Source organism: Netta rufina (assembly GCF_964035555.1).
Source record: "Netta rufina genome assembly, chromosome: 12".
Classification (NCBI taxonomy): domain Eukaryota; kingdom Metazoa; phylum Chordata; class Aves; order Anseriformes; family Anatidae; genus Netta; species Netta rufina.
In genome coordinates, this window is record NC_140135.1 from 3,792,430 (window position 1) to 3,913,548 (window position 121,119).

The following is a 121,119-nucleotide window of genomic DNA, read 5'->3' on the forward strand; positions in this document are numbered from 1 at the left end:
TTTTTCCTTGTTTCTAATGTTTCATGGTTTTGAAACTCGTAAGGTCAAGCCAACGTAAAAGGGGATTCAAAAACAGCAATAGAAAAGCAACTGAGAACCAAATCTTAGCCTTACCATGACTGATTTAGGAACATACTTAAGCATGAATGTAATTTTTAGTTGTGGATTGAGTCAGTGTGCTAGGTCACTGAAACAGATTAAGACTAACATTGCATTAAAAATAGCTAATACATGTTTCTGTTACTGTTTCCAAAATAAAAATGATAGCATTTAATGTGAATTGATTTGGAATCCCACTTCCTCGATAGAAGAAGTCTTGACTGAATTCCTAGATTTACTGCAAGGATTCAAAAACAAATAAATAAAACCCTCTTGTTTTATTGTAGTATTCAGTTGCTATAGGGCTTCAGAATATGCATCAAAACAGAGGAGATAATCCATGGAGACAGGGAAGTTGGTAGGCAGCCAGCTCCAGTACTAACACAAGTGGGTACAAATAAACAAACAGTATAAGCAGTCACTGGCAAGCCAGCTTTCACTGATGCCATACAACTAGGCTACAGAAGCATGACATAAATGAAAATTTTAAAGAATCCAAAAAAAAACTAGCAGGCTAATCAATTTACATTTTCTCTCCCATGTTTCCAACATCTTTTCACTGTTGATTTACTTGTTAATGTAAAAATAATAGGATATATAAGATGGTGCATGATTGAAATACTGTTTCCATTCATATAGTGGTGTTCTGGACTGAATGGTGTACTGAGGCTATAGCTATTTCAAAAGCCTGTTTAGGAAGCAAACCGTACAGATTTAATTCTTTATTTTTTTCCTGGATGCTGTGGGTTCTATCTGCAATAGTGTAAATTGATTGCATTCTCCTGATTTTTTTCTAAGAATTCACTCTTCTTGGTATAAACACAGCAGATCTTTGGGAGAGAAATCTAGACAGCTGTAAGCCTGCTAGAGCTAAATGAACAAGTCCCCTGTGTGTTTTGACATACCTTCTTCTGAAGCATGTTACGTAACTTATCAATAGTAGCACTGATGGGTTGCTTTGCAAAGCATTTTAACAATTTTCGTCTCCTGTTTTATAGTTTTTGAGCATGTTTTGTAACATTAAAAAGGACATAAGTTTTGCAGGTATCCACTCATCTGTACTTAACATCCAGACTTCTTCACTTACTGTTTTTGTTTGATTATGTGGTCTGAAAGCTACATTGAAGTTAATCTGATCTGCAAAGAAGAAAATACATTTCTTCAACATTTGCTCAAGTATCTTCAACTGCGTTAATAAATCAAATGGTTAAGATTAAGGCATTTCCTACTGTACAAGAATTTAAAGACACTCCATGGAGCACTGATTTACAGGCAGAACACCTTGCTTTCCATTTCTTGAGTATTTTAAAGGGACACACAAAAACAAAACAGCAAGAAGAGATTCTTCAAATGTATAAAATGTTACAAAAAGTGTTTTCACCTGTTGATTTTAAAAGCTGAGAAATGTTCATAATGCTTGTTGCTTAGATATTTATGCGTTCCTTCCAGTACCACAGGTAGAGTGAGGTTATCCCTGGATTCCGGGTGGTACAGCACTTTGTGTTCGAACATTATCATCCTAAAGCTAGATGTGCGCTCATTGAAAATAATTCAAATTCATTAATTTGTGGGCATTCTTTTCAGACTCCAGCCAGCTGTTCGATATGGTAGCGTGGCTGTGTGTGGGAGAGGTGAAGTCGGGTGGGGGACGAGGAGTTACGTGATTTCCCTTTAATGTATCTGCACTGTAAACAGCGCTGGGTTCTGCACACTGATTTCAGCAGGCAGCCAATGTCAACACTGACATTTTCAATCTCTTTCTTTTATGTCACATTAGTGGAAAGTGACCTGTTGTGTTTGTGGAAGCTCTGGAATCCCGCAGGAGAAGGATCACTCAGCACCATGGCGATCTGCCAAGTACAACTTGTTCCGAAACACAGTGGCTCTGAGAAGTTGCATTATCAACTGAAACACAATGTTGGCGTAGCAGGAGGTAGGTTAGACTGTTGATTAGCTGAGTTGTTATGGCCAGTGTTCCCTCCAGGGTACATTGCACCTCTGCTGCAAGGCTCTTCCCTTTTTTCTCCTCCTTTTTACTTACGTGTTGTCTCATTCCCTGCTTGGAGGTGGCCACTACAGAGTTCAAAATGAGGCCCTGCTCTAGTACTGTACCACATTCAGCACAGATTTTGTACGCTGAGAATTAAGGGCCGTCACTTCTGAAAAATAGTTTCTTAAACTGCTCAATTGTTCAGAAGTCATGTTATGTTTGTGATAAATATTAAAAGTGTAAAAGGCACTAATTTAACTTTTAATTTTATTTTGGTATCGTGTTCCTTTAGCCTATCTTATGAAGGCAGAATTCTTAGTGTCATCTCATACTTTAATAAGAATATGAGAATAAATCACCTAATCGGCCAGTTGGAAAGAATAAAAGAGCTTAGTCAATAGAAAAGGGAAGTAACTTCCAGATTTCTGGTAGAATCAGTAGCACTGTCTTATTTTTTGGTAAATCTGTTGCTAGCTAATATTTTCAAAATAACTGACAAATTAATTTCTCTGATATTTATAATTGACACCAGACACAGAATTTGAATCCAGTCCTGTATTTCAGTCCCCACATTCCATGTAAAGTTATAGATCGGGAAGTTTTAGCTATTGTAAAAATAATGAGGAATTACAAAAATTAAAACCAGATTTAGTTTTGAGTATCACATTACCCTTGTAGGATGCAGGAATGTTTTGAAAAAAAGATATGGCTTTTCTCTGCTGGAAATTTTACCATATGAACAAATCAGTTATAGAATGGCTTAATAAATACAGAAGCTAGATTTTCAGTTTTTGAAATTCCATTTCAGAGTTTGAGTTTTAAACAGTTTTCAAAAAAAATGTTTTCAGTTAGCTTCCAGGACAATATGATTAGTACTACACAGGAGTGAGGTTAGAGAGCAAAAATGATGATTTAAGCAGGATTCTTTTCGTAGGTTATAAAGTCATGTCTAGCTACCATTATATTGCTTGTTTAAAATAGTTTTGCTGCTCCTTGTGAGCTTCAGTAAAAAAGTGAAGTTATATTCATTCTGTTCATTTTCACACTTCAGAAATTTATTGAGGTATTGATTGCAGAATCTTTACTACTGATGGAAAACTGTAAGTGAACAGTTTTGCAACAGAGAAACAGTTTTTATTTTTATTTTTTACTAGTTCTCCCTGAAAATAGAAAGGTTGATTCTGTTGAATCTTTAAGTTGACAAGATATTTATGTTGACCTCAGTGTCAACAGGGTAGATATAGTGCTAACAATATTTAGTCTTTTTTCTTTGACTGAATCCTTGCTTAAATTAGTCTTTTGGAGTTCAAAAGACAGAATGTGTGTTAAAAAGCAAATGCATTTGTATTGTTTCAAGAACTCCTGATTAACACAAACAAACTTGAGAACAGACTGGAATTTACATCAGGAGGTCTTAACTTGAGTACTAGCAGGAAAGGAAGATACTTCAGCTCACCAATTAAAAAAAAAAAAAAAGCGCTTACTACAGACAGATAATATAAAACAAATTGTCAGGTAGAAAAGAGTCATCTGATCTTTGTCCAGATTTCTAAACATCTATTCTCATGGGCTTACTTTTATCTTCAGTCCTCAAATCCCTGAGTACACTTTGTGGAAAAAAATGGACTGTATATGCAGAAGGGAAACACACAGACTTTTATCAGAGGGTAGGTAGTGAGACTCTTGGACCCAGTGTTTCCCTGCTGCATGGGAACCACAGAAAACTGGGGCAGCGTGCAAAAGGGTAAACCCTCCCTATAGCATTGCACCCGGAGTCCGAGCTGCACAGAGCTTGGCAGGCTCCACTGGCAGGAAGGTGGAGCTTACTCTGCTTTCCCTTCACCCTGCTGGTGATTTATAAAACCCACTGAGGCACCTCCATCATCCTCTGTAGTCTCTGCTGCTGCAAAACCAGGGCCAGTGAGCTAGAGACATGGAAAAGAAAGACAGCTGTGGCAGGGGTGAAGAGTTGAGTATACGTTTGTGTAATGTCTGCATGTAAAATAAATGAGTAAATACACTAGAATAAATTGGGTAAGGTAGGACATGAGCTGGATACAAGGAGTGAGGTGGGTAAAAAGTCTGGAACTGAACAAAAAACTGTGTTAAAAGTCAATGTAAAATAAAAGTGCTAAATATGTGGAATAGACTTTAAGAGAAACTAGAATGTGTATTTGTGTAATATGCAAATAAATGTGGTCTATACACATTTATGCGTAATATAACCTTCAGGGCCCAGACGGAAAAGAAGAAAGGCTTAATCTGAACAGAACGAGGGGCAGGTTGATACACCATTTTAAGGAAGAATTGGATGGCTGCAGAACTGTTTGAAACAATATTTGCAATTTTTTGTTGAATGTCTGCCTTAAGGATTAAGGAAATCCACATGAGTTTTTTTCACTGACTAAACTAAGCATCATATCGGACTGTTTGTTCACATTAGTGGCAAATACTAGGTCATGAGCTACACTTTTCCATTCAGAAATACTTTTACATTGTTCACTTCTATAATACTTTCTTAACTGAGACAGTAAAATTGATGGGAAGAAGCTGGCAAGCTTTAAGCAAAATTAACATGTTTTTCATACTGCTATTGCATACAGTCTTTATATGCCATTACATTATTATATGGATTGGTACATTCTCTCCTAGAGGTATCTTATGGGGATGAACATGTCCTGTTGATGAGGAATATTGTCATTGAAAGAGAAAATGTTACAATAATCCTTGTAAAGATTATCATAATTGCTGTATCCTGATCTGAGTCCCAAATATTTCTTACATGTGCACGTCAATTTAAAAAGGCAGGTAATTGGCAATGTCAGCACCTTCAAGAATAGCAGAGAAGGAATAGGTGGTGGTTTTTTTTGTTGTTGTTTTTGTTTTTTAAATTAAGCAGCACAGCAAATGCAGCTGTCAAAAGCTGCAAGCTTACAAATTTTGTTATTTAAATTCAGGAACACCAAGTACAGTAAGAAAACAAGCATATAGATTGAAATAGTCAAAATGTAGCACTTTCTTCTTTTTGACCTTTTGTGCAGATCTAAACAGGCTGCATAAGGTCTCCAAAACCTGCAGCACAGAAGACAAATCAATAAGGCACATTGTGAGCTGGTTGATCTTTGATTTTTCAGGGGACCTGTGGCTAAATGTTACTTGTTAAAATCTCAAGCAAAGACATTGTGTTTGTCTGAGATTGTAAGGTTTAATTACATTTTTTACATTACATTAATTTACAGATTTAAAATATTGCCCTAATGTACCATGCTGAAGCTTGAAAGCAGTAAACACATCTTTTGCAACTGCTTTCTATGTACTGGCACTTTTTTGAATGAAATGATGCTGGGCTCAGTCATGGAGTCCTGTTCATGTCAGCCATCCTACTAGGTCCGATCCCTAGTGAGCAAACAAGTAAACAGATCCATTCACTTCATCTTCACATAACCACAAAGGTACTCCTTCCATCTGCGTTGACAGATCCTAGTGTCTGCACAGGTCAGACAGCAATATTATGACATCCCTGATGAAAGAAAAACAGCTTTAGGTAATTCAAGCACTGTGGTGCAACGCATACATGGAGAAGACATCAGCAAAGTCATATGCTTACAGCTCCTACACTGGCAGCTTAAATTCTGACCCTACAGAAATCTGCGATGTTTTGCATTCACAAGGTGAAAGGGGTTGCCTGGCATTCTGGTATATTCAGGAGACCATTACTGGAAGCAAGTGACGCTTTAGATAGGCTATTCTTTCTATAAGCGAATAATTATATTTGAAAATATACTTTAAGGAGTTCCACCCTCATCAGAAGTCTTATAACAACAGCGCTGTAGTTTTGTATTTGTAAACAAAATGGAAAATGTGATATTAATTTAAAAAATTAAATTTAAAGTTTCTAAGAATGCATCAAGAAGTGCAATAGGGACTAGAGAAAGTAAACTATAATACATATCAGAATTCATTTTCATTTAAAAAATAGTTTTTAAAATCAAGCCATAAAGTACAGAACTAATTCTAGCAATCATGAACCCATTGTCTTTGCAAAAAGTGTGAGCTGACACTGACAAAAAGTTTTTGAAGGATGAAATGTGCAGGCAACATCGATTTTTTTTAGCTTCATTTGGATATGTCATGAATTTAGTTCATTAATTATAGTCTTCTTAAATCATTGGAATGAGAATAGGATCATCAATGTTTTTTTTCTCTCAGTCCTCCATAAGTGTAGTACACTCCTCTTTGGGGTATTGAGAGAATGTATGGCTCAAACATATGTACCCAGGACCACGTGCGCAGGGTCAGACCAACAGAGCAGTTTCTGGAAAATGAAGTTTGAGCAAAAGGAGCACTTCATGAGGTCTAATTCTACAGCCACACCCTGCATGGAACTTTCCTTGAAGTCACACACATTTTTATGAGATTCCTTGCCCTACTTTTGCAGACTCCAGAGACCTAGAGAAGTATCCAAACTTGCATGTGTTTGCAGGAACTAAGCCATTTCATTTCCTAAGGACTTAGACTAGAGGAGCAGGTTATTTCTGAATTATGGGAAGCTTAGATTCAGATTCAGGTGCTTTTGTGACATTGAGTAATCATTTAGGATGCATCTTTATGGATAAATATGCCTGTGATAGTGTCTGTAAGGCCAAAATCCCTGATGACCTTAGTCTTAAATTGGGATTGCCTTTATGAAGTCGTAAAGACAGACTGTAGGCAAACTGCGGGGAGTCTCCAGAAACACCCACTTTTGCAGAGTCCTTCCAATATGTCCTTGCAGGCTTTCGTGACCAGCGGTGTCTCTGCTGCCTGTATCACTTATTCCACAGAGCAGCCTGCAGCATCTTGCCAAAACCTCTTGCATTGTGCTGTGTACAGTCTGGCAGCTACTGAGGTGACATTTGGAAACAATGTTGATATAATCCAAGAGTCTAGCCAAAGCCCATAGAAATCATTATGTTTTGGGTTAAGCTTGAAATCGCTTAGTGTTTTAATTTCCAACCTGTACAATGGAAAAAAATATACCACCTTTTCTCCAGATTTTCAGTCTATCCTTTTTAGATTGTATGTTTTCTTGGGCATGTATATTCATCAAATATATCATCTAGTATATTAACTGCATAGCGTCTACAAAAATTTGGATTCCAGTTGCAGGTCTTCTAGACACTATGACAATTTAAAAATGGTTTTCCTAATATTAAGCTATAATGTATTTTCAAGTTCAGTGTCTTTGATCTGTTTGTCAAATACCAAGTTTCAACTCAAACTTGTACAGAGTGGTCATAACTGTGTGATAACTACAATCACTGTGATGTGCTTATCAGCAATCTTCATTGCAGTTATGCGTACTTTCTTTATCTTTAGCTGTCTCTCTGATCTTTCTCCATGCTTGCAGTTGTATGACCATTTCTGGTTTTATACCCAAGAGCAAAAACTGAAGCAGGAGGAATACAATGAGGGCTTTAACATAAACCTATTGGATATTGTGTCATTAAAAGCAAAAAACACTTCCCATGAATCAGGACATTTAAACTATTAAAATGGATAAAAATACCATAGTATTCACAGCTATAATTAACATTTTTTAAAGAAAAGAAATCCACTTGTCTGTAAAGAAAATGCCATGGGAACTAAAAAGAGGCATTTTGTCTTGTTAATCACAGCTGTTATACAAATTTTCATGTCTGATCTACTGCGTAGAAAACTGTAATGAATGAATAAATACTAAAAGCTTTGTTTAAATAACAAGCCAATATGCTCCCCCCTCACAGATGAAAAAGACAGAGGCTGAAGTACAGAACAGCTCTTATTCACAAACATTTTCAAAATGGATGAAATACATGAGTCGACACTGGCATCGTGTTTATTCAGCTTCCTGCCATTGATACTGTGATCTGTCATGGTATTACTCCGGCTTCACTGGGGATCACCTCTTTGGAGATTTTGACTTCGGAGTTGTGCTACGCTGGCTTCATGTTGATGTTCATTAACTGAATCCAAATTTCTAGCTTGCCAATATAAGGATGTTTAATTAATTTAATCCACACTGAGATATGATGGAGGCAGCAGACTCCTTATAATGTGTCTCCTTGTACAACTTCATAGCTAAGCTTGTTTACGTTGTAAATTAGTAATTAAACTCGGTTGAATATCTGAATGATCAACCCTTCAAAAATCAGCTTCAAACTACCTGTAGTTGTTGTTCTTTCAAAATGGTGGCATGCAAATTTAGGCATTTCCCTCACCATTTTTTTTCTAAAAATGTATTTCCATAAATCACTTTACCAGTCTATCAAATGAAAGAATATAATACCTATCTTTTTTCAATGTGAGCGTAATTTGGGAACTTGACAAACTCTTCACAGTGGTTTGAGTTCTCCAGATTACAGCTTTTTGTGAGAGGTAAAAACCTCGAGAAAGAGTTAAGGATGAAGCTCTTGAGTGATTCAAAAAGCACCTTCATGTGAAAAGGCCTGGAAATAAAGTAAGGGTATAAATGAACTTATTCTCATTCCAGTCCTTTAGCTGCAAGGGGCCTCGAGCATACCACATGCTTTTTCACTTTTAGAGACCCTCTACGTAATATAAATTAAAACCAGGGCATGCCTTTCCTTAGAACCTCTGCCAGGCACTTTATTTTCATAGCTGTCAACTTTAAAATCATGCTTTCCTGTCACTGATGTTTTGATGGAGGTGGGAGAACAGAGTGTGCAAGTGAACTCTGACGACTTGAATGAAAAGTCGGACCGCTTTCTTTCTGGCCTGCAGGTTCCTGGCTGACCCTTTTGCATGGAGGTGGGGGCAGGGAGCAACATCAGTCTAGACAGAAGAGGCCAGCGACTGGCTGTCCACTCAGGTTTCAGATTATAAATGAATAGTGTTCAATTTCTCACAGATGTTTGGCAGCCGCTTTGCTTTCACTCTAATCATGAACAGGATTTCTTCTGCCTGAAGAAAGCAGTGACCGATAGACACACACAGACGTAGAATAGTCCACCTCTAGAGCTCTGGTGCTGATTCCATGTGCTGTGGTTTCAAACTATCAGTTAGAAAACAAGTTCTTTAAAAGTGAGATCACTAGCATTATAGTCTTGCTAAATACATTAAAGTATTCAGACCCAGCACATCTTCTTTTAAAGGCTGGAGGGTTGAGTGTTTGTTTCATATGGAATGTTAATTGTCAGCAGGTTTACTTCAGGGATAAATTTAGTCCTTTAAATTTCAAGTCAGAGTATATCTGTAAAGACTCTTCAAGGATTAGGTGCAAGTTATCACCATCTTCTCCAAATTGAAAAAAAAAAAAAAAAAAAAAAAAAAAAGTAAATTCACTTAATGTTAACTGAAATAAACAGAAGAAGGATGATATAGGTTGAATGCTTTTATCTGTGAGAATATCATAGAATATCCATATTAGAGCAGTCAACAAAATATGATGTAAGAACGATGACAGCAAAAGAGACCCAGTGACAAATATGATATGATATAAAGGAAATATTACAGATTAAGCCTGGGAAGAAAATGTTGTGCTTTCTGTAGCTACAGGCTAGTATTCTTCTGTTGATGAGCATCCCAAAGGGCTAGTTCAGTTATTGTTTAACTTTTAATTCAAAATATACAATGATAAAATTAGGAAAAGTATATTACTTCCTATAAAGTTATCCCAAATACAAAAGAACCCAGTCATCTAAACCCTACTGTGCCACTCCTTAACAGGGATTCCATTCCAAGAGGTGTATTGGGCGACACAAAGGGAAACATTACGCTTTAAAAAGGAAACAGAAAATGTAGACTGAATAGCAGGAAGAACTTCGTGAGAGAGAGACCCATTAGATTGTGAAATAAACTCCCAGAGGAAGCGCTGGAAATAAAATCACTTGGAACATTTAGGAACTGATGTACAGAGCCTACTGGAAATGTAAGGAAAAGGACTGTCATCATTTAGCAGGGCAAACGAATAGTTTTGTCTTAAATTATGAGGGACTGTTATCTATTACAGCAGTATGTATAACTGAAGTTTCTAGACACTATCACAATTCAAATAATGTTGAAACAATAATACTGTCTGATTAACACTTGGAAATGAAAACTAGTGTAAGACATTTAAAGAAACTTCAAAAAACTGCTGTTCACAGTCAGGGTAGATAAAGAATAAGAGCAGGTCAATAAGGCATAAACCGAAACATTTTAGTCTAACATCTCTCTATCCATCATTGTTTAAAAACATTTGCATTGTTACAGAAAAGAGGAGAGGTTCTTTTAAAGGCAGAGGGTGAGTGTGTTAATTTAAAGGACTTTTTTTTGCACACTTTCAAAGGACATACTGAAAGGACAGAAATGTTTGAGGAGGATGCGGGTGAGTGAATGCAAAGGACCGATTGGAATTGGATTAATACTTTGAAAAGAAACAACATTTATAAAATCAATTTTCCATACTTACGTGCTATAATTACCTATCTGTGATTTGTCAACAAAGGAACAAAAACATGTCTGCTGGCCTACGTTTCTGCGAACACCATTCAAAATACATATTTGGATTGGCAAATGCTTAAAGAATTATTCAAACAGCAGACCAAGAGTTATTGTGCAGAAAATTTGCAAATTATCTTGCATAATTATTTAAGTAAAAGAAAATCACAGTTTCCACGTGTTTTAAAGCTGCTTGCAGAAGAAAATATTAAATAAGGAATTTCTGATATGTACATTCGTTCCATTTTCAAACTTTTCCATGTATGCTTCTGAGACTGGGAATTCCGTACATTGCTAGCCAACATGTGGCTGAAAGGCAACATACCCAGTTCATTTTGAACCGTGTGTGTCTTCCGTAGCTCTCAGCTCTAAGCAGGGCCTCCAGAAATTAGGAGAACAGGCCAAGGATACAAAGTTAGGTTTTTGGAAAGTATTACAATTATCAGGACATCTTTAGCAAAGAGAGGCAAACAACACAAAGACATTTAGGAATCCATTCACAACTTGAGGCTCTTTTTGAGATAAGGCATGTCAAAAGATACATAAAAATAATAACAGGAAGGGTGCGGATATATTTTGAGAAAAGACAACTCTTGGTTCAAATAATCTAAACCAATTGCTTTCAGCAACTAAGTTTCTTTAGTTTCATAGTTTTTATCAGGAATCTTCTCCCATTCCTGTACAGTACCACCTTAAAATACTGGTTAACTTTATGAAAGCAGAATCAATCTCAAGGGTTTGATTTAATGGACATGGCTGAATATATGCCTTAAGGAGTTGACTTTCTAAATCCGTATTTTTGAGAGCATATAAATTTGTATTTGTCCAGCTGCAATCTGCATTTTTTCTTTCACTATGGTCATATATTTATGTTTCATATGAAGCCTGTCTCTGATGCCTAACTAACACCAGTGTCTTTCAAAAAACACATGTTCACTGGTAGGTAAGCAGATGCAACATGGAGTTGGAGAAAGCAGGGAATGCTATGTAGTCTTTCTCAGAAGTGCTGACTTTTGAGTATGTGCATACTTTTAGAATTGTTGTCAAAACGTAACATACCATGAAGTGACAACCTCATAGTACAGAGCAGCAAACCAAAAAAAAAAGTCTAATTGTCTCAGGTCAAGAGTCAGTTTCAAACATACACTGAGGTTCATTCATCTATAGTCTGTGTACTTGCTGTTTGTTATCTTATATTTCTGCTGCCAAGTATGAAAGCAAGGGCAAACAACTTCCTAGGTAACATTTTACTGCAAAGTCTAAACAAGAAACATATGGCCTCAGGCATAGAAGTCTGATTCTTTCTTTAAAGGATGGCTTTCCCATTCTAATAGGAAATGGCAAGCTGTCAATAAATACCAGATCATAATAATTATCATTATCAGTATTGACAGAAAGTGATATTTTTTCTACAAAATTCTAAACTTCTATAAAATTCTAAAATTTCCAAAGAAAGGCTCTGATTCTCCAGATGTCTATAGATTTTTTAGACATGTAGTGTTCCTACAGAACCATTTTCTGCTTCTCTAGGATGTGTGGGTTTTCAATCCATACTACGTTTTGGAGGCCTTTTCTGCAAAGGTCCACCTTCTGTTGAAGAGGGAGTTGTGTTTCTGTCCACAAACTATGCAAAAATTTTATTTTATGTTCTCTTGGTGTTCTTTCCAATTTGGGAAAATCTCTCTGTCCCAATTTAAAGTTACAGACTTCTTCCCTTCTACCAAAGTATTTATTAGATTATTGCCATTGCTTCTTACTGAACTTTCTCCCCTCTGAAATACTATGGCACATAGGTCAATAGCTTTCTTAATGCCACTGGGAAATCCAGACAGGATTGGAAATATGAAATTCCTGGCTCTTGCTACAGTACCCAGACCACTAGACCACATTTTTTGTGTCATGGAAAATTCAAACCAATTACTTTGCAAGGTTTCTTGGTCTGTTGCTTCTCTCACCCTGTTTGCATTGCTTTTTACTGTGGTAAAGATAAAAAAAAAATAAGATTTTAGAGTTAAAACTCAGCTTTTAATGAATCTGAAAACTAATATCTTCTGAAGAATAATACTTCTAATACCCCAAATATTCAGACTACTACCAGGTCAATCAGCATTCCAGCGTGGGATGACATTGTTTTTTTCTGGCAGTAAGTAGCCCACATTATGACTTCACCTCTTAAATTTCCTCAAGAGGTTGGTTTTCACTAGAAGTGCAGTTTTTCCAAGCCATATTCAACTTAACCATAACATAATTTAGGCATTTAATTTGTTCCATATTCTTGCAGCTGCCACTCTCAGCAGTTGAATGGATGTCACTGTATTTTCTTGAAGCTTGGGAGCATGGGATTTGTTTAGGCTTTTATAGAATTCAAGAAATTGAAGGAACAAACAATGAAACCATTTAGAAGTATTTTTGTATAAGTACTTATGTATATGTATGCATACAAGTACATAGATATAAACACATACATGTGTGTCTACATTGTGGTCATGTTTTCTGTTGAAAAGTAGCTTGGCTTACTTTTTATAGCGTCATGCAGATACTGCCCCTTAGAAACAGCCACTGCGTGATTTTTTTTTTTTTTTTTTTTTTTTGTGCAATATGACATAGGCATGGGCAGGCTTCCACCCTTCCCACAATAGTTTTCTGGGCAGTAAGCATTTTGCAGGTGTTCTGTGGCAATCAAAGATATGCCCAGAGCTTTGCAATATCTCAGTGTTTCTTGGAGCAGGGATGGCGAGTAACCACAAAGGATATAATAGTAGTTATAATTCTGGTACAGCCTCAGGAGGAAAGCATCGGAAGAGCTCTGAATACACTGTGTTTTGATCCAAATGTAGCTCAGAAAAGTATTTAGAGATTGGGTGGAGTTGGACATAAAGGGAAGTGAAATATCTGGGTAGAGGAAAAGAGGAACAGAGGACTGGAAAACAGTGAGAATAAGGTGGCTGGATGGTGAGAGTACAAAAATTTAAGAGAACTTACAGGAGAAAGTGGGCAATGTGCCAACAAGAACATAGGAGAGGCTAGACAGGACCGCTGCAGATGGAAGAACCTGTTGTTGTATTTTCATCCTGAGGTTAGTGCATGGTAGGCTGCAGGAAGCAGCTGCCAGCTTGGGTGCATCTGTCTCAATGTGGGTAGCCAGAAACAAACTAATGGCTTCACTAAGCCTGCTGCAACCGAAGCTGAGATAGGTAGCATAAAAGCCCCAGTGTATCACCTGTACATTCCATCCTGATGAACTATAGGTTACTGACAAAGATGTTAAACAGCGCCAGTCCCACTACTGACCCCTGAGGAGCTCAACTCGTTACTGATCTCCACCTGGGCATTGAGCCATTGACCATGACTGTTTTGAGAGCAGCCATCCAGCCAATTCCTTACCCACTGAGTGATCCATGCGTCAAATCCACATCTCTCTAGTTAGAGACAAGGATGTCATGCAGGATAGTGTCAAATGCTTTGCACACGTCCAGGTGGATGATGTCAGTTGCTCCTCCCTTACCCACCGGCACTGTAACCCCATCACAGAAGGCCACCAAAATGGCCAGGCACAACTTGCCCTTAGTGAAGCCCTGGTGGCTGTCACCAGTCACCTCTCTGTTTTCCACGTGCCTTAGGAGAGTGTCCAGGAGGAGCTGGTCCATGATCTTGCTGGGCACAGAGGTGAGACTGGCTGGTCTGTAGTCCCCCAGGTTTTCCTTCCAGAAGGCTGTCACTCAAATTAAATATGGTTCAAACTGACACACACACACACACAAAAAGTGATAGGAACTTTATCGATTAATGGGGGCCCTTTACAGTTAAAGCACTATATAGCAGTTCAGGTCTGATTCTTTCTTTTAGGCCCAGGAGGATGTGATATTACGTATCTTGTAAAAACAGCTGCTGCTTTTGTACGCGTGTATCGGAAGTAGATAACTTCAAATAATGCCTTGACATCTATATACGGGAGTCATATCAAACTCCCTCTGTCTGCTGCACTCACATGTTGGGCTGAAGTCCAACAGAGGGAATGCGTGAGCCTGAACGGTAAATACTGAAGATCCTGTTAAAATTGTTTTTCATTGTATGGGGCTAAAGTGATGAGGTAGGAAGGGAAAGGTCTTCCCCATAATGCCACAGAAGTGCAGAATCACTTTTGGCTGCAGCCCTAGTTACTCCCCTTCAGAGGAGAAGTGCAATGCAGGATTAAATAAGGTCATGGTTTCATCTCCCTCACACCTACTTCATTCTGGTGTGCAAAGAACTGATAAAAATAGAGCCCCATATCGAAAGTATGTGATGAGGAGGGAAGAGAGGAATTATAAGAGAAAGGTGAGAGGAGAGCTTAGGACACTCACTACCTTCCTTGTGAGGGGAGTTCACACTAGTTCACAGACTGTCCCCTTGCAACCATCTTTATAGCAGTAGGTTGTTGGGGGCACAGTGGCCAAGAAGCTGAATAGCTCAGATGCAAGCCTGTCTGTTAGTTTGATTTTCTACTACTCATGTCAATCTCCTGGCTACATTTTATGAATGGAGCTAGTCGCCTCCCACTTGTTGCTTCTGCGCTAGACAGGAAAGCAAATGTATGACTTTTCAAAATGGCATGGCAGAAGTCCAAACATATCTAACAGAGGAAGGAAGCAATCTTATCAGCTTTTCTGGCCCATTGATAAAAACATACAAGGAAATCATTCAGCTTTAAATGAGGAAAAGGAAGTCTTAGATAAAATTTAGAAGTTGCCTTGGGAATTTTTGTATCACATCAATGAAAATGACATGTACAAATAACCAAGCTTTCCAGTCTGTATGAAGTGGTTTATTTGTGATATCAAAGCAGAGCTATTTACAGTTTTTGACAAGCTTCCCTACAGGGAATCAGTTAACATCTTTTCTGGCCTGTCTACTTGGTCACGTACCTTCTATCTAAACTGTTCTTTATGGAAAAAAAACTGCAGCAGCCATCCTGAAAAAAGGTTTTATCTCCATTCATGCCACAGAGTCTAATTCTTAGTCAGCATTACACAAGGTGTATTTTTTATCCTGGTCTTATTTGTTTCACTGGAAACTTTAATTATTCATATTCAAAGCAAATCATAAACATATATATATATATATATATTCTTTTTCTGTACCTGAGCTAATATTTCCACTGGCAGTGTGTCATGCCACATGAAAATACTGGTTCAAGTTATCAGGAGCTCTTGATTCTCTGCAGTGTACCTTATTTCACAAAACAGACATATCCGGTGCCTCGTGTTTTCGTTGTTCTTGCTTCTAGCAAAATATTCTATCACATAGTGATTCCTGTGACATGTGATTTGTGACAACAATCAAACACATACATAATCCCAACCTAATTTGTCAGTTTAGCACTATTGGCATTGTTTGTTTAGATCTATAGTCTGCAATAATTCAAGGTACAGTAAGTTAATTTCAGTAAGGCTTGAAATAAAAAAATATATTCAGTCAAAAACAGAACTCCCTTATATTTCGATGATAAGTGTAGTAAGGGTTACAGCATCGGTTGTTTGTCTTTGAAAGACGTTATTCTTTAGGTGTAAATCCTGGTTAACGCTGAATAACTGTATCTTCCTGCTGAATTAGTGATAATTACAGGTGTCCAATATCTAGACTTATTTTACAATAGTGGTATTAAAAAAATTATAGTGGTATTAAAAATATATATATTATAAAATTATAAAATTAACCTAAAAGAAAAGTGAATGCTCTGCAAACACTGGACTTTGAATATAAGGGTTGCATTTTTTAATGTAGCTTTCATGTTTGAACTTAGATAAGAAACTGGAAAGTTTGAGCAAGCCCTTGTGGATGCAGTGTGTTCCTTACCGACTGCTGAGACAAATAAGCAAATTGAGTATGCAGCTAAAGCTAGATTCTATAAATTAAGTGTGAGTCTGTGCATGCTTAAAATACACAGAAGGCAATAACTGACAACAGTGTACTCCGTTGAGTGTATCCTGAGAGTAGAACAGTTGTTTATTGGCTTTCACTGAGAGCCAGATGCCTATTCTTGCCACGCTCTCTCACTTGCAAATTTGGTCATCTACCAATCATTGCTTTGGTATTCCAGAAGATTGGTATTGGTATTTTATTTTTTATTTCAGAGTATTTGATCTCATCATTTTCAGTTTTATAATAGGTGACAACTGCAGTTACCATTCTGGGCAGGAAGTTTGAAGCATACTTTCTTCTTAGGAATTTAAATGTTTTTCTGTGAAGAAATAAGCAGATTGTGTACATGTATCAAGTACTAAGTATATACAAAAGAGAACTATATGAGATTCCTTCCCTCTTGGAACAGCTACTGCAACAACTACTGTTCAAATCAATAAACAAGAAGTGAAGGAACAACCCTAATATCATGAATCTTAATACTGTGATGGGAACCTGATAAATGCCCCAGACAACAGAAAAAGCCTTCTCTCCTACTTACAGTTTCTGTTCTAATCAGAATAATACAGAATTCTGGCCATTCTACCTGCTTTATTATTTATTTGTTTTAAAGCTTCTTGTTTTGTTATCATGGACTCACTCTGAGGTTGTCAAGCCCGATTTATCAGAGCCCTGTTCTCACTGACCTTTAAAGTACAGCATGTTACTGCAGCAAAATCAGTACCACAGAAATGAATCAGTTGACATATCCATGGCCTTTTACAACTTCCAGAATTTGTGGGGTCATAGGATCTCTTTGTACAGTTCTGTTAGTCTGTAGGTCAGTAATATGTGAGCTAAGTCAAATCTTAAAATCTCTCTGTTCTGTTCTGCTCTTACCTGTTACAATGGGAGAGATGCTTTGTACACAGCAGAGGTGAAAGTATATTGCTGATCATCCAGAAAAACAAGAAGAAAACTCTTAAATTCTTACAGAATCAGCTCAGTAATTGTTTTCCATTTGTGAAAATATGACAGTCCTTCCTGGTTGCTGGTCATTTTTCAGGCAAAAGAGGCAGAAACCAAAATATTCAATCATCCCATGCAGCCTCCAGTGTAGTCAAAACAACCTCGAGCAGAATGACAAATGCTGCAGACATCGGTCCAGTCAAGTGATTTCTTCTGCTCTAACAAGCTGTTAAATATATTTATAACTTTTTCGCAAATACTCAGACTGCCTTCCACTTTTGGCCCATTTCTGGTTGTCTGTAAAGGGCAGGATTCTAAAATAGAAAGGGGAGACATCTAGGCAGCCTCCATGCAAGCTTAAATACATACTAGATGTAGTGTAGAAAAGAGCTCTGAATTATGTATAGGTGTAACTTTTTGTCATCCACATATGCACAAATGCACACGTGTACATATATATGTATATGCCATAATTATTCTTTTCAAATGGATATTAAACACCAATGGCTTAAATGCTGAATGAAATATGTGTTTAAAATGGAAGAATATTTCAAAACTCTATTTCAAAACACAGATGACATGCAGAATTTCTGATGATATGATTTACTCTTGGCAGAAAAAAAAAGGATGGACTATATAACATAGACTTCCTGTTCACACTGTTTCACAGGAGCATCTAGTAGTGCTCCAAATACGCTTCCTTATCATAATAGAGTGATAAATAGTAGATAGCAAGACCCATATGGTAGTGCAGTTGCCTGAATCTCTTAGAAATCTATGGTTTGGAAGCTATTAAAATACATTTTCTCCCTGTGTTTTCTTCAGGTTCTGGATCATTCCTTAAAACAGATCAGTTATTTCACTTGTAGCTAATACTGGTGTATATCTGGAGTAATTTATTTGACAGTTACTCAGGGATGGGTTATAAGAGACCCATTCTATGCTCACTGAAATTGACAGTCTCTCTTTATCTCTTGGAAGTGCTTAGCCTCCAAAATACTTATACAAAAGCATAGCAGCCCCACACTTGACTTTAATTCCTCTGTGCACTGTCTGTTCCAGATGTGATGTTTTCAGTCTCAGTACAAAAAGGGAATTCAGACAGGTGTAGCACAGGTTTTAGTTTTCAAGTAGGTCAAATTGCAGTTAAATCTGATAATAAGAAATAGGCTAATTGCCTCAGGCCCAATTTAACAAGAATTAGTCCTTTTATAAAAACACTTCTCTTACAGAAAAAATGGCATTTCTTTTTCTCTAGGTGAAGGAGGAGGGCAACTTTGCTTTATTTTTAATATCACAGTAAGCAAATATTAAATTTTAAATCCTTACAGAGAGACATCCAAATATTGTGGTTTTAAGTAATCAATATATACAAGGTATAATCAGCTAGCAAAAGACTTCATTCTGAACCCTTCTTAAGAGCACTCCAAGTAACCTATGAAAGAGAGAACAGTCTTTAGTTTCTTTTAAAGATTGCAATTTAGAGAAAAATTTTCACAATCTACTTGAGCTCACAGAGTCTCGCTAGTGTCGTAGGCAGGAGCAGAAACAGGGATTGACTCACTGTCTGCATCTCTGCACTCTTTGTCTAGCTGGGAAAAGAGAAGGGATGTGGCAGATAGTTCCTGCTCTCCCATGAGTGGGTAGGATCTCAGTGTGTTGCCAGAAGGTTACTCCAAAGTGGTTCATGCATTGTGAAATATGATTTTCACCAGGACTTTGATTCTTGGTAATCAAGTACGCCCAGTGACATACCCCAAAACTCATTATTAGGCAGTATCACCTTTGATATAATTCCTGAAATGAATTGAACTGGGGGAAAAAATAAAAATAACATGTTAATAATGCTGATAATTTCCTGTTAGACTTCATTTTACTTTTAACTAGATCACCGTTGTTTATAAACCCTGCTTGCTTTGTTGGCTTTATTTGAGAGGGCCTATGCAGGCTTTATATTTTGCTGAATAAGATAGAAGGAATGGGAAAAATGCAGACATTTAATATATATTCTTATGGACTTGCACATAAAATGTTTTATAATAGGTGTATCCCAATTTATTGCTTCCCTACAATTATTACTGGAATAGCTCTGCCAAAACAGTGATAGAACATATGTTATAAACTATTTACAGCTTCAAGAGCAAAAGGGAGGGTCATGTTCTTTGGCTGGCTATATGTCTGTTACACAGGAGAATATGCCTCTCTTCTCTGAGAAAGCTGAAGTTTTGTTTCCCATCTATCTAGGTACCAGAAAATATTTGTTATAAAATATGATGTTAATACCGTATAAAAAAAAAAAAAAAAAAAAAAGAGAAGAAGAAGGAGAAAAGATTGATGGGGTAAGAAAAGAGTAGGTTTTTTTCCTCTGGCATGGAATTACATGTCTGTACTTTATTTAGTGAGCAGGTTTGACATTTATGCTGTGTTTATCTCAGTGTGGCATCAGAGATCTGGATTTCTGTCTGACTATAGGAAAGTCACTTTGCCCCTCTGTGCATCCATTTCCACTATAACCTCTTGTTAGTCTTCATTTAGGATGTAAATCCTGTGGGGTTGAAAGCTGACTATGTCTGTGCAACCCCAGGGCCTAAGTTTCAGCTGCAGCCTCTGTGTATTGCTGATATACAAATATTACTATTTCTGTTGTGATTCTAAATGAGCCATTTCATCTCTTTGCATTTATTTCCTCAACTATAAAATGGGACAATAACTCACAAGAGGGTTATGAAGATTAGCTCGTCAATGCTAATGAAATATTTTGAGTTCCTCAGATTGAAAGCTTTTAAGAACAGCAAAATAGTGTTGAGCAAATGACAAATGTATTCCGTTTGTGTCTTATTAATTTACGTATGCTGTATGATTGACTTCAAAAATGCATTTTTGATTGATCAGGTAGAATAGTCCATCTGATGCCAACAGTTAGTTCAGTGTTGCAGCTAGCATTTTACAACTTTGTGCAAGGGCAGTGAAGAGAAGGGACTGTGCATAAGTCTGCTTCAAGAATACCAGGAATTTTAATGATTTCCTGTGTCAAGTCTGAGGGTCCTCCTCCACCATTCAGGAGTGACACAGTGTAAACAACAGCAGAGTAACCTCGAAAGACGAGTGAGCTTTCTAAGAATTAGAAACAAATCAGTATGCAGCTTTTTTTTCATAGTATACTGGAGAACAAGCATACCAGAAGCCTGTTCAAATTTCAATTAAGAAAATGAAACAGCAGTTTGTATCAAAATCTGACTCATTTTAGCTACTGAGATCTGGGCTAACAGTCTAGCGGTAACACCACCGCAAATTCACAAGGAACCATTCAGTCTTTTGTTCTCCCAAACAACCAGAAATTAGGGAACCTTGCTACACACAGGATTTACAGGACAAGGAATTTCAGCACAGGAAATTATACGGAGAGGCCAATATCAAAGAGTCAGAAAAGCCTATTTTTCCCAGGAATCCATGAAATAAAAATGAGAGAATAAATAAAAAGAGAACCTGCAAACTTCTAACAAAGATGGAGACCAAAAATCCTTTTCTCCAATACATTTTTCCTAGGGAGAGAGGTAATAAGCTCTAACTGTGGATAGAAAACGTCCCCAGAGATGCTGATGAATGGCTAGGCGACTGGGTCGATAGTAGGAGTGTGTAAGTAAGAAGATGGCAGGATAATTTTTAATTCTGAAAAAATATTTTAATATTTTTACAAGGTTTAAGGTCTTGCTGGAAATAATTATTTTTCTTACAGGATTTACTTAGCAATTCTTGCAGTTCTGTTGAATTCGGGCATGTGTAGGTTAGAACCAATATGTTTTTAGCGTTAGAATGCTCCAGAAAGGTTTTTAAAGTCAGAAATATTCCATATTTGTTTCCAATTTGCATGGCAACAGGAAACTATCATGACATATTTACATTTGCATGTGTACACATCTATATGTGTGTACAGGGAATTTAAAAGTACAATAATCTTGGAGGCACGCTGAATATGTTCAGACTGAAGGAGAGAAAGAGGCAGGCTGCCTGATAATTGAAGAAACTTTCCTCTTTATTCTGCGCAGGCAGGCAGGAAAGGGAGTGCAACATAAGCAAGACATTTCATTTGTGGTTGAATCCACAGATGAGCTATTGTAGAAAGTATTCTCCAAAACATGCTTACATGAGAGATGGGGCACGTGGTAGTGATTAGATTTAGTACCAGCAGGGCAGCTTTATGACACAGAAACATTACAGTTTGAAAGCTGCGAACTTGCTTCAGTGTCAGAAGGCTGCCCCTTTCTTGTTACAGAGCCTTAATGGGAATTAGTGGAGCTCTGCACCTTCTCAGAAAGTGCTCAGCACCTTTTAGCTTCAGCTGGTGTTATGGTTGGAAAGATTCAAAGCTAGAGACAATGTTTTCTTGTAATAGTCAAACATGCTGGAAAACAAAGGGGAAAGCATGCCTCACATTCCACTGAAGTCAGTGGTTTCTGTCTCTTTTTGCACTTCAGATCACTTCCAGTCCCCTTTGGCAGAAAGGCAGAGCTTGTGTTCAAGTCTGTGTTGTCTGCTTTCATACATGGCTCCTGGGCTTGCACCTCTCAGACAGGGAGTGATGTACCCTTTGTGCTGTTTGTGCTGTGTCCAGTCAATGCCTTCTTGCCTGTTAGCCAATAGATTACCAATAAGAAAAGAATAGATTATAAAAAACAAATGCATTTTGGTTGGTTGGTTGGTTGTTTTTTTCTCTAGATGATAGCTGTATAAGTTTAGTCAGTGGAACATTTAGTTGGATTTATTGGTACATTGGATCTATAAAAACATGAGAAGGAAAACTGATAAGTGTTTATTTGTCTGCACATGTCAATAATTAAATAAAAGTTTGGCAACACAATACCTAGACACAACACCTAATACCTTGTGATTCTCAGGGCATCCTTCAAGCCTTGATTTAACAACCATTCCGAAGAACGTTGAGTGCTATTCTTTGGGATTCTTCTTCTGCTAGAAAGAAGATTACACAACAGATGGGAATGATTTTAGGATCAGTTTACTTTAACCAAATTAAGAAGGTTAAGATAATTCTTAATTGTAGAATTAATTTATTCATTGAAACATTTGAGAAAATACTTTACTATCTCTAGAATGTGTTCGATTTAACACATTTCAACCTTTATGTGTTTCTCTGTTTCTGCTTTTTTATCTCTTATTTTTCTAGACTATAAATCAATAGAAGGCTAAATTTTCAGGTCTGGACTTTGCTTCAGTGACTATTTTTCCAAACGAGAGAGAATAGAAACATCAATAGTAATAAAAAACACAGAAGACTCTCCACTAAGCATATAATTGTTCCTCCAGTCTCAGTAATTCCTGATTGGATTCATGCCGATGAATGACAGAATCCCTATTAGTTTCATTTTTTGATATAGTCCCTCTTTCAGATTTCCTCTCACATTTCCCTTTATCCTTAAACTATTGCTCAGGAGAGCACTCTGAATGACAGACAGTACCAAGTCAGCATTTCATATATAACGTCAGTTGTTTTCTAATTGTTCAGTTTTATGTACGGATTTAATTTGTTCGTTTAACAAAAGGCAGGGTTACATGAACACATATGATTTAGCAAATATGCAAGATTGTATTATAAAAATACACAACTACTGAGCTTACTAAAAGGAAGTGTCAGGGGCCCTCCCAACATGCATTGTTTGTTACTTTCCTATTCAGCCACTATAAAGAACTCATTAAATGCCAAATTATTTCCCTAAACAATGAGCAGCACTGGTTCCTCTTTGGCCTCCGTGCTTATTAATTTAGAATTACAGCTTCCTTAATTGATACATAGATTCAAAGGAAAAGGAAATCCATCAGTGAAACTATTTTTGAGTCAGTTGTGGTCAAGGAAAATATCAAAAATAGCCTGTAATGATGAAAACAGGATTCAGTTTTCAGGCCCCTAAATCTAAAAAGCAGCAATATGATTTTTTTTTCCAAACATCCTCACATTTTATTTTACCCTTAGGCTGGGGCCGTGTGAGACATCAGCCTGATGTGTCTGTTGGTTTTTGAAGTTCTAAATGCTTGATAGCAGAAGAGTAGCTTTCTCTCCATTTGAATGAAAGCACTGCTTGAACAGCATTTTGGTATGCAAAGGCATTTATGTTTGTGAATGAGAAGAAATTCAAGATATTATTTGGGAGAGGTGGAGCAAAGATGGCATTACATAAAGCATTTCAGTAAAGTGTAGTAGATGTATTTGGGGAAATTACAGAAACTCAGAACTCTGAAAGAAAGAAAAAACAGAAAAGCCATAAAGGAAAAAGAATAATAAAGAAAAAGTCTTTTAAAATAGTTCCATTGAAATATTGGCTATCAAAGTGTATGCAAAGTATATATCTAAAGAACACATCTGACAGGATAACAAGTTAAACTCACTGAGGGTTTTGCAGGTGCAAAGCCTATGTAAACTTAATGGGTGTGTTCCACAGAGTGCTGACATCTTTATCTTCCACAGAAGCCAAAGGGAATTGAAAGTTCTTAGTATTTTGCAAAATAAAACCCATGTACAGTTCCCCCCCCAAAAAAAAAAAAAAATAATAATAATAAAAATATATATATATATATATAAAAATAGAACCAGTTTGATTGTAGTAAGCTATAGTGAGACACACAGTAATGGGATAAAAAGTGATCTGGTACTGCCTCCTGAGCACAGCTGAAGGCAGCTGGAGGCCAGTGGGAGAGCTCTGGCAGGGTTGACTAAAGAGAGAAAGGAACAATTGCTGTGAAAGGTCTGTAAGCCAAAAGTTGAGCAAAGACTGATGTGTAGCTCAATGCAACAGATAGAAGGAGAATAAAATATATACTGAATGAATGTAAAGTTTTGTAACAGCTGGAGCAGTGCTGGGGTCAGACAACAGACAGTGGAGATCACAGGATGCCTCTAAACACAGCAGGCTCCAGCAGAAATCAGTGGCAACATTATTAGTAGCAGGACATCTGTTAATGAATTTAGGTAACTTCGGTGACAACCCTGCATGTGGTGCTGGTCATTTAGTAATGCTTCTGGGCTTTGTCAGGACTGACCCCTATCACGACCTTTCACGACCCCTAACAGTACTGGTTTACAGAACTGCTAACTGGTAGTTACATTTTTAGCAGAGCTTCTCTGTATTATGTGAATTCACTTACTGTGCAGAAAAAAAAAAAGAAAAAAAAAAGAAAAAAAAAAAAGCTTATTAAAGGGCAAAATAACAAACCATGTGATGGTCAACATCATTTCATGACTCTAGCCACACCTCTGTTTTCCCGAGTCACACCAATTTTCTGGGTGTTGCTACTGGGAAATACAACAACTGAATGCTTTGCTAGCACAATAACAGAGTTCTGAAGACACTGATACTATTTTCATTTATGTTGTGCTCTTATAAGTACACTCAGTAACTTCTGACTTATTTTCTCACAGAATGTGCAGCACGGTCTGGGCCTGATTTTCATGAGCCTTCATTGCTACCATAGCACATGATAGATTCATCTGATGTTGTTATATTTTCCTATACTAACCTTTTGGGGGAGGAAAAAATAAATAACGGTTTGACACACACACAAGGAATGTTGGTCTGCAACCCAGGTCAATGTAAGCCTACAAAATTCCTCTTGGTTTTATTGCTGGCATTGTCGTTAACAATGTTCTGTGCCTGTTATCTGGTCAGATGAATTCTTTTTCTGTTATTTCAAGACATTCCAGTACATTGAGCTTAAAGCTGTCATTGATGTGTATGCAGTTTATAAAATAATGTTACCATTACCTCACCATTTCTCCTTGCAATAAGATATCCTCCCTTCCAGTGTTCTGCCCTGCAGTATGACAATGTCATGTACTCCTTCCAGTGATTATTCCTCAGTAAAATCTATGTCTGTGGTTTTCATATTACTTGAATTACTGTGCTGTTGTTGCAGATTTCCTCGCATTTCTGCTGAGGGATAGTGTGGAAGGTTATTTGGTTTTAGGTGCTGTCTGACTTAGAGCAACTGTGTCTGTAAGCAGTAGTTTGCTGCCCACCTCATTTTAAAGGCAGCCAGAAAACCATTTCTCTCTTTTCAGTCTGGGCCTCGATAACAAAAATTTTGTCTCACACCGGTGATTTCAGCAGTGGGACTCCATTCCAGCAACTCCTGACAGGGGGTGGAGTGGCAGGATTTTCATTTTGCTGACACCACCAAGATCTTGTTGCTTGTTGCTGCTGCTCCCCCTGTTCCTACTTCATTTCTCACTTTCCGTGTATTCCAACATGTATTCCAGCAGTGGACAACGTAGCTCTTAACATGTAACCAGCCATCCAGGTACCCAGGCATGCACAGTCTTTTTACCTTCCCTAATTCTCATATTGCAGTCATCAGTGAAGCCAGGAGTGTGGTCAGGCAAGGGAGCACTGCAGCATCACCTTACCAAGTGGTCGTCCTCACTTCCAGTCAGATGAAGAGCTCCAGCACAATCTCTGCCAGCTGCAGAGAGCAAGTGTTTTGTGGTTTTCTTCCTTCTTAAGATTTTACCATTTTATCATCATGTGAACATATTTGATGTGGTAAATCTTCAGAACAACCAGTTTCATTTCTAACCTGGCATTGCTACGTGTTCTGATAACTTAACAGCAGCTGGCACTCCCCCACCTACTGCTGAGAGTCCGGATTGCTAAGGAGCCCTTGGCTCTCTTCAGTGTAACCAGATCATTTGGCTCCTAGGAGATACCTTTGAGCAGCGGTGGCTGGGACACAAGCAAAGATATGTCAAAAAGAAGGCAGAAACGTAAATGAAATTAGAAATATATGTGAATGAAAGGCAGGGGATGGGGATGTCCTGAAAAGAGGAAGATGTAAAGACGTTTCCATGAGAAGGCAGGCTGAGAAGGTGAAAACACAAAAAGAGCACCAAAGCTAGGAAAGGAAGTGAAAAGAATCTACAGAAAATAAAACCCAGTTCTGACAGACACACTATCAAGACAAGTAAGGAGCAACAGGCAGAAGCAGCTTACATTGCAGTTGTTACACTATGCTGCTGAGCAGCCTGCAAAGCGGAGAAGCTTTTGTACATGGTATGCTGGTAACTACTGGGGGATTCCCTCTTGGAGCAGTGCGAAAAAAAGGTTGTATCTGTTTTCTTATATCACTTTAATTAGAAAGGAATCAATTTTCCTTTCCAAAAGTGCTTCAAGAACTGAAATACCATGAGGTAAGTAGAAACAATTGTGAGATCAGAGACAGGCAAGCTCCATTGCAAATCACTAGTGGAGGCAGAGAAAGCAGGTTAGTCCTTATCAGTGTTACCATCTTCCAAGTACATCATGTAACTTATCTTGTACAGAGGCTACTAACTTTAATCGTCATGAGGGAATAAGTAAAAATAGACTACTCCAGAAGCCAGATTCCCAGCTCAGCAAGTAATTACTTTGATTTCAGGATTTATAGCAATATAACGGCACAGAATGTTTTCTGTCTTCCTGTGTCCAAATTGTTTTGTCTGTGCAAGCTTCTATGTTTGGACTTAAAAATGTAAAGGCATATTTTATGTAAGGATGCAAATTTAAATTTTCTCATGTTGTACATTGCTGCTTTCAAGGCACACACACCCTCTCATCTCTTAGAAAGCAGCTTTGTTGAGTTTGAGAAAATTCTAAATTTGCATCCTAACATAAAATATGCCTCTTTGCAGTTTTTTGTAAGTACCTGACATTCAGAGTCCCTGCACTAGACAAACACACATTTGGACACAGGGCAGCACCTGAGACAACATTCTGTAGCCCTAGTTCATACTTGCTAAATCCTTTAATCAAGGGTAATTTCACACTTTAGCTGCAGCTAGGAATTGGTTCCAGAGTAGCTCTATTCTTACTTATTCCTCATGACCGATTAAAGTTAGTAGCCTCTGTACAAGATAAGTCATGATGTACTTGGAAGATGGTAACACTTTTAAAAGGTAGTATCCAGACTCCTAAGCAACTTGTGGAATGGGTTGAAAATTTCACTAAAATTGTTCGAAGTATCATCATCTCATGACCACAAGTAATCCACCTGTTTTTATAGGACTATTCCTTCATAATAAAATGGGGGGGTGGGGGGGTGGTCAGCAGAATTTAGTGCTCTTGCAGTACCTGTTCAGAGCTGGACTGTTATGTCTACATCCAAAAGCATTATACAGGAAGACAGAAGTGTTGTTTGTGTTAATAATGTACGTTTTGTCCATAAACTTCCATTCTCCGATGAGTAGATATCAAGTGCACCCACTCTGAGCCTAAAATCCTTAATCATTTTACTTTCAATTACTCTACTGGCTTATAAAGCACCCACGCTGGTACTTGAGGGTAATTCAGTTGACTTGGAGTCTATACCGGCAAAATTCACAGAAATTTATCTGGGAGCTAATGTAGCCCATGTCAGGCTTTTTTAAGCTTATTGCCATTTTATACAAGCATCCAATTGCTGTAACCCAGGTGTGATGTCATAAGAAATCAGTTAAAATAACCTGAGAGGATGAACAAAACATTGCTTTTTCTAGGATCTCATCCTCTAGTCCATCCTGCACATAAACTAGTGTGTCACCATTATGCTTGAAGTCTGTATAAGAGAAGAATTTCTCATTGGTTGCTTTGGGATGCTGCAATATTTCAGATCTATGTGAGGTCTCAGAAGTCAAAGAGACTGGTAAAGCAACCACTGTGACACTGAGATTTGTCACAGTATGAGGCAGAGAGTACCTGCAGGCAGAGGGGTGGCTACAGGAGTTCCCAGTTCCATTCCTGTGCTGTACTCTGACAGCACAGAGCACCAAGCATTTTACTTCACAGAGACTTGCAATCTGCTGCCTCTTCTGTCAGAGTAATGCAGTTACTCTGCCTAAGTTACTACCATAGAGTTTCTAGTTCAGTTTGTTTACAACATTGGGTTCTTTTTCTTGATAGCTGTTCAAGGTTGTAAAGATCTGTCTAAAAATAAAAATTAGAACACGTCTCTGGTGCACATTCCTGTCTCCTTTCTCAAATGAGACCAACCAGAAAGCAGCTGACAGTAGTGCTTGTAGTACTAGTTGAATATAGAACGTTGCTGAACGCACCAGGGCACTGGGGAGTGCTGCTCACAGCATGCAATGGCTGTGTGATCCATTCCGGTGAAGGACTAGCATTGTCACCTAAGTTTGCATGCGAGGAGATGTTCCTTTTGCAGAGCCCTCTGTGACAGGAAGGATAGAAGTATGTGCTCAATTTGTATGGAAGACTTCAAAGACCATTGACAAAACTTCTTTAGTTCTCAGCAGCCTTCAATGTCTGGGGCATCTAGTTTAAATACTTCCCAATTTCCCTCTCCTTATTAATCTACTGCGTGCTCCAGAACCCACTTTTAGTTATCATTGTGAATGTACATGTCATTTGTTCTTCTTCCACAGTTGAATGTAAGATGCATACTATCACTGTCATTTTTCCTACTTGTCTTTCTGCTTGAAATTTAATAAGAACTTGGAAGCATTCGTTCCAATTCTGTACTTAAGTGGCACAAGGTCTTTTACTTGTGAGTATGAAGTATTTCACAATTTCCTGTCCTATTGCTTTAATTGTATTCTGTGTGATAGAGGTACTGTCCCTGTGTGAAGATCCTTTATTACAAAGTGATTTCCAAATTTCCAGTAGTGTTATTTTATTTTGTTTTCATGGCTTGGACGTTGGACAGGGGCCTAATATACAAAAAAATGTAGTTCTATGTCAGATGTACATGTATGTAAGTTGTTTTAGGTAGTTTGAGAAAACGCTTTGATATTCAAGAGCATTCCCCCATAATATTCTTGCAGACATCTAACATTTTATACAATCTGATGAATTCCAAAAGAAAAAGATCTTTTAAAATGTTGTCAGACCTTTACATAAATATTCCTCTTTCCTCTCTGGTTCTCTTGCTTACCCAGTTACAGAGTGTTGTGCTTGGAACAAAATTACTTCTTGCCGTTAGTTACTGTTACTGATACTGCAGAGGTACGCAGCTGGTGCTGAGAAGCCCGAGTACTTGGCTAAGGTGGTGGTTGCCAGTGGTAAATGCAGTTTTTGAGAACAACTTTAAAGTTTCGTCTCTCTAAGCTTTTTAAACTCTTACCAGTATCCTAATGCAGTTTCAAAGGTTTTACAAACTCTACAAAATATGAAAGCTCTCAGCTCTCCATCTAAGTTCAATAAAGGTGCTTTAAATTTTGGTAGTTCTAGGGCAAGAAATTCTGAAACCAACTACACAGGATCTTGTTTCAGTAGTGTTTCAGTGGGATCAGTACATTGAAAAGGAATGGCCAGACAAGGGAAAGGTGCACTTGTATCCACAACTAAATATGGGTATATGGCTCTGGTACTGAACACGTACAAATACGTCTTCTGCGTTTTTGCTCCTTACTCTTTGAAACCAAAGTTCCTCCATTGGTGGAAAGTAAATATATTGCACCAAATCTTGTCCTTTAGACTTTACTCTGACATGTGATGACTAAATGTTACCCTGATGTTTGACCTCAGTCACAAACCATATACTGCTTGGTAATCCAAGAATGTTTAGCCCATGTCTGCCCTTATAAATCATTGCCGGAGTGTGAAAGTATACAGTGCTGTCAGCTCCACAGAGCTGGTGTGGAACAGGCTGCTTGGGGTGTTGGTTAAATGCCACCTGTCGGGGAGAAGTGGAACAGTGCTGGCAATAAAATGTAACTAGATTTTCTTTTTGTCTTTATCTTATCTATCTATATTTAGTGAACTTAATGACTGGCATCACTCAGCCTCAGTTCAGTAAAAGTCTTATCCTACTTTAAGAATGGAGACATCACTATCTGCTGTATCCCTTGTTCCTTTACACCACGGATTCCCCTTTAAAAATTCTTGAGCTTAGTGGTGTTTTATCAGATTCCATTTTTGGATAAATATCATTTTGGATGATTTATAATGATAAATCCACACTGCTCATCCAAAAGGGTCCTTTAAAAATATGTCTGTATGTTATTCTTTAATCATTATCCTACTCCAAAAAATGTAAGCAAATCTGATGTGCTGTGAGGCATTAGCAAACTGTGGATGCATGCAGCTCAGAGGAAAGCAGGTCATTTTCAGTTTCAGGGCGGTTCTGCTTGTGTAGCCAAACTGCCTGCCCTAGAGTTTCATCAAGCACACGTGCTTCTGGTAGTGCATATTGTTAGTGGAAAGGTTCATTGGAGAGAGTTTTGGGTGGCTGTTGATTTTCTGTTTGTTGTGAGCAGTGTATGGTAGCACGCTGAGTATTTTCACTCATCCAAATTCTCCTGTGCCACAAACAATAGATACACAGAAGTAATTAGGTGGATAATTGTCTGGCAGGTACTGTCTCTGCTAACTAGATTTCCCATCCATTATGTGCTTTACTGATTCTATTATTTCCCATTGGAATGTGTTTTAAAAGCAATTTTTTCAGGTTGCATCTCAATCTACTTTTTTCATTACCTTCGTTCCTGGTGTTTATCTCTTACAGTTCATAAAACATCTATTTTGATAGGTACCACTCTGTTCTCCGTTCTTCAGAAATATTACATTACTGTCTTTAATTTCCACATTTTCTTGTTACACACATTTGTATGGTGATTTCATCAGCCCTCATCTTAAAAGTTTGTCCGTGCTCTGAAGTTTTTCAGATCTTCCTCTCCATTTCTAAGCACTCGCCTATCACAGTGGTGCTTCATTTCCTGTGGAATATCTTCTTTGCAGGCAATAACACCACAGTCCTTGCTGTTGCTCAACCCTGTAATAACTTGCTGCTTCCTTCATCTAGTATTCAAATTCTACTGCTTCATGCAAAACATTCTCTAATAACATTTCTAATAAACATATTTGTTCTTTCCCCACAGCTATGACCGTCTTAGGTCCCTCCCCAGCCCCGGCTGTTGTAATGTCTTCCATACTTTCCACAATCCAGAATTTCTCCCTTCACCCCCATAGCGTGTATAAACGTCTTTGTCAGTTTCATGTTCTTTGCCTGAGAATCTCATCAATCCTTCCATCTCCTATGCTCTGCAATTTGATCTGTTCACTACTGCTTTCCACCCCTCCTTAGGTGTCCTTAGCTCACAGTGAACCACCTTGAACTTGACCTTTTTGGAGGAGCTGCAGGATCTGTAATTTTGACTACACTTACAAATGCTCAGCTGCACAAACTCCCATTCAGAAGCTCTGCACAGAAAAACTACTCAAAACCTAAGGACAGGAACAAAATGTAACATTTTCCATTTTTCACTGATGACAAATTTAACAAGCAATTGTTTGTGTCAGACAATATGACAACTATTGAGCAAACAGCTGTTGCTCCAGATGGAATATGTATGGCAGCTGGTGGGTCCAGGTGCATTGCTCTGGAATAAATCAACAGAGCATTGGCATGTTGGTTTATTCTTGGCTGTTTTGATGGCACTTCCACCAGCTTCTTCGATGCTCTCCTCTCGATCCTTAAGAAACCATTTATTACACAATGGTGCATTAATGTGTTGAAATTTAAATAAGAGGGAGAGGTTTTACAGTGATTACTTATAGAGAAGAATTTGGGGACACAGCCGATTTTTGATGTATGAGCATATTCACCTTGATTTTTTAAAACATGATTACAGGAGATGTTCACTTTTCCTGTACTTTGTCTTTTAGATTTCTTAAGTTGTTCAGGAGCAGAGAGAGCTTTTTTACCTACAGATCACTAATCTTGTATCCTCATTTTCCTGACTGGGGAATGGTGCCAGGTGGAACAACGGCTGCACCATTATTGATGAAATTGTGTACTCTCTGAGAACTGAATTAGGATCAATAATAAATGCCACTTAGGTACCTCAGTAAGTTGGATGGATTTGACTGGAAGTTTATAAGTGTGGGGTTTTACAGCCTCTTACCAATATCCTGAATCAACCTGATCTGTTTTAGTGCCTGAAAGAAGCAAATAACTCTCAGTATCCCTGCAAAATAATCCTGAGATATAAATTCAGAGGTCATCTAAGAAATCCTTGATGCTTCTGACTAAGTCGAGTCTTCCTTTCTTCTGAAGAGAATCCTCATGTCCTTGAACCTCATCTCAAGAGAATGGTGACCTGGAGGAACAGTATTTTTAAAGATGATAATCCCTTTCTTCCCTTTGATATACATTCTGAACAAGTGCAAAAAATGTATCAAATGTTTTATGTTTTTTTTTTTTTTTATCTTTCTTGGCTGTTTGGTGATAAAATCAGAAAGGTTCTTACAAATGACTCACAACTAACGCATGTCCCCCATGCGTCCTACTTTACATTTTGAGTGTGTTCCTCACTAGCAGGCTAGACCAATCATGGGAGTTAATAATCAGACTTAGTGGTCTTTGGTGAGTCGGTGCTTTCACTGCAGCAATGCAGAGTTAGTTATCAATAACTTTAGACAGGATGCGAATCCATCCTACTGGGTACTTGGTAAACACAATAAAAATGTTGCAGGAAGATTCGTATGCTTTTTGTGGTAAGAGATCCATTCCAAATATTATAGCTTGTCAATAGAGAAATTGATTAGGTCGTTATATTGGAGGTTATACATTGACCTAGCTTTGGGTCTCCATAAATAAACAGAACCTGTAAAAGAGTATAGGTAAAAAGGAAGCTGTGCCTGGACTTGCTCTTAAGTCCTTCTTATTTTGGGGAACAAACATCCCTGTTTAAATGGATATTCCATAAAACTATTGGTGAGGGGTGGGGAGGCATGCACAGTATTTGGGAAAAAGAAGAGTAGATGGGATCCTCCTTGCAAGTCTTCACTCACAGAGATGTCAGGTTCACCATTTTATCACTGGGGAGCACAGAGGAGCAGAAACATTGGTGTAATGCTGACATCTGACAGGTCCAGTATTTCTTTGACTATCCTACATCCACACTGACGACTTCAAAGGAGAAGTAGAATGTGCATTGCCTTCCCAGTGCCCTACCAAAGTGGAGAGCTTACATGCAGATAAACCCTTATTTACCATCATGGGGTTATCCATTTGGAAAAATGTTTATCTTCTACCCAGTAAGTGTAGAAAATAAGTTATTAGTGCACTTCACTGCTGGAAAGCAAGCTGTTATTGCAACTAAAGGGAACCAGGCAACCTGCCAAAAGTGTGCCAGTGATTTTGTGGAACCAGAACAATTCACTGGAAGAGCTTCTGCACATCCTGTGTCCTACTCCAGTAAATTTTATTGGAGGATATATTTACAGTGTAATGGAAAACACAGATTAGAATCGGCTCATTTTGTACGGTTCCTTGCCATTACTGACAACCCATTCTGTTAATAGGCCTGTGAATAAGAAACTTCTTACTGTTCAGTCAGCCGTGTTTATTTATTTTTGTTTCACTGACATGCTTAATGTCTCCTTGAGTCAGTTGCAGGTACAAAATAACACACCCTCTGATGCTAAAATTTATCCTTTGGGCTCTTGGCTGGGTCCGCTCTTGTTTCCATCTGATTATATATGTACATGGCTACAAGGAATAGGGGAAGAGAAGCTGCTCATGAAAAACAAACAGAAAAATTCCAAATATTCAGGTCTATTCAAACTGATATACTCCGAGGAAACCAAATGCACAGTTCCAGTTAACAGCTGTTGCAAGACCAACGGGGGATCTCGCACCTGTTTTGCGAGTTCTCCCAAAATGACAGTAATTATTTTTATTTTTGTTTTAGAAAAGTCATAGTGAATTTAATAAAAGAAGTGACATATTGAAATAGTAACTGGGGGAATATCCTGTGCGAAATAATAGACCTATTTTAAGTTACAACACATTTGGTACTGAAACAGCCTGATATTTTAACTTTGTCTATATTGGTCTTTAATTTGAGATTGTTCTGATGCCTATTGACTAGTTTCATCTGAAACACAAGCATCTATTACAAAATATTGATTTTTGAATCACCTTTTAGCCAAGTAGGTTAATTGAATGGTGCTTGGGGAAATTATTTCAGACACTGTCTCTGTCTAATATTTGTCTTCAAAGAGCTGATGGAATTGCTTGACCTTTTGCCAAAATATCTGCTAAAACTGTGGCTTGAGCAATGAGGCTCTCTAACTGAGGTAGTGATTAAAGTTACATTTGGAAGAAACTTTCTTTATTCCTTTGTTTGATATTTAGGCCATATCTGGCTTCCATTAGAGTTACTGGGAGTCTTGCCATTGTTTTAGCAGTTGACTACTGGACTACAGGTGTTTTAAGGAACTCTCAGTAGCTCTGTCCTTGGAGTTTACTGTTAGAATAGAATACTGCACTGTCAAGCAAAAAGACCCTGTATTTACAGTGGTGTCTTGCTTTGCACATGCATGTGGCGCTCAGGTTGAAATAGTTTCTTTTGGTTCCAGGTTTTAGTACAAATTCAAAACCTAGTCTGGGTTTCAGTCAACACTGAATAGACAGTAAGCTTGTTTATCAAATAACATCTGTTGCCTCATTAAAATGAAAGAAAATATTTTTAACACTTCACCTTCTCAAACATCTAAGGGAAAAGGAGGAAGCATTTCATCAGTTACTCCCACTGAATAATTCTTGCAGTTTTGCTTTTATTTTAAAGCATCCTGGAAGAGAGAATAATGTGAAAAAGCTTTCTTTGAAACAACCCCCTTCTAGAAAGTACACTGTAAAATGTTAAATATGAACTGTAAAATAATGGACCATTTCTGCAGAATAGTAACTGTCTCCCACCATCTGCTGATCTGTATAGCTGTCAGGAACGATCAATATTATCTAAGCATAGAAAATATGATCAGAAGAAGAGGTGATAAGAGATTTCTGTTTCTCCTTTCTGTGGTCTGTGTTTTTATATCTCTTGTCCAAATGTTCCAGTGACATCAGGTTGCTTTCCAACTACCTTTCTTCCGATACAGGAAATATTTGTGAAGCAAGAGGCATATGAGTCAATGATTTAGGGTGGTAATGCTTATCTTGGGTTGTATGTCACTTGCCTTCTTTCTTGTGGTTGTGATTACTCTGATGCAATTCGTTAGGTGGCTTCAGGCATTCGTGCAGTTCGTTTCTCTTTGAGCTTTGGCTCTATTTTACTCTGCCCATGCAAAGGACCACAGAAATAGACTACTAGAAATAGACTACTAGGAATTAAAAAAAAAAAAAAAGGTGAAGCCCTTGTATAGAATTAATATGCTCCACTGATTATTAAGCTGTAAAGGAGAGATACATAGCTGAAGCTTGTAGAATGCAAGTTAGCAAGCTATTAGGATAAGAGAAGTGAGTTGCAAAGTCCAATACATTTTTTCCTGTGTATTTTAACAAGTAACTCAATAGATAAAAATAGATGTACCGGCTTTGCCAATGCAATTTGACTGTTTTCCATTCCAATGTGTTATAATCCATGTAATGAAGAAGGATAAAACAGATTCCATTTTATATTCCTAAAACAATTCAGTTGTTTATACTTGCAGTAAGAACTTAATCTACGTTAAAGTTACACTCTGCCCATGTTGGAGGGCACTGAAGTACATGAAGCTAAAGGATGAAAGATTTTTATATAAACTCGATTTTGTAGAAGAGGCACCATACATAAGTAATCTGTGCTATCCACATTCCTGAAGTGAAAACAGTGGGCTTCATTTTTTCGTCACAGTAATGAAATCTACCACATTCCAACTTCAGTGGCTTAACTAAATAATTCCTCTTTAGTCTGATGTCAGGTTGAAGTTACCAGATCACTGTGTTCAGCATTTAGGACAGACCACCCCAGACCTCAGTGGGGTTATATGTGTTCTCAGTGTGGGTTATTGCGTAATAACAGAGGGGTTTGCCTTGGCAGAAGATCTACCGACAAGCGTCATGGCCTACAGTGCACTAATGAGCATGCTTTCATTATGTAGATGCTCTCCTATTAAAAGGATATGGTTTCTCAGGTATAAATCTAGACAGAATTTGGCTTCCAGGCATTGAGATACATTGTCAAAATAGATTTCATACATGTGTAGGTATTGAAAATACCCTCACTTGTTTATTAGAAGAGCTTCCACTACACAGACTGAAAGTATGTTTAAAAAAAAAACAACACTGCAATACTGCCACCATTTCTACTGCCTGCTGGATGTTCAGTTTTCCCAGCTTGTTTGTAAACATCCACAGTCAGTTTTATTTACTTGTTCACTTTTGACTTGCTGGATGTGCTTCCACAGCTGCTGTAAACTGACCTAAGTGCCTGCTACTACCAGAAGGGGCAATCCTGCCCTAAGTGTATGCTTCCATCACCTTCCTTGTGCCAATATAGATGAGGAAATGACCCAAGAATCAACTCAATAGAATGATTTGCAGTCAGATCACTTCTGTAATCAGTCTCAGCAAATATCTGCATAAATGTGGACACAAAGGAAGTGATGGGAATGCACAATGGAGATAGCAAGGGGAAAAAATGGGACCATACTTTTTTGGCTGTGGGTTGCATGCATGTCAAATTCAGCCACAGGGTATCGTTTCACAAAGTGGCATGAGATGATGTAACAGCATGTTGGTGCTCTTCTCAACCACTTTCCCTCCCTCCCCTTCTCATCCTACCCATATACTCCAGCCACTTACTGTTATTTGCCAACTCTGTCACTTGTGAGACAACTCTTTGATCTATTTTAGTTTGCCAAGTATATGGACGGTAAGAAGGTAAGAAAAGGTGGAGTCCTTCACACTTTTAGTTAATTAAATTAGCTCTGCGTAAGATGAACATGATAGTAAGAACAACAGAGGGAGCAGATATCCCAGAGAGCAGGGCAACACAGAGGAAGGTATGCATTTTTGATCACTATAGAGCTGTTGTTCCAGGTCAACTGACCGTGGAACCATAGCTCAGATGCTCAGAGAGTCCTAAATATTTTACAGTAGTCAGGGAATAAAAGTAAAACATTTTCATAAAAATCTGAAGGCACGTACTCCTTTCATAATCATAAAGGATTCTCTCAACTCGTCAATTTAAGAAATAAAAAAAAAAGTAACTGACAAAACTGTTTACGTCCATCTGGAAGTAAATGGTTCTTTACTGCAAAATGATTCCTTAAATGGGCACAGGTACATTTGGCCTGGAGAAATGTTACTTAGCATTTTATTGTTGGTAGGTCATCCCATTAACCAGTGAATTGTTGTGGCCTACCTACTGATGCCCAGCATTTAAGTGTGAGCCAAATGTATATTTATCTCCAAATATGCTACAGGCTGACCTGAACTATTTCAGACAGAATATAAATCATAATTCTAGCCCTTCAGGCCTTTCTCATCTGGGTGAACTTTGCTCCACAGTTTTATTAAATCTATAATGTAGAGTGGTTAATGCTTCATCTATAGCTGATTCAAAAATTGTTCATAGAACTTCCTTTTCAATGAAAAAGTTTCAACCAAATTAGACTATTCTCAAAAAAGTCTCAAAAAAAAGTTGTTTTCTAAAGGGGAAAAGATACTGGGAAAAAATACAACAAAGAACAGAAAATTGGGAAGAAAAATTGATTTTGACCTAGAAGAGAAGAAAATTTGTTCACAAACAAAATCTTGCTGGTTTCTTGGTTTTGATTCTAATTTTTTAAAATGCTGATTTTATTGAAATTACCAGTGGAAAAGGAACATTTTCCGGCTGCTGTTATGCATGCTATTTGTACCTGTAGGAACTACTTAAAACAGGCAAACTTTGCCAGAACAAATCAAGGAGTGAAACAAACAGAAAACACTTCTGTAGTTTACTTCTCAGCCTTTCAAAGAAATGCAGTGGAATTACCAAGAAGGGGAACATTTGAAAGGTTTGCAGAGCTGGCTTGAACAAAAGCTCTAGATCCAAATTGCACAGTCTTTGCATTTTAGACCATTTCCAGTGGTAGATCAGGTACTAGGAGTAAAACATGATGAAAGATGTAACATGTAATGTGTATTTATTTGCTTTCGGATTATATGCTTTGATCTTTAGTTCTTTCTAGCAACATACAATATTTTCTCCATCTACAAACAAGAAGTATCAGAACATGGAAGTGTTTATCAGAAACAATTCTGATTATGCTAATTATTTTTATTTGTATAGCCTTTATCTACCATAGCACTCCTGTGAACCTCAAAAGGAAAGTAAATTAAAAACAGAGATAAATGTAGTTAAAGCCATAAAAACATTACAGTGTTGTGCAAAGCACATATGAAAAAGTCTCTGCACATCTATTAAGATAACCTAAGTCTAATGTTTGCATTAGCTCTTTCCTTCAGTTCGTTCTGATGTCAAAAGCCTTCCTGTTGCCTCCAAAAATTATATTGGCGCAAAAAAACCCCTCAAGTTTGGATTTAAAAAATCATATATAGAGTATAAAACTAATACATGTGGTTTTTGTTTGATTGATTGATTGATTTCTATTTGAAGAAGATTAATCTTTTTTGGATGAATTTCTTAAACTTCCTTGTTTACCAGCAGTAGAGTTTCTTAAGAATAACAACTATAAAACCAAAGTTTCCAAAAGTGCAGCAACATGGACCAAATTGGGGATACTGTGATTTATGAGTAAACTCATTCATTTGGGATAAGAAGATATGTACTCATGCTTTCCAGGATTTATAAACACACATGAAAGGGATAAATATCTGACATTCCACCCTGGACAGAAGGCGGGGAGAGAGATGGCCATCCGTCTCACATCACCTTTTTTCTCAGATACCGATGGACTTGTAGTGCAATTTACAGCAGGTTTAGAAGTTGTTTGTAGCTCAGATTTTTCCTTCCAGTTTTTCATAATTTTGGGGAACGAGAATGCTACTGCCATTTGAAATTGTTCTTGTTCTGTCTCTGAGCCTGTTAAAAATATCCTAGGGTGATGTCTAGAATTGGGCTCATTTTACCAGTGCTCCAAAACTGGAGATGATTCCCAGTATTTTATATACAGAATTTTTCCTCAAAACACAATCTGGCTATGTACAGGCAATTTATTTAAAGGGAGAACTAGATGCAAGAATGCCTCTCTTCTTCCCAGGCTTTAGTAAAAATTGAGGAATGCTAGATAGAGATAAGAAAAATAACTTATTGCTTGCAGCCCCTGATGAGAAACAATTATGGATTGTGCTGGTTCAGCTGCACACAAGTTAAAGTAAACTATGGTCATGTGCTGCAAGTGATGCTTGTAAAATCCTCTTGTCAGCTGATATGTATGATGCAACACATTGTGTGATTCAGATATCTTGATAACAGCTATTTGCAATGTTGTTTTGTGTATACAGGGCACAACTGAGCTGATGCTAGACTGCAAAGTGGCACAATATACTGCTGAAGCCCTGATCAGTATTTTGAGATAAAAGGACAAGTGCAAAGAGAAGTGCCTGGCAAGCCTAAAAGGTAAGGCTATAGGTGCCTTCCCGCTAGTATATAAATATGCCTCTGTGTACATGTACACACTTCAGTTATCAGCTTGCTACATTGAGCCATCGTGGAGTCCATTTTAATACGAGTACGTTTACCCAGGTTTTACTTACACATTGCCAAGTCTTCATAAAAGCTCATATACCATTTCATTACCTAAGGAAATGGATTGGATTTTAAAATTTCTTTAACTAGCAACTGTGGTGACACTTTGAACTGACCTGTTTTGAAAATTTATCCCACTTGGCAGTGTTTTGACATGGATTAAATTAGAATAGGTATTTGTACCTTGATCTCACTATATCCCTCTGGGTCTGTGGAACAGTCCAATATATAACAAGACCTGTTTTTCTTTAAAAAATAAGAGGGGTGTTTATCAGGATAAGAGTCATTGCATTCCACCAGTTCTGGTATGACAGGAATTTGAGGTGGAGCAGTGCATAGTCCACAGTCCCCATGGGATTGTAACAAACACAGGTTCTGCCTGGGTCTATCCAGAGTAATGTGCCTTTTTTCACTGAAAATGAACTGACCAAACCAGACCTTCTTAAGTCCACTGCATTTTAATAAATCCAAAATCCAGCTTTAGCAGTATTTTAGCAAGTCTGTCTTACCCAGCATATAAGTCAAAGAGTGAATGCGCTGAACACATGAGACCTACACCCAGTTGCCATTGAAATCAGTGGATAGAATTGAGATCTCATTCAGCCCTTGCTCAGGCAAAACCCTTTAACACTGAGTCATGGTCCAAATTCATAGGCATCACATTCGTCAGAACCTGTCTGGATTTGGCTAACGTCAGTTGTTTCTCTTATTTTAGGAGATAGTTCCTTGAATTTCTCTACACGTGGCTAACATTACCTATACATTTTGATAACTTTCACAAAAGTTTAAAGAACCATGTTTCACAAGAACCATTCACTATACAGAAAGATTCAAGGTCATACAGAATAGCGTATAGCCTTTAAACATACTGCTTTACCAACTTGAGGGCTGAAGCGCTGTATGAATCACTGACCTTGAGGGAATCCTTCTGGTAAACATCACTGTACCTGCTAAATCTCTGAACTGTAATTGGACATTGTTAACAAGGATGCTGTGTGTGGCATTCAATCAGTGATGGCTGATAAACCTAATAATGAGAGAGTGAACCTACCAGTTTAATTTTAATCACTGACATAACCATGGATCATTTCTTCGGTCTCTGGTTGTTTTTTGTTTTTATTTCAGTAGAGTAGCTATTGTAATTTATAAGAACATTGCCTTCTGCTTCCTCCTGAATTTGCCCTTCAGTGTTATGTACAATGTTGCAGTGAGATTTTGAACCTGCAGAGTTCAAGTAAGTTTATGATTTAAGTAATGCTGGATATATTCTTGAACTCAATAAATTAAAAAACATAGTAGGTTGTAGGCTTTTTTAATAGAGGATATGCTATTTCAAACTTTGTCAGTGTTAATTATGTAATCTTAAGGGCGAATAAATTATAAACCCATGAAAATTGCAAACACATTAATCTGGGAGTATTAGCAAAACTAAGGACTGTTCATTTTACCAAGGGTAATTAGGACCCATTGACCTCATTTTAGCCTGTTACAGAAGTCATTACAGAAAACTCACAGTTTTCTTTGACACAAGGTTAGTTTGAAAAGCAGCCTAGCATTATGTAGTCTGGCTTCATTTTTGTATAGATGAGAATGCAAGTGTACGTACTTGTCATGTGAGAATATTATGGGAAAAACGAGAATTCTTTTTCTTGCTGGAGACTGAATTCTGCATTCATCCTGTGATCATTATTCACCCAGTATCAAAATAATTTGCAATAAATATTATACATTTTCCAGCGATTTTGAAATCATCCAGAGCTTTGCTATTCATTAATTTTAATTAACAGAGTACCAACTGATGAAAAAAACAACAACTGGTGTAACACAGATCGTTGAATACATTTTTGAAATCTTAATGCATTTTTACTTATCTTTAATTATGATATTTTGAGTAAATTTGACCAAACTTATAAAGCAGCCACCCCTAAAAGCTATTTCCTATCTCCATACAGGTATTATCAATATACATTGATATGCATGTCATCCTATTTGCCATTTATTTGTGATTACAGTTTGAATTCATTGCTCTTAGTATCAGCTTTTTAGGAAGCTTTCCAACAAAAAAATAATTTTAAAGGTTAGTATTACTGATTACAGACTGAAAACCACCCCATATATCTAATGCATCTCACAGTCGTAATTGCTGATCCCAGCTATTTCAACAGTTACACTTTTTGCCTCTGCTTTGGTCTGTAAGATCTAAACTAACTCAAAATTTCCCTTCCATATGGTAAGTGGGTGTAGTGGAGCATATTCTAGGAACCATCTTCAGATGTAAAGGTATTTTGGTGAGTCATCTTGATGTAAACTGCTTGAACTCTGCATGCGAGTTCAGTGTCATTGCTGCTGAGTCATTCTGGCATTTGTACCTTGTACATTCTTTCCAGAATAGAAAAGCCTGGGGAGCATGGGTAAGTTGGCTTGAGGTGCTGGAGATAAAGGCTGAGAAACTGGTAGGAATAGCTGGGCTTTTGAAGAGAAACTATGAGTTAGACTTAGTTGTTTCTTGATCTACATTCAAATACATATTTGGGAATCTATTTGGACAATATACAGAATGACTATGATTTATTCAACACAAAGTGGAAATTGCTTCTGCTCATACTACTTTTTACTACTTAAAAACCCAAAGTAAAGGCTTGCTCAAGGGAAGGTGCCTAAAAGGGCAATCCTGAAGAAAATCTTAGGTATGTTTCAGATGGACTCTTCTGTTTCCTTTTGCAAATGATGCTTTCTAAGTTAAGAAAATATATCTTCAGGCAGTCAGGTTTAGGTGAGCTTTCTCAAAGTCTAATTTTGCATAATCAGCAAAAGTGCCATAAAAATACTACAACTATATCTAATGTCTGAGTTGGATAAAGAAGTGAGAGATGGTAAGCAGAGAGTCTTATTATTCCACAGACATAATTTGGATTGGTACTTGGAGTTGTACATTTACATAAAATATTTCATATAAAAACTATTCAGCTACTTCAGAGTATGACAAATCTACAACCATGAGTTAGAAAAATCTCAAAGTTAAAGGAAATCACTTAGTGGAAGAAGAAATTGTTCATTAGTAAGGCTCTTTACCCCCACATGATTCTTGACTCTTTTGAAGAACTAACAGATTTGTGACGCTTCTCCCTAAAAAGCTACTTTAAGTCTGCCCTAGTATGTCACATTTATCAAAGTATCTACCAGTTCTGTTCTTTATTATAGTTTCTACCAATTTGCAAAGGGCAAACATCAGACTTACTGCTTTATTGTTCCCCAGATACATCTTGGAGCTTTTTTAGAAAATTGGCCGCAAATTTGGCACTTTCCATTCCTGGAGGACAGAACCTGTTGTAAATTAGAGATTACATGCCATGGTTAGCATGTCCTTTAGGAGCACATAACTTGGCATACAACTTGTGATTAGTTACTATTTGTTTTATGGATTTGTTCTAAAACCTTTTGTCCTGACATTTCACTTTATGACAGATCCTTCATTTCATTCCCTTTTAAGAAAGGCTCTAATATAAGAGACTTTGTAAACTCCTGAAGATATGAAGAGTTTGTTTAGCTTTCTACTACAGCCTTGTCTTCTTTTGGTGTGTACTGTTCACTTGTTGGCCTTGCAGATTTTCTGGCAGGGCTTGTTGCTTTTGATATGTTTGAAAAAGGATTTCATTCATAGTGCCTGAGTAAAATGTTTCTGAGAACTACTTTGATTTGCCTTACTTCCTTTTTAAATTTTACCAGCCAAACTTTATGTTTCCCCCCCCCCCTATTTTCTCCATTTGGAAACAACTTCATTTTTTGGAGGATATCTTTGTACTTCTAATTCTCTATGTTTGCTTGTTATTAAGTGTTCTCAACCTTAATGATCTTTTTAGAAGTATTTCATTAAGTGACATGAATTTATTCTGAGTATCTCAGATTTCTAATATGTCTTGAAGGAGTTTCCATACCACCTGCAAACATTTTACATTTCTTCCTGCTGCTCTTACTTTTTCAATACTGTGGTGGTGGATTTCTGTTTTTTAGTCTCTGTTTTTGCAGGAAGCTTAGACCTGAATATATTTTGGCCACTGTTGTGAGCTACCAAGTTACCTCTTTCACAGTAATATTTTGAACTAGGTCTTGCATACTGCTTCACATTAAGGAAAAAAATTCTGGTTTTCCCCATTTTCATGGTCCCAACAAGAAGTCTAATGACTAAAGGGATATTCAGAATTCTGTGTCATCCTTAGAAGCAGCTGAGAATGAATTCTGCACCCATGTTTTTAGCACATCTTCCATTTTGACACATTACTTCACTGAGTTATGACTGGTGCTAAGGCAGGCAACGGGCATAGAGAATCTTTAAATTATCTACCTCCCTAACTTGCACTAGAAAATCTGCAGTGAATCCTGCTTGAGCAGTATTCTGATGAACCGTTGCCAGAACAAAAGATAATGATTGCACTGTGTAAAGTAGTTGAATGAAAAAAAATATAATCGTAGACACAAATCTTGAACTGTCAGAAAGGTTTGTGAACTCACTAGCTACCTTAGTTTCTACTATTTCTGATTTTATTCTTTACACATTACTTCGTTTGATGGAGCAGCCATTGATAAATGAGAGTTTAAAAAATCTTTTCCTCAGATTCCTAATTTAACGTGTTTGAAAAATAGAGAACTTTGCACAACCTGCCAGCAGGGAGGCTTGTGCCAAGCCTGTTACTCGTCCAGGTTTCACAGATGCATACGGGTAAACAAAGAGGTAATGCTTTTGCAGGTATTTGTCACGTTTCTGTTGTTTTATCCAGGTTGTTCACAGTCTCTGTAATAACAAAAATACAATTCCTTCACTCCACTAGCATTTACAGTAGTCATTACATACACATCCAATCCATAGAAAAGGAGCATGACACTGTACTTTTTAGACACATTGTCTAAATTGTGTCTAATGTGAAGAAAATAAACATGAAATACAGAATGAAGATAACAGATAGGATTGATTCTTTTTAATTTTACACTAGTATCTCAGAATGGAGTGAAGATGTTTACATAGCGAGTGTAAAAGACTGGAATTGCAGTTTTCATTTCTGCAGTTTTCTCCCTTTGTGACCTTGAGCAAGATGTATAATTTCAATGCCTTGCTTTTTTTTTTTTTGTTTGGAAACTGATGATAGCTCTTCTTTATATGAGAGAGGTATTATGAAGTACTTTTATTAATTTGAGGTAAATAGGTAGCATGGTGATGTAGTGACACAATGACAGACTTGAGATTTAAAATGGGAAGATATTTGAACTTTTGTATTAAGCAACCATCACCAAGCAGTTGTTAATTCAGCACGATATGTTGTTTCTTAGTGATACAACTCCTACACAGCAATGACAAATTAGTATACAGCTGACATTCCTGGATGTGATTCAGTCTACTAAAGGGCACAGCCTCATATGCCCTGACCCAAACTCTCAGTCCTCTCCCCAGCAGTCCTATCACAGACGCATCTTTCCATTCCCAGTGTTTATCACCTTCAGTATACGATTTCTTCACAGTCAGCTGCACATCATCTTTAGTAAGTAATTGCAGGTCTCTTGAGTCTCTTCAGGTCGTTTCCTACTGTATACTGCATTATGCAAATTTAACTGGCCGGCCTTACGGCTCAACTTGCTCCAGCAAAGCAGCAAGTTTTTTGTTGTTTTTTTTTTTTTTTTTTTTTTTGCAATTGCCTGGCTCAGTCCCTGCTATGGGAGCGCTGGATGTTGGTGCATTCTCCCCCCTGCCGGCTCCCGGCCGGCACAGCAGGCTGGGGAAAAGTCACTCCCACATGGAAAAAAAAAGATGCACGTAGCAGAAGCATGAAGAGATCTAAAATATGTAGGAAATCAAGGACAAAGTGTTAAACATTGACCCATTTTTATATCCAGTCTTCCAGACACAATATAAGGCATGTTTGGCCATGCTATCTGTGAAAGTAAGCACAACTTGCTAACAAGTAAGTAAGTAATGTGTGCAATTTCCATCTGGTTATTCGCCAGTAAATGAAATTGCATTCACAAATTAACATATAGAGCACATCATTATCATTAACTATTTGTAGCATAGCGTGTAAGACCTCATGAATATTTTCACAACTCTGGAAGATGCTGAAGAACCCAAACTCACTTTCTTTTTCTGCATAAAAATATTGAGGAATTATTTCATATTGCTGCAAGGCACTGCAGAGAGGCCATCTGAGGTCCAGACTAATTCTCCCAGGACAAGGTCAGTGCTGCTTCACAGCACTAACATTAATGTTACAAGAAGCATGAAAAGGATCACCAAATTAGTTATAATGGAGGGCCACAATAGTACCATTTAAGTCCTGTTGTGCTCCAGGCTATTCTGTACTTGAACTGCTTTTCAGTCTTCACAATAAGCAGGCAACTGTTATTTTAGAAGCAGAAGGAAAAAATGCCATTCTCCTGTGCTTCTCTGTGGACTGTTTTCAGTCAGACCAATGTGAATAATACCATCTCCATCAGACTGTCCTACATAAGGGAGTCAACTAATTGTCTGATTACCCACGTGCACTTTATCAACAGCATAACACTGCTGGATTGGTTTCTCTTTTCTTGCTTGAGGGCCAGTCATTCTAAGACATTAAACTCAAGCAACTAAAATGGTTTTGCTTGTAACCTTGGCTTGATTTAAAATACTTACTGAGGCTGCCGTTCAGTTCCTGCTCTCTGTGAGAGCTACTTTAACTGCTCATAGGAGCTAGTCAGGTGTTTCTGACTATGCTGTCAAAATGCAACTGATACAATGTCTGCCTGGCACTTCATTTCATACTAGAAGTGTTGTTAGGGAAGTTTGTTTGTTTTTATTACTACCAATGACAGGGTCCAGCGTTCATAGCATAGTTGCTACATGGGAGTGTGTTCTGCTGTATACACAACCAGTCTTTGCAAAAGCATGCTTGCATCAGCTTTACATCCTCTCTTTACCTGCCAGCCACATTTGGTGCAGCTGCTTGCTGCGTTAACTGTGACTGTAAGCCATTTGAGATACAGTCTCTCTTTGTGGTCTCTGTAGGACTTAGGTCTGTTTCACTATTGGTACAGTCTCTGAAACAGGAATTTTCAGGAAAGTTATGCAGAAACTTACGTTCTATTGCGTGCTGTATAGTTCTGTTAAAAAACATGCTGCATTCTGAATGACTTTGCTTCCTTGTGATTTTAATAAGGGTGTTTATGTCTCATAATAGGGGTGTCTCATAGGGGTGTTTTGCCAAACGGAATACATTGAATTATCTTATTTTGGGAGTTTGGCATGATACAGCAATATATATACATGTTGTTACATAACGTGTCCGAATCTTTGAAATAATTGCAGGCACTTCTCAGAACAATCAGGTTCAAATACTTGAGGGCAAAGTGCAGGTAACAACAAAGGCATATAATGATCCAAAGAAAAACATGTTTAATAAACCCATTTGTAGAAAACAACTCTTTTTTTGGTGATCAGATGGCATTACATACATATAATCTCCATGCCACTTGAATATAACTGGGCAAAAAGAGTGTACTTTGGTCCTAAACTCATGAAGAATAAATGTTTTTAAACTAGCACGTTAAACAAACTAATATACATATATAGTACAAACATGGATTTATGGGGAAAAAAAAAAAAGAAAAAAAAAAAAAAGCACTTCCTATATACATTTTTTGTACAAAGTGTTCCTTGACTTGTTTGCAGCTGTTCAAGTGACAGTTAGAAAAAATCTTGACCGTGACTGAGGCTTAGATTGGCAGAAGTAGATCCATCCCATCCTTCTCTTTTAACGTTTGCTGTTACTGTTCTTCTGCCTTCTGTGTCTTGGAGTCACACACTGAACTCAAGTGGTGAATGGATCTGCCTGAAAAATCACACAGGAGAAATAATTGCCAAGTGTCCTGAGCCATACTGCAAATCAGGGAAGGCCAGTAAAACAAAGGGACTGCTTAAGTTGGCACTGCCACAGAAAAAGTTAATGTGAAACCACTCCCTGCAGATCTAAGAAGAAAATAGCAGGTGTTAAGTGGAATCTGTGTGAAGGAAATGGTCTCTTACACTTAGTTAAGAAGTTGTGAATTTTAAGTATACAAGTGAGGAATCAGAAAGAGCAAGTATAAAATTCCCTGGTGCTAATGTATACATACCTCTGTTTATCACCTTCAGGTTTTAAAGCAAGCAACTCTGAATTGCTCTGTCCTTGAACTCTTCTTTAAAACAGCTGCTGTAGCAAATGTGCTCTGCCGTGCCCTTGAACAGGTGTAAGAGGTGCCTGCAGAGCTGGCACTAGGGAGCTGGCTGGGAGTGCTCTTGTGTCAGAGGACAGAGCAGGAGGTGCCTTGCATTAGCATCCCACAGTTACACTGCATCATGTGTAGAGTCAAACTGTGTGGAACAGAAAGGCAATACTGTGGAGCTCCGTGGTGCTGGGTGCTTTGTACCTGTGGCTGTATCGAGAACAGAGACGTGTTAGTGTATCAGCACTGTGGCATCGAGCAGTAATACATTAGATGTTCTGTGCCTGTAGCATTTTCTCCTCACTGTAAAGTGTTTTTAAGGAAGAACGCGGAGAGCAGAACATGACAACAAAGAGATGAAAAAATACAGCAAGGGTTGGGTTCTTAGAGAATGAAACAACTCAAATCTACGGATTAATTATTCGCTTAAAGTGTTTGGTTTTGCTAGCACTGAAAAGCAGAACTACTGATGCAAGTTCTTGTTTCTTTTTCACTGCTGCACTCTGGATGCCGTTGTGTTTTCGAGGCCTGAACGTGCTGAAGGCAGATGCAGAGGCAGAGCAGATCTGCAGTGCGCGGGCTGCTCGGTGCGCACCGATGGCTGAGGGCGCTGCTGGGGGAGCAGCCGTGCAGTATTTTGGCTTAGTGTCTTGGTAATGCTCCTGCATTACCTTGATAATTAGGGATGCTATGCTGAGGATAGTGCTTGTAGCTGTAGGGGAGAACACACACATGAATGAAATTGTGACTAACAGCTTCATGGGCCTGAGAAGGAGCTGGGGAAGAATAATGGTGCGCAGCGCAGCTCTGCTACGACCTTTATTTTGAGAAAACTGCAGTGGACACCAAGGCATTTGGACTCGCTGCGGATTCCCACTCAGCCACCTGCACACACGACTGGTATTTTCTCCCAAGCCCTTTACAATCAGCATGGAGCTCAGCCCCGCGCTGCCAGCCCGGCCTCCTACCAACGCGCGGTGCCACAGCCTGGCGGCGGGGCCGGGCCTCGAACCCGCGGCCCCCGGGTTCCCGCGCGGGCGGAAGCGGCGGGGCCCTGCAGCGGCGCACGTCCGGTCCCGCCCGCCCGCCCGCCGCTCGCGCGCCTCACCGGGCCCGTTCCGTTCCGCTCCGCTCCGCTCCGTTCAGTTCTGTTCCGTTCCGCCGCCTCATGGCCGCCGCCCTGGTGAGAGCGGGGGCACGGCTGGGCCCCGCCGGTGCCGCGGGGGCTCGGGCGGAGGTGCGGTGGCCTCCGCGCGGCCTCTGCGCCCGGCCGGGACGGGGTAGGGCTGAGGGCCTCAGGGGAAGGGCCTGGGGCCTGGGGCCGCGGTGCCTGAGGGCAGCGGGAGGCCCGGGGCTGGGGCCGGGGCTGGGGCTGTTGGCGGCGGCGCTGTGCTGGCGCCCCGAGCCTCCGCCGGGTCCCTCGGCCGGCCGGGCTCAGCCCCGGGGCCCGCGCAGCTTTCCGAAGGGCCGCGCAGCGCTGCGCGCACGGCGATCGCCGCCCGACCGTCGGGGCGCGTTGGTGGTGCCTGAGAGCCGGGCTCTGTAACAGCGCCCCACAGAGCCGCTGGCCGCCCCCTCGCATCCCGTCTGCCTGCCTGGGGTCCGGCTGGCAACGCGCACTGCGTGGCTGCCGGCTGCAGAGTGCGAGTGTGCGGGGGGGGCTGGCCGGCAGTAACGGCACGGCACCGACAGGACGAGCGCTGCCTGCAGGGCCCCTGGTGGGCAGCTGGGCACTGCTCGTCTCCTGCTGCCAAAGAGTGCCTGCTGGCTGCAGTGCAGTGCCTTTCAGAGTGCTTTGTCGTGCTGGGAACTGGCCTGTGGGTTCAGAAACTGTAGGATGAGCTAGGAAGATGAACAGGCTCATGTCCTTACAGTGGGATATTAAAAAATAGTAAACAGTAATATGAAATACTTTTTTTTTTGTGTGTGCGTGTGGAGTAAGCAGGAATTATTTGATAGGTCATTTAAATATTTTGTAGTATGGGAATTTCTCTGAGCAGAAGTGTTTCATGGGGTAATGCTGTAGGAATTTGTGGTAGTTCTGGTATTTATTCATTAAAGACTGCCAAGAAGATGTAAGTTGCTAAATAGGGAACTAGTGATTAAGTTGCAAACACCAAGGATACAGTGCTGAAATAGAAGAATGATGATATTTTAAACAAAGTTATCATAGCAAAACCAAATGAAAGTTTATAGATCTATGGACAAGAAGTTCAGACATCACTGTTCACGGTCTGTAAGAGATTAAGGGCCTGAATCAATAACTGGGTGAGATCCCAGTGCAGTGATGTGGCACCAAAGGCTGATAAACTTTGGATGAATGAAATAGAGATATGTGAGAAGTGTGTAGTGGTTTTTACCTGTGGATATAACACTGGAGCAATTCATACTGGAATATGGTCAGCATGGTCACAGGCCTTCTCTCTCCTTCCTATATATCCAGTTACAACTGTTATTACATTTTACATATATATATAATTGGATTAAAAATGAGACTATGGAGGTAGTGTGATGGGATTCTTGCTAATTTTTAAGAAATAAGTGGCTAAATCTTGTTCCTTAACTTTTCTTCAGACCAGCCATCACAACAAAAGCTATTTTTACTGAGAACTTGTGTTCACACTAGTTCAGCTAGCCATAGGCCATTTTCCAATGTAAACATTTCCAATTTAAATACAATAAATAAATAAGCATTCGTAAATGATTCTTAAAACTGGCATCTTAGAGAAGTGCTACCTTCAGCACATAGAAGAGGAATTTGGAATTAATTTCATCATTATTTGACATCATCTTTCAGTGAGGTTGGAAAGGATAGTGACTTTGGTTGACAACTAGCTGGAGAAGTTGTGTGGATGACTAGTTTGCATAAAACTGCCTAACCAGTAATTTTGTATGTGTGCTTTTTTTTCTCTCCAGGATTTCAAAACTTATGTGGATCAGGCTTGCAGAGCTGCAGAAGAATTTGTCAACATTTATTATGAGACAATGGATAAAAGAAGGAGGGTATGTAGATATTTTGACAATAGTTTGAACTTCCTGTGGTGTTCCTGCTTGCTTTTCTAACTAGCATTAATTGAAAGTACCTGGAAGTTGATGTTACATGTTGTATTAGAACAGAGATCTCAACTTGGCCTCTTGGACTGCCCTGAAGGGAAATTTTTGTGTTACTATGCAGCATTGTTGTGAGGGGGACCCGATTAGGAGGTGCATTAGTGTTCTTCAGTATATTTCAGTTCATGTCCAGCTACGTTTAGGGTTTATCACGTGACTTCTGAGGCTAGGATTTAGCTTCCTTTTTTGCTAAGCTTGTGTAAGCAGTTCTCCCTTCTGTTTCTGGGAATCTTTAGGAGTGCTGAAAGATAAAGTGGAAACAGCTCTGTCTGACTCCAGAAGTCTTCATGGACCACACTCATGTTGTATCATGTAATGGATATTTGTGCACAAAAACCTGTGGGAACTGACAGCTCTTTGGACCTCTTACTGTATTATATTTGTAATTTCAAAAGCTGTAGATTTTGTGAAAATAGCACTTGCGTGTCACTACTGAGGCACACTGCATAGGTAGGGTAGTTGCAGGTGTAGCAACAGCTTGCAGGGGAGGTAGGGAAGGTACCCCACAGGTTATGAAATACTGGGGAGGTGCTGCTCTGCTGCTGCTGCAGGTAATTGTCCTCTTGTAGGCTTCCACCATTACTGTTTTTTTCTCCTTTTTTTTTTTTTTTTTTTTTTTTTACCTGAAATTATAATATGCTGACTACCTGTGTCACATGTATGTACACACACAAAATCAGCAATTAATTATTCTGGAAAAGTAGCCCTTTCCTTTTGTTATCAAGTAGTTCAGTTGTATTTCTAGCTTTGTTAAAGGAATCTCATCAATATTTAAATTTGGACACGAGTCAGTATGCAAGTTATAAAGCAAAACATATTTTTATTTTAATTCTTGATCGGGAGCACTAATTGTTAAAAGGACCTAATATTTGAGGAGGGCATCTTATTTATTTACGTAGCTGAAGAAATCTGTAATGCAAAACAATATTCTCTCAACCTCTTTGTGGAGAGTGTTGTGCTTATGCTTTTTTTCCAAATATGTCTGTTCGTAACCCCTCAGGTTTTGACTAGGCTTTATTTGGACAAAGCAACCTTAGTTTGGAATGGTAATGCAGTGTCTGGGCAAGAAGCACTGAATGAATTTTTTGAAATGTTGCCGTCTAGTGAATTCCAGATTAACGTGTTGGACTGCCAGCCTGTTCATGGTAAGCTTCCATTATAATTTATTTATTTAGTTAGGTATCTTATAACCACTGCAAGTGAACTACAGCTATAATAGTGCTCTTGGGTCTAGCTTAGAGAAAATACTAAGGGTTAAAAGGTAAAGCTGTGCATAAAAAAAGCACAAATCAAGAGGTGCAGCAACTCCACACTACATCTCATGCCTGGGAAAACACTTAAAGGATATTTTTTGTTAAGATCGTATTCAAATGTGATGTATTTTTGTGGGTTGTGAAAAGTCTGGCTTACTGGGTTATGTTGTCCTTGACAATGTCTGAGAGCCAAGAGACCTCTGCTGTAGCCTCTGATACTGACGTGCAGTATAACATGGAACAAATCATTAACCTGTATGTACTCTGAATTCTTTCTATCTTGAACTGATGTTAAGTTACATTGATTTCTAATTAGCAACTGCCAAAGAAATGCTTACATAATTGAGAAGTTAATAAATGACTTCCAATGGATATTTGCGGAGTATGAGACAAAAGCCTGTTGCCAAGCGTGCTTGCTTTGCTCTGCCATGAAAAGGATACGAGGTCTAGCGGGGTGAGGGAGAGGGGAACGTATGCAACTTGCTAAATACGTGTATCAAATCCTGAGAGCTTATTCTAAGCAAAAACCCAGGGGCTGTTTTTAGTGCTCTAAAGCGAACGACATGAGATGAAAATACAAAACCTATTAAAAAGCACTGTTGGAGAGCGAATACACTATTGTCCACATAGAAATGATGCAACAAAACTGTATTTTTCATGGATGTGTAACCAACTTTTAGCCTATACCTAGTACAACCAGAAATGAATAAAACTTTCGCATACGTTTCCTGCTTCTTTTACCTGTTAGTCTTTGTTTGGGTTGTTCTCTTTATACTTTTTCTCCTTGTGAAGAGCAAGCTACTCAAAGCCAGACGACAGTTCTCGTGGTGACATGTGGGACAGTAAAATTTGATGGCAACAAGCAGCGCTACTTCAACCAGAACTTCTTGCTGACAGCACAAGCCACGCCTACCAACACGGTGTGGAAGATTGCCAGTGACTGTTTCCGCTTCCAGGACTGGGCCAGTTAGTGAGGATTGGCTGCGGGACTGACCTCTCTCATGCGACGCAGTGAACCAGCTGTACGGACAGACATTCTGCAAGCGTGGAAACGCTCACTTCGTGTTGCGCCTGTCGTTAGGGAAGGTCTACAGATGTCTCAGGGTTGATCCCAATGGGCATGGCTTTAGTAGTAAACAGTCTGAAAATGTAAGAGGTTGCTTGTGTTAGTTAAACCTAATGAAACGTTGAAGGCAATGAGCTGTGTTGGAATCATTCCTAAGATGCCTTACATGCAGCTTTGCTGCCACTTACAGACTTTTTTTTTATGTAACTCAGAAACTCTACTATTTGGAAGCTAAATACTTGTATAGTTCTGACCAAACATGTAACTGCTTCAACTTGAACAGATCTGTTTTTACAGTAGCATCTTACCTCTTTGGAAGAAGATGCGTGTGACATGTACGTAGAATTCTCAAAGCTACCTACTCGTGGTTTTAAGAGGCTGGGATGAATTGACAATGATTTCTGTTCTGTGAAAGTATGAAGTATGGCTTATGAGTGTGTAATCTGTCAAATAGTCCATCGAAAAGCTAACAGTGGTAGGGAAGGACTAAATTTTTTCAGGTTTCCTTTTGACGTGAGCATCTCAGTAATTTGGATATAGTTAATTTACATTGATCTGTATATAGGGAATGCTGAATAACTCAGAACTCCTATGCCAGCGACTCTTGTCAAATGCATGTGAAGGACTTCAGACATTACTTTTCTTTGAAGTCTTACAGTGTAAGAAGTAGGCAAATAACTTAATTTCTGTTTGCCCTAACTGGTATTTCTGCCGCTATGAAGGATGGACAAGTTTTCCCATCTTCAGTCTGCAAGTTTTGAATCGCTATTATATTTTCAGGAAGTACTGTGATTAATAAAAAAAAAAAAAAAAGGCACTAGAAGTTTGCATTACTGTGAAGCCTACAATTCTTATCTACAGTACTGTTAATTCGGAACAGGCTCATTGATTATTGTCAACTTAGAAGAACAGATCTGAACACAAGTACCATCTTCCTCACTTACAGATTTTTACTATAGTTTTCATGTGTTTTTTTGTTTGTTTGTTTGTTTTACAGTTCCCCTTAATTATTGGTAATGTTGTGTTTTTTTTCCCCCTTGCTTTAAATTTACAGCAACTTTTGATTGCTTAAGAGTAGTTTTCTCAAGTGCATGATAGAAGAGTCTTCATCTTAATTTGGGATCTTGCAAAGTGAACCTGAATATAAACAGATTTTGTTTCAAACTGGTGTATTTCTATTTTAATCTGAGCAAAAAGTCAAAATTTAGTTATATGTGAGAACATGATTGCTTGTAAATGAAAATACGAGGGGAAATTCTAACTGATATTAGTACTGCCGCAATGACAGCAGCAGCCTGAATACACAAAGCAGTTAAGACTGCAGCTCACTTGGTTTCATTACTTAAATCAGAAAACTGTGAAAATGAGCAATATCAATTTGTCTAAAACATTTGTACTTTGTGATATTGTCCCATAAATAATGGGATATTTAGGGGAAATGAGTGGTTTTGTTTCATTTTAAGGCACTCTAGTCTTTACATCAGTAAGTTGGAATTAGTAACCTGACTTCAGAAGCTGTTTATATTTTGACTGGTTCCTCAAGCTACTGTAACTATTTTTTTTTTCAACCTGAAGAATATTAATTCCTGCAAAACAATGTAAGAAGTCCAAAATCTTTGAAAATTGTAAATACTGTAAATACATTGCTATTTCTGTATGTAGTGAAGAAAGGATTGCTCTATTTAATTACTGTTTGTTCTTAACAGAATATGTGAGGTTCATATATTTGTATTTCTTCTACGAGTTTGAAAGGAAAACCCCAAATCTGCCTGTTTCTTATATAGCATTGTTGAACTGTGACACTGGTGTGTGGTGTGCTTTTCTTTAATTTGCTGTTGTTTACATAAGTAGTGTTACAGATCTGCTTACCTACACAAAACAGGTTTCGACTCTTGGAATGTAGTGATGGCTGCACCTGTAGCATTTGCTTGAGCTTTGAAAACAGTCACCAGAAACTACACTTACACTTGTACCTGATAAGCTTTTCCTGGGAGTAAATACCTACTGGATATTTTGGTCCAAATTTTATTTGTATAGCAGTTCTGAACCTTTTTTTGTGTCTGTGTGCAGAGTGGGAGATTTTTTTAATATCTGAGACAATATTTCAACCAAATGTTGTTCTTAGCAATTATTTCCATGCTATTTAAATATATGCTATTTTAAAATTTGACTTCTGCAATTAATACTTTAAAAAGCAAAACAAAAAAACAACACAACTACCTGAGTAAAATGTGTAGCTGGAATTGGACTTGGTGTGCATATGGAGATTTTTGAAGATAAATTAATTGTTTGAGTCTAGGGAAAGGTACTGTTCATGTGCTGGCTGTTTATTATCTTTGAATGAGGAGCACTTAGAGTGCTTCAGCACTGCCATGATTAAGTGTTGCTTTTTATTGCTGAGAAAGCTGCTTCACAAGACGTTTTTTTGGAACATATTAAGAGATAACGTCGATATCAGATGAAGTCAGTAACTTTAACACTGAGAAACTAATGGCACGAGCAGAAAATCTCTTTCAGACTAGCTGGGTAAGTTAGGGACGGTGCAGCTCTGTACTGCTTGTTACCACTTCTGTGGTGAAATTAGCTGGAGATAACATACAAAAGGGTTTTGTTCCGTTCAGTACCAAATCAGTCCATGCTGGTTTAGTGTTTCCTCTTGTTGACTGTGCTGTAATACCTTAAATTTACACTAGGCTTCTGTTATATGTGAACTTATTTATGCTGTAAGCTGTAACCAGGAAATACCATCTTTGTCTGATTCCTGAGTTGCTAATGTACAACCAGACAGTGAAACAAAGCCAGATGAGGAGCTTAGCACTTCCACATACTGAATTGTGGCTGCTGAAGACTTGATAGATCTTCTGGTTTGTGTATTTTCCCTGTATTGTCTTTGGAAGTCACTGTTCTTAGGTTGCTTTGTTCTTTTAACGTACTACGGTTAAACTGACTTAAAACACCTGCTGTTGCATGGAATGGAGAAAAGTGATTTATTCTCCTGATACAAATGACACTTTGATATGCCTACACTTTGTTATCCTGACTGGGAAAAAGCACATTATAAAAGAAATGCTGCTTTATTAGCACTTCATTATATTTTGTAAGTTTTTGAAGTTTTTCAAGACCTCTTGTAAGATTCTTTAAAAAAAAAGTCTTGCTTTTTTAAAAAACATTTTCATAGTTCTTATGATATTAAAACTTCAGGAAATAATTTGTGGCTTCTTATCGTTACTGCTTGTGTTGTAGATATCAGTTCTGATTGTTGCAGCGTGGTGCTGGGACACTGCAGAACAGGCTGTCAGCTCTTTGTCAGTGCTGCAGTAAAAAAAATATTTGGAATAACGGGTAATTCTACAGCAAATGCCTCACGAAGGGCACTGTGAAGCAGTAAAAGGTGTTGAACTGGCTAAAGTAACAGTCTCAATTTGATATTTCTGTCCTATAAACTGTACTGACATTTAGACTGCTATCCAACAGTTGCTAGTAATGGAAAGAGAATGGTAATGTGAGGGCCATGTCTATCTGGAAATGGGCATTGACCTAGAACCATGGTCTAGAAGCAAGTAATGCCAACTATATTGTAATGTTCTTGCTGTGTTTTAAGGTGTAGATTTTAGTGAGGCTTCAAAAGCAGTCGCTTTTTTGTAATTACTCTGACAAAGGCTCTGACAGCTGATAAAGTATAAAGGCTTAGGAGTGCTGGGAAACACAAATCACAGTCAGAGCTAAAACACAAGATATTTTTGCTTGTATGATAAAAGTGAATCTAGAAATTACTCTTGCAATATCTCCCCGGGGCTGAAGAAAAGAATAGTTAAGTCTTTCTAAACAGGCTTTTCTTTTCTGACCATAACTGAAAAAGGTATTGATAGCTGTGCTATTTATTTAGAAGACTGGGTTTAATAAGATCAATTAATCCATTTCCTTATCTTTTGTGTCCAGTGATTGAATGGGTTGTGGAGACTAAATTGGCATTTCACTTTACATCAGTAATACAGGTACCTTAGCAATATGGTACCGATTTAAAAAGTGTGTTACATTTTGGTGGCTATTTTTTATATTCTTAAAAGCTAATTCAGCTCGTTCCCAGTGGGTTTGGAGCTTCCCTGTTCTTCCAAGTGTACAATGTATTAATTTTATTAAACCAAAAATATGTGAATGTTGGTGGTGGGATTAATACTCATCAAGGTCTATGTATGCCACAGTGTGAATTTCTCTTGGGTGTCCAAATATTGTGGTGTGTCCGTTTGTACCAACAGAGTGGGAGTGAACTCTTCATATGAACTTGTGTTACCTGCTCTGTTATTTACCCTTCTGTCAAACTGGAGTGTGTTCCTGGGTTCTGAGTGTTTAAAGTATGCTTTACTGAGGAACTCAATGCACCCTTTATACATCTTTAGACTCATCTGGATGGAATGATCTATAAGCGCATTGTGAGTTCTTCAGTGTCACTGAATTGATTTAGGAAGCCAGAATTTCTAATGGCTGAAATCTCACTACTCTGACAGGCTAGTTTTTGTTCTGCTTCTTCCAGTCCTGAAGCAGTGCTGCTTGCCAAGGCAGTCTAACCTGGTTTGATAGGGTGTCTGTTCCCAGCTGAACTCCGTGAAGACTGCTTTCACTGGGGAGACGTCAAGGAACTGAGGTTTTCATTCAAGTCTATGGTTTTGTTTTCCCATAAGAGTCCAATAAGACTCCTAACGCTCCTCTATAACAATCCCACTGCGTGCTTTCCTCTTTCATTTGTGATAGGATTTAAGACAGTATGTGGACTGTAACAAAAAATGGTTCTGTACATTTGTGGGCAAAAGATAAACTGTAAGAAAAGATATTTTGAAATACACTGAAAATATTTTTGAAAACCACTGAAAATATTTTGTCTTTTGAGTCACAGGTTCCACATCATCTTGATGGTAACACAAATGGAATTACAATTTGTATAGCAGCACACTGGTGACACATTTGGTTATTATTCCCAGGCGATTGGTCAGATGTGAGACGGGTATAGGAAATAAACACAATATTCATTTTGTCGCAGGCTTATCATACCCACAAAGTACAATGAGGTGTAAAAGGAAGTAAAAAATAAATTGGCACTATCTTTAGAACATAATGTAGATCATTCTGAGGTTTCTGGCCTAACACAGGCAAGCAGGCAGAACAGGTGAAATCATTCTGCCCTACATCTGGGAACACCGTCGCTTACATTTGTTCTCCACGCTTTCTCAAAGCCAGTAGGCTTCTGAAAAAATACCTGCCAGAGTCACCATGAATATCAAAATGTGTGAACTGAATAAACACATGTATACAGGCAAATGCATTTGTATGTTTAAGTGTTTGTAGATGTATTTAAGCATATCTATGGGGTATGTATCTTGTTCCAGCATAAGCTGCAGTTGATGCATGATGGTGTTACCTTAAACATCTGGTTGAACTGTAACTGTTAGGCAGAATAGATGGGCTGATGTAAATTACAGATTGCTACAGTTCACCGAGACCTTATGGTTCTTGCAAGTATTGAAAGGTACAGATAGAACAGCAGATAATTAGATGTTTTGTTAGTTACTTGGCAGGAGGTTTTGTGCCTTTCCTATTTGTGAAATGTGTAATGAAACCTTTTTCCAGGGCAGCCCTTTTTTTTTTAGGTAGGCTCTAAATACAGCATATTGCACACACTTCGTATCTGGGGAGGAGAGAAGCAGGTGGGTTATGGAGAACGTACTTTGTGGTGTGTGTTGGATGCTGACTGGGAGGGGTTGGGAGGACAACTCTTTCTGAGCTGCCTGTAGGATGGAGCAGTGCTTCCACTGATGATACTAACTGGCTGATACTACGTGAAATGTCTCAAGCACACATTTTAGTGTCCAGTGCACTGAAGTTTAATGTGTACAGACCTCTCATACTCGGGGAACTCTAACAGTCCTTGCCCTGTTCTTGCCTTACCTAGCTGAATTCAGCAGCAGCAGTTAGTGCTGTAGATTCCAAATAGTTTGTAATGCCTCTTAGAGGCCAGAGTCCTGCTGGTGGACAGTGTTTGGGCAGAAAAAGAGAACTAATCACTGGGATAGAGTTATATAAAAGGATATGTATAATTAGCCCATCCTCCTCATAGGGGGAAACTGTGGCTGTAGTCAGCTTAAATTTTTATTGTATTGAAGGAATTCCTCACAGAAAGTCTTCTATCATGACTGGCACCATGTTGTAGTTAGCCCCGTGTAGAAGTTCTGTAGGCAGCTTCTGTAAGTTCAGACACGTGCCCTTTGTGCTTAGTGCTCTTCACAAAGCCCACATCAAAACTGGCAGTTTCATTTGCCAGAGGCACGCTCTTAATCCTTGTAGATGGAGGTGGCCAACTAGAACTGTTACTGTTGTCTAACAATTTAGTTGGAGATTTTAAGAATATTGGCAATTTGTTTTTTCTTAAATTCTTTTTTCACACAATGCTAATTATTATATTTTCTTTGCCAAGCTGAAGTTTTCACGTGCCATCTGCTGTTACAGTGCTGGCATGTAGCACTATTGCCTGTACTCACATTGAAGTTTTTCATGGAGCTTGAATTTTCCCCCCGCCTCATGCTTTTTAATTATTAAGGTGTTTAGGATTCACAAGGTACACTTTGATATCTAATGACATATCACCTTGGATAAAATCGTAACGCTGAAGTAACGGGGCTGGGTGGAGGTACATGTTCCTTGGGATTGTTCATTAAGCTTTATTGGAGGGGAGGGGGGAGAAACAACAACTACAAGAAATGATAGGCTATTAACATAGCTAGAACATCCGCAAAATATTGAAAATAACCGTTATCTGCCTCACTTCTTTGTAAAGTGCAAATGCTGTTTGTTCTAATCCTAAGTTTTAACTTGTACAAAGATATATTTGGAATTACATTTCTGCGTCGGTGGAGAGAAGTTACCGGTGGCTTTAGCACTTAACTGCGTGTCAGCAAAGGCACAGCGCCTACAGGAGGTACTGATGCTTTCCTCGTGGGCACAGCTTCACCTCTGAGCTGGTTTTGTTTTAATAAACGCGTCCACATCGAGCCCAAACCCGTCTTGCTTTAGCAGAACGCGACTTGACCCTTGCAAAGCCTTGTACCTGCTGTAACGACCCGGGCTGGGGCGTGATGGAGGGGATGACGCTGTGATCGCAGAGCTGCCTTTCACTGCCGAAGCGCTGCCTTCGGGGGGGAGCACAAGCGGTGGAAGAGAAGGAAGACCTTGAAACCTCGAAGCTCTGCAGACGGCAAACGGGAGGGCTCCGGGCACGCAGTGCCGCAGGCGGTCGGTGTAGGAGCGCGGTGGCCACCCCAAAGAGCTGGGGGAGCCCCACGCGAGGGAAGGGGCCCCGGGTCGGCACAGTGGCAGAAGCGGTCCCGAGGCTGGGCTCTTCCTCCTCTTCCTCCCGGAGGCTCTGGGCGCTCACATCAGCCGCTGCTCCTCGGCGGGGCCGCCCTCCTCGGCCGGCTGCCCGGGGCCACCGCGGCCCCAGTCGCGCTCGATGTAGAGGTGGTAGGGGTCGTGCTTGGACTCCAGCTTCCGCGAGCGGGTGTAGGCCAGGATGAGCGCCCCGGCCAGGCAGCCGTAGAAGACCATGATGAGCAGGATGTACAGCGAGGCATCTCCCCCCGGGCCCTGGCCGGCCGCCGCGCTCCCGTTGGTGCCGCGGCGCAGCTCCCGCAGCAGCGACCCCAGCAGCGCCTGCAGCCGCCGCGCCTCGCTGCAGTTCATGGCCGGGATGGGAACGGGGCCCCGCGGCTGAGCCCCTCCGGTCGGCAGCTGCTGGCCGCAGCCTCTGTGCCGGGAGGCTCGGGGCCGTGCCAGCCCTTTGGGATGGCTCCAAGCTTCGCTCCAATCGGGAGCGGGGAGAGAGCCTTTAGGGCTGCTTCCTTACGGTGCCTAACTTCATTGGGACGCGTGTTTGTGTGCCAGAAAGGATAAAATCATCTAATTCTGTTTGAAAGGTGCAGCCTGGGAAAGAAAAAAAAAGCAGCCGAGCAATCCTCATGCCTGTGCCCCCGGGAGCAGGTCCTGTGCAGGTGAGAGCACTGGGCACTGCTGAGCACCAGCTGGGCTCCCTCTCCCCTTAGCAGGGAATGGTGACGAAACTAAGAAAAATCTGTTCTGCTCAGAGCAGTGCGAGCTGAGACCCCCTGCTCTTCGGTTCCCTGAAGTACAGTGGCAAGATCTTTCATGATTTTTTGTAACTACTTGGGAAAATGCAGACCCACTGACATAAAGCCAGAGAGGAGCTGGTTTTCCTTAAAGCCTCTCTTTTTAACTTGCTCCAGGAATAAGTACTAGTAACATGGGGATGTTTCTACCATGATGTATTCTCCATCCTTTTTTTTTTTTTTTCCTAAGGGTTAAGGTTCATTGTTTCTTGTTTCTGCATTAGCAAAATATAACTGAGAAATCCTCTGGTTTAAGGGTAATTGTGGTGTGTCACGTCTCTTATGAACAAAGCTTTTGGTTCAGGTACTTTGTAGGCATCTTGCTATTTCATTGTCTAAGGAAGGCCTTCTGGAAGTGTATTGGTGGCTAAACAACAGAAGTAAAGATTGTTTTTTGTTGCCTTGAACAATTTTCTTGGCACCTTTCAAAGTAAGGCCGCTACTTTTCAGTAGCTGTTAGTGGGCTGAATGTAGGTTAAAACTGAGTCAGACTGACTTGTTAGAAGTGAAGCTCGGGTTGCGTAGCGTTTGTTTGCAGAGCTCCGTAAGAAGTCCCTGTCACCACCTGCACATTTCTGCCCTTCAGAACAATATTGTTATTGTGTTACTGTAAGCGTTCAAAGCAGAGATGCAGGTTTTTAACAAGGCAAAAAAAGGACTCTAAAAGCCAGCTCAGCTTCCCACGTGGATCTGGATGTGGAGCTGTGACTGCTGGTGCTGGTTTTGGGAGGGGGTGTGGATGTGAAGCAGATGGTGAGGTGGGTGGCTGGAGATGGCACTGCTGCTGCTCCCCCAGCACTGGGGTGCTGTTTTCCCTCTGCTTGCTGCCAGCTGCCGGTGTAACACTTCTGTCACACTTGCCAAGCCCGCTGACCAGCTCTCCTGGCCCAGCTGCGAGCCTTGCCGTAGGTGCACCTTCCATCCTTTGCTGTCCTCTGCGGTGGTGTAATTCTCCACAGTAGCAGCAGGATGGAAATCTGGTCCAGAAGTTCTTAGGACTAAGCCTGCCCTCACACAAGTCATGTGGTATGCCCCTAATACTGAAGTTGCCAAATCCGTGTTAGGGTAGGGTTGTCTTTTAATCCAAACCAGTGAGATGAGCAATGATCACATTGTGGTGAGACTGTTGTCAGTGGCCGAGATGCCGATGTCCCACTGGAAGGAAGTGGGGGAAAAATGGCAAGAAAATCTTTCATGCTGACAGAAACATATTATAGGGAGGGGCAAATTGTAGCTTGCCACATGTAACCTCCCTGATGGTACCAGATAGTTCCCTGTCCCAGGAAAAGAGCCTGGCCCAGGAAGAATGCTTGTACTGTGCTTTAGATTACACCAGTGTGAGAAAAAGGGCTACAGGCTTCTGAAGAATGAAATCGGAATGCAAAATGGTTTTAATTTCTGGGACTTTATCTCCTTCCTGTGGGTGATGCTTCGGAAAAGCAGATGTGCAGCCACGTTAGTGGCGGCTGTGCAGCGTTACCACAAAAAAGCAGCGTGTTAAGGGGAGTCAGAAGCCAAGCACAAGGCAGGTCTCAGCTGCTGCATGTGAGGGAAATGTGTTTGGAATGCAGCAACCTTACAGATGGGCTTTGGGGGGTAATTCCCCTAAGCTGCCTAGGGCAGCTGGGGTGGGTATTGTATTTCAAACAGGGACAGAGTGGCCCTGTTTTCATGACCCTGGTTAAAGTTTGTAAAAGCAGGCTCATCAGGAGAGGTTGGGTTTGCTTAGACTTGAAAGACAAAAAGTAAAGTAGGGCAGGCAGCTGGAGAGAACAGTGATCCTATTCTTTGTGTTCACTCCCTGGGGGAGCACCGTAAGTAATAAACTGATCCATATCCAACAGGAAAGGTTTAGGTTAAATACCACGTTGTTTAAAACAAACAAAAACCTCAGCAACACCTCCTGGGGCTGGGACTCTGTTGTGAAGTGCTGGAACAGTATGGGGACTCACCCAAAACGTAGCTGGGCTTGTTTTATTCTTAAATAAGCTCAACAGAAACCTGGTGGTGGTGGTGTTTCAAAATGGGAGAACAGGTGGAAAAAAAATCTAGTTTTTGTTTTGTGTTGTTTTGTTGTTGGGGTGGTTTCTTGTTTTTGTTTTTTTTTTCCCCTTCTTTAAATGCATAGGTGTGGGCTGAGGACCAGTGTGCCCCGGAGCTGTCTTTGTTTAATTTAGTTAGCACTGGCCTAATGTCAAGACTGCACACTTCAAACTAAACACAGTTTTGGACAAATTACCCATGGTAATCAGCTGCGTGCTTTGTTGAAACACTTTTTGGTCAATATCCAACAAAACAGGTCTGATTTTCTTCCAGATATCTCTTCCCCAGTAAAGGAGTAGCATGATTCTAGGTGTACAGCTCCCAGTAGCAAAGCAATGGTGCAGAGAAATCCAGCACCCCGCCTCTGTCAGAACTCACCCAAGTCAAATGAGGTGACAATGACGGCCCAACAACAAGTGTGGTTTTTAGTATGGTCAGTGCTGCTCCTCTATGGCTCATGTAATCCTATCGCGTTGAAAACAAGCCTATCAATGTCCCACTTTGCAGCAGCAGTGAATTAACTGGAAATGAGATTTGTTTGTTCCTGGTAACTTCACACTACTGTCAAACACCTGGTGAGTCCGCTCTTCAGCATTCCTGCAAGCAGCAACAGCAAGTTTTGTTGATTGCATTTTGTAAATCATCTTTGTGGTACTTCATGCAAAAGAAGCACCATTTTTTGTTTTGACCTTCTGATGCTTAAATGTTACCCTCCAAAAGGGAAACTGATTTACTCATATGTAAATGGTGCTTAGCCAGTAGCAGGCTCAGGGAATTTTGCAATAACCAGAATTTACCTTTTGCACTGTAGTTACTCAAAGCTAACAGTCTGGGAGGTGGGAGGGTGGCTGTTTTGGTTTTGTTCTGACTGGGGACTGACTAATGACCCCCTTTCTCAACTTGTCTACTCTGTATGCAGCCCTGAAGCGCTAGACAGGAGCTGCAGTTCCTCGTGCTGGCTTACCGGGGGGTTCTCTGCTCCTTGTTACTCTCAAAGCCTTCTGGTGTTGTACTGGGCACCCAATTACACAGGGTTTGCGAAACCCCACGTAACCTACTCTTGTGGGACTAACTTGTTCCTTTCTCTGTTTATACTTTTCTCCCTTGCAAGCATTTAGGCCAGCCTCCTGTTACGTGCAATGTTAGTGTTGCGTTATCTAGAGGAAGTGAATCACTTCCCCCAGCCCCTACCCAGGGATCAGTGTCAAAGCTGTCCTTGAGAGGTGCTCGTGTAGCCTTCGTTCATTCTGATGCTCTAGGGACTTTCAGTGACGGTGACCTTGAGCAACCTCAAGTTCCTCCTTGAATAAAGGATTTGTTTAAAAGTTGTGGTGTTTTTCTCAACATGTCCCTTAGTGTATAGACTTTTTTTGTAAACCTTTTCCACTGGAGACAGCTCTTTTGTGCCTTTGTTAGGACAACAAAGCCATATGCAGCTGAAGGTTAATCGGAACTTGTTATGGGCCACTCCTGTTCAGGCCAGCTAAACTCAACTTCTTCAGCCTTTCTTTGTAGATGAAGCTTTCAAGCCCCCCTGTGACTGTTGCTATACTCTGTCTGTCTGTAGATACCCTATGTTTTTGAAAGTAGAGAGACTAAATACCATCTGTGCCTGAACTGGGCCCTTCCTTTCTTTTTGAACTCGTTTCTCAATCTTGTTTGAAGATGACTTCAAACTCTGAGTCTGTTTTTTGGAGACTCAGAGTTGTTTGGAAACTTGCAGTTGTTTTCATTTCTCTGGAACCTTCAGGTTTAACAAATGGACTGCTTTCTCAGTCTTCAGTCCCACATCTCCTGTCCTTTCAGTTAAGCACTGGGTATGTCAGGTAGTGGTTTTGAAGCCATATCCTGTCACGTCATCTGCATCCTAATTCCTTCTAATGAGAGCGACATTCTCACACATACTGTTCCTTATGTCTCTACAAGTTCTATCACAAAAGGATTTACAATTAATTAAAAATAAGGATGACATTCTTACCAAAGTGCAAATGTAATAATTTGCAAGTAAACTCTACATTACATTTGAAGTAAGCCCGTTGTTACCCCTCCATTTTTTTTCCCTTCTCCAAAAATGCTTGAAAAGCTGATGTGTATTGAATACTTTTGCAGCATATCTGCATTCAGTTTCATAAAAGATAAACTAAGCCTGCCCTACACTTGTTTTCAGCCTTTGTAGTACGTTGATTTCGTGAAGGTTTGCTCAGCTGCAGAGAGAATGGGAGGTGCTGAACAGTAACTGGAAATAACATGCAATACATAAAGACCTTCCAGAACACAACTTCTTTAACCATTTCAACTGTATTCCATTTTTGAAATGTGTGTGTATATATATATATACTGAAAATAGCAATTCTCAGTCAGCCAAGACACAGAAGGTACCCAGAGTCTAGATAAAATACATTTCATATAAATACATTCATGGTTTAAAAGAAAATCATACAACTTGCTGACAGGTCCAAGTGCAAGTAACTTCCTTACACATTTAAACACTTCTGTGATGCTAACAGGCTGTCTAACCATTATTTAACAGCGACTGATTTTAACCATGGAAAAGTTGGTGACATAGGTCCAGGACTGAGTCACTTGAAAAGGTGCTAATGATACAGAAAGTAATTGTGTTGTCATAAACCGATGTATGTGTCTTTATATATATGCTCTGTATTCTAATATTCTTAATGTAATTAGGAATATTAGAAAAGCTGGTTTTTGGTTCCTTTTGGTGACTGTTCTAATTCCATGCACAACTAGGTGCAGGAAGGGCTGTGTACTAGATCTGCTGTTTCCCTTTCCCCCTCAGGGTTCTTGGAAGATGGACTGGCAGTGTTCTGGACTGGCCAGAGAAGCTAAGCATGGGGAACTTTCAAGTTGGTCCCAAGGAAAAGGGGCAGTTTGGTTGACCAGTATATAGCCATGATGTATTTTAGCCAAAAGCTGTTTGAGCTGGAGGAAAAAAAAATACACATACATGCGAGAAAATAAAAACTTGCCCTGAAATTGCAAGCTAGTACGTTAAAGGGCAGCATCGTACAAAATCTTTTACTTTCTGTACAGTGACAATAACAAATAATTTTCCTTTTTAACCATCATATACACAACACATTATGAATAGAAGAAATCTATAAATACTTTAAAATTAATTTGTCATATATAGCAGTTGAGCCACACCTGTACAAAATGTATGCAACATATATAAAATGATTAAGAAAAGTGCAAAGTAGAACAGTATCAAGAGCCTCCACTTTTTACAGCATTTACGGTTCAAGTGTAAAGAGCTAGCAGGGATGCAGGAGCTCAGGTACTAACAAGTCAAAAGAGACACAGTACAGGATGCTGCACACAAAATGATAAACTATTATTAAGTTATAACATCTCACTTCAGCACATCTACAATTTCCAGTTAATAAAAGAACATTTTTATAAGGAATCTCTATGTAGAGTGATTTGTCCCTGTTAACAAGTCCCTTAAAACAAAGATTTCCCCAGCCACTGCGTACTTTCCCATAAGTAAAATAAAACTACGTGGAGAAACTACTGTTGTTTCCTGGTTGTCTTGTTTTGGTTACCATATTGTAAAAGGTGAACAGAAATACCTTTCTGTAACATAGATATTTATATTCTGATCCTGTAAATTACACAGAGATAACTTGTACCATTACTCACATCTGTGTGAAGGTCCAGAGGATCAGGCCCCCTCAAAAAAAAAATCAACTGAGTTTCAAATCTTAGAGACAACTGCCCATCAATTTCATCATTTGCCAGTCAGGATGCAAGTTTTGCATTCTGCATTCGGCTGATGTTTTCTCATCAGAACCTCCTGCAGTAAGGCAAGTCTTTGTTTTTTGTTTTTAAATGCTGTATGTCCTAATGTGAAAGCTCTGCTTGAATTAAAACGTGGTGGCAAGTAAAAGATGTATTTGGTGAGCTGAAATTTGAAATAGTTGATTCAATGGTCTTGAGCAAAACTTTCAAATAACTTGTTTTTAGAAGGCTTTTCAGTTCACCTTTATTTCAATAAGTATACTTCGTATTTTCTTTTAGGCACTGTAAATACTGAAGATAACTGAGGTGCAGAAGAATCCATCCATTCTCAAGCAGTACATTACTAGTGGTCTCTAGCAAGTTCTTGACCCATGTTGTTTTCTTATTTTTATTTTAAATGGAGACAGTTAAGCTTTAAATACACATTTTGTCCCCACTAAGTATCTTACTATGATAGAATCATCAAAATTGTATTAATGTTTCTCTTTGAAATGTACATCAGACTTCACAGTCAATTAGGGAGAAATTGCAAGCAGTCTGAATATGCTAGAGAAACAATAAGAATAACATTATCTGTCCATACTGCTTCACATAATTATGTCTGTCTCAAAACTGGAAATGATGACATGAAACTGAAGCACATTAAGGTTTTCTGCTAGTAATTATGAATTTGGAGTCTAAGATCTTTGCTCTCATTAGAGATTATAAGAAACATTCATCCATTTGGTGTATTTTCTGGATCCATGTGATACCTACTCTATACAAAGACATCCAAAATCAAGGCATGAGAAGGAACCTTCTGCACAACCGTCTAGTCAACAGAACTTGTTTATTTGCCTCCATACATTCTTTCAATGTCATTGAGGTAATGGTTCTTCAGTTCTTTCCGTTTCAACTTGAAAGCATCTGTTACTAACCCAGTCTCTGGGGTCCATGGTTCAGGGCTTAATCGTACTTTGATGGGTATTTCAAACCTTTCTAATTTCACTGCAGGGACAAGAAGAAACAAAAGCGTAATGTTGTCAAATGGAACATTCACTCTACCTAAAAACTTAGGCAAGCACTCTAAAACTTGTGTAATATGGTGTCCTATTGATGGAGTAACCTTAAAGAAGGTACACAAGCAAACTTAATTGTGTACCAAAGCTCAGTGCTGATTACTGTACAAATATCCTAATAACTTACTGTATTTAGCTTGTATTGGATCTGAGAGTGTAAAAATCTAAAGCTTGCAACAAAGGAGTTTGTAGCCTGAAGATCTGACTACTGTCACAAGAGAATATGCTGAGTTAGATCACGATCATAGGAACACAGTAATAACTGTATTAACTCAGGTTGGTTAGATGTACTGCGTATTTACTTCTATACCTTCTGTGCTTGAGCAATTCTTCCCCATACTTTTATTTCCTAAAAGATTGTTTAGGGTTCAAAATGAAGGGGCTTCTCTGTATTTTTGTCACAGTAGTCACTTACTCTCCCTTCAAGCTGGAACCAGACGCTTGGTGCACGCACACAGCATCATTACAACCACAAGCTGCTCCTATCTCTTGCCCAGGTTGAAGAGGGGTGAGTAAGGGAGGAGGTGGGGAGCTGCTACAGTGCCTGCCCTGCATCAGGAACAGGGTAGGGAGCTGCTGCATGTGCACTGCTTGATGGGCTTTGCCACCAGGTTCTGCGTGTAGGCCTGCAAGAGGACCCACTCAGTCTTGTAGCAGAATTTCTAGGACAACTTGTGGCAGCACAGCCTCTAGGTGGCAGCAAATACAGGGCAGTTGGGATGTCTGTTCTCTGGAGCTCTGTCTTCTGAACTTCAAACAGGTATCGGAAGGTACTGTTTCATCCTACTTAGTTACATGCCTGCTCATGATGAAGGTGCATTATGTTCTGCTAAAAATCAGGATTGTCTCTGAAGTACTTTTGGAAAAAAATACAGCTGCATCTAAATAGTAGATGACTGCCTAGAAAGTAAAAAATGTATAAGCAGAGACTTTGAATAACAAATCTATATGAAGAATAATTACCTAGTTCATGATGGAATAACATTAGCATGTTTAAGCTCAAGTCATAGATCTACAAATTGATGAGGCTTTTGATCATTCACTTGCACTGTAGCAAGGAATAGTAGGCTTTAAGCCAATACAAACATAAGGGTCATGGTGGTTCAAAGCTGTAGGACACACAGTTGCACAGAAAAAAGCTTAGAGATCTTGTTTAGCTAATTTTCTTACCAGCAAGTGTCTTGTAACGTTCCCTCCAAACTGACAGCCCCTTAGGTTCTTACTTTAACTGCATTAAATAAGCAACCTGTCTATAGACAGGTTAATTTAGAAATTAGTTTTTAAAAGTCTCTATTTTCTTGAGGGGAAAAAAAAAAAGTAGTGAATTCCTGGCATAACAGGGATGAATTTGATGTGGTGTTTGTCTGTGATAAAACTCTCTAAGTTTTGGTAAAGGCAGAATCAACAGGCAGAAGGAAGAGAAGTTAGTAAGGATAGCTGAAAACTTCTGCTGGACAAGCACCATGAGATGGCTAACACACTATGCCACTTTACTTACTCTTGTCTGCCACTTCTTTAATTTCTCGCAGTATTTCAGCTTCCATTGCAGGATTGTTACAAATATCCACCCAGGTTCCACTTATACCTTTCTGCTCAGCTAACGCAGTCAGCTTCTTCTGATTAGGAACCACAAAACTGATCACGTAAGACTGGTCACTACCACAGTATGGCAAGAGAAGGAAGGAAAAAAAGATTAAAACAGTTGAAAGCTTCCATTTCAAGGAGTAAAACGCTTACTTGATGTTATATACACAGATCCACAGTGCTTTTTGAAATGCACTTATTCCCCCATACAGAGTTTTTCTTGTATGTTAGGTTTTCACAACTTCTGACCATCAAAGGTCAGGTTCTAAGTTAAGTGGTTAAGTTTGATCAGTATCATACTTAATGTGCAAAATTATAGCATAATTTAGCTTCCCAACTGCATCTGGTGCTTAAGTAGTTCTCTGCAGTTTCCCTTCATGTAGTATGTATAAGCAGGTGGAAGGAGGCACCCAGGCTATTTCCAAAACTCAGAGAGCTTTAGATCAGGTGCAAAATATCCAATTAACTTTTCTCTGTTATTCTGACAGAAGGCCAAAGTACATGCTAAACTATACCTGTTTGGGGAGGAGAAGGGATGAAGCTGAAATGAATTACAAGAGGAGAAATGCCAACAGAAAAGCCCAGTTCGGGGGAATCTGGGAGCCTGTGCTACTTCAGAGATGCTCTTTATAGCTCACACTTGTTTCCATGTTTTCCACTTTTCAGTGGAAAACATGGAAAACTGTAGTATATCAATAGAAAAGTATATCAAAGGGTCAGAGCTTGCATTTCATGTTTACCCTAAATTACCTTTAAACAGTAAAACTAGTCTTACCTTTTGGCATAAGCACAGATATTGTCAATCAACGAACAGTTCTTCAGAGCTGCCTCTACTTTGCCCAGAGACACATATTCTCCTGCTTGTAGCTTTACCAAGTCTTTTTTACGATCTAGGAGTTGAAGGGAAAGAAGGAGAAAAAAAACGTACTCCATTTAAACTTCTGCACTTCCACACTCATTTTCAAAGCCACTACATATGTATTCTGTGCCATGCCATGTAAAGGTGTATTAAAAGGAGTTAAAGCATTTTACTCAAATTATAAAAAGGCTAATGCCATAAACGTATTCTGGAAACTTTATAAAGGCTTCTGTAAAGAAGTTTAGGTAGCACTACACCTGTCGCAAAACATGTATGGAAGTTATGGAGATTGTGATTTCAAAGCTTTGCAATGAATACCAAAATATTAATCTTACATTTACTCATCAAAGCTTGTGTTCTGAATTTAAATAGTACTAGCATTATATGAAACAACACCACTTCCAAAATGTTCTTATAATTGTGGAGACTTTTGGGAATGTGTTTTATAGTGTGATTTTGCAAGCAGGTAACCTTGAGTAAGATAAGGACTGTCAAAGCCAACAGGATTAATAACATGCTTACAATTCTGTTCAGTCAAGACCTTGCAGTAGATTAAGAGAGCAAAAAGTGAGGCCAACCTATGATCTGCAGACACCCATCTGGATGAAATTCTCCTATATCTCCAGTACAAAACCACCTCTGACCGTTCTCATCAATGGAGAAATCTTCTGTTGTTTTCTCTTCATTTTTAAAATAGCCCATTGAGACATTAGGTCCACCAATTATTATTTCTCCTCTAGGGTTGGGCTTGTCTCTATTAGTATAGCCCCCTGGAAAGAAAACAGAAATCCGCACACTATTATTTTCAGGTCATGTATTCTACTGCCAACAAAATGTTTTGAAACTTCAGGTTAAAGCATGCACACAGAATAACAGCTACTATCAAAGGTTAAGAGCAGTTACTTCATATGCGATACCTAGCCAAGCAGATAGGCAAGGAAAATAGCTAAGCAGCAATTAAATTAGTTGCTCTGAAGTCAAAACACTTAATGCTCACCTTCTTGCCAGTCTCTCAGTCTTATTTCACAGCAAATAAGAGGAGCTCCAACTCTGCCAGTGCTATAATCAGCAACTTAGGGAAAAAACAAGGAAGAACACAAAGATTTTTTCATGTTGAAATATAAACTCAAACCATAGATAGGAAGACAGCTTAACTGCAATAAAGTAACTTGAGATAAGAGCTACCGCTATTCTGACTTTACCTTAAAAAATAAATAAATAAATACATATATAATGTATTCCCAGAATTGTTTAACTACCTTCTGTAATTGTTCCTGCTCCACATGTTTCTGTTAATCCATAGCCTTGACCAACAGGACAGCAAAAACAGATGTTCATGAATCTTTGTGTTTGAGGCGAAAGTGGTGCTCCCCCAGAAAGCATCATGCGGACATTCCCTCCTAGTAGTGCCTTGACTTTCTTAAACAACAGCCTTGAAGGGAAGGAAAAAGTATTTAAGGATCATTCATTCACATCACTTTTATAAAAGAAATAAGAGACAATATTTCTTCCTACCTGAAACACCTTAAAAATAACTTAATCATTCATGGACATTAGTGGACAGCAGGGGTAATCAAAAACCTTACCTCCTGTGTAACACTTGAAGATGGCAGAATTCCTATACGCTACCCAAATAGACATTAGATTCTATCAATTAAAAAAAAGGAAATCCAATGAATGGATTTACCTAGTCACCTGTTCTGAACATTAGTCCTTCTGAGGCTGGAGAGCAGCCCTGCAGAAAGGACCCTGGGCATTCTGAATGCGAGGCCTCAGCGTGCCCTGGCAGCCATGGGGGCCACCCCTACCTGGAGTGCCTCAAGCACGGCCTGGCTAGCTGGGCGAGGGCAGGGATCATCTGGGGCAGCCTCACCTCCAGCACCGTGTGCACGTTTGGGCAATGCAACATCAGAAGGAAATAAAGCTATTAGACGGCATCTAAAGGAGGGCTAGGATAGGGTCTGATTCCTGTGTGGAGCCAAGGGTTGGACTTGATGATCCCCGTGGGTCCCTTCCAACCCAGGATATTCTGTGATTGCCAGTAAATGTCTCCTCCCTGTCTCCTGTAAGAACCTGAATTATTTCAGTTTAGTTATTAGATCATATTTGCATGTTGCAATAGAATTCTTACATCAGATAGTTCAGATGATTATTCTTTTAGACTGTTAACGAGTCACAATGAAAAAAGTACGGTTTGACCATGATCGATACTTACATGTTGCACAGAGGTGCATCATATCCCCTTTTGATTTGTTCTAATTTGTAGTCATAGCCTATCTTGAACAGAGTTCTCTGAATGTAGTTCATCTCTTGAACTTTGCTCATAACATTTTTATAAATTCGGTCCATTATTTCCTACAGTGTTCAAAAGAGCAAGGAAGATTACCACATAGACTACTATTTGCAATTTTCATGCCACAAATAATAATTAAAAAAAAAACGCAATTACTCTTCATTTTAAACAGGTAGTACAGCAAGAATGAAAATACCTGCATCATTGTTTAAGCAGTGCTTAACTCTAATGCTTCTAATGTGTGATCAGTCAGTCAATTTATAGACCACTGGCTTGGAGCTGTTTGAAATGGGTGGGATGAAGTGTCGAAAACGCAGTACAAAAAGCAGTGACTTATCCTCACTTTTCTCCACTTGCTTAGATCTCCTCAAAACAGTATCACTTAAGAGGAAGAACCCTCACGCTGTAGTTTATAGCTTATTTTAGCAAACTTGCCTTGAATGAGGTATACATATAAGTTAAGGGCAAGTGAGTGAGTAGCCACTGTGGATCTTCAGACATACTGCAGTAATTCATAGTTCCTTTTCTGCAAACTGCTTTCTAAACCTCGGATTTCATTTAAAATACTTCCCACCCCTTGTTCTAAAGATGTCTTCTCTGTCACCCCAGCAACATATCTTGGGTAATGTCATAATGTAAACAATGAAACAGCAAGTTTTACCAAGAACACCTTAATCTGTACCCAAAGCATGACAAACTGATTTACAAAACCTTGACTTCAAGTTTAGCTAAATCTCTCTGCTTAAGCTTTGTATATGCCATGGAAGATGAATCATGCCTAGGAGTCCTGAAGCTGTGCTTTATTCATGGCAACTGGTAAGCACAAGGGAATGAAGTAAGAAATTTCATTTCATCACTTCCTTTTCCAAGAGAATTTCCAAAAGCCAGATAGGTATCTTAAATTCATTACCAGAATTCATGGCAACTTTTTGGAAATACTGCAATGGCGTGACAAGGTATGCAGCATCATAAAGGCCAGAACAACCAACTAACAGCTATTGCAACATTCTGACTCAATTCAATACTTAGGAATATTTGTGCCTCTGGATTCTGTTATAATTTTCTTTTTTGTTCCTTATGCATTCTAATTACTGGTGATGTTATCATATTCTGATGATAAAAACAAGACAATACAGCTGGGAATCAAAATATTTCTCAGGCAATGTTAGTTGTGTTCCTACTAGGACTTTCTGAAGGGGTTTCCTCTCTACTATGGATTGTTGGAGTCTAGATCCTTTATGATAGTAAGTCTCTGGAATCAAGACATTTAGGCAGGGTTCAGCACTATCACTGTTAGCATTTCACAGGTCTGCAGTTAATTCACACGAACTTGTCTGCATGTTTATTTTGTTTGTTTTTCTGGCCCATACACTTTTTTACATTCCTTCCAAAAAGGGATTATGTTTATATTTTAAATTTACACTTTTTACTAGCAGTCTAACAGTTCAGTTTTCCCTAAGAAATAAATTTAAATGGCTATTTTACAAAATAGTTGAGGCTCTAAGTGATTCATTTTCACTCCGTGAATTACTAAGAAAAAGATGTAACCTATGTATATTATTAATATTTTAAAAATAGCAAGTTAGTAATTGATTCTAAAACTTTTGGCTACTCACAAAAGACTCTGCAGAACAACCAAATCCATGATCAATCAAAACTCCATGTTCCTAACTAAGACCAAATCCTCCTCCCCCAACCCCACCTGCCAGTGCGGCAGAAGCTAATGCTACTGGCTTTCTGAGCTACAGCTGTGATATAACCATAAAAGAGGGAAATGTGTCTTCAGGGCACACATGGAAGCTTTTTGCAGCAGAAAGAAGAAAATATTTGTGGGGTGTATTTTTTTTGTTTGTTTGGTTGGTTGGTTGGTTGGTTGTGTTTTTTTTTGATAGCACCAAGACCTTTGGGAATAGAGAAGCTTGGTCACCTAAAGGCTGCAGAAACAACAGTTGCAGTCTCTGGATCATTTTTTTCTTATATGAGGAGACCAAACAGGGGCCTGCTTACACTGAGAACAGCATGAGACTTTGCTTGCAGGCAAAGCAGCTAAAAGCAAGCACCCTGACAGCTGCAACAGCAGAGCTTAACTTGCCAAGTTGTGTATCTCTGCCAAAAGCTGGTCTGTTTAAAGACTCAATCTTTGACAAATCCATGCTGCTCTCTCCTTGTGCAAAAGGAACTTTCAGACTGGGAATGCCAAAGACCTTCTGTGGCCTGTTGTTGCTTCAATAAGCCCAGTAAAACATCACTTGAAAAACTACTAAAAAAACATTTCCAGTTTTGGATCAAAAAAGGTCTTGGCCTAAACATAGGTATATTCTTGTGCTCGTCTGCAGTTCTCCAACTCAGGCAACGCCAACTGGGATTTCTATATTCTACTTCCTTGCGTTACACACACAAAAAAGGAAAAAAACCTTGGTAGACAGGCATGCTAACATGAACAAGGCAGAAGGCACCATTTTTGCTAAACATACATGCGTCTGCATACTTACAGGCACAGCTGCCATCAGTGTAGGCTTAAGTACAGTACAGTCTCCTTTGCTTCCTTTCTTAATTTTACTTGACTGTAATAAGGAGAAAATGTTAATTTATGAAGCTGAAAACCAGGCAGCTCTTCAAAGAAAGACAAAAACGGAGGGAGACACGGTAACGTAATTTGTTTATATCTCTTCCCCTTTCACTCCATGTAACATTTCCTGCTTAAAATGTATATTGTTTTCCATCATGATTGGAAAAAGTACTGATTAACAGCGATTTCAACCAAAATATCAAATGTTTTACAAGTCCAACTGGGTAAAGCAAGTCCACCCTGTATAACTTTTTCTTCTGTTTCCTCCCTCTTGTTCTTGCACTCTCCTCCATTTAACTCCAGGAGTGTTTTGTGGTGTGGTGTGCTATTGTTGTTGGTTTGTGTGTTGATTTTTTTGGTTGGTTGGTTTTTGTCTAAAACAGTCTCTATATGAGCAAAATGTGCGGAAGCTTTATTTTCTAGCTTAATTTGCTCTTATTTATCTTAATTGGTAAATGGAATAAGGCAAAAAGCTAAATAGAAGAGATGATAATGGGGTAAAAAACTGATAAGACTGAAAACTGAAAATCACTTTAAGCAGCCTTATGTTCAGTTAGTATATTAATAGCCGTTCATATCCTGATATTCCAATAGATAATGCTACATTTATTAGGCTTTTAGGTTTCTTAAGTATCAAAAAAGCAAAAGTTTAAATAAACGTTTATATGGTGTGACATGCAACTGTAGTTCTATCAGGAATGTTAATTTGCATCATTTTCTGAAAAAAAAAAAAAAAATCGGAAGTATACCGTATACATCAACATTTCTTTACTGGAAGAGAACAGCTAATCAAGAAGGATGTAGACTGTGAAAGCTTAACTTTGCTTTTGCCTTTTCCCCTCCTCACCTGATCCGATAGTGTAAGTGGAGAGGAATATCCAATCCTGCAGCCGTAAGTGATGCAAGAAATTTCTGCTGTCAATTCCAATACATGGGCCAGGGGCAAATAACCAATGTAAGTATCCTTCGGTCTAGTAAAGGAAAGGATTATCTAATTAACAGTGATGCACAAATGGACTGAAAATACTGCGTAATTGTTTTATGCCGTATTTAGGTTTGTTTTGTTGTTTTTTTAAACTTGGATCACAAGTGAGGCTTTTTCTTCTGTATGCAAGAAAGGTGTGATTTTAAAACAGTTTAACAACTAAATTGGTAAAATCCTACCTTAGTGAAATCAGTATGGATTACAGGGTCTGCCTTGTTTTCTAGGAAACTCAAAGTTTCCTTAGTGCTGCTCCATTGCCATTTCTCCTTGTGGGAGGTTTCATTCCCAGTACCAAATCAAGAATGAAATCAGTATTTTAAAAGAATCACCAATGATTTACAGATCCTTATGTCATAGCATCTCCTTCTAAAATAAATTAGTGAAGAGCTGATCACTGACTTACAGAGGCTTATTTCAGGAAATGCAGAGATTTCTCAGGAAGAACCTTAGAGCTGTTACTTTACAGAAGCTTTCAGCATCAGGTCAGAAGTGTTTTTGTATCTTACCAGGAAAGGAGTTTAACATAGGTTATTTTAGCTATTAAATTCTTTGTGAATGCAATAACAAAGACATCCACATTCATGAAGAATTTCTTCAAAATATTAATGATTTTTTTTTTTTGCAATTGGCTATACTATAATCAAAGCAATTTATTATTTCTGTCCTCATTTCAGTGGAATATACTTGAGCAGATTCTGCAGTATGTGTATTATCCATCCAGCAGTGGACTCTCTAAATAAATGGAAGTGGCAGGCTTTGGCATACTTCCTGAAGTGATTCTAGCTGCCTGAAAACATCTAGCAAAAAAAGTTTCCTGAGTTTGACTAAATGAGGAATTTCTTTATCTGATGATGTCTTTTAATGCATAAAAAAGTGCAAAATCCATCACACACCTGTAGCTAAAGGTGAGAGGAAAACAAAAAGGTAGAGTAGAAAAAGCATGTGGGACAAGATATAGAAGATCAGAGTAGGTTCACAAATACAAGACCTACTTCATATAAATTAAAGATTAGTGGGCTCACAGTGAAATCAAGGAGCTTGCTACCATCTGGTGCCAGCAACAGGCTTTCTATAAATGTAGGCACTTTTGGAGGTTCTGTTTTACCTCTGCACACACACATGACACCCAAGTGTTTCTTACCCCAGCCCAGGTATTCTCTCGCATTGTCCCGTCATTCCAGCTATCAAGTTTTTGTGCTGCATCATCACTCCTTTAGGTCTCCCCGTAGAGCCACTGGTGTACATTACTAAAGCCAAGTCTGTAGGAACAGGTCTGCTTGGCGGAATGCTTGCTGCAAAATGCAAAAGAAAAACTGCATTAATACTTTCTAAATTTTTATTTCTGTAATTAACCAGTGGGAAAATTCCGGTAGTCAACCAGTGTGAAACAGATACTTCAGGAATGGCAAGCGCGATGTACTGCTAAGTTGTCAGTCATGGTTGCAGAAGGGAGCGATGAAGAGAGTTGTGGTCTCCTTTTAAGAAGATGTGAGGGAAGGCAGATTTCCAAAGCAGTAACCAGTACTGGGGCATCTACACAATCTGGGTGGCACTTTTACCATTACGTTTTATAGCTGTCTGCAATTTTCATAGAAAAAGCCTGCTGAAGATCAAGTAAGTCTGTCAAAGGCAGTGAAGGGGAGAAATATTGGTGAGAAACAACAGATTGAAAACAGACAAAAAGCCGTAAGTCAGCTTTTCTGTCAGTCACTCTTCCGAAGCCAGGGTTATGGAGCTGAGAAGACTATTTTACTGCTTTTCCACTAACAAGCAGCTTAAACTTAAAACAGTTGGCTTTTGATTTTTGTTTTAATCCCTTGGCGCTTATTCTTAGGATGAAAGTCACTTCATCAGGCTTTCATGGCTTTCAGAGCTAGAGAGGCACCAGAAGTGTCTGCAAGGGAAGCAGAGGGTTTTTTCAAAACAACTACAACAAAACAAAACGGTTGGTCTGTATCAGGACTTTAAGCTGATCAAAGATAAGCAGTTGTAATGAATGTGTACTTCTCTGCAAAAAACTCCTTTGCCAGTTTATCTCCTCTTTTTCAGGAGACAGAAAATCTGGCTAAGTGCAGACCACAGAGTTAAGGAAAAGAGACGAGGTTGGACTTTTTCCTTCCTTAAACACAATGTTAGGGTTGCTCCTGGCTGCCCAGCGTAGCAAGGGTTATGTAACGGTTGTTTCTCTCGTTCAAGGTGCTTCCCAGGCACAGATAAGTTCCGAAAAAAGACATGTCTAAGCCAATAAGCAAAAAATCCACAAGTGCTTTCTCCTCTTAGGACAAATAGTGAAAAATAAGATGAATAAAAGGTAGGAGTAGCAGAAAATAAAACACTGCACCATATTCTACTTCACTTCCTAAAACAAAGGCAGTCTTAGAGTTGGTTATTCTGGCTGTATTTTAGAAAGTTTTACCCTGAAATACCTGAAACCTGAACAAAGGTACAGGACACTAAATAGGGATCAAACAAATTATCCACTTATTTAAAAGAAGCTAGAGGATGAACTGGTGATCTACCACTTCCTTCCTGTTAGAGACCTGCATGTTTGTTTTTACTGCTACCCAGCCCTCTTAGACTACATCTGATTTCACTGTTAACATTGCTCAATCAGTTCTCTGAAGTGCTTCACTTACAGTTTTCTGGTTTGGCTCCCAGCTCTTCCACTGTCTGCATACTATGAATCTCCACATTTTCGGGGTATTCAGATTTGTTGATGGTTTTATTGTCCACATAAATTATATGTTTAAGACAGGAGACTTGTGGCAATGCAGCCTACAGGACAGAAAGGAAACCGTTAGCATTGACTGTGCTGTAAAATGACTGTTGGATTGCTTGTAAGCAGGTAAAGCTGGTGCCAAATTACCTTAAGTTTGCTCTCAAGAAGTTCTGCACTAGTGATCAGATACGATGCTCCGCATTCATTGAGACCATAGGTTACTGCCTCTTCACCGAGGGTGGCATACAACGTAACAACTGTTACATGGAAGGGAGAGAGAACAAAAGAAAAGTTAAAATAATACAAAACACAAAAGCTCATGCTTTATAGCTCACTGCAGTGCATTACTGGGGGCAGGGGGCTGAGAGGTAGGGGCAATGAGCTCAACAGGGAATTTTCCAATTAGGAAACCAAACAGCTTTTAATTTTCCCACATGAGGATGTTATGCTACAAGTGATCTCCAGAATGAGGAGGACAGTTATGTGGAACAGAGACCAACTGAAACTCAACAAAAATGCAGTTGCACTGTAAGCAACTGAGAACGTGTTCTTCCTCTGAGCTCTCTGCAACCAGACCGCAGGGGGAGAGGTGTCCTGCGGTGTTCAGCATCACTACCACTGGTTAGAGCTGTGCACTCCTACAAGCAGCTCTTCCAGCTGCAGTGCCAGCTTATGGAGCCACTGTGTCAGCTACTTCACTTGTTTCCATGAAATTATTGATGGGGGCAAGGCAGAAAATCAGGTTAAGGAATCAGAATGGCATTCGTGGTGCTAGATTATTTTTAACCCCAATCAGTCACAGAAATGACATCAAGTGTCGCACAAGCACTGAGGAGTTCACCTTTTCTACCGAGAAAAGTACTTTCCTTTAATATTGTGCTACTGTCTCAAATTTAACCTCCAAGAAACATTAAAGGAGGTTAATGTTCCTGTGAAGTAGGGATCATATAGAAAGGACAAAAAGAGAGAAATGTTACATTACTCTCTAGGAATCTTTGCTACTTCACCAAGAAGTTTGTATGCCTCAGGTTAGTTTATACATTTGACTGCTTAAATAAATAAAAAAAGCATATACATCATGGTAATGAACTTGAGCAACTTAAAAGTGTTACCAAAAAACCCTCAGACTAGCATATAATTTTGATTACTGTTCTTCTCTCTTCCAATAGCCATTTCATCTGTCAGATGTGGAAGTCAGATTACAGACAGGAAATGCTATAAACATTCCATGGTGGTTGCATTTCCCCCAGACCAAGTCTTCAGAATATTTTATAAAACCTGAGTAGTATCTGTACCTTTCCATTATTCTAATACCTTAAATATTGCTACAATAGAATCAGGAAGAATAATCTCATAAGTATGAGCAAGTAAATTCTCTGCTATGCATAGAATAGGCTGCAAACCTACAAATATCAGACTACATGCGGAGCAAGTCTATTAAATTCTCATACCATTAGTGACAGGATTGGAACATTCAAAATTCTTAACAGCAAAGCTGTGCTGCAGAGTGGTTCTAAAATATACTCAAAGCAAACAAGTTCAGCACTCACGAGGAAAGTTATACTTGAAGCAGGCTAGAGCTGCAACCATCCATTCTGCTCGGGTCTCACAGAATATGACAACAGTACTCTTCGGGGTTAGTCCCAGGGCAGTCAGTCCACTCCCCAAGCGACTCACTTTCTGATTTACTTCTTCGTAGGACAGCCATCTGTAATTTCCTAAGATTAACTGGGGCAGGGAACAAAAGAAAACACACCTGTGATTACAAGAAGCTGTTGGTACAGCACTACCTGCTTACTTGAGTTGGTGCCTAACACCACAAGTGCTTTCACTTTGCTTGAAGCAGAATAAATAGTGCATCAGGTAGCGTGTTATTCTTTAACTACTGGATATTTTATATTATAAAGAGAAGACTAAGGAAGACCGCTAATGAGGCCTCTGCTGGTGAAGCAAGATGCAAAGCAGCTTAAAACCAAATCAGAATTAAGTACAAAATTGTAAGCTTTACCTTTTTGAACACTTTTCCATTTGGTTGCATTTCATTTTCTTCACTCAGTATTTCTCTGGTCCCAAGACAGTCCTTTTTCCCAAACTTTGCTAAAGCATGGTCAAACAGCTTGTCCAATGTGTCTGCTCCAGGAATGTTTATGTTTGCTAGTGAGTCAAGGTGAGTGACAGAACGGTAGGGGCTTCCAGGTTTGTCCGAGATGGGTTTAGCTTTTAAACGCTTTGCCATAGCCTTTTTCTTCTTTGCGTTGGTAAGAAAATACCATGGAATAAATACAAGCATACTGTACACAGATATTAACAAGTACACAGGCAGCAAAAGAATGGTGCATACTTCTAGCCTAAGTTTCATTGCAGGTATTTAAAAAAGAAAATCTCTTATTGTGTTCTGAAGCAGGCAAGAGCAAAAGCAGCAGTGCAGTATGGCGTAGGAAGAAGCAACGATAAGTGAAGCTTAGGTAGCTCTGTTTCAAGGCAGCTGCTAAAATTTTAGTAACCTTTGAGAGCCAACAGTGGACACCTGTGGGTGAAGACCAGAGCCAAGCAGAGAGCAGGAAGAAAAAAAAAAAAAAGAATTAAATTAGTAATATTACAGTCAGTCCATAGTTTTAATTCTTTAAGATTTCACCTCAAATGCATCAAGACCAAGGAGACTGAATTAACCGATTTAACAGACTGCATGATACAGCAGCGTACTGCTCTGAAGATTAAAGAGGATGAATGTTTTCCATACTTGTTTGTTGCATCCACAAATATTTACTTTTCGAAGACTTTTCCCCAGTATCTCTGTTGGAATAATTCAGGGCTGTAGAGATAAAGTCTGTCCTCTCACATCATAATATTGTGTTTAAGCTACTTGTGCAATGCTACAGTTGCATAATTATCAGAAAGGTCAACAGTTGTTTTCCCCCTAAATATTTGTATTACAATGGAATGACACAGTAGGTTTCCTTACTGCCTTTCAGAATGTTGTATCAATTTATATTTAGACTAAAATATATCTGGATATAGAGTCTTGAAAAACCCACATGTAAGCTAAAGAATATTCCAAAATTGCTTTATTAACTTTGCCACAACAACTGTATTTTTGATTTACTAATTTTTGTCTATGATTGTCAGATTCTTGGAAAGGGATCAATGACATAGATTCTCCTCTCCCTGGCCTCTCTTCCCCCTCCTTAAAAAAGAAACCAAAAAAAACAGCAACTGTTTCAGTATTTCTGAACTCCAGGTATGGAAAATGCAATCCAATTTAAAATAAAGCATAATTTAGCAAGATTTTGTCAGAATGTCAGAAATCTGTCTTCATTAAGGAGAACTGGGCCTGAATAAAGACTGAAATAGGAGAAAAACAAAACCATTGCAACAAACCACAGTCACGGCTAGCCCACTTCCCTGTAACTAGTCTCTACTGGCACATAAAAGACAGAGGTGCTTATCTTCATCTGGACGGCATGCAAACACAGCATGCAAACACGCCAACAATGCACACGACAGGAAAAATAGCAGGCAAAGGTGCACTAGCAAAAGAGCAGGAGCTCAGACACAGGGAAGTAAATACTGACTAGCTTATAGCAAAGCCCAGTCTTTCACAGACAAATTCTGGTAAATGGAATGGATGAGAACAGGGAAATTTTCAGGGCTCCATCAGGAATTAAAAGAATGTAGGCACACCTCAAAATGTACCTTTATTAATGTACTTGCCACCTCAGGTGAGGGAGGCTACAATTAACATTTCAGGTTAAACAAGACAGCTGCTATTAACAGCACAACAGAAATGTATTAATAGCTTGTTGGAGTTTTTAATAAGAATTCCATTGTCTGCAGTTGCGCTGTAGCCAATATCATCACAATTTGACGTAATATAAGATTAAGAGATCTTCAGATACTTGAAGTAACATCATCACCATGTTGTTATATTTTTAATAAAACTTGTAATCTCAAGTTGCTACTGAATGATAGTGTGAAGTATGAAACTAAGCTCAGACTTGTTCAGAAGAAAAGAGTGCATACTTTCTTAAAAAAAAGAAAATTCTACATTCTTTTCAAAGCTTACATGCTTAGTCTGCCTTAGTTAACCTCTTCATCATCAACTACTCATCAAACAGTCAAACCTCAGCAGAAGGCATATCATTTTACTTTCCCAAGCTCCAGTTCTCTAAAATGAAGGTCACCGGTTTATATTACAAATCTTATGTGGTATTTTCATTCCAGTTAATTCAGTGATCCAAGGGAAGCACTTGAGCTTGTATTTAAAACAAAAGCCAGCCATAGTGCTAAAACTAACACAGAAACCTCATCAGAATGTTCTAAATACTGCCTGAAATCATAAAATTATGATAAAAGGGTCTTAACGGGGGAGGTTTGTTTTGTCCTAAAACTGGTACCCTGTTGAAATTGCTTTTAGCATTTGAGTGAAGTGCACGTACAAGCACGCTTTGTTTGTACACTTGCAGCCAGTTATGTTAAAGTTCACATAAGCAAATGTTAAAGGTTGCATTTCATTCATCTTGAAATTTCAGATTAGTTTGAAATACTTTAAAAAGTGTTTATAAACAGGGAGCTCAGCTAATCTGTACACATTTGTGGCAATTTAAAGTGCTTATATTTTGACATAAATAAGCTGGAATTCTTAACAGAAATTGCTGGAAAAACTTGCTAAGACCCAAGAAGAAACACTTGACCTTTTTCTTTGAACATCCAGAAAAAGACACATACACGCACATACACACATTTACACACACATGTATACTTACAAGCTATCTGACAGTGATGGCCGGGTTTTATTCAGTGTCAATTAGACCTCTATTAAAACAGAAAAGAAAAATGTATTAGAGATTGGGTATTTTTTGCCCTGCAGAAAGGATGTTATGCAGGAAAGCATTATTTCCACTTCCAATCTCTCCTCTAACGCTCCTGAAGACGACTAGCCTTTGACGTTACACTGTCCTACACTCATGCCCAATAAATATTTATCATACTTTAAATATAATGCATAACAAGCTGACATAATGAACTTGCAGATGTACCTAGACAACAATTCCATTTGGTTAGAAGCCAAACTTAGCTATTCAAATTATACTTTATGCCTTCACTGTCTTTAAGTTTAATTAGTCTTTGAGAGAAAGGGACAATGAGAGATGCAATGTTCATATCAACGCACAATCAAGGAGAGCTGTGAGGCAAGCCGAATGCATGCTGCCACCAAAGTAACGGTTCTCAGTAAACTTTGCTCCCAAATGAAAGTGTAGTCACACAAAAAATGGCATGCACTCATAGCAGCTGTTATGTAACATGAGAATATTTAGAATGTGTAATATTCTATACTGACTTACAAAATTTATTATTTCCTTTAATTGTGCAATTGAAGTGGAATATTTGGAAGCTTATCTATCTATTTTGGAAACAGCAGAGCTTCCAGTTCCTGATGTAGGAGACGCATGTTCCCAGCAATAAGCGTGCGTCAGGCATGACTAAGAAAGCCTAAGATAACAAAACAAATCAAAACCAGACGTAGTTTCTCTTCTAGATAGCTGTGTTTTCAGCATTTCCAAAGCATTCTCCTCAAGTGAGTAGGCTTCTTCTATCAATTTTGAAATGGCAATTCTGCAGACTGAAGTTCATTTGTCATTTGCAATGGTATGTTACAGCGTACATTTCAGCAACCTCATTCATGAGGTAAGCTGTCCCTTATTAGTAGTACATGCTGGGGGGTTACAGAAATTCTAGAGTTCACGTTTGCTACAGGGAACAAGTAACCGATGTGATTGCTCATACAAGCAGCAGTACTGTATTTTATGCCACAGATGGAAGAGATATTCTTTGGGTGTAATGTGACTTCGATATTTTCACTTAAAAGCTTCCGACAGATAATATGCAACCCTTTACTCTTGTCTGGGAGTCAGGGCTGTGGAACAAAGCTTGAAATCAAAGGACAGGCACTTTTCATAACTTTTCATTAATTTAACTGAGAAGGAACAAGTAACAGCTATGCTATTTATACATATACACATATAAACAAAAAAATATCTTTTAAGTAGCCATACAAGCTTATAGGACTAAGTAAGAGCGCAGGTGTGTGTAGGGAACAAGGAGAGGGGTTTATACGCCTGGAGGTGACTGTTCATAGAGGAAATGCCTTTGTCTTCTTTCCATTCAAGTATTCAGACAGCACAGAAACAACATACCCAGCTTTTGCACATACAACTACCATTTCTAAGTGTAACTCAAAACCTAAAGTGTCTGTGCCTAGAAATCTTATCCTATGCAGTTTAATTCTACTAAAGCAGCAATTATTATCTTCACTAGGAAAGGCTTTAATTAGCCAAACCTGAAACACTGTAAAGGCTTAGTACTGAAAGTACATGAATGACAGTGTTTACTGTTCTTCCTCTTGTGTTCAGAAGCTTGACAGGGATCCAAATTGCTATATCATCTCATCATTAGATGAAAACAAACTTCTGATCCATTTGAAACATTCATTGCAACTTCTTAAATGTATTTTCGTTATGTTAAGAAAGTCTTCTAGTAAGAGTGATAACATTAGACAGGAAAAGGAGAGTATTTTAGATTAAAAAAATCAGCAAAGTAAGAAGCTTGTTTAATTTAAAAGCAACACTGGAGGAAATCCTGGTTCTCCTATGACTGAGCTCTTTCCAACTTCAAATGGAGACACATTTCTGGCTTTAACGTAATTATTTAAGGTTGACTCCTTTCAGGAAGTACTGAAATCTTCCAAAACAATCCAGTATGAATAAGTAACAACTGTTCACATTTCTCTAGCATTGGGGCAGATTGAAACATTTTGGAAAGCACAATACACATGCATAATTTATAAGTGGAAAAATAAATACATTGGGAATTAATTAAAGTCTGGTTTTGGAAGGGAATTTAATCAATATCTACTAGTCTTGAATTTGTTCCTGTACTGGATGGAACTCAAAGCTTAGTATTTAAAAAGGAAAGTACAGAAAGCCTGAGAAATACTATGTTGTCAAAAAGAAGCAGCAAGCTTAAACATGATAAACAAAAAAGCGCGTACTACCAGGCTCTTTACAAATTTTGATTTTCCAAATTCATACCTGTCACACGGAAGAATGAAAGAATATTTCTATGTAAGAGTTAGAATAATATTGTGACTAATTACAACTCTTTTGGGGTTAGAAAGACTGAAAGAATAAAAGCTAAGGGAGATGATTGAGTGTTTAGATCATATTTTTTATATATAAAAACAAACTGCCAATATCAATGCAAGTTACTCATGGTAGAAAAAAAAAGTACACAAGGTTCAATTTTTGTTCCTTTCTCACTGGCAGATTTCTAAACATTTTCCTCTTACACAATTTTGTACGTCAAGAGGCAATGAAAAGCTCCAGAGTAATGCCTACAAGTTTCAGAAATACTTCTGTGCTCTGTAAATGCAGTAGTGGCTCCAAATCTTAAGAGTTTTCAAGAGCTCTTGTTGTGTCTGTAGTGTAAATAGTATCACCTATGTCTGAACAAAGAGGGAGGGGGGAAGTCAGATAGAGCAGATCTGACAGGAGTCTGGAGAACCTTCTTAAATATAGATTCTATACGAAACAGCAAAACCACAAGTAGTATTAGGAAGTCTTGCGTCTCTTACTGCTGAGTGATAAAATGTTAATGCAATGATTTTACTTCGTTGCTAAATGAAAATCACCTTTTTGTTTTCAAGAAAAAAGTAAATCATTGCTGTTTTATGGCCTCAGAACATATATGCAGTTAATGTCAATTAGAAAAATGAAAATAAATCAGTTTGTAAGTGTCAAATGTCATAAATCTGTTGCTGCAACTTCCAGCACAACTGTAACAGAAAGCAGACCAGCCACTCTTACCCTGTATTTCCTAATTACCTAGCAGGCTGGTGTGAAACTGTCTCTTCTAAGGGTAGCATAAGGGCAAGCAAACATTTAGTGAGAAGATATGGCCTGTTTGTGTGCCCCAAAGGCAAAAAACATGGAAGGCCAAGGCAAGAATCCACAGGTGAGAACTATCCACCGAGAACCCACTGACCCAGGGAAGTATTTCCTCCCGGCCCACCTCTTGTTACTTTTCCTCATTAAGCTCTGTGCAGAAGGCGCACGGCGAGTACCTTCGGCTCATTCACTCCAGCACTTCCTCCCTTACCAGCCTGTGCTGGTTGTGCTGTAACCTGATCACAAACCTTGGCTGGACAAGGTCACAAGCCGATCCAATTTATACTCCAGTCTGTGCATGCTAGCACTCAATTTAACTAACAGCAAGCTCAGCTGTTAAAACGTAGTTTTTGTGGTAAAGGAAGTGAAAGGCAGCCTTTTGTCTCACTGGCATTTTTGTTAAAGGAAATGAACACAGTCATTTTTGCTGGCTTGAATACACAGTATTTCAGAAGAGGATGGAAAACACTCAACTGAAAAATACTGATTTTGCCTCAAGACTCCTCCAAGAGCTACAAAATACTCTGTCTACAGGGTACAAAAATTAAGAAGGAAAACATACAGAAATAAAGATGTATTTCAGCCTGATTTAAACATCTCAACATAAAACCCAAACTCATCAGGCATTATGAGTGTTACTCTTGCTCCTGTGGTTCAGCAGCAAAGCTATGCATTTGTAGTGTTTCACCCAACTTTTATTCATAAGCACATGAAAAGGCAAGCAGTATGACCAAGGACAAATTTCAGAGGATTGTGGCCATGCAAGTTCAGCAAAGCCTACTTTAACAGTTGATTAAGAATTGTTATTACACCAGGGAAGAAGATTAACGTATAGACTGCCTACTTCTGAGTCTGTTTTTAAAAAAACATTTTGCAATGGAGAACTTGCGACTTCAATGGCTCTGACGATCCAACTAGTGAGATTTAAGTTATCATCTTTTCATTTCCTGCTTTTTTCTCAATAGCAAGCTGCTTTGCAGAAGTACAGAGGTAGAGGACTCCTAAAATTGTTGAATTATGTGGTCTAGAAGATCAAATAAGTTTGAGACCTACAAATACAGAAGCCCTATTTTCTGCGTCTTCCATAAGTTTTCTTGCCTGAGTCTTAAGGCAAAAAATGTACCGTCCTTGAGAAATTCTATACCCCAGGTCCCCCAAGAATCTCCTAAAACAATTTATATTAAAACTGGACTTATGCATTACAAAAAAATTGGTCCATATCTTGGACTTCTTGTGCAGTCTCTAGCAGAATATGTAACTACAAGGAAATTCTTAAAGCTAATTTTTATAACCAGTGTATGTTTGGAACTTTTATAAGGGTGATTCTGACTTGAAAATGTGATCGAAGATACTGGCTGCAGGCCGAAGAGAGACACTTCAGCTAGAAAAGGGAGAAATAAAACAATGCAAAAGCACAAGTGAGACTCCACACTGAACTCGATGACATTCACGCTGTGTTTTTTCTGTATGGAACACGGACATCTAAAGACTGGCATGCTGTTCTGTGCTATTTCACGTCAAGCTGGTTTACTTCGCATTGGAAGGGACAAGCAACACTCACACAAGTTACTTCTTCCTGGTAACTTCTTAAACTCTGCCCTGAGTTCACCTCACTCAGCAGTCAATGAATAGTTTAGATTTTGCTTTGCTTTCCTAATCACAACACTCCCAACAAAGTGAGAATTTAATCAAAGCCATTCTTTTTTTAATACAGAAAAGTTAAGAACTCAGTTTTCCCTGCATTTTCAGGGAACATTAGATGTAAATAACGTCTGGTGCTTTACAATCTTCAAAGTCAGATGGAAATAATGTGGTGGTGGGGGGGGTGCTGCAGATACATAAGTTACATTTGTAATTTCTAACTACTCTTTTGCTTCTAGTTGCCAACTGCTTTCCTGGGTCTATTAAACATTCATTTTTATCCATTTTTGAATTATCGTCAGTATTAGGAAGATATCCATGGACACTGCGTGCTCATGTCCCCTCAAGATGTTACCCTGTGCTTACAGTAATTATTTCAACAACATCCTTCCACAATGTAAGGCAATTAGGACAACTGGTGCATTGTGTTTTGCAAGTAAAAATGAAGGAATACAGCAAATAATCTTCCTGGATAAAAAAGCATTGTAATATTTATCTAGAGACAATGCATTTATATTTATCCTTTTTGGGTACAACTGTTTCACTGAATCCAGAAGTGTTAGCATTCAAGTTCAGAACGACCAAGTCATGGTATTAGGCCTGGACAAGAAATGTTAACGACATTTTACTCAACATGCCAAAAAAATAAAATAAAAAAATCATTGATACTGTCATAGCTACACAGGTTAAATACAAACACTTATTTGCTGACCTCATGTTTGGTATCTTACCAAACATCTGTACAGCCTGACCTGGAAGAAACTGCACATACTTTTGTGATGATACATCAGAAATACTTAAAACATAAAATAGCATTTACCAACACAAAATAAAACAGTAGCATGACTCCGTTACTATGTAAGAACAAAAGAGAAAGCAAACACAAAATCATTCTTTTTTCAATAGGATTCAGCTAATCAATCTGTTTGACCAAAGCTTAGTAACATGAACAGAGGAGAGCTGGACGTTAAAAACTACTTCCTATATTTATAAATTTCCTGAAATGTATCAGCATTGCTCTGTAATAACCTTTTTATGAATGGAGCAACTCAAACATTAAAATGCTAAAGTGCATGACCAGAAGCCCAGTCTGCCAGCCAAGCATGCAGCGTAATGGCAGATACCATCATAATCCCGTCTTAATGCTCCATTGAAGGATTCCAGCGAAAATAACTTCCTGCACTCCTCTCAGATCTGAACACAGCAATGTGCTCCAACAGCTTCTCCCTTTTACTGCAGTTACCCTGACAGATTATATTCTTCTTCTTCTTAAATATCTTACCAGGAGTGGGCAAATTAAGCCAGACTGAAGTTCCACGTACTATTCTGTATTAGTTCAGAAAAACAGAGGGTCTCTTCAGTTTTCATTTCAACAAAAAAATACTGCCACTAACTTTATATTTATCCTTCCTATCAAAGACTGCATTGTCTTTTATCTGTGGCATTAGCTTGCTTTCTTCCCTGACAGGGATCATAATTTAGGTAGTAAAATGAACTACATGCATACCAAAAAAAAAAAAAGAGGGGATGAAAAAAAAGAGAAGTAAATGTTCCTGTTAGTTCCTGTTCCTACTACATCAGTAGGCCTCTGCCTACAAAAAAGTGTGCTGCGGGTTGGGGAGGGAATTTTCTGACATCTGTATGGGGTTTTGAAAATTCTGTGGGTCTGTCAACAAGAGGAGCACCGGGGTTGGGCAATACACTTTCACTTTTCTCTATGGAGTTCACTATCCTAATGCGAATTCCTCCCTTTGCTGTGACTAAGCAAAAAGAATGAGGCTTTTTTAATTTGCAATTTTGAGAAATGTTCTCCACACAGATGTCCTGGTATACAGATGACTGGGTGTGCACTTAAAAACACAATTTTAAGAAAAGAGTCCCCACCCATGGGCATTTGAAATGGATACCCCTGAGATTTCAAGCGTGAGCCATCTCTGCTTTTTTATTGTCATCATGTAACTAGTTAAGCTGTGGAGGAAAATGGTTTAAGAGTCAATGAAAGTTAAGTGCATTGGAAGCAACCATATTTTAATCTTCTGCATAATCACCGTAATTTCCAGGGAAACAGCAACAATGTGTTTTGTCTGTTTAAGGAAGTGAATTTCCCTCTGGTCTTAATTTTAGCTAAGTTGGAGCATAATCCACTGCTTGGTACACAGTGAACCTATCCTATAAGCTATCTAGTCAAACGCACCTTATCTAGATACCTGTCATCTCTAGGTACACAGCTGGAATTCACAGATAAAGGTTCACCTAAGACAAGGCTTTAAACTGCAACTTTTTACTCACTTTACTCTAGATGTTTTGTTAGTGAACTTGCTTTTTGCTACTTTCATGTTGTGCTTAGTGATACATGGAGATCTTTAGGGTACAGCTATTTTAATAACATTATTTGGCAATTCAGGCATTAATTTTTATTCAGACGATCTGGGGGTATAGTCCATTGATGAGCTGTACACAGATAATAAATGCAGCGTATCGATTCATGCAGCGTGTACCAATTTAGTCAGGGAAGTTGGGGTTTTACCCGGCAGCAAGGGAAGTAACACTGGTCATGGCATTTTCTACCAGAGGAGACAGTGTTACTGACTTACTGTACTGGAACAGTTCTTTGAGTTTAGCTACACTTCAAAGAGGAAGAAAGATGAACAAAAACATTTCAGCACATTTTCTCTTACACAGAATGTGGAGGTTAAAGTTTTTAGATTTAACAGATTTGAATATTATTTTGCTCAATCTCCTGAGTGCTGTAATGCCACCAGCATGGGGAAGAAAATGCAGAAATACTTCAAACAACTGTTCACACCAAGACAGGAGATTAACATGGAGACTAGCACAATTCTTAGAGAAAGAAAGGTTAAAAAAAGAAGAAAAAAAGAGGAGAAAAAAAGACCTCTGAAACAACGTGGGGTTTTTGTTTTGTTTTTTGCTTTTTAAAAAAAGTGTACCGCACACATGCCAGTCACATTTATAGAAGTGCGTTGGCACTTTTTATTCACAGACACCAACATGCTTGTGTAACATGTACAATTTCAGAGGCAGACAGCTTTTGATATTCTTAGTCCAAAATATTCAAGGAGCTTCTGCAAAACAGCAGAGGACGTGTTTACAGGATTGGGTCATTCTCATGTGCTCAAAGCAGAGACAGCAGAGCAGGGCAGCTCTGCCAGCACGGCGTGTAGCCCTGTTACCACCTGGTTCTGCCTCCGCTGCCAGGTCCTACCCTGCGGCACCACCTGGGAGCACAGGGCATCTGCAGAGCTTCCTGAAAGGGCTTGTTCGAACCCTGCTAGCTCAGGCAACAAAAATCGGAGTGACTGCTTGCACAGACCACACAGCTACATCTCTAAACTTGATGGCATGGCTTGACATTTAGAGAACTGGATCGTTTTAGTAAGAATGAAGCACGAGTCACAGTAGCAATTGCAAAAGCAATAAACTGTACAGCACTAAATCAATCCGACGGTAAACCAGTCTTAGACCTGATTTTTAAAGGAAGGGAGAGGAATAAACTGACATTGTTAACCATTTCTTCAGCTTACTTATAGGAATGTTTTTGCTCTGAAAAAGGGAAAGAATAATCACAATAGCAAATTATGGTTAGCAACAAAAACCAGAATTTTATTTGCTAACAAATGCAGTGATACTCAAAAAGCTCATTTTGTTAGAAAATCTTTCCATCAACTTAGAAACAGAGGCCTCACTCCAAGTCTATCACTACTCAGACTGATCATAATAGTGATGCTAGGACAAAGTTCACTGTTGCAGAATTTTGGTAAGGATTATTTAAGTGCCCATTCCCCAGTTATCATCAATCTGATTGCTCACTAGTACCCAAAAAACAAGTCAGTCTTTACCTTTAATGCGATTGCAACTCAAATGTTTCTAGGTGAGAAGGCTGATAAGTTCACAAAAATCTAAAAAAGAAAAATAGTAAATAGTGAAAATTCTAGGCATCTCTTCGGTTATAAACATATCTAAACAGACCATTTGATCCAACATTTTTCTGGATTGGTGATGCAAGCTTTGTTGGCTGTTGTTGGTGCTATCACTTACACAACTGCAAAATCCTACTTGCTGTTAAGAACACGAGCAGACTGATCCTGCATGTTAAATCAGGGGATACCACTAGGAACTCCTTACGTTACCAGTCTGGAGTGCTGTATTTTCACCTAAATTCCGAGTGCCTTCAGATATTTCAAACATGCAACATGCTGCCAAACACTCTTCCTGACAAAAAGTTTCCAAATTTACTCTTGGTTGAAACCAGCATTATGATGTTGCACTGCTTTTAATAGCATCAACTTTAAAGCTTTGGTAGCCTGGTATTCAAAGTTTACTTTTCATGAACTTATGAAGTTAAATCTACAGAATACTATCCAAGTTACAGAAATATTTTTCATGTTCAGCTTTTTATCAGGAAGGTAAACTTATAAACTAATAGGTAATGTGTAATGAATGTATTGACTGCTTTATCTGTCTGAGGAACAGTCTCACAGAAGAATTACCTTAGATAAAGAGCCACCAGAAACACTCCCCCCCCTTTACATCTGCATCCAATGTCTCCAACAGAAACCCTAATTCAGAGAGGTAGGAAAGCAAGCATTAAAACTGTTGGGGTGGTGCTAAAATCTCACACTTTGGGTATAGAGTAGTATTAGCATACACACAAGCTATATCAGTATCTTCTTATCATGCACGTATTCCAGAAATTATGAACTACGTTTAATGAGGATTACTCTCCACACAACAGTAGTTTCAGTGGGTGTAGGTTATACATGTACCTGAATAACTGCTACATCTTTACAGTGTCAGACGGGGGGAGAGAGATGGTGAGACTGCTCACCGCCTGGTCGTTTTTATTGGGTGGTGTGACCTGAAAGGAACCTTACGCTTGTTTCCATGCATCACTGACCCTTCTGCGTACGTGACTACCATTCATCAAACCATCTATGAGCAATCAAACAACATGACCAGCCCACTGATAGAACAAGTTTTTGTCTTAATTTACACTAGACTAAAATTCCCGGACTGTCTAGCATGCTCTTTTTTTCAGTCCAGTTTTACATGACTGTAAGGTATTGTTCTTGAAAGGCTTGTAAGAAAAACATACTCAAAAGACCGAGCTTCAGTGAAATACTGAAATGCCTATGCAGCTTCTTTTACATGAACCAGAGCAAGGGGAATGTATAACCACAGACAGACTGAGTACTGACAATCCCACAATGTCCAGTAGTATACTCAGCCAAGCAGGATGCTTTTCACGGTTTTCTAAGGCATAACCTTGCTCCTATCCCAGTTTCACCAGTTTGACCCTGAGTTTTATTATGAATAGCAAGCTTAGTTTCCCCTTCTTCCTTCCTCTCTTCCCCATAGAGATACCCTTCATAATGAAAGTAGTTTTGACCACATTATTTAAACATGGTAGAGCTTGTAAAAATGCAAAACCATTTGCATGCTTATGAAATAAAGGGAGAATCTATTTTCATAATGAAAATTAAACACATACCAAGCTAACAAAGGCACAAAAACAAGCATCTTAAATTCAGTATTAAACTATACTGTGTAAATACGCAGTATGAATCAGTTGTACGTGCAGCTGCCTTCATGTACAGTAACGTGCAAAATGAGAAATTAATGGGCTACTGGGCCAGACAGACTGCTCCATCCTCACTTCCTACTAGAGGACCACAGGCACCGCAAACCAGGATCTCTTGCTCCCCCCCCGCCCCGTTACATTGCTTTGCTGTTATTTGGCATTACCAGTAGCAGCAGATTTTTGTCTCAACTCTTCTGAATGTAACATTCAAAGCTACGGAAACTAATGCTGTAAAACTACACTTAGCCTGTATAGTATTGCAATTCTTCTTCTTTGAAGATACACGTTTTTACTGTGAAAAAAGTGTCACATTAAGAATATAAAAGGGATTGAAGATTTTAATGCCATAAATAGTACTTAAAACACATTTTGAGTTATATGCAACTAGGGCAAATGATTTTCTTGGATTCACAATAACATGACTTCAGCATAATGGAAACTCAAACAGAGAAGTGACAGCAGTGCAAAAATCCTGCTGGTTCCCTATCAGAGTCTTTAGGTTTGGGTTCATGGCAGCTAACTCAGTCCAACTCTGGACTGCTGTGATCGCACAGACTGTTCCCTTGGGCTGCACATTCTGCAGCAAGGCACTTACACGAAGCTTTCAAGTCAAGCCAGGTACCCGAAGCAGCTCCCTATCCAGTCAGACAAGCGTGAGTGCAAGGGAGGAAGTGGCAACGTTGGTTTAGCTCAGCTGACACAGGATCACTTGCACCTTTACACCATAGCTTTGTAGCATCTTAAACAAGCACAAAATGGAGCTAAAGCAGCCTCTACCTACTTTTTGCTGTCCCATTCTGTCCCATCCCCTTGCACCAGGATCCAGAGGGAGTGCCGGCTGCAGCTCTTGCAAGCATACCATGCTTGTGGTAGTACGGCATTAGAAAAAAGCAACCAGATGCTGTAGGGTGATAACTAACCTACTTTAATTTATATTAAAAGCAACCCTCACCCTCCCCCCCAAAAAACACCCCCACAAAAAAAAAAGAGAGAACAAAACAAAACCACCAACAACCACTTGCAAGCACAGAAATGTCTTACTGAAAATTAATTACAGACTAATTTTGTATACTCCAAAATATGCATAATTTGTTATTTATTGAAGGTCGGAAGTTAGTAATTTTCCTAATCCAAAGCAGTCATACGGTGCAGGAAACAGGGAGCAGCTGAGTTGAGAGATTAAGCTATGAAAAGAATGCCCTCATTCATAAATTTGGGGGGATTTGCTGTTAACCAATACTCGAATCAACTTTCAGTGTGCAGTGAGATGGACAGTTTCTAGCTCCTCAAACCTACCCAGCATACTTGCAGTAGTGACATTTCATGGGCTGCTCAGCTCCTCTCGCTTCCAAGAGGAAACATGCTGAAAATGACTCACTGTGTGTTCTATCTGCCATGTACTTAGGTTAGCAGGATCTTCTCGACAAAATACTGCAGGTGTAATTACTGGAGAGGAGACAACAAAGTGCCTGACATTGCTTGGGCAATGTGAAACGTTTCCTTAAATGTGAGCACCCCCATCGATTCACTGGATTTTGCAGCAAGACACTTGCATGCTCTTACTGGCAATTACCACAGCACCTCCTCCTTGTACCCTTACCTCTGGCCTCGCTCAGCCCTACAAGCCCCACAGCACACTGATGGCAGCACTCAGTTAACTCAGAAAGACCCCTGCAGATTTCTGTACCACCTGCCACACACAGGTATAGCACTGTTAACCGCAACCCTGTGCAAAGTTAGACAGTGCTTTGTAGTACCTGCGTGTTTCTGTGGCCTAACCAGACAGTGAGGCCGCTGTGTATTCACCGAGCATGAGAAACTGCCAGTGCAGGGCCTTAGCGGATGAATGCTCCTCATCTGCAATCCAGTGCGTCTCTGTACGCCTTTCTCAGTAGGTTTCCTGGTTCAGTTAGTACGGGTGGCTCCTAGTGTACAGAAATGCACATAATGTGATTTATAAAATAGTAACCTACTTAAAACATCAAATCAGACTTGTGGCCAGATAAGCAATCATTACAGAAACACAGAAATAAATGATCTTTTATTTTAGGAGATTCTGTATTTTAGCAAATACTGCCTTATAGGAGGCTTGCTATTGACCCAAGTAAGCTGGATATAAAACGAGCAACGAGTTGCTCAGCTGTCAGAAACTTGCACACCGTTAGCTTTCACTTCAGAAGACCAGTGAGACGTTGGTTTTACTTTCAAGCTCATCAGTACACATTACGCTGAACCAAGCACTGTTCATTTGCTCCAGCAGAGTAGCTAATAGAAAAAAAAACTGGGGCAGGAATCAACAGGCGTGTCCCCTTGATGCTGCGGCCTGATAGCGCTCTGACAGCAGGCACACGACCCGATGAAGGGCTCCCTCCTGCAGGCTCAGCACCAGAGCCCAGCCGTGCAGTCATCCACAGCCAGAAGCTGGAGAAGCTGTGGATGTATCCATGTGCCCCTGGTTCTATCTGTAAAAACGTTTCTGCTAATGTGGGATGGTGAGAAAAACTGACCTGCACTAGCAGACTCTTAAAGAAAGCCAAACACAGGTGTTAGTGCTGTTCTTATGTGACGCATAAAGATTTTCTGACTGCCACAGAAGTGCCTTGGGGCACACATGTGCTCTGCAGAAACCATTTGTTTGTTTTCTGCAGTGCCTCCTACATTCTTTTCCAAGAGACTGAATTGGGAAATAGAAAAAAAATGCTTCTAACAACTACCAACACTGAAAAAAATTCTCCTTGCACTATTACATACTTAATATTATTATTTATTAATATCTTTGTCCTAATATTTGTCTACTTTTGTGAGCTGAATCTGTGCAAACAATGCTCTTAGGAAGGCGTAAGGGTCAGTTACCAAGCAGGACAGTTACTCGATTATTTTATGGATGACTCTCTGACAATGTAGAAGGTATACAGGGGATACCACCCTGCTGCAAAGGGTTTGATGGCAGAGATATGGCTGTGCATGCAACTATTAGCGAACAGGGAAAGTATATTAAGAGCTAAGCAGCAGCTCATGCATGCTTGGCATTTGTTTTGAGTTGCGTTGTTTAAGCTTTGAAAAATTTCCATATGGAAATGAGGGTTTTTGGGGTGCTCAGCATCACCAAGTGTCTTACTTGAAGAGCTCCTGCAAGCAACTGACATCCAAGCTGGCAGACTGCAGCAGAGCTCCCAGAAGCAATCTCACAAACCAGGTTCGAATATTTTATCAGCCTGAATGCTTTTCGGCCCAGCTGGAAACTGCCCTTGCTACATCACGGAGCTTTAGTCCAGTCTGAGACTAGGCAACTTCTGCATCAAGGTGACTCCGTCAAGTTTCTTCTGCAAGAATCAAACAGGAGACCCTAACCCAGCTCCCCAGCCAGCTCTTTGCTGGCAGCTTGCTGACCTTCCTAGGAATGCAGAAGAGCTTGAAGCTATCCCCATCAGTGGCAGTGCCCACGTGTCACCATGGGCTCACATGGACACCCCTCTGACCATCCCAAACGTTTGGGAAGGAGGTCTCCCTGAGTGCCAACAGAAAGTTAAACAAGTTTTCTCAGGCTGTTTATAAGGTTCATAAGGAAAGGCGATCAAGAAACATCTTGCAAGAATCTAGAAGACGCCCAGACTCCCTCAGAAGTTGATTGTTAGCATCAAAGTGAGAGGAAAAAGCCACACCTTGGGCCATCTCTTTGAGAGAGCATCCGATAACACACCTTTCCTCCACTCCCCACTGCTCTACTAATAGCTTTCCATTTCAAAATTAAAAAGCCTCAAGGTTAATGGAGGAAGGCTTCAACAAGAAACCCTGAAGTCAAGTTTTTCTCTTCAGTCAGCTCTTGTTCACAGTGTTCTCAACACAAGCCCAATTAAAGCCTGCAAATTAAGAAGTGCCACAGGGGACATCACTGAGAGACCACTTGTCCCCCAGAATGTTCTATTCCTTCTGCTGAGAAAGTAAATAATTTGCTTGATAGAAAAACAGTATTAAAGGAGTGATTAAAGGGATCTGTAGCTTCTCTGGCTCCTTGTCCCACAGGCTGCTATGCCTAGATTATCTATGCCTGGCATTACAAGTAGTTCAGAAGAATCTTATTATATTGAAGTGTCTTGTTGTTTTAAGAACTCGAGTGCCTGTTTCGGATTCTGGCATGCCATTCGTTCTGCACTAGGATCCTCAGGAACAGGGAGATATACCTAAAGCTGTGCCAGACAGAGCTGTGCAGCCAGCACGGGGAATGGTGTAACCTGCCACACACACCAAGCTCAGTACAGCTTACCTCAGCTAGCAGAAATGAGAACTTCGCTGGCAAAAATCTGTTCTCATGAAGCTGCCCACCCAAACAATGCTCACTGTCATTTTCTAAGCAATCTTCTGAGAATGAATTCAAGAACTTCGGAGTCTCCTTGGAGAACTGCTGAGTCTCCAGCTTACCTAGGTACAGCGGCCAACTTCCCACCGGTTTTCCAAAGACGATTGGAAGGGCTTGAATTCTTCTTGAAAAGCAGAACTGCGTAATTGTTAAACGTCTATCATAATTACCATGCTAGTTATTACCAAGCGTAAAGGTATACTGCAGCTGCTAATGGAGCTTTTACTCTGTACCACAGGCTGGCTCCATGGAGGCAGCAGCTGCAGAGGCGCAGTCCCCAATAACCCCAGCTCGCAGCCCAGAGCCACGACACCGCACACCAGGGTGCAGCGCTGCGCACGAGGAGCCTTGCACACGTGGCACGCCTGTGGGCTGCTGTGGAAGAGCAGCATTCAGGTAAGAACCTTCGTTAAAGAGATGACTGTGCTACTCAAATTACTTCTCTGTGGATTTGCTGTGAAACTTTAAACAATAATTCTCTAAACTAGACATCTAACTGCAGTAAGTACAGCTGAAACTGAACAATTACACACACGGAGTAACACGGTTCAGAGACATGTCTTGCTCACTGTGAGCACTGGTTCAAAAGAAACCGTAACCATCACTTCCTGCAGAACAGATCTACTCTTGTGTGTCTCCTACAACGAAAGTCACATTTATTAAGAAGTGTTACTTAAATTTAGAATGCTACACAGTTAGGTAAGGCACCTAGCTAAGTAGAACAAGGACAGAGTGCACTGTACTAATACTGTTTTCACCTTAAAATGGGTTGCACATTATCATAACATATCTTTAAAAATAAATAGATCTGCTGCTCAGATCTAACAAGTCATTCTGCAAAACATAACCATTAGCTGGACATTAAGATTTTTTATTTTTTAACATGTTGACCATGCTTATACTAGAAGCAAATATACTAGATGCTAAATGTGTCATTAGCAGCTATTTTAAAAATAAATTGTACATTTATCATAAACGTACATTTTTATAGAAATCTTCTGAACACAAGCATCTCCGTGAAGCATCTTACTCACTTGCAGTCTTGTTTTCTATAATAAGTAGTACTAAACCAGACCACTTCAGAGTTACTACAATAATATATGTCTTTAATTAGTAAAAGTTTTAAGAGTGCAAGTGTTGGAATGCAATGTGCTATTTTAATCCTGTCCTTGGCATGTCAACTTGTTTCTAATTTCAAAGGTTTTCAAGAAAAGTTAGTTGTTTTTTTTTTTTTTCCATTGGTACGTACATTAATATTTTAACTGCCATAATGCATCTATGCTGTTAACATTCCTGATGATCAGGGCATGAAAATAAGAGCATTTCCCACCCCACACTAACAAAAGTAACAAGCAAAAATAATTAGACAAGGTACGGCATCATCACACAGTAAAGGAGATGTACATGCTCTGATTTTTAACACTGTTTCTGACACACCAGTGAATTTATAATACAAATTAAAAAAAAAAAAATCCGTTGCCTAACAAGCAAGTTACTTTTAGAAAGTATGCTTTTAGAAAAAAAGATGCTCAGCTGATGCAACAGTGATGTACTCAAAGGCATCAACAATCACATCAACATACGCCAGAGGAAACCCTAGGTCACTGGTTTCCTCCACACCGAACAACTGTCATATTCAGGTATAATAGATTTAAGAGCCTTGAATTTAAAATGATCCAGCTTGGAGACTTTTAAATCTGTGATAACTGGTGGATCACTTTATCTCCACCTTGGAGATGAAGTTATCTCACCTGGAAGCCGAGTGATCTCCCAGCTGCACAATATCCAATGATCTGACATCAACTGTACTACAAAGCAAAAACATGCAAAATTTTAATTGTTTTATCACTATCTAGGATTCCTTACAAAACGCTTTACTGAGGTGAAAAGTACTTCTTGATTTCAATCAAGAAGGTCTGAGGCTTAGCTCTGTCCAGAGCAAAGAGGGAAGCAAATTCCCATGTCCACATTACACAGCTATTAACCTAAGAGCAAACCAAACACAACGCATGCTAACTTTTTGATGCCATAGCATTAGCACTGCCCTCACTTCCAATAAGCAACTTGCATACACAAACTTGAAAAATAATTCATTAAATAAATCAAAATTCTGGCAACATGTTGGCTAGCAGAAAATATCTCCCCCCTTAACTCCATGCCCACCATCACCTTTCTTTACTTCTGCTCCTCTATTTCTGAAGAACGCCTGTGCAATTTATCTCCATATTGCCAAATGGCTCCACATGCCTTCTGAGCTCTCTGCCACCACTAGGGTCATCTGAAAAGGTAAAGTAACTCCCTGGCAGATTGTACCGCCACGCCTGCCTCACACACTGCTCATCAAGCCTAACCTTTGCAGAAGATCAAGTTCAAGCCGGCACCAAGATTAGTCTTGGCTCCAAAGCTACTGTGAGCTACGGCAGCACGCGTCAGAAGCAGCCCAGTAGCCTGAAGAGTCCAAGGGCTCCCTATCTAGGCCAACAGCAGGGAGCTGCCGCCCCCACCTCTCATTCCTAACCTCTGGATCATGCACTTGGTCAGGTAAATAATGTTATGTGCAGCTGGCACTCGATGAAAGCAGTATCTCGATTACAAGTATGCTTCATATGAAGTACGAGGTAGAAGCTGATAGCTGTAAGGAGCAGCAGGGAAAGGAAACCTACTGTAGTTTATTTAAGTTCTCTCCAATTATTTTTGTTGATCTCGGCTGAGTGGCTCGATGCAGATCACAGCAAGTATCTATTGTGAAGAAGAAAACTGAAACCGCACCTCCCAAGCAGTTCTGGCAACTAGTCAGGCTTCCTCTTTGCAAACGTGAGCCTTGCTCTGTACAGGGGCTTTTAGCTCAGATTCACATAAAACCTGTGAAAACTTCTCACAGTTCCAGCAGATCCAGGACTCTGACAAGGCTCTCCCAGCCAACCCTCAGAACACAAACAGCAATCTGTGGGGAAGGGCCTTGGCACTTTCAGACTTCACGTGAGCCACGTATCATTACAGAAGCAGAAGGAAGGAACCCGTCACACCACTTCAAGTGTATGTTTTACTTTCATCATGACACAAGCTACTCTGTGAGCGCGCGGCCACAGAAGTCATTAGTGCCGTGTTCAGCTTTCATTTTTATGTGCCTGCCTACGAAGTTCGAGATTCTGAGGAAGCATGCAGTCATTAGTGCCTGTGGATTATGGACAATCCTAAATTCTTTTTCCCCCTCAACTGAAAAACAAGGACAAACAATAGCAAATAATTACTAATTCCTAGCCACCTATTCCACTTCCCAAGGAGAAATAGTCGCTCTTGAATTTCCCCTTTGGACCCGCTGTACAACTCGCCTACTCCCCTGAGCACCTCTGGGATGGAGAGGTGTCAGAGTGATCCCAGTTACAGGGGGACGAGGAGGCACAGCAGCTTTGAAACAAAGCCAAGCACAACACAGTTGCTCTCTAGCTGCTGTGGAATAAAGGAAAATTATAGTAGTGTGGCCAGATTTTGAGATGTACCTTCCACAAAACAGCTGTTCTTCGGAAGAGACTGCACGAGCTAAATAACAATCCAACGTACAAACACCGGAACAAAACTGTAAGTTTTGTTTCTCAGAAAATTGCCTTCTTCCTTCTGTGAAGCTTCCCTTTCTCCTGAAAATATAAATGTCCTGAAGCATGGTGACCACAGGCCTACACAATGAAGACTTCTCTTAATAATTAACTCCAATTCTTTTTAGCATAAGACATTTCTTATGAAAAATATTTTTCTTACAAACAGGCACTCAACCACTTGTCACGTTAACTACCTTTTTATTAATGATTAACTTTAATAGATTATGCAAATAGATTATGCATGTTTATTTGGCTCAGGCTCCGACTACCATTTAAATATTTCACTTGGGAATTAACTTTGTTTAAAACAGCATAATAGGGTGCATTTGTTTTACTAGATGGGTATCTTGCTATCTCTTGGAATATATCTGTTCCTAACGCCTCGCCTTAGCAACTTGTTAACGAGTTGCTTCCTAGCTTTATAAAAGGGCTGGAGCATAACCTCCTTGTTAGAAGGTGTCATCCACAGAACACCGGGAGTTTATTGTGCTGAAAATTTATAGCTGCTGATAAACATTGGATTATTGGGCCAGCAGACAAGAGGCGACGCTGCCGCTTGCTAGCACAGCGTATGTTACCGATAGCGTTAAAGATAAGGGGTCAGTAAAGTTTGCATGAGATGCAAATCCCTCAGTTATTACCATATCGTGTAAACCTTATCACAGGCTTTTCTTGGGCAGTGCAGGGGAAGGAAATTGGTCATGCCTGTTTTAAGTTTTATATAACTGTGTAGTTTAAGACAACAATGCAGGGTTATTTTGCAAATACAAATACGTGGGCAGGAAATTAAAAATACATAAATATTTACTAAAATAACTTCTACATGGAAATATTTAAGGTTTCCATGGAACTGTGTTAAACGCAAATTTTGTATCCAAGCATGAAAAACAGAAGAAAAACATTTTTTTTTTCCTGGAACTGGGGAACACTGAATTTTGTCTCTCATTTGGGAGAAAAAATATTTAAATATGTAATGTTTAAAAGTTAAGATTTTCACAAGGCGGGAAGAAACATCCATGGTCCCATCACCGCGGTTAGTCAGAGATGACAAATCCCAATGACTCAAAACGTACAACTCCAAAATAGAAAGATGGTGTGTTTCCAACTGCTATTCGTAGCCTGATTTGCGATCTTTTTGCACTCAGAATCGGTAAGGCACGCAGATTTTCCTTTCATGCTAAACGGCAAAGCACGCCGTGTCTGTATTTTCAAGCTGTAACAGCCCAAAAGGAAAATAACGACGAGGCAAGGACAGATACCACCAACCTGCCGGCCCCCTTTCGCAACCCCTGGGGGAGCAGCGCGGTCGGTTCACTTTCGACGGAAACAAGCCCCGATTTACAAAACGCTTCCCGGTGGCCTCCATCTGCATGCCCCGAGCATCCTCCCCGCACAACCAAACCCCAACCCGCCGCCCCCCGGGCACCCGGCTCCGTGCCGGCGCCGCCAGGCCGCGCCAGGGCCGGGCACCGCCTCACAGCGCCCGCGGGCCGCGTCCCCAGCCCGGCACCGGCCGGGGGGGGGCTCCGGGGGGCTCCGGGAGAAGCCTCGGCCCCGGCTGCCTCCGCCCGGGGCCGCGCTCCCACCCCCGCCGTGCGGGGCCAGCCCCGGAGCCGGCTCCCGGAGCCCCCCCGGCGCCGCCCGCCTCAGCCCCGCGGGGCGAGGAGCGGCCCCGGGGCCGCCGCGAGCACTCACCTCAGCCCGCCTCGCCTCGCCTCGCCTCACGCCGCCCGCCTCGCCCCGGCCGCTGCTAAAATGGCTGAGAGCCGGCGAGGGGGGGGATGGAGGGGAAGGGACGGCGGGGGGAGAGCGGCAGGAGGAGGAGCGAGCCCCCGCTCCGCCGCCAATGCTCCGCCGCCTCCGCTGACGCGACGCCGCCGAGAAAGGGGCGGCGCGGGGCCGGGGCCGGGGGCGATGGCGGGGCCGGGGGCGCCTCAGGCTCGAGGTGTCCCCCCCGCAGCCCGAGGCCGGGGGGCGGTTGGTGAAGCCAACGCCATTCGGGCCGGCCCCGGCTCAGCGCCGCGCCGCCTCCCCCCCTTTGTCCGCAGGCTCGGTCCCCCCGGGTCCCCCTCCCCAGCCCGGCTGCCTCGGGCCGGGCCAGCAGCGAGGGTCTGCCGCCTCTCCCGAGGGTGCTGAGGGTCCCCGGGCGCCTCGCAGAGCGGGGGGACCCCACGGGGACTCACTCGGTGCTAGGGGAGGGTTTCAGGCGCAGCGCTGAGGAGAGCAGCTCGGCTTGCTCCCAGTGCGGTTCGCAAAGCCAGAGGCCACAAATATCCCTGTGATTCATGCAGCAGCTGGCCAGATGCTTATGCGCGGGCTGCAGTCTGAGGCTTCTTCCGAGCAGGGCGAGCACCAAATAACTAACTTTCGGGAAGACGCACAGCCGCGTCCTAACAACGCGTAGAAGAAGAGAGCACACGCCATGCGCCCGTCAGTCCCGAGCAGATGTCCGGCACTGTCCTCCCCCGGCCCATATGGAGCGGGGCAGGATGTGAAAAAAGCAAAACTAAGAAAACAGGCAGTAACTAAATTTGGTATCAGGAATGTGTTCCTATTAAAGACAGCACCTCGCAGGGGGCTAAAATTTTCTGGCAACTGCAGAATATGCAATGTGGGCGTTAGACGTAATAATTCTTAGAAAAGCACAAAGTGCATCACTTCCTTACGTCGAGGCTGAACTGAACTACTGTGTGGTTTTTGCTTTGCATGGGCCATACGAATTTTAGGGCAGCCCCTTATTGCTCTTACTTTGTTGTAATTTGTTTCAAATCTCATTGTTTTCCTTATTGTCGGGTCATTGCTAATGAACGAGCCTGGATTGTGCAAGATGCCCAAAGGCACATCTGCTTTATGCAGACTTGATATTTCTTGATTTAACCTCTCCCTATTAAGGAAGGGTTAGGCAAACAAACTTGGTAGAGATATTTTTTTTTTCCCAACTAAAACAGACCCATTAGCCTGTTTTCCAAATCTTTCTCATAAATGGTCAGTGGGTAAGAGAATATATTTGCAATCTGTTCCTACTATTTTTCACTTCCTGTAGTCTTTCATGGAGCTTAGTGATGATGTATCCTGCCAGTGGGTAAGGAAGCATCTTCTGTGTGGGAGCCACCCAGAGCCTCTGACCCACACTGGGTCAGAACAAGGACCAGCTGGTACAGTCTGCTGCTTGCAGCAGGGACTGGCACCCCCAGGGAAGAAAATGAAGTCTGCAGCTCAGTGATTTTTAGCTAAAAGTAGCATATTCCTGCCCTTGATAGACAAATTTGTGGAAGAAAAATCTAGTTGCTTTCTTAATTCCTATAAGCTTCTGGCATCTACAGCCCGCTGTAATTCCATAGTTTTCATGCTCTGTGAAAATCTCTCCTGTATGTTTTGAGCCTTCTGTCTGGTATTTCCATTTGATATCCCTTGACTTCTGTGCTGATTATCCATGAATTACTGCTCTCTCATAACTGTCTCCATGTCACTCCTTGTTCTGTAGGTCTGTGCTACAGATTCTGTGCACTACTACCTCATTCATCTCTAGTCTAGGCTGACAAGTCTTGTGTTCTCCAGCTGCAGTGTCCCGGGACTTCAAAGAAATTTAAGCTGGGGCACCCATCCCTCTACCTCACACTGCTTGTTCTTGCTCCCACGTCAATTTCAGGTGCTGTGTATTGTGTGGTGGCTGCAACTCTTCCCTCACACCCTCCTAAAAGGAGACCTCACCAAGTCATGGGACCTCCTCTTCAACCTCCTCTCGGCCCTGGACAAGGCAGTCCTGAGTGCCATAGGAAGGCCAGTGGGTCATTCAGGTTCAGGGGCATGGTCTTGTGTGCTCAACAAAATGTCCTTCCCTTGAATCATTTCTAAGCCTTGGATCCTCACCCTCCCTCCTCATTTATTTTTTTTTTTTACCCCCTAGTTGTCCCATTAAACAGGAGATATGCTTTCCACATTCCTTTTCTTCTAGCCTTTTCCCGTGCCTTCAGGGCCTGACAGATTTGTTAGGGCTGGGCTAGCAGCTGTCCCTAAAAGAATAAGACAAAAGCCCTTCATACTCAGAGATACTTGCCTGGCCCTGCCGTGCGCTGCTTCCTGAGCTGAACCTGATGGGATCTACCCTGCCCCCTTGCAGGCAGAGGCAAGAAATTGTGACTGTCCCCAGCAGCTGCCGGGCAGATCAGCTGAAACATGCACAGCCCCACAACCCCGTTACCTCTGCAGAGCCCCTCTGAATCTCTGATAATCTGTTTTGCTTTCTGGGGTCTCTTCCATAGTTCTGTTTTCTTTCCAAGCTGGGAGAAGTGGGAACTGTACGTTTTAGATGGTCTAGGCTTTACCATTTTTCTACAAAAATAATTGAAAAAAAATTAAAATTATTACTACCATGTTCAATACCAATGGTATCCTGTTTAGTAAAATGAATAAATTGCCAAGAGATGCCATCATCTGAAGTAGTGCGTACATCTGGTTGCATTTTCACCTTTCAGAACTACTTTTTGTAATTTCAAATCACTTTTTCCTATTTTCATTAAGACCCACTTAAAAAAAGAAAAAAGAGAAAACTTTAATTAAACAAAAGCAATAGGCACAATTTATAACTTCTGCACACAGTTAAAATATTGATTTTTTAATGTGTGATAAATATATGACATCTCTTTAAGTCATGGTATCTTATGTCAAGTAGAAAAGCAGTTGGAAGGAGCCCAGTTTGTAAGATGATAGCAAGCGCCCACCAAGAACTACGCACTCTGGAATTCATTTGTTTCGGAAGGATGAGCTTCTAAGTCAGTTTGATAATTTCAGCAAAGTCAGAAAAAAAAAAAAAAAAAGGTTAATTATAGAAAAAAAAAATGGTTAAATACAGAAGAAACATAACCTGTCAGGTTGCAGTTATGATAATGAGTCCTAAATTAAGATTGCCAAAGACAAGATGTACAAGTGAAGAGCCAAATGCACCTTGTTCTGGGCAGGTTCTAGAAACAGCACCACGGGCAGCCTTTCCTGTAGCTACAGGTATGCCAATGCCTGACTGAACTATGGAGGATTTACTGATGTAGCTGTTGGTCTTCTGTTTGTCATAAAGAATAGTTACATTTACGTGCATTCTTTGAAAACTTGCGTATATCACCTTTTGAAAACAAATCCGAAATAGATTTATTTGCTCTCTATAAATAAACAGTAAGTTAGGGTCAACTAACGATACACTGGGGGTAAGTAGAATATGTCCTAAGGCTTCCAAAAAGGTAGCTAAGAAAAGCAAACCTGTTGTCAGGAGGTTTACATTTGTTACAAAAGGGCTGAAACTCCTCTGCAAATATTTCAGGAGTCCGTGAAGAAAAATAGCAACTGCCTTAATGCAACAGGGCGACGAAGATGGTGAAGGGCCTAGAGGGGAAGACGTATGAAGAGTGGCTGAGGGCATTGGGCCTGTTCAGCCTGGAGAAGAGGAGGCTGAGGGGGGACCTCATCGCGGTCTACAACTTCCTCGTGAGGGGGAGTGGAGAGGCAGGTGACCTATTCTCTGTAAACACCAGTGATAGGACCCGCAGGAACGGGGTTAAGCTGGGGCAGGGGAAGTTTAGGCTGGACATCAGGAAGAGGTTCTTCACCGAGAGGGTGGTTGCACACTGGAACAGGCTGCCCAGGGAAGCAGTCACTGCACCAAGCCTGTCTGAATTTAATAAGTAATTGGACTGTGCACTTAGGCACATGGTCTAAACTTTTGGGTAGACCTGTGTGGTGCCAGGAGTTGGACTTGATGATCCTTATGGGTCCCTTCCAACTCGGGATATTCTATGGCTCTATGCTAACAGTATGTCACACTGTCTTTGAAAACAAATCTGAATGAAAGGGATCTCTTTGTCTCCCATCGCAACTGCTTTGTATCTTTCCAGTAACTAAAAAACAACGATGATTTCAGTGGAGTGTTATCAGTACAACAGAATATCCCAGATGGTGGAATTGTTCTGTACCACCCCTAATTTTCATCCTTATCAAAGAGGTCAAAAAGAAGCAAGAGAAAGGTAAGTTGAGTAGAGACTAAGGCCAATCTAAAAGATCTCTATTTTTCACCTATGATGAGATGAAACCTCTGAAATAGTCAATAGTTTCTCACCTCATTCCTGGCTTCAACAAGGGAATTGCATAATTTTAGGTCTTTTAATCTAAGTACTAAATCAATATTTGAAGGCTCGTGGGTTGTTTATTTATGTTAGGAGCAGTAACTGGTGAAATCAAGTACTTTTGTGATGCAATCCTGTTACACAGTGTACAGTTAGAAGCAAAACAACAGAAAAATAACTTTGCACATAAGCTTCCTTCACCTTTTTTTTTTTAGCAAACACTCTCCTCAGAAAGTTGTCTCAGTTTTGCCTTAGGCTGGTAAAGGCTTAATGTGTTCTTTTTTCTTTTTAATTGTGTTTCTGCTACTTTTCAATTAACTTAGGTACATGGTAAAAAAAAAAAAAAAAAAAAAAAAAAAAAAAGCATGCTAGACCTCCACATTATCTCCTTTCATCAGGAATAACATACATTTGTTGTTCTCTTTAAATCTTTTTAAACCACCTCAAGTTTTAAAAGAGAACACAACACAAATAACATAGCAGTCGGTCATACAAATTTGGTGATAAAAAGGATTGTTGAGCCTCCAAAGAAGTACATTTCAAGGAGAAATTTCAAGCAAGGGAGAACTGAAAGATGGCTTTTTAAAGGGTGGTGTTGAAAGAGGCCTACTTCTGAAGCTATCAATCGCTTCATTCTTTAACACTTTTTGTTCAAGCTAGTTCAATTCCCTTCTTACTATTATATTATACATTAAATCAGACAGGAAAATTATCTGCAAATCTGTTTTTAACAATAGCCATAAAATAACCAATTTGAATATAAAAGAGGGAATAATTCTTTATTACATCTAGTATCTATAGCCACCACACTGTATGTTTTCTGGGGAAGGAGGAGAGGGGAAGTCAAGACAAAGTTTGATAGTTCTTCTTTAGTCTCTTGAATTAAAAAACTTTAATCATTTTTGTTACCCTGAGCTATACAACTTTGGCTTCTCATTCTTGGGTCATTATGTAGACTTGCAAGCACTGAACATATAATTACATTACATAATTGCATCTTTGTTTTTAAGCCATATTCCATGCATGAAACAGAAACGTGTACCTGCTTGCAGACATAACATCTGTATTCTGTAAAAATGTCACTTTCATTACTTGCTCAGATCCATCTGGAGTTTAGAACTACTTTCTTTTCCAGGGTAGTGGCTGGCAGAAATTTTCTGCCTTTTAGGCAGCAGGAGAGGCTATCTGCTGTAGTATTACCAAGATATCTGCTGTGCTCCACGAGACCCAAGTATCTGCATCATTTTAGAGACTGCAATATACTGAATTAGTTCATTAGTTGTGACCTATCAATATGTACTGTCCAGTATGCTTCAAGACGCCATACCTACAGTAGCATGCATTGTCACACTTTTGGGCCTGAGTATTGATTTTTCTGTCCAAGCGGGCACCTAGTTGTTTAATGATCGTGGATCAAATCAGCACTTCGTCTACTGTACTGCTGAGATCAGTAGGCTTGCACATTACATAAAGTCAAAGGAGAATGCAGTTTCAACATTGTCTTAATGTAAAGTTTATGACAAAACTGAAAAGCCCCATCAGAAGCACAGCTTCAGAGTACTAAACCCCAAACATGATACTATATGTTCATGGAATTGTATATTCTTCCTGACATGAAGAATATTCATTTTAAGACAGGAAAGCAGTACTGACAGGGATATTTCTGTTCTATATCAAAATAAATCTAAGGAAAGATCTAGCACTCTGGATTTAATAATGTTGGTGCAAAAATTTACTTGCTTATTAGTAGAACATACACAACTGTACAATCAGCAGATCACTGTACAAAACAAAATACTAAAAATGATTTTATGGACTTCAGAGAGAACTTTGAACAGTCATTGCAAGGACTTTGAGTAGTTCCCACATAATGAAATATGTTCAGTACTTTCTAGAGATGGTCAAAAGAAAGTAAATAGAACTCTCTAAAAATGGATCTTGTGAAAAAATCAAAAAACATTTCAGTCTAAAGAGCACAACCATAGTTAGTAATAGCCACAACAGGCCGGGTTTACTATAAAGAGCCCATTAGATTAGGACAGATTATGGCTAAAAATATGGCTAAAATATTGCCTTATTCCAGTCTGTTCTACACTCTTTTCATTAGAAACACCTGAGTCTTACAATTTCCTTTAAGGGAATTATAATATTTTAAACACTGTGGTGCCCTAATTCAGCATGAAACTGTTTTGGGTGTTTGTTAGAGCAAAGACTAAAATTCAGTGAGGACCTTGACCTCAACAGTTTTTCTGTTTACATATGCCATGGCAGAAGTTTGTCTTGACAGAAACAACAAGGCCAACCTCTCAATAAATACCCTTTTCCACATCCTATTTATTTTAATTATTTAGAACCTAGACAGTAAAAAAAGAACTACCCGTTCACCTTAGCTGTGTTCCAACTTGTCATCTGAGCTTAGTTTTTATAAAAGTGTGATGCAATTAAAAAAAATAACACAAGTTCTAATCACATATGTCTGCGGGCTGGCTGCCACTTCACATACATTTCAGGGGAATATGTAACAGGCAAGTACAAACAAAATCCTCTGTTGGTCCTCCATACAAAGTGTACAAAGTGTTCTTACAGGAACAGTTGCATGTGCACATATTCCCCAGAATTGTAATGTGAGAAGTAATGTTGTAAGATAAGAATGACTCAACTTATTGCTTATATATTTTTAGTCATTCCTTGTCATCCTCATCCTTTTTTTTTTTTTTTTTTTTTTTTTTTTTTTTTTTTTTTTTTGAGGGGGGGCTGAGGAGAGGAAATACACATCAGCAGATATTCATGAAGGTCAGATATAATCTTGTGTCCAAAACATGTTTTGGTGCATGAAGAAATACTTATTTTAGAACAACTGGCTTCCTATGTAACAGTGTAACTATTACACACAGATTAAATGGTATTTTTCTTTGTTTACCAGTGTTTAATTTCTTAAATAATAATAATTAAAAAAAAACAACAACAACAATAACACCAAAAAAAAAAAAAAAAAAAAAACCAGAACACAACATAAATCTACCTATATTCTTTAGCACTGGCAGACTGTGAACTATTTATTCATCATATCTAAGAGAAATTTCTGGAAACTATTGATAAATTTGCAATCTATTTCTGCAAGTCTTACACTTTTCTTGTTGTTGTTGCGAACTCCCTTATGTTATTTTTTTAATCAAACTATAAATAACACTTGAAACATCTGTTTATGTAATTATATATCCTTAGAAGAATCAGTACAAACTGATCCTGCTTTCCACAGACGTCCTTCCTTTTCTGTTTCAGAGATTGTTGTGCCCAGAGGGTAAAATTATGGAGTCACAACACAAAATTCACAGCCCAAGGGCATTAGTATTATATATGCTTTAAAGCAACCGGGTAGCCTTGCAATCTTAAACTATTCTACAGATCCTGTCTAAATTATAAGTTGTCAGTCTGCCCTGACATGCTCCAGCAGTTCTGCTTCAGCTGGTTCCTAAACTTGTAAGGGAGCCTTTGCAAGGCAGCCTTGCAGCTTCCATCCTTTCTGTCATAGTTTACAAGATGAAGTATGCAAAAGAATCTCATTTACCCAGCTTGTCAAAATGTCAGGATTTTGCTGGAACGTAAATTGCCATCTTTTCATTCTGTCTTTGTAACAAAATGTTCAGCCATATCTTGCCTTTTCTAGCACATCCTCCTTCTTTGCAGGTTTATTGATCCCTGCATTGTTGATCCCATCAGTCCAAAAGAATCATTGCCATAGCCATGTGGACCACTGTGAAAAGGACACAAATTCTTGGAGAAGAGACTTTTAAAATATTGGTTTTGGACCCCAGACAGTTTGCAGGGGTGGTACCCCCTTAGGAATTACACATATTACACTATTACAATGTAATAAATAAATAAATAAATATTTTTTTCTTGGTCACCTTTTGCAAACCCTTTAGAAGACACCCACAAAACATGCCCCATGTACACTTTTACCTCTTTCCATCCACATATGTCTCTACAGGCTCTCACTTACATGGAGAAAGAGGCTAGAGTAATAAGTTCCTATATTCTTAGCAGAATTTTTCAGTCAAATAGTCAACATTTCCTTTGCGTAGTAGCTTCTAAGTTGATCTGTTTCCATTCATACACATTTGTGAAACACAAAATATCTATCAGTGAAAAAACCACAAGTGACATACAAAGAAGAAAAGTAAACCAAGTAAACCTTAATACAGTGTCTTTCAAAAAGATAATTGACTTCTTACCTTCAGAAGTACTTCCCGTGAGATCAAGAATATGGTTCAGCACTCAGATCTGTAAAGATAAAGCACTTTTAATGAACTTTAATCCACCATCCCTTACCCTTACCACACTGGTAAAGTTAACAAAATGGTGACTGTTTTAAAGTCATGCATTTGGGATGTTATCTTCCCTCTTGCTGTTAAAACAGAAGAGAATTCTACTTACACAACAGTTTGTCAAACCAGTAGCTGTTACCAGGTTGTGCATATTGTTCCTTGGGTCTACAAAAAACATAATATATGAGAGTATTAATGGAATATGCTTAATTTACACAATAATGACAATGCTTGCATTTTTGTCAGTAGTACTATTACACTTCGATTCCTGGAATCAATTATTTAATTTATTCACACAACACTATAAATACAAATTGTTTGCAGAAATAAGTGTTATTCTTTTTGTAGTAACAGAACAAATACATGCTTGTGAATAAAACCTAGCTGTGAATATTCACAGAAACTGGAGCTGTGGTGGGGAATGGCTGCTCTCTGAGCTGTTCTCTGCTTCTGCTGGTCTTATGGTCAGAATTCAGAACTGCCTGAAAGTAGACACCACCACGCTATCTGTAATGGAACCTGGCTCCAAAGGGCAGCTCCTGTATCAGAATTACACCCAGCTGACAGGTACCACGGTAACGGTTTCTTTTTTGTTCAGATGAATAGGATCACTTACAGCCCTATTTTCTTACTGGACAATGCTAGTTGAGAAGGATGATGCTGGGGGAGTTTCAGCTTTAGCCCATGTTGCCTAGATAACTTCATTAATATACAATAGAAGCATCTTCAGATAAAAGACTTGTAGCGGTTTGAGGAAACTAAGAGTTAGTGCCAAAATAGCCAGGGTAACAAAAGATACATTATATTCCCTAGACAAACAGCCTGAGCAATTCCATCTCTTACCAAGTTTTAAAGCATTATTTTCATTACTTCTTCCAACTTTATCACTGGGCCTAACAAGAGAAGAGCTTCACAAACTTTTCCTTGCTTATCTCCCGATCAAGGCCACAAACAGCACTATTGTGATTTTTTCTTTAAGTATGATCGATCAGCATTTACAGGAGAAAAGTCAGGAGCACCAACCTAAACCAGCAGGTTAGGGCAAGGGCATGGCAGTGGCAGCACTTCTCTCTCTTCAGAGTTCAAGCATCCACTAGTTCTGGTCATGGCTTGTTCAGCAGGCTCTGAAAAGCTCAGGCATGGAGTATGTGGTACGCTTGTTTACAGGATTTAGAGGGTTGTGTAAATCTATGTGATATGCTTCTAATACATTTTTTCACACCTGGTTTATGTATGTTGTGGTAAGCTCTGAGATCCCAGAATAGTGGCTACACCTGTCATGTGCAGTATATTCATTCCTTCTCATGGAGGAAGTTTCTCTTATTACAAGGTCAATTCTATAATTTGGAGGCTCACAAAGCACATAACAGAACATCATTTTCCCTTTTTATCTCTGCTGTCTATCAAAGAGTTTTATACCTGAATATTCTCCATTATAAAGCCATTTACTCTAACCTTTTCTCTGTCAATTCAGCCTGCAATCTGCTCCTATTGCGCTTAACTGCCAGCTTCCAGTACTGCCACAGGGCATGTGTTGTGTCCAAGCTTCATAAAGCACACCTGGCTGCCTGGGAGGAGGAGGCAGAATGTCCCCCAGCCATCCCGCCAGCTTCGCAGTTAGGGCACGAACAGTTGCAATGTTGATTTTTAATGTTGCAGAAGTTTAAAGACACTGTAAGCAGACAGCTTATTAAGGCAATTAACAAGGAAAGACCAGGGTTCAGCAGCCACCTCCAGACCAGGTCTCTTCCTGTGCAGGGCAAAAGATCTTGTATTGCCCAGTGACAGAAGAAACAACTTGCGTATACTGACACAATTGCAGCACCTGCTTTTTCTTCTTTCTTTTGTAAATTAACTCTAGAAAAAACAACCATCAGCTAGATATCATGGGTAAAAGGGAAGGCGAAAAGGAAGTCTAGCGATACCTTTGTAGATTAGAAACCTTCAAATATGAATAAAGGAACAGAAGAGTTGTTGTAGGTTCCCACCCCATGAAAGCACCACGAGCCTCCAGCTGTACTCTGCAGCACATCCAGACTGACAGAACACGCACTGGGACTCCTAGCAGTGAGTAGAGGTGACTGTCAATTCACTAGAGACTACTTTCAGGGATGTTAATGGGAAAGGTTTTAGAAGACAATACCTGGAGGATCTGTAAGACAGATATAGTTTTTAGGTAGTATCTATGTACGTTTGATAGACTTTGCAAACTACACAACTTTATCTTCTTGTAATGTGAAACAATCTGTATTCCTTTGGAATTTTGTCTTCATGTTTGACTTCCTTGACTCAGGAAGAGGAGTGCTCAAATATCATCAGGCTGAGTATGATGTCAAAACAAACCAACAAATACAATGAGATTATTTGGATTGCCAAAATCCTCTTATCTTATTTTAATTCTAATACTTTGAAGGGTAAATTTGAAATATTTTTGATGACTGGAAGTGGAGGGATATTTCTGACATGACTGAACACTACAGGACTGCAATAGCTATCCAATTTTCAATTATTTAGAGCTCTGATTTTGCATTTTGATTTCACTTGATTCAGTTGTAGTTATATGCCATTTCGGTTCCAGTTTGAATGCTACTAGTACACACTGTGCTGCTGAGTTTTACTCTTCTCTGAATATTTCTATTCAATCTATCCTCAGGTAGTACTGGTGGCAGCCAAGCATTTACCTGTCTCAACAGTTGTGTCTGTAACACTTCGTATTTCCAAGTACCATTGTAAATTGAAATGCTTCTTAGCATTAGCTAATGAAGTACAAAGAATGCAGAAATACTGCAACACCTCTGACTTCTATACCACATTTAGGAAGTCTGAAAGTTCAGCTTGAGCATTTGACACAGTGCTGTTGAAGGGCAGAAAATTCAAAGCTACATCCTTATTCGATGTTATGCTGACGGTCACTTCCTTTCTCAGAAATGGCTGACCACAGCAGAGAAAGGTTATAGACTCAAATACTGCTATGCGGAATAAACAAACAGTCCTATGAACAACAGGTCTAACAGCTTACCTTTTTGTTTTGTTTTGTTTGTCTTTGAAGTAGATATGAATCCATAGCTCTTTTTCTTGCACGGAATCCTTGCTTGATAAGAATTCACCTCTTATTGCTGCCTTTCCCCCTGCTAGGGATATAAAAAAGAAGAGAATTCTTAGAGATAATTGATTTTCACAAAACTCTTAGGAACTGTATTATATATAATTGCATACCTTTAGCCATATGAATTTTAGCAAGTGGGTTATAACTTACTAACAAAGGGTCGTACACAGTATATTCACATAAAACATCATCAAATGAAAATTTTCTGGCAGCTCTGTATAAGATATTACTTATAGTAATGTATTATAAAGAGATAATATTATATACATACTTACTATTCTCTCAATGTTTTGTTCTTATTTTTTGCTACATGAGACCTGTCATGTATATACACATTAACTAATGAATCACTTCAGATTATGTTATCTCTTCAGATTTTAAATGTATTTATCAGGTAGGCATTGTTAGGATTTAGTCTGTCTTTGAAGTTAAACATGACAGCTTGTTAGGTATTGACATACTTTGAAAAGGAGATGATAAAGCAGTTATTAAAATAGCTATATACTTATATATCTCATCCATTTTGTCTGTTCATTTCAATTGTTCTAATGATGATTGCTGAATCAAGCACCATCACATTGCCATGTAGGGAACTGAGATGTAGATTTTATGCTTATTTACTTTGATGTGAGGATTAAGTACTTTTACAAAAGTTAAATGAATTATTCTGGGTTTATGCCAACATTAGCATATTTAAAATTTGTCCTTATGCCTTTACTCCTCAAAAGTGTGAATTAACAACAGTTGATTTATGCTTTTCTATAATTACAAATAATCACTATGATTAATTTACACACAAATTTATAAACTAATGATTTGTGAACCCAGGAGTTACATAGTTCTGTCTGCTTGGTAGTTTCTGTGTCAGACTACATATTCTGTTTGGCTGTTTCAGTTTCTTTTTAGTTTCTCTTGAGAATTTGAACAGTGAAACATGGAAACAAAAGTTAAAACTGCTTAAAAATATTCAGCTGGCCTTTTTGTTCCATTGAGAGAGTTGGAAGTAAGTATCCAAGCAGAATTTTAATTTACCCACTTTGTTTTATTCACTGTGTGCTATCAGAGCGCAACTTGTGCCATTAATATAAAAAAATTCCAATATTAGTTAAAATTTCCATGATAAACAGGTTGTTTTGTGTCTCTGCATGTATAAATCCTGCATTCCTGAAATTTTAACAAAATATCAAATTATTTTCAATAAAAGCAAATTGATCTCACCTTTAAAAACACTCTCAGGTCTTTAACTAGCTAAGTCATATGTAGCTGCCTGCACAGTTTTATAGAAGTTATCTGATGAAGTTCAGCTTATACATAAGGTTAAAAACAATAAAATTCTTACTTTTATCAGGATGTCTTTTTGCTCATAGGGCCTGTAGAGCTTTTAAAGTGAAGTCCTAGGGCAGATCTAGTTATCTTGTGAAGGAAGCTTTGCCAGTGCCTCTGGTGGGAATTTCAGATGAGCCAAAAGTAAAGTACTAGCCTTGTTGTTCAAATTCACTCACAAAACAAGATTCATAATCAATGCTAATATTTCTTCATTTATCTCCGATCAATCACTTCGGATTTTGAGTATTTTTATACTCCTCTCCAATATGCTACAACAGCACTTCAAAGGCATATGGTACTTGCAGTATATGGGAAGCACAACATATAAATGACACTGTAATTTCTAAACATCTGTTTTTACTTCCGTGACTCATTTCACAGAAAACCTTTTACTATTGCTCCATTTACTTTTGAGACTTCTCCCTATTTTTCTCTTTTTATATGTGGATGTGTGTAAAAACAGTGAATGATATCACTTGTGCAGTTCCTCTTACCTTGCCACCTGTTTACAAAACTTAAGACCTCTCAGAATTCACCTTATAAGCAGATAAAAATTAAATGTGAGGAGGATATCACAGAAAGCAAAGAAACAGGAATGGGTATTTTCACAAAACAAGGCTCACTTAGAAAAGGGTTGGGCACTTAATGAGCTTCCATTACTTCAGCAGCACAAGGCTCTGGCATTACTAAGAGGCCAGCAACTTAGGTGACTCAAATAGTATCAAGTATTATCAAATTCATCTCCAACATGATCCCACTGACTTGTGTTGAGCTACACTGGGGACAAATCTAGCCCACATGATATAGAAAGTGTTTGCAAGAACGTTCAGAAAAAAATGGTAGAGGATTTGAGGTAAATAGGAGGCCTAGACAGTTTTAAATCAACCACTCAAGATTTTACATTGGGCTAATTATTATAACTTAATGGCAATTCCTCTTAATACTGGATTAAAAAGTTTAAAAAAAAGCACACCATATTCAGTACCACAGGAGGTCTACAGTAATACTAAGTAAGCCTAATAATCTCATAAGCCTCCTGAGTGTTAGGTGATACTTTAGCCAGATACTGAAATGTGTGATTCAGGCAAATGTATAACTAAGTAAATAAATGGTTTTAGCAACACAAGATTAAAATGTCTGCCCTAAATACCCCAAAACAAATACCATCAAGTTTTAACTAATGATCAAAGTATTCCCAGAAGGATTCCTGCTTCTTTTCCCCACAGGCTAGGTAAGGAAATTGAAAAAGGAAAAACCATATGTAATCTTCAATGTCATCATTACATTTTTTAGGCATACCTGGAGACAGAATGGGTACAATTGTTAGAGCTGATGAGTGGACTGTTTGAGAATTCTGGTCCAAGGTATTTCAAAGCAGACCACCTCATTTGCAAATAGGATCTGAATTATGCCCCCTGCGCTCTCCCCAGCACACACCCCATTGAAGGATCAGAGAAGAGAGGAGTGGGAGATGCACAGGGGAATTAAATTTCAGAATCTGATTTTAAAATCCTGGGTTCTACAAGGTTTAGACTACTGCACTCTCCTCCTTACAGCTTAGCCAGAATATTTCAGATTATTCAGGCCATTCAACATCCAAAAAACTAAAAAGTGAAAAAGCAACATAATCTCTCTAGGAACTGAATATGATCACTCTGTGGCTGCTGGCAGGATCCCGCTGCAAGCTACCTGCACCTTGCACCCTGTGCAAGCTGCTGGACAATGTCAGGAGGCTAGGTGAGCTTTGTTTTCTGGAAAATTGTTTTCTTGTATGTGTACCAAGGAGCATGTGTTTGGATTCCAAACCCCAGAGCAAATATAGTAACAAATTCCATGGAATTGAAGCTGGTATGATTATCAGCATTTTGCTTCATCATTATCCCTTTCCAAGGATGGCAAGCAAGGGCCGACTAGCTGGGAAACAAAAATCTAAGGAGAAGACAGTAGAGCATGTTTGCATATTTCTAAATATGTTGTGAAAACCTTCTCCTTCTGCTAACATGTCACACTCTGCTTGTACTGCATAGATAAAACATACCCTTGCAGCAAGCTCTACCCCAATTTGCCAGGGAGCTGCTTGTGTCTCCAGTGAGCTTCTCAGAAAGCACTCATTGTACTACAGCAGTGACACAGGTCATAGAATCATAGAATATCCCGAGTTGGAAGGGACCCATAAGGATCATCAAGTCCAACTCCTGACACCTCACAGGTCTGCCCAAAAGTTTAGACCATGTGACTAAGTGCATCAAGCAAAGGTGTATTTACCCAAAGCAAGGCAGCTTTTCCTTGTTTGTATCACTTTAGACCTGTAAAATACATCATCTTCATTGACCACCAGAAAAATACTAAAAAGGAGCCGGTAATTCATTAACCTCTACAGAGGCACATCTGGTTATGGAGATCTCTCAGAAGTTTTGTGCCCAGAGCAGTCTTTTTCCTCACATGCATTTAAAGTCTTTCAGACTTCATTCCCCTCCTTTCTCTTTTAAGGAAGGAGGAGAGAAAGCCTCAGCGGTCATTTCTATTTCTTTGCTAAAAATCATCTGCTTCGAAGATGATTTGTTTAATAGCTGTAACCAACACGAGACTGGTGACCGAGTTTTCTCAGAGGGGCAAAGTAGGCTGAAGTCAAGCAGGACCTGTGCTGCCACCTGCTGTGCAATTCTATTTTTTATTCCCAATAAAAAATACAAGTAATTTGTCAACAAAAGACAATATTGCAGAATGCAGATGCTAATGTATAGCACAGCTTATCTCATAAAAAAATCCTCTATAGCGAGGAGTTAGCTATACACAGGTATGGACAAAGCCTTAGAAAAATGTGCCCAGGTGTGTTTAGTGCTGTGCACTTACCGTGTTTTCATATAAAATCAAACAGGTGCCTCAGCTGAGAAGGTTGCACAGATCTATTCTGTGACATTACCTTATGTGTGTGCTATCTGCATGTTTACAACCCGGTGTAATTCAATCTCTACACAATAAATAGACTCAAAATACCAACTACTGGTGACATTTAAACAGTGTTTTAGAAAGCATGCAGATGAATACTTAAAGCAGTTCGGTCACTGGTTGTCCTGTGCTCTCTACAAACATAGATCTTCTAGATCTCCTCACAAAGTGAGTTTCCTATCTCAAGGTGAATTCTCCTCTAGGCTTTTATAGACCTCTTTTACAGAATAATGAGCATTTCTGCAAGTGTGCACATATTAAGAAAATGTAGAAAGTTAACCACAAGCACTGTTCTCAACAAGCCCTATGCTGAACAGCACTTACAGATGCAGTACCAAGAAGTACCGGGCATATACTACTCTCTTCTTAAACTAGTTCCCCACTTACCTCCAGAGATAATATAAATATAGCACTGCATAGCATGGAGTCTGTTTTTAGAAACTTCTTCCAATGAAGGTTTCAGAAGCTCAGACAGGACTACATATTTGTATATGAATTAATATTAACTCTAGAATCTCCTTAGACTAAGTTAAGCCAGGTTTTACTGACAGGCAAGTAAGATTTAACACTGAGAAAATTTAATGAGTAAAAGGTAAAGGTAAAAGGTAATTCCCCATCTCCCTCAGTAG

The 121,119-nt window shown here is 39.4% G+C and overlaps 3 protein-coding genes and 1 long non-coding RNA gene across 11 annotated transcripts; 1 reads left to right on the plus strand and 3 right to left on the minus strand.

Annotated features, from left to right (window-relative positions):
* Nucleotides 1-1,941: 1,941 nt before the first annotated feature.
* Nucleotides 1,942-54,312, plus strand: NXT2 (nuclear transport factor 2 like export factor 2). Of its 2 annotated transcripts, XM_084294224.1 has the most exons (5): nucleotides 1,942-2,032; nucleotides 39,596-39,710; nucleotides 50,982-51,068; nucleotides 52,177-52,321; nucleotides 53,222-54,312. In XM_084294224.1, exons 3-5 carry the CDS (start codon nucleotides 51,051-51,053, stop codon nucleotides 53,398-53,400), a joined length of 342 nt encoding a protein of 113 aa, XP_084150350.1. In that variant the 5' UTR covers nucleotides 1,942-2,032; nucleotides 39,596-39,710; nucleotides 50,982-51,050; the 3' UTR covers nucleotides 53,401-54,312. The 2 variants fall into 2 exon arrangements, with proteins under 2 accessions (XP_084150350.1, XP_084150349.1); XM_084294223.1 differs by lacking the exons at nucleotides 1,942-2,032; nucleotides 39,596-39,710 and adding an exon at nucleotides 49,140-49,248.
* Nucleotides 54,313-60,541: 6,229 nt separating this feature from the next.
* Nucleotides 60,542-61,559, minus strand: KCNE5 (potassium voltage-gated channel subfamily E regulatory subunit 5). Its single transcript, XM_084294225.1, has one exon. The coding sequence runs from the start codon at nucleotides 61,221-61,223 to the stop codon at nucleotides 60,915-60,917; it is 309 nt and encodes a 102-aa protein (XP_084150351.1). The 5' UTR covers nucleotides 61,224-61,559; the 3' UTR covers nucleotides 60,542-60,914.
* Nucleotides 61,560-65,988: 4,429 nt separating this feature from the next.
* ACSL4 (acyl-CoA synthetase long chain family member 4) lies at nucleotides 65,989-104,944 on the minus strand. Of its 7 annotated transcripts, none has more exons than XM_084294218.1 (17): nucleotides 104,855-104,944; nucleotides 92,977-93,036; nucleotides 84,299-84,347; nucleotides 81,544-81,783; nucleotides 81,086-81,263; nucleotides 79,683-79,792; nucleotides 79,453-79,591; nucleotides 77,958-78,108; nucleotides 76,679-76,802; nucleotides 75,755-75,826; nucleotides 73,185-73,324; nucleotides 72,229-72,401; nucleotides 71,967-72,041; nucleotides 71,548-71,739; nucleotides 70,886-71,000; nucleotides 70,025-70,182; nucleotides 65,989-68,455 (listed from the first exon to the last, which is right to left on the minus strand). In XM_084294218.1, the coding sequence occupies exons 4-17, from the start codon at nucleotides 81,769-81,771 to the stop codon at nucleotides 68,298-68,300; spliced, it is 2,013 nt and encodes a 670-aa protein (XP_084150344.1). In that variant the 5' UTR covers nucleotides 81,772-81,783; nucleotides 84,299-84,347; nucleotides 92,977-93,036; nucleotides 104,855-104,944; the 3' UTR covers nucleotides 65,989-68,297. The 7 variants fall into 7 exon arrangements, with proteins under 7 accessions (XP_084150344.1, XP_084150347.1, XP_084150343.1 ...); XM_084294221.1 differs by lacking the exon at nucleotides 104,855-104,944 and adding an exon at nucleotides 104,367-104,508 and having other exon boundaries at nucleotides 81,544-81,780; XM_084294217.1 differs by lacking the exon at nucleotides 104,855-104,944 and adding an exon at nucleotides 104,367-104,507.
* Nucleotides 104,945-111,930: 6,986 nt separating this feature from the next.
* Nucleotides 111,931-113,274, minus strand: LOC311213895. Its single transcript, XR_014618801.1, has 3 exons — nucleotides 113,219-113,274; nucleotides 113,017-113,065; nucleotides 111,931-112,535 (listed from the first exon to the last, which is right to left on the minus strand). It is a non-coding gene; the product is annotated as an uncharacterized lncRNA (long non-coding RNA).
* Nucleotides 113,275-121,119: the final 7,845 nt, after the last annotated feature.

Bases quoted from the DNA above. Each gene is read 5' to 3' on its own strand.
- NXT2 (XM_084294223.1), top strand. The intron at 51,069-52,176 runs GTATGTAGATAT...GTAACCCCTCAG, and splicing joins CAATGGATAAAAGAAGGAGG to GTTTTGACTAGGCTTTATTT. The intron at 52,322-53,221 runs GTAAGCTTCCAT...CTCCTTGTGAAG, and splicing joins GGACTGCCAGCCTGTTCATG to AGCAAGCTACTCAAAGCCAG.
- KCNE5 (XM_084294225.1), bottom strand. From the start codon at position 61,223: ATGAACTGCAGCGAGGCGCGGCGGCTGCAGGCGCTGCTGGGGTCGCTG.
- ACSL4 (XM_084294216.1), bottom strand. From the start codon at position 81,894: ATGAAACTTAGGCTAGAAGTATGCACCATTCTTTTGCTGCCTGTGTAC. The intron at 73,325-75,754 runs GTAAGTATGCAG...TGAACACTGTAG, and splicing joins CACTGATGGCAGCTGTGCCT to GAAATAATGGACCGAATTTA. The intron at 71,001-71,547 runs GTTGGCCTCACT...TTCAACTCCTAG, and splicing joins TGGGTGTCTGCAGATCATAG to ATCGTAAAAAAGACTTGGTA.